The sequence below is a fragment of the Carex rostrata genome, chromosome 29 (genome assembly GCF_964058835.1).
Source record: "Carex rostrata chromosome 29, lpCarRost1.2, whole genome shotgun sequence".
NCBI classification, from domain to species: domain Eukaryota; kingdom Viridiplantae; phylum Streptophyta; class Magnoliopsida; order Poales; family Cyperaceae; genus Carex; species Carex rostrata.
The window spans coordinates 6,213,447-6,317,489 of NC_135946.1; the positions used below are offsets into that span (position 1 = coordinate 6,213,447).

The window sequence follows — 104,043 nt, forward strand, 5'->3', positions numbered from 1 at the left end:
GAGCCTGGACCGAGCGAGTTGGACCTAGGTCACCCGAGCCAAAATCCCTGGCTCAGCTTGTGACAAGCCAGCCCGAGCTAGCTCGCGAGCTGACGAGCTGGCTCGTTGGGCTTTATTTGGCTGTTATTATACAAATTCAAAAATAAAAAAATAAGAAATCCCATTCAAAAAATTTAAGAAATTGTCCAGCAGGCACATCTTCAAGCAACTAAAGCCATATCATTTCTTCCCAAACCGAAAATACATCAATTTTGCATAATTGCGCCTTTAAAAATGGGACTGGACTTAAAATTATACGGGACTAAACCCTAAATTCACTGTAACTTAACGAGCCGAGCTGGCCCGGTCCGAGCTGACCCCTGGCTCAGCTCGTTTATTTTGGCCCGAGCCTGAGCCGAGCTGGCTCGTTAACAGCTCGGTCCACTACCGAGCGAGCTGTTAGCGAGCGAGCTAGAGGCGAGCTACGAGCGAGCCACGAGCCGCGAGCTTTTTTGACAGCCCTAATTACTAGTATTTGATCCTCTCATGTTGAATCCGAACAGTCCGTTATAAATTGACACGATTTTTAAATCTGGCTATTCCTCTTTTAGATCTCATTCCTTCATATAATTAATTAACTTCTTATTTCATCACCGTCCTTTCAAAGGGAACTATCAAATTTATGTGCATGTTATCCACCGAAATTGTTTTATTTAACATCTCAAAAAAAATAAACCAATTAACACTATTTTCATCAAAATAATATTTTACCAAGGTTGCAATTTGAAAATACAGTACCAGTAAGGAGAGACTGCAGTTTCAAACAGCAATCTCAGAAGGATAAACTGCGGTACCAACGTTTTTTTTTTTTTTTTTGGTTCTGAAACTTACTGCTTGTCAATTTTAAACGCAAATTAAAAAGAATTTGAAGGAATTTTAGTAGCTTTTATCTAGAAACTGAATATTATAATATTCAAAAGGCTAAATGAGCGGTTTGTCGCTTTTGTCATTAAAAAAAAAATAAAATAATCTGTCAAATGAGCAGTTTGGTATCACAGTTTAAAACTGCGGATGCATGTTTGGTCCCGGTACCAGCTCAATGGGTCTGTATTTTAAAACTGTGATCCTCGTAAATATAACATTTAAAAAAAATAAAGTTAAATGATTTATTTTTTTTAGATGAGAAATAATAAAAATTCGGTGTTATCCAAAAACTATTATTTCTGTAAATTACGTCTGTCTCTCTCTTTTGTATGTGGAATGTTTCTAAAATAGTTATCATTAGACTGATCGAAGATTAATAATAGAAGAAATAGGAAATCTGTTGTTTGTTTTTTTTTTGTTTTTTGTTCAAAGATAACATCTTTTGTGCATTCAGATTTGAAATTTAGAAAGAATATTAATCTAGTTAGATGGTTTGACTTTCAATTTTACTAAAAAAAGTAATAACAGAGACAAATATAATAGGGTTATTAATGTGACTTATTTATTTCTGTAGGGTACATGTTATAAATTGAGGTTATGCAAGGCTAAATGAAATTGCATTCTACTATTCTAGTCCAAAAGCTCGCCTAAAAGAAGCAGAAAGGATCCATTTTCAACACACGAAATCCTAGTCTGTATCATAGTGATAAATGAATAGTTCGGATTTGGTTTGGTGGAGTAAAAAATTCGAGAATGATTCAGTACAACGTAACAAGAAATAAATAAAAAAATAAAAAAAGAAACCAACCCAATTTTCTAATTTTTTAAATAAAAATTTCGCGTTATTTTCGTGTTTTTATCACGAATAATTTGTGATTCGCGTTTTATTCACGAATAAAACGTATTATACGATTTTTGCGTTTTATTCGGAGTTCAGTTCAAAAACGTCAAAAAAAACCCGAATAAAACGCAAATTATTCGTGTATTAAATGCGTATATTGTCACTATGGTACTCCGTACTATTCTAATCCGGATAGTTAATTTTAACGAAAGGATGAGATTGATCCGATTTAAAATTTTGAGATTTTTGTATATATATTTGGTATGTACGTTTCAATCATACTGTCCGAATTGAAATAGTATGGATCCTAGTGTTTTGTTTGTGATACCAATCCAATAAATCTGAACCTGTTGATTAATCCTAGGGAAGTCAATATATAGGTTTACTGGCATGGGGTCTCCTGACATAAGAAACAATGATAAATTAGCTCTCAAAATATTTAGGACACTCGAGATTGTGATCGTGAATTCACAGCCTGTCAACCATCAAAGAAAGTGCCTAGTCTCTCTATTTATTCAGGCTATATATCCATGTTGAAAATTCTGCAGGGGTCCTTTCTTTGGCAATTGCATTTTAAATGGGACTCATTCACTGCTACAAAGACACTAATTATACACGGTACTAATAAATATTATGATTATTCATTACTACAAAAACACTAATCATACACGGTACATCATACACGTTTTCTCAACATTTCCATTAAATCTGTGTATAAAGCAAGAATGCATGCATCCTTCCATTAAATATTTTAAATTTCTTAACTTGTTTATATAAGAGATTAACTTGCCTAAAAAATAAATCAAGTTCAAGTTTTTCATTTATTAACGGTTTCATTCAATATATCAGTGAGAAATAAAAGCTGAATTGAGTAATCCTTAATTTTATTACAAAGAATAAACTCACAATTTATTTCAGATTCATTATGAACTCACTATTGGTTTCTTAATTGTCAATTTCGGTTGATTTCATATATAATCATTTTCCTTTGTTTTTACTTTAAATGTTGAAAGTCATTAGACTGTTTATTTTGATATTGAAAATAGCCAGCCGGTTACTGTTAAAGTTCATTTGTGGATAAAAAATTTGGACAGAGATATTATTCATTTTCATAAATGCATATTTAATGTAAATTCAAGTGATTTGGTGTGATTTTAGTTCAGGATCAGTTGAATTTTAATACCAACGTTGGTTGCATCCTTACACCAGTCCGTTCCGGTAACAATACGGTACCAATGTTACCAATATAAACTTTTAGGCACGTGGGTATATAAAACATTTCCTTGGTAAGTTACTGTAACATAAGACTTACCTAACAAAGTAATACCTAATAAGGCTAAGGCTTCCGTAATTTTAATATTTAAACATGGTAAATAAAAAAATAAAAAATGCTGAATTTGTTATTGATTTGAGGAGCCGTGACCAGTTGGGCTTAAACAGGCTGTAAGCTAGGTCCAAAATTTAAGGGAAATCTCCATCTTTTGAATTTGATTTTCTTGTACACCGTCGCCTAATAGTGCAATGTTTGATGAATTTGATCGGTTTGGCGTATACTAAATTTCTTTGGAAAGTCTCAATAAGAGCTGAAGCTTTTCTTTTGTGATGTTGTGAATTTACTAATTTAGGTCCATAAAATTCAAGTGATTTTGTCATGCAAGTGATAACGACAATGTAGACAGGATTCTGTACTCCCTCTTTGAATTTTCAAAAAGGGATGAAGACTTGGTCTAATTGGGAATCTCTCTGATGCTTTATCTGGTTTCTTCAATCAATTTCCGCAAATCCTCTTTTGAATTTTCTATTTGATCTTCCCATAGTTACAAATTAAGGGGGTTTTGTACCTCATAGTTACAGATTTGATATTTCACTGTAATATATTTCTAAGTTGAAAAGCAAGTAATAGTAAAATATAAGTTGAAAATATAAGAATTTTGTATGTAAATACATCATTAATAAAGTAAATCGGTAAGTAAATCGGTTTGAACGGTTCATATTAGTTGTTTAAAATTTATCCAATTAATTTTGAAGTTGATGTCATATGACACTGATGTTAGCTAGCCGAACTCGCTTTTATATTCTTTCATTTTAATAAAGGAATACTAAAAATACGACATAGTAAATATATATTTGTTGTGTTTCGCCATTAGTTACATAACAAGAGGTTCCAAAAAATTAGTACAAATACGTATTTTAGTTTTTTGGAAGATGTACATCATTTATTAGTTATTACGCAATTCAATTCATAATTATTTTTTGGGAAATTCTCGATTATTTTTCATTGTGAAAGGCCCGGGAATCAAAACCAGTGTTGTAAAAAACGTATGTTTAGGCCGATTAATCAACCGATTAGTCGTTGGTTATAATCAAACTGTTACATATTTTTTCAATTTATCGACCGATTATTTTCAATTATTCCTGATTACTCAGTTAACGGTACCCTGTCCGTCCAATAACCGCATACCGTTATTTACAACACTGGTCAAAACGTGGCATTCAAATGGGAATATTTGATGTGTACTTCTCAAAAATTTCAAAATTACGTATTTATCATTCTAAAATTCATAATATCATATTCATCTTCTAAATTTAAAAAACTCACAAATTTACCAACTTTATTAAATTTTCTATTAAAACTAATTTTAAATTTATAAACTATCCATTTTGCACTTTATTAAAAGGGGAGTGCTATACTAAGAGCAACGATTCTAATTTTGAGAGCTGAGAGAATTTTTTAATTCTAAATACCCAAATTACCCTTACTTATTTAATAAATTGATTGATTACCGGATCCACTTCCTCTCTCTCAATTAATAATATAACTAATTAAAGGAAAGTTTTGTCCTTGACAGCATGAGGATTTCCCAGGAATAGAAGGGCAAGGATATTTTGTCCTATAAGAAATTATTTAATATTGGAGACTCATATTAATAAAAGAGGAGAGTTCAAATGCCTTCATTTTTTGTACCTCCATCATGCCTCTATTTTTAAAAACTTTAATAACTCAAAATTTAAATCTTAAAATTCAAAATAAAACCGTTGGATATGAAATACATCATTTTATCTATGCACGTGTAAAAAATTATGACATTTCAACTTTGGTTTGGTTATCATCTTGAGCTTATAAAAATGTATACTAATGTGGATAATTTCTAGACGTTGATTTTTCAACTTATTGATTCATAATTTCATATAAAAGCAAAATCAAAATGTGATATTTTTTTTATGGACGCATAGAGAAAATAACATAGATCACATCTAACGGTTTTATTTTGACATTTAAGTTTTAAATTTTGAGTTATTAAAGTTTTTAAAAATGGAGGCATGATGGAGGCACAAAAAATGGAGGCATTTGAACCTTCCTCTTAATAAAAAGAGAAGTTTAAAGGACCTTTTTCACGTAGAGAAAAGTATTATTAGTCAACCAACTTAGTTGATATTTAGAGATAATTTATGTATATTGTACTCTACATTTTAATACTAAATGGTCAAGCTATTATTTTTTCTACTAATTTAGAAGTAGCTAAAATCATTAAAAAATTAGAAATATAACTATATATCTATGAGACACAATATTTTTGGAAATATAGAATTCACGGAAGAAGAAAGGATTTTTTTATTTTCTAATGAAAGGAACTTTCCTTAAATAAGTTCTATCATTGAGAGAGATGAAGTGGATCCTTTAATTAAGCAATTCATTTAAAGAGCAAGGGTAAATTGAGTATTTAGAAACAAAAAATTCTCTCAGCTCTCAAAATTAGAATTGTTGCTCTTAGTATAGCACTCCCCTTATTAAAAATATATCTCCATTCTTATATTATGCACGTAGTTGTCCTGATCCGCCAACGGCTGAGATTGAAAGATGAATTTTTGAATTGAATATCAACCCTTCAATCACATAATCTATCTTCTTTTGATTAAATATATCTATTTAATGTGTAGAAGTCTAAATTTAGTTAAAAATATACTCGCCACACAGACTGCTACATGATTTATCACATTAAAATTGAATAAATTCCTAACGATCTGTTTCATTATTTCTCTTTACAGTTATTTTCAATTCTTGCAATTAAATTATTTCCTTATTTCTCCATTTCCTCAATTTCATTTCTCATCTTCCTCTATAGTTTCGACAATGAAAATGGAAGCAATCATATCTTTTCGGATTTTTGTTTAGGGCTATTGTATCTTTGTGAATAGATTAATAGTAGATCTTATCATGATGAAAACAATCATATCTTTGCGATCTGAAGAGAAAATAAAGAATATCTAAAACTTTCGTGTAGAGAAATGATATGTAGAGAAATTTCTATTTTTAAAATAATTTTCATAAGAATATATATGTGGAGGCACAAAATTAGTCCAAATGGACCATAACTTGTCCAAATAGCTACTTCACTGTATGATACTATTTTCATTTCTGATCTCCTCAAATCGTATTAAAACTGTTCAAATTAAAAATGGAAGTACATTCAATCCATATGGCTACTGGATCCAGTACCTAATCAAACAGAGATCTGCATCCTATGAGGTAGCAGAATATTTGAGTTTAGATCCGGACTGTCCAATTAGAATCCGTACCAATCCGTTAATATTTGTGACAAAGCAGAGCAGACGGTTTGGATCTAAATTCAAAATTTCTTTTACATCAGGTGATATGAATTCGGATGAGTTGGGACATGTGAGAGCAGACGATTTCAAGAATAAGAAAGGGTCAAATTTACAAATTACCTTTTTTGGATATTTGTATCTTTATTTTTTTTTTCAGCCCTTTTCTATTTTTTGTCTTTTCCAACTTTCTTTTCTCATCTCGATGTAAAGGAAAGGCAAACAAAGTAAAGAAAGGGCTGATTTTTAGCAGTCCTTAATTATCACACTGCTTGGTGGGACCTCTTGTCAGACATTCTTTCCCTCATGAGATGATATCTTAGAAAAGTTTTAGACTTTCTGTCCATCCAGAAAATGTTTCCCCTCTTCTTGTTTTTCATTCCTCCGTTTTTTTCCTTACACTGTGTCATAATACAATACCCTCAACAGTAGCAGTAACAGTACTGGTATCTTTTGTTGACTGTCAACAGTAACAGTAATAGTACTGGTATCTGAATAAAATCCCATAGGTAGAAACAATTAATATCAATTTCCCAAATCAAGTGACAATTAATGGGTGAAGGTGAACTCAACAAGCTGTTGGGAGCATGGGCTAGCAAATTCACAATCAGGGTCAGAATGATTCTAGAACAAATAGTAAAAAAGGGCTGAATCTTTTCAACAAGACCGACCTTCTTCAAAGTCCAAACAAATAGTAAAAAATGTAAACAGTGAAGAACTTTTGGATCATTAAAAACAGCTATTTTAAAACTGATTTAATAAATAGTAAAAAAATTCAAAAATGTAAAATTTGGTCTTTAAGCATATTTCAATATAGATTGAATGTTGAACGGTTTGGATCAATTGTTTGGACTTTGAAAATGTAAAAATTGAAATGTTTGTTCTAAGATTCAGGAACAAACATTTAGATATTAGTCATTCTCTCTCTATCTATATATATATATCATAGCTTTCAAAAAGCAAGAATATATTATACTCACGCCGCATCGCTATAGTCAACTAATCAGAGAATTGATTGACATGTTCAGAAAAGATAAATTGGCACTACCACATGCATTAATGCATGCCTACTTTGAATTACAAAAAAGAATGAAGATGACTACTTCAGTGGGTCTACCGCAGAACAATATATAACATATAGAAGCACACATTCACCTAGCTAATACATACATATACGATCGAGGGGAATATGTTTGCTATGGATGATCTTTATTAATTTTGAAGTGTGCCGTGATTGCCATCTGTACGTGCTGATGAGTTTCCATCCCGCAGGAGGTTGTGGGTCATCATGCCCCTCCAGACAGTTAGGAGCACCGCTGGTGTCTACATTACATTCTAGAGGCGCTACTGTTGGCAGAGAGGCAATAAGAATGAGAACAGAAAGGAAAATAAACTTGACGAAGGTTGTCCTCATTTTATAGATAATAGAAGTATAAAACCAATAATGGCTTCTAGTTTTCCTTTACCAAGTGCTGTGAGGAGCAGCAAGAGAAAACCAGTTGTATTGTTGGTCTATTATGCATACTGATGAGATGAATATTTATATGGAGGAAAGTGATCACAAGTCGTTCTTGACTCAGAATAGGTACACATATATGGCAGTCGTTTTTGACTAAATTGTTTCATCAAGTTCAGATTATCGTAAGTGTCTCATCCTCTCATGTTTAATCCGAACCGTCCGTTATAAATTGACACGATTTTTAAATCTAGCTATATATTTCTCTTTTAGATCTCATTCCTTCATATAACTTCTTATTTCATCATGTACGTACCGTCCTTGCAAAGGGAACTATCATCAAATTTATGTGCATGTTATCCACCGAAATTGTTTTATTTAACATTTAAAAAAAAATAAACCAATTAACTCTATTTTCATCAAAATTATATTTCATCAGGGTTGCAATTTGAAAATACGGTACCAGTAGAGAGACTGCAGATTCAAACAACAATCTCAGAAAGATACTGCAGTACCAACTTTTTTTTTTGTTCTGAAACTTGAACTTACTGCTTGTCAATTTCAAACGCAAATTAAAGAGAATTTCAAGGAAATTTCGTAGATTTTGTCTCAAAACTCAATTTTATAATATCTAAAAGGCTAAATGAGCGGTTTCTCTCTCTTTTGTGGAATGTCTCTGAAATAGTTATCATTAAACTGATGGAAGACTAATAATAGAAGAGAGAGGAAATCTTCTGGCAAACTTTTCGACAAGTGGCCATTTAATTTGCTGAATCAACACTCGAGTGCCATTTTGTAGCCGTTTGAAGTTTTGTCGTTGTTTTTCGCCTTTCTCTGTAAAGATATCGTCCCTATTAGCGTAATTTAGCATATTTTAGTATAATTTTGCGAATTATACATCAAAAGAAGTAATCTAACCAATATTTAAAAAAAATTAATGGAGTAATCTTAGATTTCAGTATCTTGCTCTTCATAATGTCAAAAAAAAGAAAGATTGAGGACTGGTCATTTAATGGCCGATTGAGAAAAAAAGAGGACCGGCAATTAATTGGCTAGTTTGGACAGTTTTAAAAATATCCAGAAAAAGTGGGTATAATTATTAATAACTCGCATTTTTAAAAATACTCATAAAACCTGGGTATAATTATTAATTTCTATTTTCTGTTAGATATTAATAAAAATGAAGCATTCAATTCTGCACAATGTGTCCACAGTATTTCCACAAAAAAACTGTCATTTGACTTGTGCGAATATTGTAAAATTCCAATTCTATACTATAATCTCATATAACAAATCATATACAAAACACACTTTAAAATTTTAATATCCTGCGGGACCACTTTGAGTACTTGCAACTTGCACAACTTGCCAAACTAACTTTATCTGCTGCAGGACCACTTGGTGTATTTCTCTCACTTACAGTTAATAACAGTGTTAAAACCTTCTAGAACATTGTAACACTGGACCACTTCTCAAATTTGCAGTTTTTTCAAAATAACCCCAGAAATTATGCAAAATTAATTTTTTTGAATCAAAATTATTTTTCTTCAATCAAATTTATTTATTTTTCCCGAAATTAAAATTAATTAAAAAAATTTTGAAACAAAATTTCATATATTTTTTCCTTCAATTATTAATATTTATATCTGCATCTATATCTTCTAAATTAATACTACACATACTGTAAATCATATAGATGCAAACTATAGTTCTTCAACACTGTAAAATTCTCAAATATAAACTATAAAACTATAAATCAGAAACCTAAAACACTATAAAATTGAGATAAACACACTGCAAACTTCAATACTATAAATTTAACATATGTAAATAGTAAAACTAACAGATGCGAACTATAAAACATCAATATATCAATTATTCACAACCACATTGTTAAACATTAGTAACTATTCACAAGCATAAACTGTCACTATTGAAAACATCACTGTTCAACAGTAACAAAAACAAATAATAACATTCTAAACATAAATTCATACATTCCACATAATCATACTAATCAACATACAAAAACTTTTACTTCATAACTCTTTGTTTAGTATTGTTTGGATGAGTTAGAAGCCTCATCACTAGAAAAAATGTGTTCTTTAGAAATATCATCCTACAAAATAAATAAAACAAATAAGGTTATAAAACTGTGAACTATATCCCTTAAAACACTCTACATATCCTGTAAAACTGTAAACTATATCCTGTAAAATTGTGAACTATATACTATAAACCTTTAAACATCAATAATAATAGATACTATAAAATGATGCATATATCATGTAAAACTGTGAACTATATCCGGTAAAATATTCTACATGATCTTTAAACCTGATTCATATATCCTGTAATTCTATTAGAAAAATACTAGAAATTTAAATCAGTAAAACTGTTAACTAGATCCTATAAATATTGCATATATGTTGTAAACTATTGTATATATATCCTACGAAACTGTTAAACAGATCCAGTAAAATAAAGAAAAGCAATACAATGCATAGCTCATGTAAAATATATGACATATCCTGTAAAACTATGAAACATATCCTAAAAAATACTCTACAGAAATTTAAAACCTAATTGTCCTCGACACTCAATCGAGATCAAAGACTTTTTTTTTTTTTGAAGGTCAGAAAAGATCTGACATTTCGATTGATTATAAAAAGTTATTTACAAGAACACAGGTCCTACTATTTAAATTACAACATTATTTCGAAATTAATCACTCTAGCATGCTAATCCTAAGAGATCAAAGACTTGAACACTTCTTGAGCCCTTCTTAAACACTTGAACTTTGAACTTGAGGCCTCAGATCCAAAGCTTGCAGCAATGCCAGTCGAGATTCTTCTCCGAAGTTGCTTCAACAGAATCTCGTCTTTAGACTTAATGGAGCAATATAAAGAGGCTAACCCGAATTTCAGAATTGATCTGAGAGAATTGATTGCTGCTGCTTTGGAGACCCAGCCCTTAAATACTCGTGAAAATGGTATAATTAGCTAAATTGGTTCAGAATTACAATCGTAATTTTGGCTTAAGAAAACTATATGAAAATGACCATAAATATTTCTAGAATCATCTATAAATAAACCAAATATGACCATAATTTAATCTAATCAATTTTAATACGATCCAAATCTAGAAATAAACCAAATCTGGTTGTTTTCATGCCAATATTATTATTCTAATTTGCACGAGTTCAAATTGTAATATTTCTAATTGGTCCATGAACAATTAGAAATAATTACCTGAATATTCTATAGGTACTTTGGTCCATATCCTAATTAAAATACGTACAATGCCTAATTAGCATTACAACGTTATTATGAATTTGATCATTTGTTTAGGCATTTATTTATGATAGTATTAAACATATAATTATATAACACATAGTTCAAATTATAATTATAATTTGGACGTCACTAAATTTCAACAGTACATTCCAAATCTAACAATTGGTCTCTGTGAAAATAAATAATTTTGAACTCTCTTTTTGTTCTAAACAATTAATGGAATCTTTTTTTTATAAATAATTAATAGGAGGGTATATATGTTGTGGTTTAGTTGTATAATATGTTAACCAATAAACAGTTTCAATTATTAATTTCAAAAAGATAGTTTTGGCTCATATTAGCAATCAATTGATTTCACTTTGTGGTTTAGGAGATGTGTAATATTGTGTATGGAGCAGCCAGTTACTTGTGAATTATATCAAACAAATCAATTGCACAAGAATTTTTTTTAAATGTAAATTTAAATATATACTAAAATATTTGTAGGTATCGAGAAAATAAATTTTATCCATAAATCCACATATCTCTTTAATTAAAAAAGATCCATAAATTTCTTTTGGAGTACAATTTCTAATTCTTTTGGAGTAAAATTTTTGAGTTGTTATTGGCTTGTCCTCCATGTTGTTATGGAGAGATTGTTTTTTTTAATATTAAAATGCATGGAAGAGGTTTTCAAGGTTTTACATTGTCTTTCTTTTATTACTTCTTTTATTTTGTCATGACATTGAGTAGCTAAATTTCTCCTCTCTAGAGTTTGAATGTAATGAATTCTATATTATTTCTTTACTATTATATTTATTTTTCTTTTATGTTTATTTGAGATTTCGTTATTCTTTGAATGTTATTGAAATATGTCCTTACATACATAGTTCTGTCTACTATATTCCAATATCCTCCACATACCATACGTGTTAAGTCATTGTACCTTGGTGTGAGAGAGGATACAAGTAATAAGTACTATAAATAGTTCGGCTAACGAGGCTTAGCAGCGGTTCAAAGACTAGGGTTAGAACCCAGTGGGCTCCTTTGGCAGGATGTAGATTAGATATCATCTTGAATTATAATTAGGAATTTATTTATTACTTGTAATAAGTAGGGTTTAAGGTTATTACTTAGCAAGTAATAGAGGAATGTGATTAATTAGGTTAGCGTGAGTGATTTAATTATATTACATCCTGTGATAATCTGAATTGTCCCCCACAAGCCGACCTTAGAGTCGGAGAACCTTTCAAATATGCATAGAACCAAACCCTGGCATCCGTAAGGAATAATAGTACCGGTATGCGACTCTGTCTGTGGGGTGGTCTATACCATATGCGGTAGTGACAGTACTGTATACGGGTCCGTATGCGGCAGTGACAAAAGGCCATATGCGGGTAGACATTGTAAATGGGACTTATTCACTGCTACAAAAACAGTAAGCATACATGGTACTAATAAATATAACGATTATTCACTACTACAAAAACACTAATCATACATGGTACATCATACACATTTTCTCAAAATTTCCATTAAATTTGTGTACAAAGCAAGAATGCATGCATCCTTTCATGAAATATTTTAAATTTCTTAACTTATTTATATAAGAGATTAACTTGCCTAAAAAATAAATCAAGGTCCAGCTTTTCACTCATTAACGGTTTCATTCAATATGTCAGTGACAAATAAAAGCTGAATTGAGGATCAATTGACACTTGAGTAATCCTTAATTTAATTGCATGACCAATTTCGCTTAATTTCATTTATAATCATTTTCGTTTGTTTTACTTTAAATGTTGAAAGTCATTAGATTGTTTATTTTGATATTGAAATTAACCAGCCGGTTGCTGTTAAAGTTCATTTGTCGATAAATTGAGGATAAAATTTTGGACAGGATTGAGATATTATTCATTTTCATAAATGCAAATTTAATGTAAATTAAAGTGATTGGGTGTGATTTCAATGCAGGATCACTTGAATTTTAATACCAAGGTTGGTTCCACAATTGAGTGCCAACTGCAGTTAACTTTTTTACTTTGGAGAACTAGCTTTTAGTCTAGTGGCAAAGGTTATGCACTCTGTGTGTGAGGTCGCAGGTTCGAAATATAGTAGAAAGAATTCTTTGTAAATATTAAATAATTGAGTGATTTCACCTTTAATCTTTACTAAAAAAAAAAAAAAAAAATTTTTACTTTGGAGTTTGTTGCATAATTGTGGGGGTAAACTCTACAGTTAGGTTAAGAAAAGAAAATTGGTTGTATGAACGAGAGATTCGTAATGTTGGTGGTTTATTAGCAGATTAAATGGGGAAAATTTGGGACTAGCACAAATTAAAGTCTGGTACGTACATCCTTACACCAGTCCGTTCCGGTAACAATACGGTACCAATGTTACCAATATGAACTTTTAGGCGCGTGGGTATATAAAACATTTCCTTGGTAAGTTAATGTAACATAAGACTTACGTAATTTTAATATTTAAACATGGTAAATAAAATAAATAAGAAATGCTGCATTTCTTATTAATTTGATGGGCCGTGACCAGTTGGGCTTTAACAGGCCGTAAGGTCCAAAATTGATGACGAGAATGTAGACAGGGATTCAGCCGACATCTACTTATATATATATATATATAATATTATATAATTTGGGATGGGTTTTGCACTGTTCATTGCAGTGCTGGTTATTTCTGAACCATCCGATTTGGATCCGATGGTTCTAAGATGAAATACCGCCTGTGTTATAAGTGAATCTTGTCTATTGTTTTTCTATTTTAAAATGAACTGGAGATATTCATTAGTATTTATTTATATTGTGTTTGCTTACCAATATGAGAGTACAAGCAGCATCCAAGTAACCATTCCTTTGAAATTATTTTCTATTTTTTCTTAAAAGAGTATTCCTTTGAAGTTGAGTATGCATCCTATGAGATAACAGAATATTTGAGTTTAGATCCTGACTGTCCAATTAGAATCCGTACCAATCCAATTCAAGATGGAATGCATGGCTCCTTTAATATTTGGACCTACTCTTAGATCCAAAATTAATCAGTCCAAGCTAGCAAGTCAACCTCAATTAACTGTTTATGATGTGATTATCAGTAATTAATCAAACAAAAACATCACCTTGTCATCACTATATCAGTCCAGAATATGGCCATAAGAAGTAGGGTTTATTTGACTGAGAATAGTATTTTTTACTTTTAAATTAATGTGGAATTTTATTAAAAACTAATCTTAATTACTTTTGTTTGGACTTAGGTTATGTAAACAATTTGAGCTAGCAACATTATTAGCACTTCAAATTATTTCACTATTTAATGAAAACAAACAAGCTCATCTGAAGAACTTTTTAAATGATCAAGAAAATTAAGAAAATATTATACTGACGCTGCATCGCTATAGTCAACTATTTAGAACATTGACATCTTCACAAAAGATAATTCGGCACCACCTTATGCATAAGGCATGCCTACTTTGAATTACAAAAAAGAAAAAGAAAAAGAAAAAGAAAAAAACAGAGTATGACTACGTACTTCAGTATAACATATAGAGGCACACATTCACCTAATACATACGTATACAAGGAGAAATATATGTTTACTATGGATGATCTTTATCTTGACGTGTGGCGTGATCGCCATCTGTGCTGACAAGTTTTCCTCCTGGAAGAGTAGGTGGACAATTATGAGCACCATTGCCCGGGCCTACACTACATCCATTGGGACCACTGGAAGGAACATTACCTTTAGGCGCTACTGCTGGCAGAGAGGCCATAAGAATGAGAACAGAAAGGAAAATAATCTTGACGAAGGTGATCCTCATTTTATGGTTTTTGGTTTTCCTTTACTGGGTGCTGTGAGGGCAGCAAGAGAAAACCAGTTGTATTGTTGGTCTATTATGCATACTGATAAGATGAAAGTGATCATAAGTCGTTCTTGACTCAGAATAGGGACACATATATGGCAGTCGCTAATTTGTACATATGTATAGCACTGAGAACACTGTTCATGCATGAGACAAATTCAGGCATTTCCATCCCTTTATTCTATTCTTCACTTTTATCTTTCCCATCTTATAAATCACTTTTTTGGCAAAAAAAGAACCCCAACATGGAAAAAATATTGAGTGGCGGGCCCCACAGGTGGAAAATTATTGGAATATGAGTTGAAGATCTACTTGCTCTCCATGACAGTCAATTCCAAATTGGTTTACTATGGATACATTTTATTATTAGAAACATTTTGTACTCTAGCTACCTACTTACATGTTCATACATCCAATTGTCACTTATTTGCAAACCATCCAAAAATAAATAAAAATTATATCTATTTAAAATGATAGTAAAAAAAATTAAAAAAATATATCAAAATTTGTTTTCCAAGCACATTTTAATATGAATATCATATTGAATAATTTGAATTTACTATTTAAATTTTGAAAACAGAAATAAGATTGTAGAATATGATTAGGACATGAAAATAATAATGCATTTTAGTCCTCAATAAAAATTTAGTTGACTTTATTATCTTAAAAAAATTTGTTCAGTTTTTGTAAAATATTAAATGTATGCTTGTAGCAGCTAAAATTTTATTTTGATTAGTAATTTAGTTGATTGATTTATTCGCCAGATGTGGTTTATATTATGCAAACTGAAAGAAGATTTTTTGGTTTTGTACTAATTTGAGATTAATTTGATCTGAACCGATCGAACTCAAATTCTATCCAGACTGTTCCAACAAATGCTCTGGCAACAGATTTGACAAATTAAGCATATCAATATTCCATTGAGCTAAATGGCATGGCCACAGTAACAAATTATTTTTAATTTCTAAATGGCATTTCAAGTATAAAAAAGGGTAAAATTCACTAAAACTTTTTTTTTTTTTGGATATTTGTATGTTTATTTGTTTCTGTCTTTTTTCTATTATTTCTCTTTTCTAACTTCCTTTTCCCATCTCAATGGAGAAGAAAGACAAAGAAAAGAAGAACAGCATATTTAGCAGCCCTTCTTAATTATCTCACTACTTGGTAGGACCTCTTGTCAGACATTCTGCCCCTCATCCTTGGTTTCCTGTGCATCGAGGATCAGCTCCTCTGCCTGAATTAGATCCCGTAAAGTAACTCAATTTCTGAGTTTGGATTTGGACTGTTTCGATCTACACTATTACAAATATTAAAGTAGTTATGTACATTCCACTTCAAACTGAATTAGTCTGAATTTTGATAGAACAACCGGATTCAAACCCGAAATTTGAGTTACTTTAGGGAATCCGGAGACCAGACTATTAAATTGTAACTTTCTGCCTTTTTTTTGGATATTTGTATTTTTATTTTTTTTTCTGCCTTTTTTCTAACTTTCTTTTCCCATCTCAATGGAGAAGAAAGTCAAATTAAACAAAGAAAAGAAGAAGAGCCTATTTAACAGCCCTTCTTAATTATCTCACTACATGGTGGGACCTCTTGTCAGGCATTCGGCCCCTCATCAAGGACCAGCTCCTCTTGCCTGAATTCGGATCCCCTAAAGTAACTCAATTTCTGAGTTTGAGTTCAATCTACTATGGTACAAATATTGAAGGGGTTACGTGCATTTTAACTCGAGCTGAATATTAGTCTGAATTATAATTGAATAGCCGGATTCAAACCCAAAATTTGAGTTACTTTACGGCCCAGAGACCAAGATATTAAATTAATTTTTCTTTTCTTTTTTATAAATTGATACTTCTGATCTGTGGTTCAATGAAATTAATTTAAAAGTGTGACATTCATCTTTCTTTCAGACTAAAAGAATTATGTACACTATGAATAACTTTTAGATGTTTTTGGCGAGAATTGAACATGCGTCTCTATGTAGAGGGACGAAACTTGTGTCACTACGCAACAAACGCCAAGTCCATAGTTCTTATAACAAGATACGTAATTTAGTTTTATATCATAGCATTATTTGGTGATGGCTAGAGGTGTTATCTTTATCTGATTATTCAGTTCCAATTCGGATCTAACCAAATCCGATTAAATTGATGGAGTGTGATTTTAAAACTATACTCGATTATAGAAAGGATATAGTAATAATTTATTTCATGCTAATTTATTCATTTGTATAGATAAACTTAATATGTGATTTTTTTCTGCACATAATTATGATCATAATCACCAGATTTGCGAATTAAATCCGAATTCACGTAAAGAGTATATAGGTTGATGTATGAAATGCTTATTACAATAGTTTATAAATGAATCACATTAGTTGTAAATTTTGCGATTTGCATATATGATATATACCATCTAATTTTTTGAGCAAATACTACTTTCCTCAAGATCTTTATTATAATATCAAAGTTTTCACAATTAACATAAAATTTTGAAGGAAACCAAAAATAATTGATAGCTACAAAAATCATGATTAAATACAAATGAAAAATAAAGAAAAATAAAGAACTCATTCAAAACCTGTCACTCGAAATAAAATATATTCTCGTATCACGTAAAAAGTACCATTGGCTTATTTATAAATGCAAATTACTATAGTTTTCATCAACGGTTTCAAATACAAATATACACATTATATGTACTTAACAGCCAATTAATGTTAATAACAATACTAAAGATAAATTCCATAGCTCGTGAGTCATGACCTCATATTTTTCAGATTTTCAATCTGTCACTTTTTATCTCTCTCATCTCAGCAGCTTCATTCGAGCCGAATTCAACTCCTTCACTACTTCTTTGATCCCAATGCGCTCTTTTGGAGACAATTTGGAGCACAAGAGACCACATCGAATCACCGAAACCAAGCAATTGTGAATATTATCTGCATTTTCATTCTCTCCTCCATCATTGATTGGGAACAATTTATGATCGATAATCTCAGTAACATGATCTGATAAAGCCATCTCAACATGCATGTGGAGATTCAATCCATCTCTGAATCTTTCATCGGTGGGGCTTACACCAGTAAATATCTCAAGCAGAAGAATGCCATAGCTATATGCATCTCCTTCAACCGATGCTTGACCTCCCATGCCATATTCTAAAAAAAAAAAAAAGGAATTAAAAGAATATTGTGGGAAAAGGAATTGACCTCCCTTTTTTTCACTATGAATAATTTAATTTGGCGTTCTGAAAGCTTGTGGTCACTTACTATTCACATATCAATTTAACATGTAGGAGCTAACTATAGGTTTGGTACCATCTATTAAGATAATTAAAAGAAAGAACATATGAGACAAAGCAAACTTTGTTGAAACTATTAATAAAGTTAAAAATAAATAATAAACACACAAACACTTCTGTAAGTTGGTACGTAACTACTTAATTATATATCTACACACACACACACTAATACACAAAGTTAATTTCTCATAAGAACGTATAAGCTTGTACCTGGTGGAATATAACCGATGGAACCTCTAAGTCCAGTTGTACTTCCTGTCAACAGAGAAGACATAGAATCAGGCTGAACTAGAAATCTGGCAAGCCCAAAATCACCCACATGTGCAGTCATGTCTTCATTCAAAAGCACATTGCTAGGTTTAAGATCACAATGCACAATTGGAGCGGGACCGTGGTTATGAAGATAATCCAAAGCTGTGGCGACATCGATTGCTATATTCACCCTCTCAATAAGGCTGAGACTCCTAAATGGCCTATTTGTACACGTGTCCGGATGCAACCATGTTTCTAAGCTGCCATTAGGCATGAACTCAAAAATCAAAGCTTTAAAATCATTACCTTGGTGGTCTGTGCTAGAGCATGAACTTAAAACTTTGATAAGGTTTCTGTGTCTGACTTTTCTTAGTACCTCACATTCAGACAAGAAACTTCTAGAAGCACCACGCTGCTTGAGATTTAGTACCTTCACGGCAACAGTTGTCACATTCTCAAATTTCATAGGAGCTTTGTAAACAGCTCCAAAAGTACCTCTTCCAATTAGATTCTCTGACGAAAAATGATCCGTATCCCTGAGAATGTCATTGTATGACACTTTTTGGTACTCAGAATTTTTGGCCACAAATGGTAGGGGGTTATTCTGAGATCCCTTTTTCCAACAAAAAAGGGTTATCAAAAACATGGTTATACAAAGGCATATAATACCACCTATGCAACAAATTATTACAATGGTAATTTTGGAATAGTGCTTCTTCTTTTGGTTATCTAAAATGCATTTGGGTAGATGCATTTCAGGTACTCCGCCACAAAGTTTTGAATTTCCTCTTATGTCTACTGCACTAGTGTTCCTGAAAACCCCTTCTTTCGGCAATTCCCCCTCAAAATTATTGAAAGAAATATTCAAATACTGGAGTTTCATCTGACCAATAAAATCAGGTACTGGACCAGATAAAGCATTGTTTGAGATATCAAGATCTTGCAACCCTATCATGTTGCTCAAAGAGACGGGAATAGACCCATTCAACTGGTTTCCATCAAGATGAAGTATTTGAAGTAACTGGCACCCATCGATTGTGCTAGGAATTTGACCAGATAATTTGTTATTTGATAGGTAAACTTCTTCTACATTGTTTAATTGGCCAATTTCTGCTGGTAGTGATCCATTCAAATAGTTATTTGACAAGTCGAGGCTGATAGAAAGTGAATGAAGATTGAAGAGTTTCTTTGGGATTGAGCCTATAAATTTATTATTTGAAAGATTCAATTTAGCTAGTACTTGCATATTGCTTAATTCCTCTGGTATACTCCCAGTGAATGCATTATTCTCGAGATGAAGTGAATTCATCAGGGTGAGATTACCTAAGGTTGATGGGATTTCACCAGATAACATGGTTCCCTCTAGGCCTAACCGTCCCAAATTCCAAAGATCACCTATTTCTTTTGGGATAGTGCCTTCAATAAATGTTAGAGCTAGTTGTAAGTTAATAAGGTTGGTTAGTTTTCCTATCTCTGCGGGAATATTTCCTGAAATTGGATTCATGTAAAGTCCTAAATATGTAAGACTAGTAGATAGATTTGCTATAGAACCAGGTAGCATACCTTGGAGTTGGTTGTTTCCAAGTTCCAATATTTGTAGAAATGTACAGTTGATTAAAGAATCAAAGAATCTCCAATCGTCACTGGTGGCCTTAATTTGATTTGAATTCATGTTAAGATAAGAAAGGTTTTGTAAGGTTCCTATACTATCCGGTATTGTGTCTATGAAATTTTGACCTAAATCAATATTAATCATGGCTGAACAATTGGATATGGATTTTGGAATCTGTCCAGTTAGTTGATTTTGGTACAACGATATAGTGTGTAGGTTCTGAAATGCATCACAAAAGTCATAAGGAAGATTACCATCAAGTTGATTATCACTGAATCTCAAGTCAACCATGGCTGAGAGGTTGTAAATAGAATGTGGTATCTTGCCCGACAAATTGTTTTTACTGAGGGATAGGTACTCCAGAGCCTTTAGTTGGCCGAGTGAAGGAGGGATGAAACCATCTAAATTATTTCCATCAAGATAAAGAGTTGATAGATGTGTAAGGTTGCCTAAGGTGCTTGGGATAGATTCTGTAAAATTATTTCTACTTATATCCAATAACTCGAGTAACTCTAGGAAACCAAACTGCGGAGGTATGCCTCCTACAAGAAAGTTATATCTCAAATTGATAAATCTCAATTTTTTACATTGCATTAGATTGGAAGGGATGGTTCCTTGGAGATTATTGCGTCTCATATTAAGAAATTCTAAATTGGAACAATTACCAAGAGTTGATGGAATGTTTCCGGCAAGGTTATTAGCACTCAAATTGAGAAATTGCAATCTACTCAAATGACCAAACTCTGTTGGGATGTTACCAGTAAGCTGGTTATCTGAAAGATTCAAACTTTTGAGAAATGTCAGATTTGCCAAAGAGGGTGATATACGGCCTGACAAACTTAATGAACCCAGAGAGAGAGCGATTACTCTGTCAGGATGGCGGTTGCCACACCTTACGCCTTGCCATTGACAATAGTGGAGAGAATCATTCCATGATGATAATGCTCCGAACGGGCTATTGGATATGAGAGACTTGAAGGAGAGAAGTGCAAACTTATCAGTTTCATTTGTTGCAAAGCAGTTTGATGGAAGATGGAAGGAGAACAAGAATATGAAAAGTAAGAGATGTAAACCTCTCATTTTCTTTTTTTTTGGGTTATCAAGTGTTGTAAGAGGATATATCTGGTGGAAGAAGACTACAATCCTATTTATAATTCAAATAAGTTGGTGGAAGAAGACTACCAGAGTTGACCACAAGTCAAGATATGCGAGTCATTGCCCATATATTTTCCATTATATCATCCTCAAATTAAAAATTAAAAGTTAGAAACTAGAAACAAAACTTGAAGAGAAAATCTATTGCCCATATATTTTCCATAATTAAAAACTAGAAACAAGACTTGTCTGTTAACTTATATGTTAAATTTTAGCTAGTCTGCCTCTCCTTGCTTGTCTATACATCCAATTGTCCACTTGTCCACTTGCCATGGATACATTCTAAACCACTTGTCCACTTGCCATGGACACATTCTGAACCACTTGTCCACTTAGCCATGGACACATTCTGAACCATCTAAGAAAATAGTAATAAAACTATAAAAAATAAAAAATTTAATTTTTAAGTACATTTTTAATATGACGATCATATTGAGTAGTTCAGATTGACTATTTAGATTTTAAAATGAAAATAAAAATGCGAAATATAATTGAGACATAAAATTAAATAATGAAGCATTTGTGTCCTTCTAGATAAAAAATTAATTAAATTTTATTATCTTAAAAGTTTTTATATAGTTGAGTCTTTTCTCATAAAATATTAAATATGTACTTGTAATTTGGTAACTTATTTGTTAGCATTATTTTTTTAATTATGGAAATTTTGATTAAAATTAATTCTAGCCGTTAAATATTATACATTTACATTTTAGCCTTCTCAATCTAAATTTTATAATTTGGTATATTCTAGAAGACAAAAATGATACTGGTTTCTGCATGAAACAATTACCATGATTGAAACACATAAAAAATGTTAAAATACATTTTAGTCATGTGATAAATCAAGAATATATTGAAGAACTAAATACATTAATTCAACTTTTAAGATAATAAATTTTATTAATAGACTGAAAGATGGTATTATGTTTAGTAAATCTTGATTCTCATCAAATATTATAGTAGTTATATAATTACATTTATGTCCTTGTACGAAAATATTTTCATTCTATACATAAAAAGGATTACAAGGATGACTTGGTTTACACGCTAGCTAGCTGCAAGTAGCCAAGGGGAAGTATATATTTTATTTATAGAATAACTACGTAGTACAAAAAAAAATTGTTTTTTTTAGATGAATTATCAAACTTGTGACGATTCATATCAAAATTTTAGTATATTGAAATTTTTTATGAATAAAATAACATTGCGATAACCAGGGGCATAACTAGAAATTCATGATAGGGGTACTAACATTTAAAATGAATAATATGTTGTTCATGGAAAGTGAATCCAAACTCTCCACAATCATAGTTTTATGAAAGGAAGATGGACTATATAAAATTTTCTATAAAAATAAAATTCAATTAAATTTCAATATACAAAACTAAAGTTTTAAAATCACAGAGTGACTTAGCACTCATATAGATAAATGTAAATTTGCCCCTGATGATAACTATTTGATAATGCACAAAAGACAACACAATTTTACAGCCAGTTTTTTTTTTTTTTTTTTCGGGTTTACATGCTAATCTTTAATTTTATAATTAAAAATAATCCAATATAAATTCCTAAAAAAAATCAATATATATTTTTTTAAAATTTTACCTATCTCTTTAATTAAATATTTGAGAGCTTTATATATTGCTAATATGTACATATGTATAGCACTGAGAACACTGTTCATTATTAAAAAGAGACCCCCAGATATTGAGTTGGGTATTTACCTACTTGACAGCATAGAATGGATGCATAAAGCATAGTACTGAAATATTTCAGATTTATCAAAATTTATTTTCAAGCTTAAAAACCAGCTAAAGCTAATTTTGATTAGAATAGATATATACAAGAAGGCTAAATTTGATTGGAATATGTTTGAAAATTTGATAACTAATAATTTCGAGGAAAAATTATTGAGTGGGGGGCTCACATGTGGAAGATTGGGATATCACTTGGAAGAGTTGTTCTTCAAATAAGGGAGCCTCAGAGTTTCCTATTCAAATAAGCTGGTGGAAGAAGACTATCAGAGTTGACCACAAGTCAAGATTTTCCTATTTATCATTCAAATAAGTTTGATTAGAATAGATACGGAAGGCTAAATTTGATTGGAATATGCTTGAAATTTTGATAACTAATCATTTCGAGGAAAAATTATTGAATGGCGGGCCCCACTTGTGGAAAATTGGGATATGGCTTGAAGAGTTGCTCTCCAACAGTCAAGTTAAAATTGGTTTGTCATGGATACAACATTCCATGTCTATACATCCAATCCAATTGTTCACTTGTCTGTTAACTTATCTGTTAAATGAAGATTTTGAACCATCTAACTTTGTATCTATCTAAAACAATAGTGACGAAATTACAAAAAATATAAAATTTGATTTCCTAAGTACATTTTTAATATGGAGATCATGTTAAGTAGTTCGGATTGATTATTTATACTTAAAAAACGAAAATGAAAATACAGAATATGATTGAGACATAAAAATAATGAAGCATTTGAGTCATTCTCTATAAAAATGTAATAAAATTTCATTATCTTAAAATTTTTTATATAGTTTAGTCTTTTCTCATAAAATATTGAATATGTACTTGTAACTTTGGTAGCTTGGTTGTTATAATTATTTTTTTAATGGAAATTTTGATTAAAAATAATTCTAACCGTCAAATATTATATATTTTACATTTTAACTTTTTCAATCTAAATTTTATAATTTGGTCTATGCTAGATGACACAAAAATGATACTGGGTTTCTGCATGAAACAATTACCATGATTGAAATACGCAAAAAATGTTAACATATATTTTTAGTCATATGATAAATCAAGAATATATTGAAAAACTAAATACAATTCAACTTATAAGATAATAAATCTTATTAACAGACTCAAAGAGGGGATTATTTTATGTTTAGTAAATCTTGATTCTCATCAAATATTATTGTAGTTATATAATTACATTTATGTCCTTGTACGAAAAAATTTTCTTTCTCATAAAAAGAATAACAAGGATGGCTTGGTTTACACGCTAGCTGCAAGTAGCCAAAGGGAAGTATATATTTTATTTAGAAGTGAATAACTACGTACTTAAATTTTTTTTTTTTTTTTTTAGATGAATCGATCAAACTTGTGACGCTTCATATCAAAATTTTATTATTGATATTTTTATAAAAAAAAATAATGTTGTGATAATCAGGAGCGTAACTAGAAATTCATGATAGGAATACTAAAATTAAAAAAGAACAATATGTTGTTGGTGAAAATTGAATCCAAATTCTTCACAACCATAGTTCTAACAACTAGGTTACAAATAGACACATGATATTTTATGAAAGGGAGCTAAGCACCTGTACAGATAAAAAGTTCTAAAAAAAAAATTTCTAAAAAATGTAAAATTTGGTCTCCGAACACATATTAATATGGAGAACAAGATGAACGGTTCGGATCGACCGTTAGGATTTTGAAAACTTGAATATTGAACCGTAGCACCGTAGTCCTCTGTGCTATCCATAGCACCCCAGCCTTACTCTATATATATATATAGACAGAGAGAGAGAGAGTGTGACTAATATCAAAACGTTTGTTTTTAGATCTTAGAATAAACGTTTTGATTTTTACATTTTCAAAGTCCAAACAATTAATCCAAACCATTCAACATTCAATCTATATTAAAATGTGCTTGGAGACCAAATTTTTCATTTTTTGAATTTTTTTTACTATTTATTAAATTAGTTTTAAAATCACTGTTTTTAATGATCCAAAAGATTTTCACTGTTTACATTTTTTACTATTTGTTTGGACTTTGAAGAAGGTCGGTCTTGTTGAAAAGATTCTGCTCTCAAGGTACTTGTAATTCAGCTCTTTTTGTTCTAGAATCAATCTGATCCTGATTGTGAATTTGCTAGCCCATGCTCCCAACAGCCTGTTCATGAGTTCACCTTCACCGATTAATTGTCCCTTGATTTGGGAAATTGATATTAATTGTTTCTACCTATGGGGTTTTATTCAGATACCAGTACTGTTACTGTTGACGGTCAACAAAAGATAATCCAAGTGTTGTACTATCGTTGGAGGGTATTGTAAACACAAGAAGAGGCTAGGGGAAACCTTTTCTGGATGGTTATCCAAAATCTACTGATATTTTCATCCATCCATAAAAAAAAAAAATTGTGCATCAACATGACAACAACAAAATCATGTTAAAAAGTAGGGAAAAATTTCCTCCATGCCACCCCAAAACTTGGAAAATACCAAATTGCCACCCCAAAACTCAAAATTTCTTATTTGCCACCCTAAAATCATCAAATTTACCAATTTGCCACATTTATACATCTAATATACTTATTTGATTAAAATAATTCTGAAAAGTGTTATATAAAAAACGTATTTTCATATTTCCCATTTTACCCTTCAAGAACAACAGATAAAATTAGACTCCAGTAACATTTCGCCTTTTTCTCTCTTTCACCCTTCCTTCGCCTAACCCTTCCCTTCCCTTCCGTCGGAGGAGGCTGGAGGTCTGGCCGATCTATTGCTAATCCCTTCCAGCTGCTATCGCACATTCCACTTTCCTTCTCTTCGCCTAACCCCAAATTTCTCCTCTCTTCGCACATTCCACTTTCCAGCTGCTATCGCACATTCCAGCTTTTTTTTTTTTAGGTTTCTTTGTTGTTTTTGCTTTATCATTTATCTAAGGAAAACTTTCTGTCAAATTATTTCTGTCAAATGCTTTTAGTTTTTTTGTGCATATATGGCGCTAGATGCAGCTGGGACAGTGAGCTGGTTTTTTTGTGCATATATGGCGCTAGATGCAAGCAATATGTTTGAATTTCCAGTGCAGAGTTGCGTTTGCACTTAATTAGTTTGCGTTATTTGGTTTTCTTTGTTAGCTTCAGCAATTTTGGTTTCAAGTTCATTTCCAGTTCAGAGTTGGTTTGCGCTAATTTTCCCTTTTTTTTTTTACTACGGTTTTGATTGATGCATTTCTTTGATTATTATCGACATAGAGGAGAAGAAAGCATATTGTCTGAATGTCTCATTTTTTTAATAGAAAATCAAGTCTCTGTTTCATTGTTTATAAAGGGAGAAAATACATATCACAAAATAACTATGCTATGCAGAAATGCAGTTATTCTCTTGGAGGAATTATCATTTTAGAAATGCAGTGATTCCAAAGTATCTATTTTTATAGCAAAGTGTCTATATATAAATATGACATAAATATATAAATATGACATAAAGATCAAGTCCACTAATCATTTTAGATATCCAATCAATATATAAATATGACATAAAGATCTCTGAAAATTAAACATCCAAGGGTTTTCATAGATTTCTAAAGCTCCCCCAAGTTACCTAAAAGTCTAACATTCAAACATCAACGCTACTTGCATACCATTACAATTAAAATACCGATCATCACAAAGACAATGATAGCAACGAGAAATTTGATTTGCTCCACTAATTTAATAAGGCGAGAGTTGTGTTCCTTCCATTCTCCCATCTCAACATCATATCGAGCTTCAGTTCTGCGAACACGTCTGATAGCACATGCTCGATATCACTCTGTTGTTTCACAATTCCTAATTCGCGAAGAAATTCCTCATACTCCTTCCACATGAAGAAATTGCAACTATAAGACCACTGCAATTACACAAAAATAAAAAGTTCCATTGAGTAAATAACTAAGGAAATACATGAATTAATTAGAAATTGCTCTTTAGAAGAAATTGTGCTAGTAAATGCTTTCTCTATTATGCCAAGTTTCATGATTTTTGGTACCGGTAGAGGTTTACTACACCTCTCTCAAGCAATTGAATGAGAAAACAGAAATAATGTCGAGCAAGTCTCATGATTTTTGGTACCAGTAGAGGTTTACTACACCTCTCTCATAATACTTGGACTAGATTAAATTGACACAGTAAAAAATGACACAGTACCATAGCCCCAATATTGCACCTCTCTCATACTACACCAATAAAAAATGACACAGTACCATAGCCCCAATCCAAGAAAACATATGGAAAAGAAGATTAAATTGCTAACATTACATACCGTTGTGTTTTTTTGGCACTTCTAAAACACTTTGTTTCGATTCGCCGGAGTTGGGGCACGGCACCATCGGAGAGGAGTGGCTTGGCTGGGCCGAAGTTGTGGAGATCTCTGAGGACGTCGTGTGATTCTCCACCAGTGGCCGATGGCAATGCATGGTGGAAGGCTGGTTTGAAAAATAAACATTGAACTCAGGTCTAAGCTTATCAAACATTGAACTCAGAAATTAAATGGAAGTCAAATGGAAATCAAATGGAAGTTTAAATTATCTAATGCAAGAACTTGAAATTGTAAGGGTACCAGCCGAATGGTTACTGGTACAACGGCTGCTGCATATTAGAAGGGACCCGTTAAGCTTAATATATTCCTGACAGCCCCTGTCAGTTGAGTTTCAAAAAAACAAGAACTTGAAATTATAAATGAAAGTGTATGTGCCTTAACAAGCTGACTGAAACTCCGATTCTATGAATCCGGTACATGCACCAGTACCAAAACTGAAACCCGGTACATGCACCAGTACCAGTAAGTGGAAAGAAGAAAATAAAACCAGTACTAAAACTGAGACCCGGTACATGAACCGTTATCAGTAAAGTAACAGTATCCCGCTGAAGCCATCCTAGAAGGAGAAATTCAGGTTTGAATGTGTGCTTGATTGAAAGAGGTATTTACCTTAAGAGAGGAGACAGTGGAGAGCGACGGAGAGAAAGAGAGGCAGATCTGTGGTCTGGGTCCGGGGCGTGCGTCAGTGGAGAGCTAGCGACGGAGGTGGATCGGCGACGGAGATCGACGGAGGTGCGTCAGTGGAGTGCGTCAGTGGAGAGCAACAAGAGAAATTAAGAGGCGAAGGGATGAAGGGAAGGGGACTGTAGGCCTCCATTAGAAATTTTATCTGTTGTTCTTGAAGGGTAAAATAGGGAATATGAAAATACATTTTTTATACAACACTTTTCAGAATTATTTTAATCAAATAAGTATATTAGATGTATAAATGTGGCAAATTGGTAAATTTGATGATTTTAGAGTGGCAAATAAGAAATTTTGAGTTTTGGAGTGGCAATTTGATATTTTACAAGTTTTGGAGTGGCAAGGAAGAAATTTTCCCTAAAAAGTAAAGATACCAATACGGTTAAACAACCAAATAACTAGCAAATAATTATTCAAGTTTTCAGACATTCCGTCCCTTTAATTAAATTTTAATATATATATATAACTAAAGTTTTAAAATCATATGATCACTTAGCACCTGTACAAATAAATGTAGATCCACCTCTGATAATTATTTGATAATGCACATACACATAATTATTTAAAAAAACAAGTTGGACAACACAAAAGACAAGACATAATTTTCCGGCCAGTTTTTTTATTGTTTCCGGTTTACATGCTTATCTGGTCTTTCATCCGAACCAAACCTGCAGATATGAGCCTGTTTTGCTATTAGTTCGGTCCGATTTTATTTTTTAATAACAATGACAAGTAGTTAACTAGAGATCCCAAAAAGAAAAATAAAGAACTTATTCAAAACATGCACTCTAAATAAAAATATGTTCTTGTATCATGTAAAAAGAATAAACATGAACTGTTTCTTGTACTACTCTAAAAACATGCACTCTAAATAAGCATGCACCTTGTTTATTGTTTTCCTATTCTAAAATGAACTGAGGATATTCATTAGTATTTATTTATATTTTGTTTGTTTACCAATATGAGAGTACAAGCAGCATCCAAGAAACCATTCTTCTGAAATTATTTTCTATTTTTTCTTAAAAGAGTATTACCCAAAATCAAGTTTACCTTCTAAAGGCTGGATGAGTTGAGTCTGCATCCTATTGAGGTAACAAAATGTTTGTGTTTAGATCCGGATTTTCCAATTAGAATCCGTACCAATCTAGCCCGAGATGAAAAGCATGGTCCCTTTAATATTCATGACAAAGCAGATCAGACGGTTTGAATCTAAATTCAAAATTTCTGTTACCTCAGGTGATATGAATTCGGATGAGTTGGGACATGTGAGAGAAGACGATTTAAAAAATAAGAAAGGGTCAAATTTACAAATTATCTTTTTTTGGATATTTGTATCTTTATTATTTTTTCAATGCTTTCTATTATGTCTTTTCCAACTTTTTTTCTCATCTCGATATAAAGGAAATTAAGGCAAACAAAGGAAAGAAGAAGGGCCTATTTAGCAGCCCTTCTTAATTATCTCACTGCTTGGTGGGACCTCTTGTCAGACATTCCGTCCCTCAGGAAATTAATGCAGAAATTTTTAGATCAAGTGATTTTCTACCTATCTAAAAAAATAGTAAAAAATTTTCAAAAAATATAAAATTTGGTCTCCAAACACATATTAATATGGAGAACAAGATGAACGGTTCGGATCGACCGTTAAGATTTTGAAAACTTGAATATTGAACCGTAGCACCGTAGCCCTCTATGCTATCCATAGCACCCAAGCCTTGTTCTATATATATATCATAGCTTTCAAAAGCAAGAAAATATTATACTCACGCTGCATCGCCATAGTCAACTATTCAGAGCATTGACATGTTCAGAAAAGATAAATTGGCACTACCACATGCATTAATGCATGCCTACTTTGAATTACAAAAAAAAATGAGTATGACTATATACTTCAGTGGGTCTACCACAGAACAATATATAACATATAGAAGCACACATAATTCACCTAATACATACATATATAAGGAGAATATGTTTTCTATGGATGATTTTTATTTTGAAGTTTGTTGTGATCGCCATATGTGCTGACATGTTTTCTTCCCGGAGGAGGAAGTGGGTCGCGGTGCGCCGGGGGACATCTACGAACAGCACTAGGACTACCAGTACATCCACTGGAACCACTGGAAGGAACGGTACCTTTAGGCGCTACTGCTGGCAGAGAGGCCATAAGAATGAGAACAGAAAGGAAAATAAACTTGACCAAGGTTGTCCTCATTTTATGGATAATATAAGTATATAATTACCAATAATGGCTTTTAGTTTTCCTTTACTGGGTGCTGTGAGGAGCAGCAAGAGAAAACCAGTTGTATTGATTGGTTTATCATGCATACTGATGAGATGAATATTTGTATGGAGGAAAATGATCACAAGTCGTCCTTGACTTGAGAATAGGGACACACAGATGGCAGTCGTTTTTGATTGCTAATTTGTACATGCACAAATTCACTTTTATCTTTTCCATCTTGTAAATCACTTTTTCGGAAAAAAAGGAACCCCCAATACTGAATTGGATATTTACCTACTTGATAACTAATAATTTAGAGTAAAAATTATTGAGTGGCGGGCCCCACAGGTGGAAAATCATTGGAATATGAGTTGAAGAGTTGCTCTCCATGACAGTCAATTCCAAATTGGTGGAAATAAATCTGTTGCGATTCTTTGGAATCGCAAGACCTGCTTTTTAAAATTAAACCATCCATTTTTTAAATATACGGATCTCAAAATCAGTTGGTTTTTAAGCACGAATCTCAAAACAAATGGATGGTTTGATTTAGAAAAACAGGGTCCCTGCAATTCCAAAGAATCGCAGTTTTATTTTCCAAATTGGTTTACTATGGATGCACTTCTTTATTTTTTGAGAGCAGAATTACAAGTACCTTGAGAGCAGAATCTTGTCAACAAGATTTTAAAACTGATTTAATTAATAAATAGTAAAAAAAATTATTAAAAAAAATGTAAACAGTGAAAATCTTCTAGATCATTTAAAACAACGATTTTAAAACTGATCTAATAAATAGTAAAAAAATTCAAAAAATGTAAAATTTGGTCTTCAAGCACATTTTAATATATATTGAATGTTGAACTGTTTGGACTTTGAAAATGTAAAAATCGAAACGTTTGTTCTAAAATTCAGGAACAAATGTTTTGATATTAGTCTCTCTCTCTCTCTCTCTATATATATATATATATATATATATATGTATATCATAGCTTTAAAAATCAAGAAAATATTATACTCACGCTGCATCGCTATAGTCAACTATTCAGAGCATTGACATACATGTTCAGAAAAGATAAACTGGCACCACCTACTTTGAATTATAAAAAATAATGAGAATGACTCCTTCAGTGGGTCTACCGCAGAAAAATATATAACATATAGAAGCACACATAATTCACCTAATACATACATATATAAGGAGAATATGTTTTCTATGGATGATTTTTATTTTGAAGTTTGTTGTGATCGCCATATGTGCTGACGTGTTTTCTTCCTGGAGGAGGATGTGGGTCGGGGTGCCCCTCCGGACAGTGACGATTACCGCCGGGGATTTCAGGTTCAGTACATCCACTTGAACCATTGGGAGGAACGGCACCTTTAGGCGCTACTGCTGGCAGAGAGGCCACAAGAATGAGAACAAAAAGGAAAATAAACTTGACAAAGGTTGTGCTCATTTTATGGATAATATAAGTATATAATTACCAATAATTAATGGCTTTTACTTTTCCTTTACTGGGTGCTGTGAGGAGCAGCAAGAGAAAACCAGTTGTATTGTTGGTCTATTATGAATGCATACTGATGACATGAATATTTGTATGGAGGAAAATGATCATAAGTCGTCCTTGACTTGAGAATAGGGACACATGCATCGCAGTCGTTTTTTACTGGTCAAGTTCAGATTATTACTAGTAGGGCTGTAAACGAGCTGGCTCGGGCCGAGCTGGGCCTTAGCTCAGCTCGTTTATTTTGGCCCGAGCCTGGACCGAGCGAGCTGGACCTAGGTCACCCGAGCCAAAATCCCTGGCTCAGCTTGTGACAAGCCAGCCCGAGCTAGCTCGCGAGCTGACGAGCTGGCTCGTTGGGCTTTATTTGGCTGTTATTATACAAATTCAAAAATAAAAAAATAAGAAATCCCATTCAAAAAATTTAAGAAATTGTCCAGCAGGCACATCTTCAAGCAACTAAAGCCATATCATTTCTTCCCAAACTGAAAATACATCAATTTTGCATAATTGCGCCTTTAAAAATGGGACTGGACTTAAAATTATACGGGACTAAACCCTAAATTCACTGTAACTTAACGAGCCGAGCTGGCCCGGTCCAAGCTGACCCCTGGCTCAGCTCGTTTATTTTGGCCCGAGCCTGAGCCGAGCTGGCTCGTTAACAGCTCGGTCCACTACCGAGCGAGCTGTTAGCGAGCGAGCTAGAGGCGAGCTACGAGCGAGCCACGAGCCGCGAGCTTTTTTGACAGCCCTAATTACTAGTATTTGATCCTCTCATGTTGAATCCGAACAGTCCGTTATAAATTGACACGATTTTTAAATCTGGCTATTCCTCTTTTAGATCTCATTCCTTCATATAATTAATTAACTTCTTATTTCATCACCGTCCTTTCAAAGGGAACTATCAAATTTATGTGCATGTTATCCACCGAAATTGTTTTATTTAACATCTCAAAAAAAATAAACCAATTAACACTATTTTCATCAAAATAATATTTTACCAAGGTTGCAATTTGAAAATACAGTACCAGTAAGGAGAGACTGCAGTTTCAAACAGCAATCTCAGAAGGATAAACTGCGGTACCAACGTTTTTTTTTTTTTTTTTGGTTCTGAAACTTACTGCTTGTCAATTTTAAACGCAAATTAAAAAGAATTTGAAGGAATTTTAGTAGCTTTTATCTAGAAACTGAATATTATAATATTCAAAAGGCTAAATGAGCGGTTTGTCGCTTTTGTCATTAAAAAAAAAATAAAATAATCTGTCAAATGAGCAGTTTGGTATCACAGTTTAAAACTGCGGATGCATGTTTGGTCCCGGTACCAGCTCAATGGGTCTGTATTTTAAAACTGTGATCCTCGTAAATATAACATTTAAAAAAAATAAAGTTAAATGATTTATTTTTTTTAGATGAGAAATAATAAAAATTCGGTGTTATCCAAAAACTATTATTTCTGTAAATTACGTCTGTCTCTCTCTTTTGTATGTGGAATGTTTCTAAAATAGTTATCATTAGACTGATCGAAGATTAATAATAGAAGAAATAGGAAATCTGTTGTTTGTTTTTTTTTTGTTTTTTGTTCAAAGATAACATCTTTTGTGCATTCAGATTTGAAATTTAGAAAGAATATTAATCTAGTTAGATGGTTTGACTTTCAATTTTACTAAAAAAAGTAATAACAGAGACAAATATAATAGGGTTATTAATGTGACTTATTTATTTCTGTAGGGTACATGTTATAAATTGAGGTTATGCAAGGCTAAATGAAATTGCATTCTACTATTCTAGTCCAAAAGCTCGCCTAAAAGAAGCAGAAAGGATCCATTTTCAACACACGAAATCCTAGTCTGTATCATAGTGATAAATGAATAGTTCGGATTTGGTTTGGTGGAGTAAAAAATTCGAGAATGATTCAGTACAACGTAACAAGAAATAAATAAAAAAATAAAAAAAGAAACCAACCCAATTTTTTAATTTTTTAAATAAAAATTTCGCGTTATTTTCGTGTTTTTATCACGAATAATTTGTGATTCGCGTTTTATTCACGAATAAAACGTATTATACGATTTTTGCGTTTTATTCGGAGTTCAGTTCAAAAACGTCAAAAAAAACCCGAATAAAACGCAAATTATTCGTGTATTAAATGCGTATATTGTCACTATGGTACTCCGTACTATTCTAATCCGGATAGTTAATTTTAACGAAAGGATGAGATTGATCCGATTTAAAATTTTGAGATTTTTGTATATATATTTGGTATGTACGTTTCAATCATACTGTCCGAATTGAAATAGTATGGATCCTAGTGTTTTGTTTGTGATACCAATCCAATAAATCTGAACCTGTTGATTAATCCTAGGGAAGTCAATATATAGGTTTACTGGCATGGGGTCTCCTGACATAAGAAACAATGATAAATTAGCTCTCAAAATATTTAGGACACTCGAGATTGTGATCGTGAATTCACAGCCTGTCAACCATCAAAGAAAGTGCCTAGTCTCTCTATTTATTCAGGCTATATATCCATGTTGAAAATTCTGCAGGGGTCCTTTCTTTGGCAATTGCATTTTAAATGGGACTCATTCACTGCTACAAAGACACTAATTATACACGGTACTAATAAATATTATGATTATTCATTACTACAAAAACACTAATCATACACGGTACATCATACACGTTTTCTCAACATTTCCATTAAATCTGTGTATAAAGCAAGAATGCATGCATCCTTCCATTAAATATTTTAAATTTCTTAACTTGTTTATATAAGAGATTAACTTGCCTAAAAAATAAATCAAGTTCAAGTTTTTCATTTATTAACGGTTTCATTCAATATGTCAGTGAGAAATAAAAGCTGAATTGAGTAATCCTTAATTTTATTACAAAGAATAAACTCACAATTTATTTCAGATTCATTATGAACTCACTATTGGTTTCTTAATTGTCAATTTCGGTTGATTTCATATATAATCATTTTCCTTTGTTTTTACTTTAAATGTTGAAAGTCATTAGACTGTTTATTTTGATATTGAAAATAGCCAGCCGGTTACTGTTAAAGTTCATTTGTGGATAAAAAATTTGGACAGAGATATTATTCATTTTCATAAATGCATATTTAATGTAAATTCAAGTGATTTGGTGTGATTTTAGTTCAGGATCAGTTGAATTTTAATACCAACGTTGGTTGCATCCTTACACCAGTCCGTTCCGGTAACAATACGGTACCAATGTTACCAATATAAACTTTTAGGCACGTGGGTATATAAAACATTTCCTTGGTAAGTTACTGTAACATAAGACTTACCTAACAAAGTAATACCTAATAAGGCTAAGGCTTCCGTAATTTTAATATTTAAACATGGTAAATAAAAAAATAAAAAATGCTGAATTTGTTATTGATTTGAGGAGCCGTGACCAGTTGGGCTTAAACAGGCTGTAAGCTAGGTCCAAAATTTAAGGGAAATCTCCATCTTTTGAATTTGATTTTCTTGTACACCGTCGCCTAATAGTGCAATGTTTGATGAATTTGATCGGTTTGGCGTATACTAAATTTCTTTGGAAAGTCTCAATAAGAGCTGAAGCTTTTCTTTTGTGATGTTGTGAATTTACTAATTTAGGTCCATAAAATTCAAGTGATTTTGTCATGCAAGTGATAACGACAATGTAGACAGGATTCTGTACTCCCTCTTTGAATTTTCAAAAAGGGATGAAGACTTGGTCTAATTGGGAATCTCTCTGATGCTTTATCTGGTTTCTTCAATCAATTTCCGCAAATCCTCTTTTGAATTTTCTATTTGATCTTCCCATAGTTACAAATTAAGGGGGTTTTGTACCTCATAGTTACAGATTTGATATTTCACTGTAATATATTTCTAAGTTGAAAAGCAAGTAATAGTAAAATATAAGTTGAAAATATAAGAATTTTGTATGTAAATACATCATTAATAAAGTAAATCGGTAAGTAAATCGGTTTGAACGGTTCATATTAGTTGTTTAAAATTTATCCAATTAATTTTGAAGTTGATGTCATATGACACTGATGTTAGCTAGCCGAACTCGCTTTTATATTCTTTCATTTTAATAAAGGAATACTAAAAATACGACATAGTAAATATATATTTGTTGTGTTTCGCCATTAGTTACATAACAAGAGGTTCCAAAAAATTAGTACAAATACGTATTTTAGTTTTTTGGAAGATGTACATCATTTATTAGTTATTACGCAATTCAATTCATAATTATTTTTTGGGAAATTCTCGATTATTTTTCATTGTGAAAGGCCCGGGAATCAAAACCAGTGTTGTAAAAAACGTATGTTTAGGCCGATTAATCAACCGATTAGTCGTTGGTTATAATCAAACTGTTACATATTTTTTCAATTTATCGACCGATTATTTTCAATTATTCCTGATTACTCAGTTAACGGTACCCTGTCCGTCCAATAACCGCATACCGTTATTTACAACACTGGTCAAAACGTGGCATTCAAATGGGAATATTTGATGTGTACTTCTCAAAAATTTCAAAATTACGTATTTATCATTCTAAAATTCATAATATCATATTCATCTTCTAAATTTAAAAAACTCACAAATTTACCAACTTTATTAAATTTTCTATTAAAACTAATTTTAAATTTATAAACTATCCATTTTGCACTTTATTAAAAGGGGAGTGCTATACTAAGAGCAACGATTCTAATTTTGAGAGCTGAGAGAATTTTTTAATTCTAAATACCCAAATTACCCTTACTTATTTAATAAATTGATTGATTACCGGATCCACTTCCTCTCTCTCAATTAATAATATAACTAATTAAAGGAAAGTTTTGTCCTTGACAGCATGAGGATTTCCCAGGAATAGAAGGGCAAGGATATTTTGTCCTATAAGAAATTATTTAATATTGGAGACTCATATTAATAAAAGAGGAGAGTTCAAATGCCTTCATTTTTTGTACCTCCATCATGCCTCTATTTTTAAAAACTTTAATAACTCAAAATTTAAATCTTAAAATTCAAAATAAAACCGTTGGATATGAAATACATCATTTTATCTATGCACGTGTAAAAAATTATGACATTTCAACTTTGGTTTGGTTATCATCTTGAGCTTATAAAAATGTATACTAATGTGGATAATTTCTAGACGTTGATTTTTCAACTTATTGATTCATAATTTCATATAAAAGCAAAATCAAAATGTGATATTTTTTTTATGGACGCATAGAGAAAATAACATAGATCACATCTAACGGTTTTATTTTGACATTTAAGTTTTAAATTTTGAGTTATTAAAGTTTTTAAAAATGGAGGCATGATGGAGGCACAAAAAATGGAGGCATTTGAACCTTCCTCTTAATAAAAAGAGAAGTTTAAAGGACCTTTTTCACGTAGAGAAAAGTATTATTAGTCAACCAACTTAGTTGATATTTAGAGATAATTTATGTATATTGTACTCTACATTTTAATACTAAATGGTCAAGCTATTATTTTTTCTACTAATTTAGAAGTAGCTAAAATCATTAAAAAATTAGAAATATAACTATATATCTATGAGACACAATATTTTTGGAAATATAGAATTCACGGAAGAAGAAAGGATTTTTTTATTTTCTAATGAAAGGAACTTTCCTTAAATAAGTTCTATCATTGAGAGAGATGAAGTGGATCCTTTAATTAAGCAATTCATTTAAAGAGCAAGGGTAAATTGAGTATTTAGAAACAAAAAATTCTCTCAGCTCTCAAAATTAGAATTGTTGCTCTTAGTATAGCACTCCCCTTATTAAAAATATATCTCCATTCTTATATTATGCACGTAGTTGTCCTGATCCGCCAACGGCTGAGATTGAAAGATGAATTTTTGAATTGAATATCAACCCTTCAATCACATAATCTATCTTCTTTTGATTAAATATATCTATTTAATGTGTAGAAGTCTAAATTTAGTTAAAAATATACTCGCCACACAGACTGCTACATGATTTATCACATTAAAATTGAATAAATTCCTAACGATCTGTTTCATTATTTCTCTTTACAGTTATTTTCAATTCTTGCAATTAAATTATTTCCTTATTTCTCCATTTCCTCAATTTCATTTCTCATCTTCCTCTATAGTTTCGACAATGAAAATGGAAGCAATCATATCTTTTCGGATTTTTGTTTAGGGCTATTGTATCTTTGTGAATAGATTAATAGTAGATCTTATCATGATGAAAACAATCATATATTTGCGATCTGAAGAGAAAATAAAGAATATCTAAAACTTTCGTGTAGAGAAATGATATGTAGAGAAATTTCTATTTTTAAAATAATTTTCATAAGAATATATATGTGGAGGCACAAAATTAGTCCAAATGGATCATAACTTGTCCAAATAGCTACTTCACTGTATGATACTATTTTCATTTCTGATCTCCTCAAATCGTATTAAAACTGTTCAAATTAAAAATGGAAGTACATTCAATCCATATGGCTACTGGATCCAGTACCTAATCAAACAGAGATCTGCATCCTATGAGGTAGCAGAATATTTGAGTTTAGATCCGGACTGTCCAATTAGAATCCGTACCAATCCGTTAATATTTGTGACAAAGCAGAGCAGACGGTTTGGATCTAAATTCAAAATTTCTTTTACATCAGGTGATATGAATTCGGATGAGTTGGGACATGTGAGAGCAGACGATTTCAAGAATAAGAAAGGGTCAAATTTACAAATTACCTTTTTTGGATATTTGTATCTTTATTTTTTTTTTTCAGCCCTTTTCTATTTTTTGTCTTTTCCAACTTTCTTTTCTCATCTCGATGTAAAGGAAAGGCAAACAAAGTAAAGAAAGGGCTGATTTTTAGCAGTCCTTAATTATCACACTGCTTGGTGGGACCTCTTGTCAGACATTCTTTCCCTCATGAGATGATATCTTAGAAAAGTTTTAGACTTTCTGTCCATCCAGAAAATGTTTCCCCTCTTCTTGTTTTTCATTCCTCCGTTTTTTTCCTTACACTGTGTCATAATACAATACCCTCAACAGTAGCAGTAACAGTACTGGTATCTTTTGTTGACTGTCAACAGTAACAGTAATAGTACTGGTATCTGAATAAAATCCCATAGGTAGAAACAATTAATATCAATTTCCCAAATCAAGTGACAATTAATGGGTGAAGGTGAACTCAACAAGCTGTTGGGAGCATGGGCTAGCAAATTCACAATCAGGGTCAGAATGATTCTAGAACAAATAGTAAAAAAGGGCTGAATCTTTTCAACAAGACCGACCTTCTTCAAAGTCCAAACAAATAGTAAAAAATGTAAACAGTGAAGAACTTTTGGATCATTAAAAACAGCTATTTTAAAACTGATTTAATAAATAGTAAAAAAATTCAAAAATGTAAAATTTGGTCTTTAAGCATATTTCAATATAGATTGAATGTTGAACGGTTTGGATCAATTGTTTGGACTTTGAAAATGTAAAAATTGAAATGTTTGTTCTAAGATTCAGGAACAAACATTTAGATATTAGTCATTCTCTCTCTATCTATATATATATATCATAGCTTTCAAAAAGCAAGAATATATTATACTCACGCCGCATCGCTATAGTCAACTAATCAGAGAATTGATTGACATGTTCAGAAAAGATAAATTGGCACTACCACATGCATTAATGCATGCCTACTTTGAATTACAAAAAAGAATGAAGATGACTACTTCAGTGGGTCTACCGCAGAACAATATATAACATATAGAAGCACACATTCACCTAGCTAATACATACATATACGATCGAGGGGAATATGTTTGCTATGGATGATCTTTATTAATTTTGAAGTGTGCCGTGATTGCCATCTGTACGTGCTGATGAGTTTCCATCCCGCAGGAGGTTGTGGGTCATCATGCCCCTCCAGACAGTTAGGAGCACCGCTGGTGTCTACATTACATTCTAGAGGCGCTACTGTTGGCAGAGAGGCAATAAGAATGAGAACAGAAAGGAAAATAAACTTGACGAAGGTTGTCCTCATTTTATAGATAATAGAAGTATAAAACCAATAATGGCTTCTAGTTTTCCTTTACCAAGTGCTGTGAGGAGCAGCAAGAGAAAACCAGTTGTATTGTTGGTCTATTATGCATACTGATGAGATGAATATTTATATGGAGGAAAGTGATCACAAGTCGTTCTTGACTCAGAATAGGTACACATATATGGCAGTCGTTTTTGACTAAATTGTTTCATCAAGTTCAGATTATCGTAAGTGTCTCATCCTCTCATGTTTAATCCGAACCGTCCGTTATAAATTGACACGATTTTTAAATCTAGCTATATATTTCTCTTTTAGATCTCATTCCTTCATATAACTTCTTATTTCATCATGTACGTACCGTCCTTGCAAAGGGAACTATCATCAAATTTATGTGCATGTTATCCACCGAAATTGTTTTATTTAACATTTAAAAAAAAATAAACCAATTAACTCTATTTTCATCAAAATTATATTTCATCAGGGTTGCAATTTGAAAATACGGTACCAGTAGAGAGACTGCAGATTCAAACAACAATCTCAGAAAGATACTGCAGTTTAAAACTGCAGTACCAACTTTTTTTTTTGTTCTGAAACTTGAACTTACTGCTTGTCAATTTCAAACGCAAATTAAAGAGAATTTCAAGGAAATTTCGTAGATTTTGTCTCAAAACTCAATTTTATAATATCTAAAAGGCTAAATGAGCGGTTTCTCTCTCTTTTGTGGAATGTCTCTGAAATAGTTATCATTAAACTGATGGAAGACTAATAATAGAAGAGAGAGGAAATCTCTCTTTTTTTTTTTTTTTTCTGGTAACAAGGATAACATCTTGTGTGATGTAGATTTGAAATTTAGAGAGAATATTAATCAATTGATGAAGAAATAAATCGTGGTATTAAAAAATAAACCGGAATGGTCCGGACCAAATTCATAATATATAAAAGTTCGATCGGTTTGGTTATTTTGGTTTTAAAAAGCAAACTGAACTGGACAAATTAAATGTTTCTTTTTAACAAAAGCGACTAGTATTATTCTTGGGAATTAATATAGCAATAAGGAGCTTAATTTGAAACTTTATGAAAATTAATATTTTGGAAATTTTCTTACAGTACATACTAGGTAAACCCAGCAGCTATTTTAATTTCTTGGTAACTCCGACCAGCTAGCTGACCAGCCTGTAAACAAAATCAGTGGGACGAAAGAGCAATGAAAGAAAATAAGAAAAAAAAGGAAGAGAGAGAGACTAAGAGCATCTACATCCCTGAAACTCTTGAAGTTTCTAAATAACTGTTAACTAATTTTTAGAAATTTTATCTCTGAAAGTTTCTAAACCCTCACATTCTTGAAACTCAAAATTAGAGTTTCTTAATTGCCACATCAGCAAATAAATTACAAGAGAAAAAAATTTCAGCGAATTATTTGGCCACGTCAGAGTTTGTAAACAGTTTCTTATTAAGAAACTTTGGAGCAAAGTTAGTAAATAAGAAACCCATCTGCATCCCTGAAACTGGTTTAGAAACTGCCACATCAGATTAGAAACTCAAAGAGTTTCAGGAATGTAGATGCTCTAAGAGGGTACGTGTAATTATAATACCTTAATTTTCAATGAGTTGTGAGGTAAGCGATGAACAGTGACACTCTTTCATTCCGCCATCTGATCATTTAAGAGTGCTACAGATTAATTGAACCCTACCTCATCCAACGTCATCCATAATATACTGCATATTAGTCAAGTTCGCACGAAAAAAAAAAAACACCGAATGACTCTCTTCGCCCCTCCCTGTTTCGCATTCGAGCCCCATCTGTCCGCTCCTTCCTCTCTCGCGTGTGCCACGTTGCTAACTCCCCGCAACGTGTTGCTTCCCCGCTCTCACCGCCTTCTCCTCTTCTCTGTCTGTGGGTATTTCTCCTTTTCCGATTACCGACTTTACTTCCACCGTAGCGCCTTCTCAGCAACAAACGCAGGATTGGAGGACTGCCGCTCATCTTCTCCCGCGCTACTCTTCAAGGAGGCCAGGCTGTTGACTGCCATCGGTCTTTTCTCCCTCCTAATCAATTTCAGGACCATCGGTATTTTGTCCCACCTAATCAATTTCAGGTGCATTCATTCCGTTCTTTCAGCCAACGATGTATATTTCAATTTGCTGTATTGATGATTTAATTTAGAAGTAAACCTTGATAAAGGTTGTGGAGTAGGACTGACTGACTCTATTAAGTTGTACCCAATTTAGTAGGGTTAAGTTTTTTCAAAGAAAATAAGGCCCTGCACTTTTGAGAGTGCGAGGGGAACTCAGTCCGTATCTGTCAAAATATATTTGGGTAACAAACTACTCACATAGAACTTCTCTATTTGCTCAAGAAATAGTTGAGAAGACATGAATGACAATACTTTCTAAAGGAAAAACATTTAGGTTATTCCTTTATAGTATTGCATCTTTGTACCAATAATAGGTAGAGCTGAAATGACTTCAATTGCGGAGTTAAGTTATGGATATATCCAACAAAGCAATAATACTAATTTGAGTGGTCACTTTATCAGCTATCATACCGGTTTGTCATTGTACCAGAAAGCCTGACAAGGTAAGTTATTCCTTTTTTGATGTATGAATCACAAAAGATCATTCCAATCAGGACAAGATAAAAAAAGTATATTTTATGCTCTTTATTTAATTTTACTAAAGGCCTGCTATGTACATATGCTACATTAGCGAGCCTGCATACCAGGCACAAACTAATTGAATCAGGGAAAGAAAATATCCTTTTATTATTATTAAGCAAGGTCGGTACGCATCAACCAGTACTGTTTTGAATAAGGTAGTGAAAATTTGCTCGAACCAGAAATTGCATAAACCCCAACCATTACAAATTCAATTTTTTACCAGTTTTCTTCCAGCAATTTACACTACAATAGTAGTTGAATTAGGTACAAACTCCAGTTTTTACCAGCAATCTGTACAGATTCCAGTTTTTTTTCCAGCAATCTAAATTACAACAGTAGTTGAATTAGGTGGAAAAAAAAGAAAAAAAAAATTGGCTGCTACAGATACATTTCACAAAGTAGATTACCAGAAAAATACCTCGAAGGAGGTAACACAGCTTCCACATCTCAGATTTTCATAGAGTAAAAGAAAAAGGAATTAAATTCTGAAATTGTCCAGTCCCAGCAAAGCACCAGCAAAAGGGTACCAGCAGAAAGGTACCAAATCTTACCACCTAATTATGGAAGTGTTTGTCTATCCATTTATTCCGCTTAGGAAAAAAAAAACTACATAATGCATAGCCTTCGGGATAAATTGAGGTCGAATAGCATAATTTAGACAGAGGTAATTTTGAGATTATGAAAGTTCTTGCCTTTCCTTTTATTGAGCTTAGGAAAAAACTGAATGGTTGATAGTATAATATGAGCTTATTGAGTTGGAACCAAGTACAGCAGAAATTACTTCCTTGCAATTGATGGAAAAAATGAATAGAATGAATTAAAACTACATTCCAGTTTTTTTACTGCCAGTGTTTTCCTGACACTGCCGGACAACAATGAATAGGAACAATTGAATATGTGCACTTTTTTTAACAGCAAGTGCTATCAGGTACTTCTTTTCCTTTTTTTTTCAACATGATTAAAAATTATGCAAACCCTACGCAATTTTAGGTTAATCTTCTGTGTGGAGTTGGTTGAAAAAATTAGCATCTACAAACTATTTTTTTTTTTTTTTGTGTATTGTTTGTAAATCTTTTGTCCAAAGTTTCTAAATGAATTATTGCCTCTCTCATTCATTGGTTGGCTAAAGATAATATTTGAAATAAAAATTACTGCGTCTGATCTTCTATACACATTTTTTCCGATGAAATCTTGTCTTGCTTATCTATTAGTTAGCATGCAGAAGATATTATTTATGTTTTTCCTCAACATTCCTGCTTTTTTTCCTTTGTTCAGTGCAGTGTTGGTTGTCATCTGAACTTTCGTTGGCCTCTCTACCACTCCTTGCTCACACAGGTATTGTTCACATCAATTCCTCTCTTCCAAAATCTGAACTTGTCCAGTACCCGCAAAGCCCCAGCAAAAGCGTACCAGCATAAAAGTATCAAAACTTATCACTGAATTATGGGAGTTCTTGTCTTCCCCATTTATTGGGCTGAAGAAAAAGTAAATAATGGATAGCCTTCAGGATAAATTGAGGTGGAATAGAATAATTTAGATAGAGGGTTAATTTTGGGATTATGAAAGTTCTTGTCTTTCCTTTTATTGAGCTTAGGAAAAAACTGAATACTCGATATAATATGAGCTTATTGAGTTGAAACCAAGTACATCAAAAATTTCTTCCATGCTATTTATGGAAAAAAAAATTGAATGAATAAAATTTATACATTTCAGTATTTTTACCACCGGTGTTCTACTGACACAGCCGAAAAACATTGAATTGGTAAAATTGAATATGTGCACTTTTTTGAAGGTAAGTGGTATCAGGTACTCTTTTTTTATTTTACCTTGATGAAAAATTCTGAATACCCTACACAATTTTAGGTTAACATTCTGCGGAGTTGGTTCAAAAAACAAGCACCCACAAACTAGATTTTTTATATTGTTTGTAAACCTTTTTATACAATTTTTTTTAAAGAATTATTGCCTCTCATATATTGGTTGGCAAAAGATGATATTTGAATTAAAATTCACTGCGTTTGATCTTCTATACACATTTGCCCGATGAATTCTTGTCTCACTCATCTATTAATTAACAGAAGATAATATTTATGTTTTTGCTCGACATTTCTGTTTTTTTCCTTTGTTCAGTGCCGTGTTGATTGTCATCTGAACTTCTGTTGGCCTCTCTACCAGTCCTTGCTCGCACAGGTAAATTATTCACATTGATCCCTTCCTCTTTTCCTCTGTACTTTGGTTGATGAAATTAATGTGAATTATATTTTTCACTAACATTAAGTCAGGTATTTTCCCTATGTCACTTCGCATACCATTTTCAAATCCATCTCCGCTTTACACCCAAAGTACAAAAATTCCTATCTTCAACTTTACAAATGCAAGAAGTGCCAGTAGACTTTGGCACTTTCAAAACACGGTGAAATATATACTCCCCATATATGTAAGAAAACATTAAATTTAAGATTATGATTTTAAATTATTCATTTTCAAAATTTCTCTCATTTTAAAGATTTGTTTCATTTGTCTTACACTAATATTTTCTACTAGACTGTACTGTCCTTCTATTGCAGTAATAGCCAAAACTAAAAAAAACTCACTGTTGCTTGCAATTTGCTGAATTTGGGAAAACAAACATAGATAACAAGCATAAACACAGTCATTCAGAATGATGAAAATTGCACCAGTAAATGCCACTACCCTTCCTTTTTTTCAGAAATACATCAACATCTTGCCAGTAAATTCACCTAGATTTACCAGCTTCTATACAATTAAATAGCCAGAAAACCAGCAACCTAGATTTACCATCTATTGTACTGAAAGCCAGTATGTCAATTTACCCAAAAAAAAAAAAAAAAAATTAAACATTCTTACTTATTACAGCTTTCTAGCTACCGAGGGAAGCAGAGATGGAACGAGATATTGCAACAACACTTCAGCATGAGAAACGACGGTGATGGCTTTTCCATGGCTCTTCCATGCCACTTTATGCATCATTGATATAGTTCACTTAATGAATGAGAGAGAGAATTCAAAATGGTAAATAGAAATGAATTATATTTGTACTGTTCCCAACAAAATTTCTCACATTTTGGAATGTTCTCCGTTTTCTATTGTTGTACGAAATGGTTTTATGTTTTTCTGTTTGAGTAAATCAAAGGATACATGAAAAAAAAATTATGGTACACTATTTCCACAATAAATCAAGACTAATGACTCTCACAGAGATCAATCCTGAACTGCCCTTTTTTTCTTCCCGTTTGATAATTGCTTTCGTGATATTTTGTTCAATAATTGTTAGATGCAAATTCTGCTATTACTAATCTACATATCCATCCTCTTACATTAACAACAACAGCAGCAACATCAATCTATCATCAATGCAAAACAGCTCTCAAAACAGTTGCGGCGGAGCCGCAACATGAAGCACCTAGTTGTAATTGTAATTGTAATTGTGCCGTTAATTTGGATCAACATTTGTCCTTAATTTTATAGAATTCTTTTAGAATTTTTCAAAATCAGTGATTTTTAGAAAATTCTGGACCATCAAAAACAGTGATTTTCAAAAATTCTAAAAAAATAGTAAAAAATTTCAAAAAATATAAAATTTGATCTCCAAGCACAATTTAATATGAATATCAACTTGAATTTTGAAACTAGAAATATGAGTGCAAATTAAAACACTCACTTTAATTTGCAAAGCATGGTAGCCTAACTCTATATATAATAGCTTTCGAAAATCAAGAAAATAGTATACTCACGCTGCATTGCTATAGTCAACTATTCAGAGCATTGACATGTTCAGAAAAGATAAATTGGCACCACCTACGCTTTGAATTACAAAAAAGAATGAGGATATATGACTACTTCAGTGGGTCTACTGCAGAACAATATATAACATATGGAAGCACACATAATTCACCTAATACATACATATACAAGGAGAATATGTTTTCTATGGATGATCTTTATCTTGAAGTGTGGGGTGATCGCCATCTGTGCTGATGAGTTTTCTTCCTGGAGGAGGTTGTGGGTCCTGGTGCCCTTGGTTACACCTAGTATTGCTGGGGTTATTACTACATGTATTACTGCTGGGACCACCTTTAGGCGCTACTGCTGGCCGAGAGGCCATAAGAATGAGAACACAAAGCAAAATAAACTTGACGAAGCTAGTCCTCATTTTGTGGATAATAGAAGTATATAACCAATAATGGCTTTTACTTTTCCTTTACTAGCTTCTGTGAGGAGCAGCAAGAGATGAATATTTGTATTGATTGGTTTATCGATCATGCATATATACTGATGAGATGAATATTTGTAGGGAGGAAAGTGATAATAAGTCGTTCTTGACTCAGAATAGGGACACATATATGGCAGTCGTTTTTGACTGAATCTTGACTTAGAATAGGGACACATATATGCATGGCAGTCGTTTTTGACTGAATTGTTTCACATTTTATTCGCAAATAAAATGTGTTATATGTTTTTCTACATTTTATTCAGAGTTTGGTTTGAAAATATCAAAAACCAAATAAAATACGAATTATTCGCGTATTAAACACATATGTTGTCACTACGGTACTCCATACTATTCTAATCCGGATAGTTAATTTTAACGAATGGATGAGATTGATCCGATTTAAAATTTTGAGATTTTTGTATATAAATTTTGTATGTGTGTTTCAATCATACTGTCCGAATTGAAATAGTACACTAGTGGAAAAACTGAAATCAGGATCGGCCTATTTGGATCGGATGTATGAACTAACCGATACTAATACCTATCTGGATCGGTTTTATCAATAAAACCGATACTAAAAGCTAATGAAAACACAGCACATGAACTAATTGAATCGGTTCCTAGTTAAGAACCGATCCAGATAGTATCTGGATCGGTTCTAAGCTAAGAACCGATCTTAATACTTGATAATTAGGATCGGTTCTTAGCTTAGAACCGATCCAGATACTATCTGGATCGGTTCTTAACTAGGAACCGATCCTGATACTTTTTTTTTTCAAAGATGGTTCTGCAAAAAAAAAAAAAATAATAATAATAGTATCAGGATCGGTTGTTTATAAACAACCGTTCCTGATACTATTTTTTTTTTTTTTAAAAGTTGGTTCTGCAAAAAAAAAAAAAAAAAAAAAAAAAATAGTATCAGGATCGGTTGTTTATTAACAACCGATCCTGATACTTTTTTTTTTTTTTTTTTTTGCAGAACCAACTTTGAAAAAAAAAATAGTATCAGGATCGGTTGTTTATAAACAACCGTTCCAGATAGTCCATTTTAGGTTTTTATTTTTCCGCGCTCATCCCTTCTCTCCTTGCGTTTCTCCATTATTCAAAATTACAACTCTCTCAACTCCTTGTCTCCTCTAGCCGCCAGTCTCCTCCTCTCCCTCCATCTTGCCGTCTCCTCTCAGTCCGATCGGCTCAATAAAAAGAGTGCTCGGTGCTCAACGCAAGTGTGCTCGGCGCAATGAATCCACTCACTCGCTCGGTGCTCGGTGCTTGGTGCTCGGCCCTCTCCTCTCAGTCTGCTCGCCTCTCAGTTTAGGTAAATTTGCTAGATTAGTTTTGCTAGTTTAAGTAATTTCAAATTATCAAATCAATTCAATTCGGTTTCAAATCAATTCGGTTTCATTTAAATCAATTCGGCTAGTTTAGTTTTGGATTGAAATTACATGAGATGGTATTCTGTTTTATCAAATCAATCTGGTTTCAATTCTTTGGGTACCATAAATCCTAAAAGAATAATATTGCAATTTTGCAGAACCAACAAAAAAAAAATAAAAAAAATAGTATCAGGATCGGTTGTTTATTAACAACCGATCCTGATACTTTTTTTTTTTTTTTTTTTTTTTTTCAGAACCAACTTTGAAAAAAAAAAAAATAGTATCAGGATCGGTTGTTTAACCGATCCAGATTCTTGTAGTATCAGTGTCGCCTTCATCAGGATCGGTTGTATTCCGATACTAATATGCGTATATAACCGATCTTGATTCCATATTTTCCACCAGTGGTAGGATCATAGTGTTTTGTTTGTGATACCAATCCAATAAATTTGAACCTGTTGATTAATCCTAGGGGAGTCAACATAAGAAACAATGATAAATTAGCTCTCAAAATATTTAGGACACTCGAGATTGTGATCATGAATTCACAACCTGTCAACCATCAAAGGAAGTCACTAGTCTCTTTTTTTATTAAGGTCATATATCCATGTTGAAAATTCTGCAGGGGTCTTTTCTTGGCAATTGCATTTTAAATGGGACTTATTCACTGCTACAAAAACATTAATCATACACGATACTAATAAATATAACGATTATTCATTACAGAAAAACACTAATTATACATGATATATCATACACGTTTTCTCAAAATTTCTATTAAATCTATTAAATTTATGATTACTACGGTTTATGGGCCACAGGAGGATAGCAATAAACTACTATTCCTCGAAGAGCTATCTACAATAGCTAACAACAACATGTTGCCTTGGATTGTGTTAGGTGATTTTAATCTCTTCAGGACTTTGCGGGACACAACTGGAGGCAATCGAAATATTGGTACAATGTAAGCATTCAACAATTTCATTGATGAAGCGGGGCTAACGGAGGTGCCACTCCAAGGTAGATTTTTCACATGGACCAGCAAGCGGCCCATTCCTACCTTCTCTAAACTAGACAGAGTAATCACCTCGGGGTATTGGGAGACAATAGGATCATCGAGATCATTGGAGGACCTACCCGCTACAGCATCAGACCACGTACCATTGCTCCTCAAGATCAAGCCTCATAACAATTCAGCTAGGCGCCGCTTTAAATTTGAACTGTTCTGGCTCGGGTACAGAGAGGTAGAGCAAATAGTAACAGAGACATGGAGTGCAGTGCCATTCCAAAGAAATGCCATCCAAACCTTCAAACAAAAACTCATCCGAACACAGAAAGAGCTTCGAAAATGGGCATTGATCAGATTCAAATCAAGCGAAACTTTCCTAATAAGATCCAAATGGTTATTACAAAAGCTAGACAGAGTCGAAGAAATCAGAGCACTGAACGCTCTCGAATTCCAACTACGCATACGGCTCAGGGAGCACATATACCGTCTGGCGGGAGAAAAAGAAGCAAGGTGGAAACAGAGGTCAGGGTGCGCCTGGCTCAAACTAGGAGACAAGAACACGAAGTTTTTTCATGCTATAGCAAATAGTAGGAAGAATCTCAACTCTATCATTACACTGCAGGCGGAGGATGGGGCCAGTATACAACAAGATCAAATAGCCAGCTATCTACTACAATACTATAGTGGTCTGTTGGGAGTGAGACCACAGGGGCGTAGACCTTTTGACCTGACCGGGAGAGGTGGACCCGGATTTCACGAAGAGTTGAAACATCTGGATGATCAGATAACAAAATCAGAAATTAGAAATGCGCTCAATAATATGCCCAAGGACAAAGCAAGCGGCCCGGATGGATTCCCCACGGAGTTCTATCAGAGATACTGGGGAATAATTAAGAGCGACATTATAGCGGTAGTAACGGCTTTTCAGGAGCAAGGCACCAGTCTAGCCCCTCTCAACAAGGCCGCCATCACCCTAATCCCGAAGAAGCCAAACCCAACAAGCCCAAGTGACTACCGGCCAATCAGTGTAATCAATGCAATTGTTAAAATCATCACTAAAGTGCTTGCGAATAGGCTGGCGCCGATGCTAGATACTCTCATTGCACCCAACCAGACGGCATTCGTCAAAGGGAGGTCTATGACGGAATCATTTATAGGGGCAAGAGAATTTTTGAACTTCTACACCAGGGAGAAAGTGCCAGCCGTCTTGTATAAAGTCGATTTTGAAAAATCATTCGACACGGTGGATTGGTGTTTCGCAATAAACCTACTGATTGAAAGAGGCTTTCCCTCGAGATGGATAGCAGTCGTTCTACACATCTGGCAATCAGGATCGTCAGCAATAAAGGTAAATGGTACCTTAACATCTTACTTTAAACACTAAAGAGGAGTACCACAGGGGGATCCACTGTCTCCCATGATTTTCATCATTGTGGCTGACTCGCTGACCCGTTTTATCCAATCGGCTGCAGCCCTGGTGCCGAGCCCGGTCTTTATGAATCCGCAACCAATTCAATTTGCAGATGACACTGTCATTATCTGCGAAGCACATCCAACCACCCTTAAAATCATAGCCAGGATCTTATCAGTATATGAGGAGCTCTCGGGACTCAAAATAAACAAAACCAAAAGTAGCTTTGTGCCAATCGCGCTCCCCCAAAACAGAATACAGGTCATTCAGGATATCCTGGGTTGTCAATCATCCCAACTCCCAATGAAATACTTGGGCCTACCTCTTACAACCAAAAAGCCAAGGAAGATAGATCTACAACCTATGATCAACGCGGTACAAAACCGAATGGAGGGATGGAAGTCTAACATTCTCTCGTACGGAGGTAGAGTAACACTGGTTAAGTCAGTCCTGTCAGCTATGCCACTGCATTACATGCAAACACTCACCATCCCCAAAGGAGTGTTGAAGCATTTGGATAAAATGAGAAGGGATTTTCTATGGAAGGGAAATGAAACCTGTCGAGGCATAAATTGCCTAGTCAACTGGGAGACGGTATGTACACTAACACAAAATGGAGGAATGGGGATTATAGATCTAGCTATACAGAATGAAGCACTCCTCACAAAATGGCTTTGGAAACTCGATAGTAACCCGGCTAGCCAATGGTCGCACACCGTACGGCTGATCTATGGAACGGGAGACGAAATCTGGGAATCTACCAACAAATCTTTTTTCATAAAAGAGTTAGAAAGAAACCGGAATTTTTATCAGGTATCGACTGAACTAGAACCGTCAACTGGAGGGATAAGGTGGAGATAGACACAGGACGGCAAATACACCTGCGCCACGGCTTACAGAGTTAAGCACAACAGAGGAACCACATGCCCATACCACAAAGCTTTGTGGAAACTAAAAATACCAACTAAGGTAAGAATTTTCGTATGGCTGATAACACAGAACAGCCTGCTGACGCAATATGTGTTGATTACAAGGGGATACAACGTACCGCACGGGTGCGTGCTATGTAATTCAACCGGTGTTGAAACCATTGAACACATGCTCTGGGCATGTCCGTATGCAAGGACCTTTTGGAGAGGCCTCATGGCCGAATTTAATTTGGTATATAGAGCGTTTCAGGATGTTCAGGTGGGGCATATAAGAGCAACATGGGATACGGTATGGGCGGCAGGGGCATGGGGCCTTTGGAGAGAAAGAAACAAGAGATTGTTTACAAATAAACGCAGACCACCAAGGATGGTCATTGAGAATACAACATTAGAAATTAATGATTGGATAAACCACACGTGAACAGGATATAGACGAGGAGAAGAAAAGGGGAAGGGGAAGGGCTAGAGGCTATGCTAGTGCTTATAGCATTATGCTACAGGCAAATTTTAATAAATAGTTAGCAGGGACTAGAGTAGATGGCAGTGGGTCTAGAAGACCATGTACATTACGATGCTTGTAAAATACTTTTTCTTATAATATACTTGTTAACCTGGCACTTGCCAGTTAACCATCAAAAAAAAAAAAGAATGCATACATCCTTTCATTAAATATTTTAAATTTCTTAACTTGTTTATATAAGAGATTGACTTGCCTAAAAAATAAATCAAGGTCAAGCTTTTCATTTATTAACGGTTTCATTCAATATATATGTCAGTGAGAAATAAAAGCTGAATTGAGTAATCCTTAATTTTATTAGAAAGAATAAACTCACAATTGATTTCAGATTCATTATGAACTCACAATTGGTTTCCTAATTGTCAATTTCGATTGATTTCATTTATAATCATTTTCCTTTGTTTTACTTTAAATGTTGAAGTCATTAGACTGTTTATTTTTTATATTAAAAATAGCCAGCCGGTTGCTGTTAAAGTTCATTTTTTAGATAAAATTTTGGACAGGATTGAGATATTATTCATTTTCATAAATGCATATTTAATGTAAATTCAAGTGATTGGGTGTGATTTAAGTTCAGGATCAGTTGAATTTTAATACCAAGGTTAGTTACACAATTGAGCGTCAAATGCAGTTAACTTTTTTTACTTTGGAGAACCAGCTTTTAGTCTAATAACAAAGACAATGCTCTCCTTGTGGGAGGTTGCAGGTTTAAAATTGAGTGACTTGACCTCCAACTTTTATTCAGAGAGAAAAAAAAAATTACTTTGGGGTTTGTTGCATAATTGTGGAGGTAAAATCTAAAGTTAGGTTAAGAAAAGAAAATTGGTTGTATGAACGAGAGATTCGTTATGTGGGTGGTTTAATTGCACAGCTGAAGATTGTTTTGGTTTCGAATTGATTCTAATCTATTAGCAAATTAAATGGGGAAAATTGTGGACTAGCACAAAAATCTTGGTACATCCTTACACCAGTCCGTTCCAGTAACAAAACGGTACCAATATGAACTTTTAGGCACGTGGGTATAAAAAACATGGTATACATGGTAAATAAAATAAATAAGAAATGGTGCATTTCTTATTGATTTGATGGGCCGTGACCAGTTGGGCTTAAACAGGCCGTAAGGTCCAAAATTGATAACGATAATGTAGACAGGGATTCTGCCGACATCTATTTATATATATATATATATATATATATATAATTTGGGATGGGTTTTGCACTGTTCATTGCAGTGCTGGTTATTTCTGAACCATCCGATTTGGATCTCCGACGGTTCTCAAATGAAATACCGCTTGTGTTATAAGTGAATCTTGTCTATTGTTTTTCTATTTTAAAATGAACTGGGGATATTCATTAGTATTTATTTATATTGTGTTTGCTTACCAATATGAGAGTACAAGCAGCATCCAAGTAACCATCCCTTTGAAATTATTTTCTATTTTTTCTTAAAAGAGTATTTTTTTAAAATCAAGTTTACCGTCTAAAGGCCGGATGAGTTGAGTCTGCATCCTATGAGGTAACATAATATTTGAATTTAGATCCGGACCGTTCAATTAGAATATGTACCAATCCGGCTCAAGATGGAATATATGATGACCCCCTTTAATATCCGATGGGCTTTGGACCTACTCTTAGATCTGATGGGCACCAGAGCCGTTAGATGCACTTTAAAATCTATGCGCACAAAATACATCGGACGACTCAGTGCCCATTGGACCAAAGATATGTCCAAAGCCCATCGGACCTACATTTTCCTCAATTTTTATTGAGCAATTTAGAAAGGTAAAAATTTGGCGTATACTTTTATTAAGACCAAAATTAATCAGTCCAAGCTAGAGTTACCCTCAATTAACTGTTTATGATGTGATTATCAGTAATTAATCAAACAAAAACATCACCTTGTCATCACTATATCAGTCCAGAATATGGCCATAAGAAGTAGGGTTTATTTGACTGAGAATAGTATTTTTGACTTTTAAAGGTAGAATTTTATTAAAAACTAATCTTAATTACTTTTGTTTGGACTTAGGTTATGTAAACAATTTGAGCTAGCAACATTATTAGCACTTCAAATTATTTCACTATTTAATGAAAACAAACAAGCTCATCTGAAGAACTTTTTAAATGATCAAGAAAATTAAGAAAATATTATACTGACGCTGCATCGCTATAGTCAACTATTAAGAACATTGACATCTTCACAAAAGATAATTCGGCACCACCTTATGCATAAGGCATGCCTACTTTGAATTACAAAAAAGAAAAAGAAAAAGAAAAAGAAAAAAACAGAGTATGACTACGTACTTCAGTATAACATATAGAGGCACACATTCACCTAATACATACGTATACAAGGAGAAATATATGTTTACTATGGATGATCTTTATCTTGACGTGTGGCGTGATCGCCATCTGTGCTGACAAGTTTTCCTCCTGGAAGAGTAGGTGGACAATTATGAGCACCATTGCCCGGGCCTACACTACATCCATTGGGACCACTGGAAGGAACATTACCTTTAGGCGCTACTGCTGGCAGAGAGGCCATAAGAATGAGAACAGAAAGGAAAATAATCTTGACGAAGGTGATCCTCATTTTATGGTTTTTGGTTTTCCTTTACTGGGTGCTGTGAGGGCAGCAAGAGAAAACCAGTTGTATTGTTGGTCTATTATGCATACTGATAAGATCAATATTTATATGGATGAAAGTGATAATAAGTCGTTCTTGACTCAGAATAGGGACACATATATGGCAGTCGCTAATTTGTACATATGTATAGCACTGAGAACACTGTTCATGCATGAGACAAATTCAGGCATTTCCATCCCTTTATTCTATTCTTCACTTTTATCTTTCCCATCTTATAAATCACTTTTTTGGCAAAAAAAGAACCCCAACATGGAAAAAATATTGAGTGGCGGGCCCCACAGGTGGAAAATTATTGGAATATGAGTTGAAGATCTACTTGCTCTCCATGACAGTCAATTCCAAATTGGTTTACTATGGATACATTTTATTATTAGAAACATTTTGTACTCTAGCTACCTACTTACATGTTCATACATCCAATTGTCACTTATTTGCAAACCATCCAAAAATAAATAAAAATTATATCTATTTAAAATTATAGTAAAAAAAATTAAAAAAATATATCAAAATTTGTTTTCCAAGCACATTTTAATATGAATATCATATTGAATAATTTGAATTTACTATTTAAATTTTGAAAACAGAAATAAGATTGTAGAATATGATTAGGACATGAAAATAATAATGCATTTTAGTCCTCAATAAAAATTTAGTTGACTTTATTATCTTAAAAAAATTTGTTCAGTTTTTGTAAAATATTAAATGTATGCTTGTAGCAGCTAAAATTTTATTTTGATTAGTAATTTAGTTGATTGATTTATTCGCCAGATGTGGTTTATATTATGCAAACTGAAAGAAGATTTTTTGGTTTTGTACTAATTTGAGATTAATTTGATCTGAACCGATCGAACTCAAATTCTATCCAGACTGTTCCAACAAATGCTCTGGCAACAGATTTGACAAATTAAGCATATCAATATTCCATTGAGCTAAATGGCATGGCCACAGTAACAAATTATTTTTAATTTCTTTTCAATTTCTAAATGGCATTTCAAGAATAAAAAAGGGTCAAATTCACTAAATATATATATTTTTTGGATATTTGTATGTTTATTTTTTTCTGTCTTTTTTCTATTATTTCTCTTTTCTAACTTCCTTTTCCCATCTCAATGGAGAAGAAAGACAAAGAAAAGAAGAACAGCATATTTAGCAGCCCTTCTTAATTATCTCACTGCTTGGTAGGACCTCTTGTCAGACATTCTGCCCCTCATCCTTGGTTTCCTGTGCATCGAGGATCAGCTCCTCTGCCTGAATTAGATCCCGTAAAGTAACTCAATTTCTGAGTTTGGATTTGGACTGTTTCGATCTACACTATTACAAATATTAGAGTAGTTATGTACATTGCACTTCGAACTGAATTAGTCTGAATTTTGATTGAACAACCGGATTCAAACCCGAAATTTGAGTTACTTTAGGGAATCCGGAGACCAGACTATTAAATTGCAACTTTCTGCCTTTTTTTTGGATATTTGTATTTTTATTTTTTTTTCTGCCTTTTTTCTAACTTTCTTTTCCCATCTCAATGGAGAAGAAAGTCAAATTAAACAAAGAAAAGAAGAAGAGCCTATTTAACAGCCCTTCTTAATTATCTCACTACATGGTGGGACCTCTTGTCAGGCATTCGGCCCCTCATCAAGGCCAGCTCCTCTTGCCTGAATTCGGATCCCCTAAAGTAACTCAATTTCTGAGTTTGAGTTCAATCTACTCTGGTACAAATATTGAAGGGGTTACATGCATTTTAACTCGAGCTGAATATTAGTCTGAATTATAATTGAATAGCCGGATTCAAACCCAAAATTTGAGTTACTTTACGGAACCAGAGACCAAGATATTAAATTATTTTTTCTTTTTTTTCATGTTTTAATTTTCTTTCTTTTTTGATAAACTGATACTTCTGATGTGTGGTTCAATGAAATTAATTTAAAAGTGTGACATTCATCTTTCTTTCATACTAAAAGAATTATGTACACTATGAATAATTTTTAGATGTTTTTGGCGAGAATTGAACATGCGTCTCTGTGTAGAGGGACGAAACTTGTGTCACTACGCAGCAAACGCCAAGTCCATAGTTCTTATAACAAGATACGTAATTTAGTTTTATATCATAGCATTATTTGGTGATGGCTAGAGGTGTTATCTTTATCTGATTATTCAGTTCCAATTCGGATCTGACCAGATCCAATTAAAACATGGAGTGTGATTTTAAAACTATACTCGATTATAGAAAGGATATAGTAATAATTTATTTCATGCTAATTTATTCATTTATATAGATAAACTTAATATGTGATTTTTTTCTGCACATAATTATGATCATAGTCACCAGATTCGCGAATTAAATCCGAATTCACGTAAAGAGTATATAGGTTGATGTATGAAATGCTTATTACAATAAATTATAAATGAATCACATCAGTTGTAAATTTTGCGATTTTCATATATGATATATACCATCTAATTTTTTGAGCAAATACTACTTTCCTCAAGATCTTTATTATAATATCAAAGTTTTCACAATTAACATAAAATTTTGAAGGAAACCAAAAAATAATTGATAGCTACAAAAATCATGATTAAATACAAATGAAAAATAAAGAACTCATTCAAAACCTGTCACTCGAAATAAAATATATTCTCGTATCACGTAAAAAGTACCATAGGCTCATTTATAAATGCAAATTACTATAGTTTTCATCAACGGTTTCAAATACAAATATACACATTATATGTACTTAACAGCCAATTCATGTTAATAACAATACTAAAGATAAATTCCATAGCTCGTGAGTCATGACCTCATATTTTTCAGATTTTCAATCTGTCACTTTTTATCTCTCTCATCTCAGCAACTTCATTCGAGCCGAATTCAACTCCTCCACTACTTCTTTGATCCCAATGCGCTCTTTTGGAGACAACTTGGAGCACAAGAGACCACATCGAATCACCGAAACCAAGCAATTGTGAATATTATCTGCATTTTCATTCTCTTCTCCGTCATTGATTGGGAACAATTTGTGATCGATAATCTCAGTAACATGATCTGAGAAAGCCATCTCAACATGCATGTGGAGGTTCAATCCATCTCTGAATCTTTCGTCGGTGGGGCTTACGCCAGTAAACATCTCAAGCAGAAGAATGCCATAGCTATATGCATCTCCTTCAACCGATGCTTGACCTCCCATGCCATATTCTAAAAAAAAAAAAAAAAAAGACAAATTACAATCATACCCTTTTACAAATTATGCAGCAAGATCAGTAACATATATAGTGTTGTTTTTCCTTTTCAATTCAAGCATACGAGCCATGCCAAATATTGTGGGAAAAGGAATTGACCTCCCTTTTTTACACTATGTATAATTTAATTTGGCGTTCTGAAAGCTTGTGGTCACTTACTATTCACATATCAATTTAACATGTAGGAGCTAACTATAGGTTTGGTACCATCTATTAAGATAATTAAAAGAAAGAACATATGAGACAAAGCAAACTTTGTTGAAACTATTAAAAAAGTTAAAAATAAATAATAAACACACAAACACTTATGTAAGTTGGTACGTAACTACTTAATTATATATATATATATATATATATATAGAGAGAGAGAGAGAGAGTAAGGCTTGGGTGCTATGGATAGCATAGAGGCCTACGGTGCTACGGCTTAATATTCGATTTTTTAAAATTCTAACGGTCGATCCGAACCGTTCATCTTGTTCTCCATATTAATAAGTGTTTGGAGACCAAATTTTACATTTTTTGGAAATTTTTTACTATTTTTTTAGATAGATAGAAAATCAAATATCTGAATGGTGCAGAATTTTTTAGATCAAGTGATTTTCTACCTAGCTAAAAAAATAGTAAAAATTTTTCAAAAAATGTAAAATTTGGTCTCCAAACACATATTAATATGGAGAACATGATGAACGGTTCGGATTGACTGTTATGATTTTAAAAACTTGAATATTGAGCCGTAGCACCGTAGGCCTCTATGCTATCCATAGCAGCCAAGCCTTACTCTATATATATATATATATATATATATATAGACACACACACAGACACACACACTAATACACAAAATTAATTTCTCATAAGAATATATAAGCTTGTACCTGGGGGAATGTAACCGATGGAACCTCTAAGTCCAGTTGTACTTCCTGTCAACAGAGAAGACATAGAATCAGGTTGAACCAGAAATCTGGCAAGCCCGAAATCACCCACATGTGCAGTCATGTCTTCATTCAAAAGCACATTGCTAGGTTTAAGATCACAATGCACAATTGGAGCGGGACCGTGGTTATGAAGATAATCCAAAGCTGTGGCGACATCGATTGCTATATTCAGCCTCTCGATAAGGCTGAGACTCCTAAATGGCCTATTTGTACACGTGTTGGGATGCAACCATGTTTCTAAACTGCCATTAGGCATGAACTCAAAAATCAAAGCTTTAAAATCATTACCTTGGTGGTCTATGCTAGAGCATGAACTTAAAACTTTGATAAGGTTTCTGTGTCTGACTTTTCTTAGTACCTCACATTCAGAGAAGAAACTTTTAGAAGCACCATGCTGCTTGAGATTTAGTACCTTCACGGCAACAGTTGTCACATTCTCAAATTTCATAGGAGCTTTGTAAACAGCTCCGAAACTACCTTTTCCAATTAGATTCTCTGGCGAAAAATGATCCGTATCCCTGAGAATGTCATTGTATGACACTTTTTGGTACTCAAAATTTTTGGCCACAAATGGTAGGGGGTTATTATAAGAACCTTTTTTCCAACAAAAATGGGCTATCAAAAACAAGGTTATACAAAGGCATATAATACCACCTATGCAACAAATTATTACAATGATACTTTTGGAGTAGTGCTTCTTCTTTTGGTTATCTAAAACGCATTTGGGTAGATGCATTTCAGGTACTCCACCACAAAGTTCTGAATTTCCTCTTATGTCTACTGCACTAGCGTTCCTGAAAACCCCATCTTTCGGCAATTCCCCCTCAAAATTATTGAAAGAAATATTCAAATACTGGAGTTTCATCTGACCATTAAAATCGGGTACTGGACCAGATAAAGCATTGTTTGAGATATCAAGATCTTGCAACCCTACCATGTTGCTCAAAGAGAGGGGAATAGACCCATTCAATTGGTTTCCATCAAGATGAAGTATTTGAAGTAGCTGGCACCCATCGATTGTGCTAGGAATTTGACCAGATAATTTGTTATTTGATAGGTAAACTTCTGCTAGATTGTTTAATTGGCCAATTTCTGGTGGTAGTGATCCATTCAAATAGTTATTTGACAAGTCGAGGCTGACAGAAAGTGAATGAAGATTGAAGAGTTTCTTTGGGATTGAGCCCATAAATTTATTATTTGAAAGATTCAAGGTATTTAGTAGTTGCATATTGCTTAATTCCTCTGGTATACTCCCAGTGAATGCATTATTCTGGAGACGAAGCGCATTCATCAGGGTTAGATTACCTAAGGTTGATGGGATTTCACCAGATAACATGTTTCTGTTTAGGCCTAACCGTCCCAACTTCCAAAGATCACCTATTTCTTTTGGGATAGTGCCTTCAATAGATGTTAGACCTAGTTCTAAGGTAATAAGGTTGGTTAATTTTCCTATCTCTGCAGGAATATTTCCTGAAATTGGATTAAAGCCAAGCCCTAAAATTTTAAGACTAGTAGAGAGATTTCCTATAGAACCAGGTAGCATGCCTTGGAGTTGGTTGCTTCCAAGATCCAATACTTGTAGAAATGTGCAGTTGGTTAAAGAAACAAAGAATCTCCAATCATCACCGGTGGCCTTAATTTGATTGTTTTCAATGCTAAACCAAGAAAGTTTTTGCAAAGTTCCTATACTATATGGTATTGTGCCTATGAAATTGTTGTAGCTTAAATCAATCATAATCATGGCTGAACAATTGGATATGGATATTGGAATCTGCCCACTAAATTGATTTGCGTATGTGTACATATATTGTAGATTATGTAATGCATCACACAAGTTAGAAGGAAGATTTCCATCAAGCTGATTTAAACCGAAACCCAAGGTAACAATGTTCGAGAGGTTGTAAATGGAATGTGGTATCTTGCCTGACAAATTGTTTTGACCGAGGGAAAGGTACTCGAGAGCCTTTAGTTGGCCAAGTGAAGATGGGATGAAACCATCTAAATTATTTTCATAAAGATAAAGACCAGATAGATGTGTAAGATTGCCTAAGGTGCTTGGGATAGATTTTGTAAGATTATTTGTACTCAAATGCAATACATTGAGTAGCTCTAGGAAACCAAATTGTGGAGGTATACTTCCCACAAGAAAGTTATTTCCCAAACTCAAAACTCTCAATTTTTTACATTGCATTAGATTGGAAGGGATGATTCCTTGGAGATTATTGGTTCTCAGAGAAAGAAATTCTAAATTGGAACAATTACCAAGAGTTGATGGAATGTTTCCGGCAAGGTTATTCACACTCAAACTGAGAACTTGCAATCTACTCAAATGACCAAGTTCTATTGGGATGTTACCAGTAAGCTGGTTATTTGAAAGATTCAAACTTTTGAGAAATGTCAGATTTGCCAAAGAGGGTGATATACGGCCTGACAAACTTAATGAACCCAGAGAGAGAACAGTTACTCTGTCAGGATGGCGGTTGCCGCACCTCACGCCTTGCCATTGGCAATAGTGGAGAGAATCATTCCATGATGATAATGCTCCGAACGGGCTATTGGATATGAGAGACTTCAAGGAGAGAAGTGCAAACTTATCAGTTTCATTTGTTGCAAAGCAGTTGGATGGAAGATGGAAGAAGAACAAGCATATGAAAAGTAAGAGATGTAAACCTCTCATTTTTTTTGGGGGGGTTATCAAGTGTTGTAAGAGGATATATCTGGTGGAAGAAGACTACAATCCTATTTATAATTCAAATAAGTTGGTGGAAGAAGACTACCAGTCTACCAGATTTGACCACAAGTCAAGATATGCGAGCCTATTGCCCATAATTTTCCATTATATCATTCTCAAATTAAAAAATAAAAGTTAAAAAGTAGAAACAAGACTTGAAGAGAAAATCTATTGCCCATAGTTTTCCATAATTATTATGTGTAGCACTGAAAACACTGTTCATTATTAAAAAGGAACCCCCAGATATTGAATTGGATATTTACCTACTTGCACAGCCTAGAATGGAAGCCTAAAGCATAGTACTGAGTTTCCATATAATTTAAATTCAGACCTAGCATTTCAGATTTATCAAAAATTATTCTCAAGCTTCAAAACCAGCTAGCTAAAGCTAATTTTGATTGGAATAGATGCAAGAAGGCTAAATTTGAGTGGAATATGTTTGAAAATTTGATAACTAATAATTTCGAGGAAAAATTATTGAGTGGGGGCCTCACACGTGGAATATTGGGATATCACTTGGAAGAGTTGCTCTCCATCTGTCAAGTCAAAATTGGTTTGCCATGGATATACATTTTGTATCTAGTCTACGTACCTCTCCTTGCTTGTCTATACATCCAATTATTGTTCACTTGTCCACTCGCCATGGATCGATACACTCTGAACCATCAAATTGTCCACTTGTCCACTTACCATGGATACATTCTGAACCATCCATTCTAAACCACTTGTCCACTTGTTCACTTGCCAATGTATACATTCCGAACCATCTAAGAAAATAGTAACATGACAATCATATTGAGTAATTCGGATTGACTATTTAGATTTTGAAAACAAAAATAAAAATGCGGAATATAATTCAGACATAAAATTAAATAATCAAGCATTTGTGTCCTTCTTGATAAAAAATTCATTAAATTTTATTATCTTATAAGTTTTTATATAGTTGAGTCTTTTCTCATAAAATATTAAATATGTACTTGTAATTTGATAACTTAGTTGTTAGCATTATATTTTTCAGTTATTGAAATTTTGATTAAAATTAATTCTAACCATTAAATATTATACATTTTACATTTTAGCCTTCTCAATCTACATTTTATAATTTGGTCTATGCTAGAAGACACAAAAATGATACTGGGTTTCTGCATGAAATAATTATCATGATTGAAATACGCAAAAAATGTTAAAATATATTTTAGTCATGTGATAAATCAAGAATATATTGAAGAGAACTAAATACATTAATTCAACTTTTAAGATAATAAATCTTATTAATAGACTGAAAGATCGTATTAGGTTTAGTAAATCTTGATTTACATCAAATATTATAGTAGTTATATAATTACATTTATATCCTTGTACGAAAATATTTTCATTCTATACATAAAAAGGATTACAAGGATGACTTGGTTTACACGCTAGCAGCAAGTAGCCAAGGGAATTAGTATATATTTTATTTATGGAATAACTACGTACAAAAAAAATTCTTTAATTTTTTTAGATGAATTATCAAACTTGTGACGATTCATATTAAAATTTTATTATATTGAAATTTTTTATGAATAAAATAACTTTGCGATAATCAGGTGCAGAACTAGAAATTCATAATAGGAGTACTGACATTTAAAATGAACAATATGTTGAGCGCAAATTAAAACACTCACTTTAATTTGCAAAGCATCGTAGCCTATCTCTCTATATAGAGAGAGAGAGAGTGAGAGAGAGTGTGAGAGAGAGTGAGAGAGAGAGAATACGCCTAACCAGCTAGCTAAAGCTAATTTTGATTGGAATAGATGCAAGAAGGCTAAATTTGAGTGGAATATGTTTGAAAATTTGATAACTAATAATTTCGAGGAAAAATTATTGAGTGGGGGCCTCACACGTGGAATATTGGGATGTCACTTGGAAGAGTTGCTCTCCATCTGTCAAGTCAAAATTGGTTTGCCATGGATATACATTTTGTATCTAGTCTACGTACCTCTCCTTGCTTGTCTATACATCCAATTATTGTTCACTTGTCCACTTGCCATGGATCGATATACACTCTGAACCATCAAATTGTCCACTTGTCCACTTGCCATGGATACATTCTAAACCACTTGTCCACTTGTTCACTTGCCAATGTATACATTCCGAACCATCTAAGAAAATAGTAACATGACAATCATATTGAGTAATTCGGATTGACTATTTAGATTTTGAAAACAAAAATAAAAATGCGGAATATAATTGAGACATAAAATTAAATAATCAAGCATTTGTGTCCTTCTTGATAAAAAATTAATTAAATTTTATTATCTTAAAAGTTTTTATATAGTTGAGTCTTTTCTCATAAAATATTTAATATGTACTTGTAATTTGATAACTTAGTTGTTAGCATTATATTTTTCAGTTATTGAAATTTTGATTAAAATTAATTCTAACCATTAAATATTATACATTTTACATTTATATCCTTGTACGAAAATATTTTCATTCTATACATAAAAAGGATTACAAGGATGACTTGGTTTACACGCTAGCAGCAAGTAGCCAAGGGAAGTATATATTTTATTTATGGAATAACTACGTACAAAAAAAATTCTTTAATTTTTTTAGATGAATTATCAAACTTGTGACGATTCATATTAAAATTTTATTATATTGAAATTTTTTATGAATAAAATAACTTTGCGATAATCAGGTGCAGATCTAGAAATTCATAATAGGAGTACTGACATTTAAAATGAACAATATGTTGAGCGCAAATTAAAACACCCACTTTAATTTGCAAAGCATGGTAGCCTATCTCTCTATATATATATATAGAGAGAGAGAGAGTGAGAGAGAGAGAATACGCCTAACACGCTTCCACTAGTATATCAACAATATACTTCTGGTCTCTAAAATCTATCAAATTTGTTTCAAATAAAAAATTCTAACCGTTCAAACCAATCTCCTAAACGAGAGCTTTGTTTCCACATAAAATAATTTAAGTTTCGAATTTATTTACTATCAAGTCAAGTGGTCAAAAAAATGAACAAAATATTGCATTAAAATGCTTACAAAATCCTTTATATTTTGACCGCTTGACTTTATAGTTGTAGGGCGCTGAGAGTTGCACTAAAGGGGAGAATCAGGTTCATTGTTCTAATCCCTAGTGCGAGGGAACATTTGTTTTGCAATTTCTCTCGAAATTCGTTTGGGTTCACCCTTTTGATAGACCTACAGTTCATGATCAGCCTATCGGGGTTTTATTGTTTGATTGTGGGGACGTTTAACTCTCGACGGGCGCAAGCCCCCGCCGTTAATTACATCAGTAGACCTTTCGAGTCAAACTGAATACCTCGTTCATTACAGGATTTATGCCTATTTTGGGTGTGAACTGAGGATTCATGTAAGGTTCTTTTAGTCATTTGGTTGGTTCTCGTTTGTTTGGACATTTGTATTGGCATGTGTGTGTGTGTGTATGCTTGTCATGACAAATATTTATATTTTTTAAACATTTAAATATACATCAAACATGTCAATTATATGGTTTATATTTAAGAAATATGTTTTAAAATGATTTTTATATTTTATTTATAAAAATAATTGAAGGAGAGGGGTATTTTAGCCATTTCATAGTTTGACTGAAGCTTGAACATGTTTGATTTTGGTTTAGAAATCTAGATAATTTAATTTGGGTTCATTTGAAACTGGTCTGAGTCGATTTGGACTTGAAACGAAGAAATTATGACTAAAAAGGACTTGAAAGGCCTTTTCTGTAAAAATTTTATACTTCCAGGGGCCTATTTCTAATTTTGGAGGGGCCTGGGAATATAATTAGGGCTCTTAACAGGGTCTGGAGTGCAATTTGGGCTTCCAAGGGCCTGTTTGAAAATGTTTTATGATACCAGGGGCTTATTTGTAAAGTTCTAGGGACTTAGCTTATGATTTCTTACAGTCAGAGGGTTTAAATTATAAAAGGGTTTCATATAATTATTTCTGGGCTTTGAGATTAGTGCTAAGCCTTCAAGATTTGGATATTGGACTTTGAGATGTGCACTGGCCTTTGGATTTAATCACCGGGCCTTAGGATTTGGATATTGGCCTTTGATCCGATTTAAAATTTTGAGATTTTTTTTATAAATTTGGTATGTACGTTTCAATCATACTGTAGGGGAGTCAGTAGGTTTACTGGCATGGGGTCTCCTGACATAAGAAACAATGATAAATTAGCTCTTCAAATATTTAGAACACACTCGAGAAAGTGAGCATGAATTCACAGCCTGTCAACCATCAAAGAAATTAAGTCACTAGTTTCTCTATTTATTCAGGCCATATACCATGTTGAAAATTCTGCAGGGATCTATCTATTAATTGGATTGAATCAGGTAATTTATTCTCAAGGATCTATCTAATGGATTGAAAATACTGCAGGGATCTATCTATTAATTGGATTGAATCAGGTAATTTATTCTCAGGGATCTATCTAATGGATTGAAATTTTTGTCATTTCTTGTTATACAAAACAGGGGTTATTTTCTTGGCAATTGCATTTTAAATGAGACTTATTCGCAGCTACAAAAACACTAATCATTTCAGTTCAGGATCAGTTGAATTTTAATACAAACGTTGGTTGAACTAATGAGCGCCAACTGCAGTTAACTTTTTTTACTTTCGAAGACCAGTCTTTGATCTAGTGACAAAGGAAATGCTAAGAGGTCACAGGTTCGAAACCCGATAAAGACAATTCTTTGTGGATATTAAATTAGTTGAGTGACTTTACCTCTAACCTTTACTTAAAATAAATAAATTACTTTGGGGTTTGTTGCATAATTGTGGGGGTAAACTCTAAAGTTAGGTTAAGAAAAGAAAATTGGTTGTATGAACGTGAGATTCGTGATGTTGGTGGTTTAATTGCACAGCTGAAGATTGTTTTGGTTTCAAATTGATTCTAATCTATTAGCAGATTAAATGGGGAAAATTTGGGGACTAGCACAAAAGTCTGGTACATCCTTACACCAGTCCGTTCCGGTAACAAAACGGTACCAATATGAACTTTTACGCACGTGGGTATATAAAACCTTTCATTGGTAAGTTACTGTAACATAAGACGGACCTAACACGTAATTTTAATATTTAAACATGGTAAATAAAATAAATAAGAAATGCTGCATTTCTAATTGATTTGATGGGCCGTGACCAGTTGGGCTTAAACAGGCCGTAAGGTCCAAAATTTAAGCGAAATCTTCATCTTTTGAGTTTGATTTTGTTGTACACCGTGGCCTAATAGTGCAATGCTTGATGACTTTGATGGCTTTGGCGTATACTAAGTTCTTTGGAAAGTCTCAATAAAAGCTGAAGCTTTTCTTCTGTGACGTTGTGAATTTGCTAATTTACGTCCATAAAAAAGGGATTTTGACATTTTGTCATGCAAGTGATGACGAGAATGTAGATTTGGCTGTTTGTGAACCATCCGATTTGGATCCGACGGTTCTCAGATGAAATACCGCCTGTGTTATAAGTGAATCTTGTCTATTGTTTTTCTATTTTAAAATGAACTGGAGATATTCATTAGTATTTATTTATATTGTGTTTGCTTACCAATATGAGAGTACAAGCAGCATCCAAGTAACCATTCCTTTCAAATTATTTTCTATTTTATCTGAAAAGAGTATTCCTTTGAAGTTGAGTCTGCATCCTATGAGGTAACTGAATATTTGAGTTTAGATCCTGACTGTCCAATTAGAATCCGTACCAATCCAGTTCAAGATGGAATGCATGGCTCCTTTAATATCATATGGGCTTTGGACCTACTCTTAGACCCGATGGGCACCAGAGCCGTTAGATGCACTTTAAAATTCGTGCGCACAAATCTGAGAGTGGAGCCGCATGAATATTAAAGTACATCGGACAGCTCAGGTGTCCATTGGATCAAAGATATGTCCAAAGCCCATCGGACCTACATTTTTTTCAATTTTTATTGAGCAATTATTTAGAAAGGTAAAAAATTGGCGTATACTTTTATCAAGACAAAAATTAATCAGTCCAAGCTAGAGTCACCCTCAATTAACTGTTTATGATGTGATTATCAGTAATTAATCAAACAAAAACATCACCTTGTCACTCATCACTATATCAGGCCAGAATCTGGCCATAACACTAGTGGAAAAACAGGAATCAGGATCGGCCTATCTGGATCGGTTATATGGACACCCGATCCTAATAAGTATCTGGATCGGTTTATTTAAAAAAACCGATCCTAAAAAATATTCAGATCGGTTTTTAGTAACAACTGATCCTAGTTTATTACTATTAAGATCGGTTTTCTATGGAAACGGATCCTGATACTATCAGGATCGATTTTATTTTAGAACCGATCCTAATAGTTCAATCATTTGGATCGGTTTTTACTAAAAACCGATCCTGATAGTATCAAGATCGGTTCTAACCAATAACTGATCCTAATAGTTCAAACTATTAGGATCGGTTTTTGTTGGAAACTGATCCTGATACTATCAGGATCGGTTTACTAAAAACCGATCCTGATAGTATCAGGATCAGTTTCCAACAAAAACCGATCTTGATACTATCAGGATCTGTTTTAAATAAAACTGATCCTGATAGTAATACATATTTTTTAAGAAACTAGAAAGATAATTTTTTTTTTTATTCCATGAATATACATATTAGTTATAAATGATTTCGATGTAAGATTTGGCAAATTGGAACAAGAAAGAGATACATTATTTCCAGAGAATAGAGAACTAAATTGCAAGCAGCATATCACAGCACCTGTCCCCTCATTAAGTGCATTGCTGATGACAAACCTCCAAAAGAAACAAAACACACACCAAGACCACCATAAATCTAGAATTCCAAAACATATAAGATTACACTTCTTTTTTTTGGTAAAAAGCCTAGGTCCAGTTTCATTAAGAAACAGTGTTAAATTACAAAACAGAGTAAAAATCTTCAGAGCTACAGTCATCTAAAATTCAAAGAACCAATTTTTTTCAGTCTGACTCTTCATTTGGTTCTTCATCTGACTCCGAAGATCCTTCATCCATCTCTTCCCCTTTCTTTGATGATCCTTCAACTAACTTTTTACTCAACTCTTTTTTTTATTAAAGTATGTATCTTCATATTTCTCTCGGTAAATCCTACTGGCACCAAAAGAGAAGAACCACCCACTTGTCCCCTCTTCCAGCCCTTAATGGAAATAACTGGAGAATTCATTTACATATCATGATTATATTATCACGACCGTACACATTGGTTCATATGTTTATTCTATGGAATTAAAAAAAATTATATCTTTCTAGTTTGTTAAAAAAATATCTATTATTTTTTTTCATAAAGAACAATAGCTGAATTCATTAAACCGATCCAAATGTTAAAAATAAATTACTTTTCTACAGATATTTCTTAAGATTCCACATTTTTTTTGTAAAGTTATTTATTTAATTATTTTTGTATCTTTGATTTATCTCAACCACATATAATAAATCAATTTAAATCAGAAAAAAGCATCTGGATCGGTTCTGAACATAATAACCAATCCAGAAAATATTTATTATTTTTGAATTGCTGAATTTTTATTAGGATCGGTTTTATTGTTTATAACCGATCCAGATAGTATCTGGATAGGTTATTATAAACAAAACCGATCCAGAAGGTATCTGGATCGGTTATAATGTATAAAACCGATCCAGATGTTTATGTTATAAATTTTTTAAATTATTCAGAGCCTATCAGGATCAGTTCTTGGAAAAAACTGATCTTAATAGTTGAGTATTAGGATCAGTTGTTTATAAGAACTGATCCTGATAGTATCAGGATCGGTTTTGTTTCTAACAACCGATCCTAATAGTGCATATAAGGCTGAAATCAGTCCGATTTTTGTCAGAATCTCGTCTCTCTTCCTAGGTCTCGCCTCTCTTAATTAGCGCAATAACTATTTCGCCCTCCATTAATTCAGCTATCTCAGCTCTCTTATCTCAGGTACTTTTGATCATCTCTTTTCTCAAATTTGATATTAATGAAGCATGCTCCATTTATTAGCTAGCTATGATTTGATTCAAACCCTAAACCCTAAATTCGGCCTATACAAGTGGGTTACTAGCTATGATCCGGCCCCGCTCAAAATCTAAACCTTATAAGTTTTCATTTGGCTTTTTTATTGGTTCCACAAGCTTTTAAGTTTGAATATACCTCTTCTCATTTCAAGGTTTCTTTTAAATAGGGATATTTTGATGCACAAGCTATATGTGTAATTTATGAGCAAATATATTAGCTATATATGACCTATATATTATTTATATGTTGAGATTTTCTTTACAAGTTTGAATACCTCGATCTTCTTATTTCAAAAGTTGCATGCACATGCTTTTGAGTTTGCTATATATATGCTATATGAGCATTTTTTTTTTATTTCAACTTGTAGGATATATGCTATATGTACATCTATTAATTAGGTTCCGATTTTCCGGTTTAATTTTGTAGATTGGCTATTATCGAGAGATTTGGTGCAGCGATCTTCATCTCACTCGGTACGGCATCTAAGAAAGTTGTAAGTACAACATGCATAAAACTCATGTTTAATTAATTAGTTTTGTGTATGAATGTGTATTTTGATAACTAGAGTACGTAGATGTATATACTTTGTGTAGATATTTAGCTTGAGTATTGTTTTATGAGCCACAACCGCATGATTAATGCCTTTAGGTCATGATACCCGTTCAAAATTAATCCATTAGGGATTAATTTTGAATAGTCCCCATTTTGGGACTGCTCTCTGAATACTTTGTCTCATTTAGGATGTGGCCACATGTTAGTCGTGTTTTAGCATTTAAGAAAATTTCGGCAGCATTTCCCCTTAGTTCCCCGAGTATTCGGGGAACTAAGGGGAAATGCTGCCGAAATTTTCTTAAATGCTAAAACACGACTAACATGTGGTCACTACTGAGACAAAGTATTCAGAGAGTGGGATAGGATGGTAACCCGGCCCCATGTAAGCCCTATTGTGAACAGAATTGAGTACCCCAAACCTTATTCTTAATTAATTGTGTTTATTATAATTGCAGATGGACCGCAGTTGGATGTACGAAGCATCACGTCTATCTGATGAATATATGACAGGTGTCGAGGAATTTATCCGAGTTGCTATGGAAGATATGGCGAGCAAGGGGAGTGCACTGATGTCTTGTCCTTGTCGTGATTGTAACAATAGTCAAAAATTTTCCAACCCGAACCAAGTGAGGAACCATTTATTCCGTCGTGGATTCAAGCAAGGATATAAGTGTTGGTTATGGCACGGTGAGAGTTTGCCAACCGACATAGGTACTGAGCATCAGGAATACTATACCGATGGAAATGACGGGAACGATCTACGGGGATTGGAAACCGACATAGACACTCGTACCGAGCACCAGGAATATCATACCGAAGAAAATGATGATATGGTGGTAGATAGATGTGATAATTTTGATCAAATGTTACATGATTTAGAAGAGGATTTTGATAATGATAAGCAGTATTGTTTATTTGAGAATTTGTACGAATATTCTAATAAGGAATTGTATCCTGGTTGTTCGAAATTTTCAAAATTGAAAGGTGTATTAAAATTGTATAACCTTAAAGCATCTAACGGTTGGAGTGACAGAAGTTTTACTGAGCTATTACAAACTTTGAAAGAAATGCTACCGGATGGAAACGAGATACCACCTAATGTTTACGAAGCGAAGAAAATATTGTGCCCAGTTGATTTGGGAGTTCAAAGAATACACGCGTGCCCAAATGATTGTATATTATATCGAAATGAGTATAAAGATCTTCACGAGTGTCCCAAATGTGGTGTATCACGTTACAAACCAAAGCAGATAACCAACGGTAAAAGTGATGATTGTAAACTGAATAAAGGACCTCCGGCAAAAGCATTGTGGTACCTCCCCGTGAAACCGAGATTCAAACGTTTGTTCTCAAATGCTAAAGATGCAAAATTAGTGCGTTGGCATGCCGATAACCGAAAAAAAGACGGAAAATTACGGCACCCCGCTGATTCTCCTCAGTGGAGAAATATTGACAGAGAGTTTCCCGAATTCGGACGTGACCCTAGAAATCTAAAGCTTGGGCTGAGTGCAGATGGAATAAATCCGCACAGTAGCATGAGCAGCAAGCATAGCAGTTGGCCGGTTCTATTGTGCATTTATAATCTTCCGCCTTGGTTATGTATGAAGCGCAAATACGTCATGTTGACCTTGCTCATATCAGGACCCAAACAGCCCGGGAACGACATAGATGTGTATCTAGCACCATTAATTGAGGATTTAAAAGAATTATGGCAACCCGGAGTGCAGATATTTGATGCATACAGTAAGGAAAAATTCACTTTACGGGCCATGCTTTTCTGCACCATTAATGATTTTCTGGCTTATGGAAATTTATCGGGTTACAGTGTCAAAGGAGAGAAAGCGTGCCCTGTTTGCCTGGACGATACAGTCGATGTATGGCTACCTAACTCCTCTAAAAACGTGTACATGGGTCATCGTAGATTTCTTCCTGCCAACCACGTACACCGAAAAAGAAAGAAAGAATTCAATGGAAATACCGAGAATACCAGAGCAAATTATCCGTTGACCGGTAAAGCTGTTTACTCGCGAGTAAAGGATATCAAAGTTCAATTTGGGAAATTTAAAAAAAAGGCGGTGAGAAAGAAAGGGGCACCGAAAATTAGTTGGAAGAAGAGGTCAATATTCTGGGATTTACCATATTGGCAGCACTTAGATGTCCGACACTGTCTCGATGTGATGCATGTGGTTAAAAATGTGTGTGATAGCCTGGTTGGAACATTATTGAATATTCCGGGTAAGACTAAGGACGGTATCAATGCTCGGAAAGACATGCAATTCTTGAACATACGGTCGGATCTACAACCAACACAGAAAGAAAGAGAAAATGGGAAAACTTGTACATATCTAAAACCGGCAATGCATACGCTGTCAAAAGCAGAGAAGAAAAGCTTATTGGAATGCCTTCATGGTGTGAAAGTTCCATCTGGATATTCTTCGAATTTTAAAAACCTAGTTTCACTGGAAGATTTAAAATTGACAGGAATGAAGTCTCACGACTGTCATGTTTTAATGACACAGCTTCTTCCTGTTGCAATTCGGGGCATATTGCCAAAGTGTGTTAGGCAGACTATCACGAAGCTTTGCTTTTTCTTTAACGCCATATGTTGCAAAGTAAATGATCCTGATACGCTGGATGCTCTGCAGAATGAGGTTGTTGTCACTCTTTGTCATCTTGAAATGTATTTTCCGCCGTCCTTTTTTGATATAATGGTTCATTTAACCGTTCACCTAATTAGAGAAATTAAGATGTGTGGACCTGTCTTCTTGCGGTACATGTATCCGTTCGAGAGATACATGGGCTTGTTAAAGGCATATGTGAGGAATCGATATCGTCCTGAGGGCAGCATTGTAAGAGCTTATGCTGCCGAAGAGGTTATTGAGTTTTGTACCAATTACATGGACGATGTGAAAGCTATTGGCATCCCTAAATCTCGGTACGAGGGTAGACTTCACGGGGTAGGCACGATCGGTGCAAAATTATTTGAGCCCGATAGAACAACGATGTCACTAGCACATTTCCATGTTTTGCAACACCTCACTGACGTTCATCCATTTTGGGACGAGCATATGACTCTCTTGCGGCAACAGAATCCCAAGAAATCTGACAAGTGGTTAATCAGCGAACACAATAAAAAGTTTGAAAGATGGTTTACACGTAGAGTCATGCAAGCTTCGGAGGGAGAAAACATTAAAGAAACTGTCAGATTGTTGGCTCTTGGTCCAGTACATGTCATTAGGACCTTCCAAGGATATGACATCAACGGTTACACATTTTACACAAGAAAGCAAGATGCAAAGAGTACCGTGCAAAACAGTGGAGTGACATTAGTAGCAATTTCGAGTGATTTGTCAGATCCCAAAGGTGCCGGACCATCGCATGCATCGATGTCATATTACGGATTTGTTGAAGAAATTTGGGAGCTAGATTATAGAAAATTTAACATCCCGTTATTTATGTGTAAATGGGTCGATAACCGTAGGGGAGTTAAAGTCGACGAAGATGGTTTTATTTTGGTGGATTTCAGTAAGGCCGGATACAAGGATGATCCATTTATACTTGCAAGACAAGCCACACAAGTGTTCTACGTAACTGATCCCGCCGATCGTTCAAGACATGTTGTCCTCCCTGGTAAAAGACGTATAATCGGGATTGATAATGTGGAAGACGAAGAAGCGTACGATCATTTTGATGAGATACCACCGTTTTCCACTGGCATGGTATTTTTATCAAGCGGTGATGGAAATGAAACAAGTCACACGCGCAATGATCATAATGAAGGAGAATGGATTGAAGGAGTTCCCACTAGCAACAATCCCTAAAAGCTCTTATTGGTATGTCAAAATATTAAAAAATAAAAATGTGAGTTAATATTTGTTAATATTGCTGACTTGATAAAATTTTTTTTTTCAGGATGCATTGAACCACTAGATAGTGAGAAGCATGCAAGTTATTATTCGAATTTTGTTGTAGCTTATTTATATTCATGTTGAATGTAAATTTTTAAGCTTATCTTTAACACATGTATATACACATACACATGCACATTTTTATAAAAAAAATTTTGTACAGTTATGTATTTAAATTTTTTTTAACTTTCTAATATCTCAGATATATCTATTAGTTAAAAATAAATCAGAAAAAGTAATCTGGATTTATGAAGATACAAAAAAATTCTGTACAGTTATTTATTTAATTTTTTTTTTAACTTTCTAATATCTCAGATATATCTATTTGTTGAAAATAAATCAGAAAAAGTAATCTGGATCGGTTCTACAGGTACAAACCGATCCAGATAACTATCTGGATCGGTTTTTACCTGTAGAACCGATCCAGATTAGAAAAATGACAAAGATTAACAATTTTTTTTATATACACTTGCACATACATACACTTACACATACTCATACACATTTCTATACAATTCTTTTTGTACAGTTATTTATGAAGATACAAAAAAATTCTGTACAGTTATTTATTTAATTTTTTTTTAACTTTCTAATATCTCAGATATATCTATTTGTTGAAAATAAATCAGAAAAAGTAATCTGGATCGGTTCTACAGGTAAAAACCGATCCAGATAACTATCTGGAACGGTTTTGACCTGTAGAACCGATCCAGATTAGAAAAATGACAAAGATTAACAATTTTTTTTATATACACTTGCACATACATACACTTACACATACTCATACACATTTCTATACAATTCTTTTTGTACAGTTATTTATGAAGATACAAAAAAATTCTGTACAGTTATTTATTTAATTTTTTTTTAACTTTCTAATATCTCAGATATATCTATTTGTTGAAAATAAATCAGAAAAAGTAATCTGGATCGGTTCTACAGGTAAAAACCGATCCAGATAACTATCTGGAACGGTTTTGACCTGTAGAACCGATCCAGATTAGAAAAATGACAAAGATTAACAATTTTTTTTATATACACTTGCACATACATACACTTACACATACTCATACACATTTCTATACAATTCTTTTTGTACAGTTATTTATGAAGATACAAAAAAATTCTGTACAGTTATTTATTTAATTTTTTTTTAACTTTCTAATATCTCAGATATATCTATTTGTTGAAAATAAATCAGAAAAAGTAATCTGGATCGGTTCTACAGGTAAAAACCGATCCAGATAACTATCTGGAATGGTTTTTACCTGTAGAACCGATCCAGATTAGAAAAATGACAAAGATTAACAATTTTTTTTATATACACTTGCACATACATACACTTACACATACTCATACACATTTCTATACAATTCTTTTTGTACAGTTATTTATGAAGATACAAAAAAATTCTGTACAGTTATTTATTTAATTTTTTTTTAACTTTCTAATATCTCAGATATATCTATTTGTTGAAAATAAATCAGAAAAAGTAATCTGGATCGGTTCTACAGGTAAAAACCGATCCAGATAACTATCTGGAACGGTTTTGACCTGTAGAACCGATCCAGATTACTATCTGGAACGGTTTTTATATACATAACCGATCCAGATTAGAAAAAAGTAATTGGAGTAATTTTTGAATTTGTTTTTTTTAAATAATCTGGATCGGTTCTCTGTTAAAAACGGATCCAGATAATATCTGGATCGGTTTTTAACAGAGAACCGATCCAGATTGTATAATGCACGGTTTTAAGAACTTAGGCAAATATTTTGAAATGTATCTCATCTCCTCCAAAACTAAACCGTGACCTCTACCACTCTCTCCCCTTCTCCTTCTCCAAAACCCAAACCGACGGCGGCTCCACCTCCCATCAAGCGGCGGCTCCAACTCTCACCAACGGAACCCTAGCGGCGCCGTGGCTCCCTCTCCACCGTGGCCGGCGTCTCTCTCCCACGAAAACCCTAGCATCAACTCTCTCTCCCAATAGGTTTGTTTTCTAATTTTTTATAGCAAATTATGGATTCGGATTTAGGGTTATGCAAATGTGAATTCGGATTTAGGGATTGTCAAATTGAAATGCAAATGTGAATTCGGATTTAGGGTTTGTCAAATTTAAATGCAAATGTGAATTCCGAATTGAAATGTTAATTTGAAATTAAAATGTGAATTCGGAATGAAAATGTTAACTTCAAATGCAAATGTGAATTTGTATGATGTGGGTCAATTTGAATTTTATATGATGTTATTTAATTTCGGAATTCACATTTGTATTTTTGGCAATATGTGTATAATTACAAGGGTATTGTGGAATATGTGTAATTACAAGGGTATATACTTTGCAAAATTAAGCATGGATTATTCATGGATTAGATTATGCGTAGACTAGTTCAATTTTGGATTAGATTATGCATGGTATATACTTTGTGAGAATTGTTGTTAGCATTGTTGCTAATTAATTCGGGTAATTAATTTGGTTTATTTAATTATTTTTGTTAATTCGGGTAATTTTTAAGATCAATTTTGTGGTCTCATTTTAATTTTATGCATGGATTGGATTATCTCCTCTTTATTGCATTGTATAATCGGGTAATTGCATTGCTATTAATTGTTGTATGGTATAACTTTGTTGTACTAATTATAGTTCTCTAGAGATAATGTAGCATTGAGTTCAATTATTTGTTTTAAAAAAAAAACAGAAATGGAAAGTGGCAGTGATCATGATGGTATTGTGTTGGCATCGATTAAGAAACGAGGAAGAGGGCCTAACAGAATTAAGGAGAAATTTAACGAGAAAGACAAAACGCTGGAACTTGACAAATTTTTCAGGCCGGTTGTTACTCGAGAGACAACGAGTTTTTCAACAGATTTTGGGATATTGGTAAGAAGGGAAATTCCTATAAGGTTCCAACTATGGAAAGATGTTCCAGATGAGTACAAGCAAAAAATTTGGGAAATACTTAAGGTAAGTAACATGGTACTAATTTCATTAAAAACCATTTGATTAGTTTAACTATAAACCCTAATTTCTATTTGTTTGGTAGGTGAGCTGGAAATTACCCGAAAAAGTAGAAGTGAAGAAATATTATTATCAGAAAATGGCTGCTTGTCACCGGAAGTTCAGAAGCGAGTTGACAAAATTGTTTCGCGAGGGTGAGACGCCCGATTTTGATAGGCTACAGATTGAAGAAAAAGACTGGAAAGAATTTGTCGAGTACCGAATGACAGCGGAATTTGATGTATGTTTATTTCTAGGAACCACCTATCTTATCTCTAATCTAGAATTCAATTTTTTTAATAATTAAGGCCAATTATTTATTTGTTGAAATTGAAGGCTGCCAGCCAGATTGGGACGGAGAACCAGACCCACAATAAGTATCCGCATTTCTTGGGATCCAGAGGTTACAATGGTGAAGGTTTCCAGAACAGACTTAAAGATGCTATGCAGGCGATTGCAGACGAGAAAGCATCTAGTGATCCGTCTTCCCAAGGGTCAACTACTACTGCATTGACACCAGATGAGCTTGTTGATTTGTCGGTTGAGCATAGGCACGTCACATGGAAACTAGCCAGACAGAAGCTCTCAGATGAGACCAAAGAACGCTTTTATCCAGAAACATACATACCGGTCATCAACAGAATTGTGAGGATTTAGATATTGTTATTCATTGAAATTCAACTTTAAATTATTATGTTGTAACATGCATGTTATCATTTCAGGAAGAACAAGAAGCGGCTTTCAAACAAGGGCAGTTGGCGGTCGTACGATACGAGGATGTTCTAGGAAAATCTCTGCCAAATCCGGAACATCCTGGGAGGGTGAGAGGAGTGGGAGGCCTGATTCCACAGTCACAAACATTCGGGAAGGGCCGGATAAGGAGGCCACGTACCTTGAAGACATCAGAAGAAGAAATTAACACGAGAGTGGATCAAAGAGTGGAGGAGAGAGTAAGAGGAATAGAGGAGAGATTACGGCTAGAAATAAAGCAGCAAATGAAATCTGAACTTGCAATTTTAGTTCGGGAGACGATGGGCCGACAAGAAAAGACGTTTACCCCAACGGTCCTTCAAAGCAGTTGCCAGTCAGTCAAACCATATGTCGGTCTTTCCGGGTTTACTGAGGTAATGCAAATTTATATTTAAATCAGTTGGCCTATGCCTTAGTTTCATATATATTCGGATTTTATTCGAGTAAATACATATACTTGTACAGGAGGCAGAACTCAGCTGCAAACTCCTGGCGAAAGTAGGTGAGAATACTATTGTGGTGGCCATGGGGACAATTCATGTTCCAGTTGTACCCGGTGGAACAATTCACAACAGGCCGATGCCGCCCGACCATGCAAGAGTAACGGTGGATGGTGTTAAAGATGCGGACTACCTAGAGCTCCCCTTACCTGTACCAAATGGTGAGCAGTTAACCCTTGGATCGGTCCTCGGCAGTTTCACTGCATGGCCGATGCACATGATATTGACAGGTTCAGACGAGGTATATTATTGCTAAGTTCTTATACTTCTTAATTTGTATCTATATGACAGAGTCATGGTTCATTATGGATTTTATTTCAATTTATTACGAAATTTTGCAGGTACCACGCGAAGAGGTACATCTTCCTGTAGGTGGGAAAGCAACGAGTCACTGCAAGGCGCTCGATGGTATCAACTTTGACAAGCTGGGACAAACATTCAAGAATCTGCGTGATCGATTTGCGGAGCTAGATGGCAGTCCATTCAAAATCGATCCGCCACTTGATCTTTTCTGTTCAGCAGACTCCATATACGTTCATGCAGATGATTATGCGGCCTTGCTTGCACCACGGGAGTGGCTCACTGGACCAATCATTCAGATGTGGATGCTGTGAGTTAATATTCGTAATAATTATAGAATTTAGTACATTCAATTCAAATAAAACAAATTTGAGAACACCTGTATGCCTTCTTTTTTTTAGGTATTGGCACAAATACATCAAGGAGGAATTTTCCGATGTGCAGGTTGGTTTCATGGACCCCCAGCGGACGAATGCCACCATGCTGAGTGATGATCGAGGAGGTGTACTTCAATACATAGGGCAAGCACTCAACGAAAATCGGGACAAGAGATTGATATTTATACCTTATCACCACATGTTAGTGTTATATATATATTTTAATTTTATTATATTTATGTCAAAATATAAAAATTATATAATATGACATGCTACAAACCTAACATGCAGCAATCATTGGGTATTGACTGTGCTTATCCCAAGAGAGAGTGCATTGTACGTGTACGATTCTAATAAGAAAAGTAAACAAATGCTAATGATCACTGCTGCGGTCGAGGAGTAAGTGTCATCCTAAATTTTATGTTTGTTTAGAATGCATTAGATTTTTTTATTATTTTATCATTTATTATTTTAAATATCTCTCGTAAGTACTGATTGTTCAATGTGTTCATATTTCAACAGTGTTTTCGTCAGGGTAATGAAGACTTCTTTGACGATTCATAACGAATGCAAGGTACTAGTTTCTATTGAGTTATAATTGTAAGGACCTAGATGCAAAAAATTTTGAATATCTAGACATATAAGCCATTTGTATGCTCATTGACATACAATTCAATTTTTTCAAACTTATTATGTAGTGCCCACAACAACCAGCCGGCTGGGAATGTGCATATTATGTCATGTTGCTCATGCAAGACATAATAAACGAACACATATATACTTTTCCAAACTTAAAGGTATGCATTTATATATTTTCAAACAGTAATTAACCATTGTTGCTTGAAATATAATAAAATACACAATTAATTGTGCATGCTCTTCTATCTTTTAAAAAATGCAGGACATTCCCGCTAAACATACTGTACAACGCTTGACCGACTTACGAAAAATGTGGGTTCAAATTTTCTTGAAAGAGGTACGGTAGACATGAAGTACAACAATTTAGGATGTGTAAACTTAATCTGTAGGATGTGTATGTTTATGATTTTTAATTTCGGATTTGTACGTGATTTGTATGTGTAAACATAATTTAGGATATGTAAACTTAATTTGTAGGATGTGTTTGATATCTATTTGTGATTTGTATGCATATATATTTATCAATCTGTGATTTGTATCGGTAGCATATTAATTGGGCCAGCATATATATATAAATGGGAGCTGGCCAAATAATTAAAATTTCAATTTTTACATTCAACAGACCATCTGGATCGGTTTTTATTCAAAAACTGATCTAGATATGTAATTTTTAATAAAAAAAAATTCGAAAAAATTATCAAGATCGGTTTTTATATAAAAACTGATCTTGATAATTCTTATCTGGATCGGTTTTTATTATAAAACCGATCTAGATAGGTAATTTTTAATAAAAAAAAATTCGAAAAAATTATCAAGATCGGTTTTTATATAAAAACTGATCTTGATAGCTCGTATCTGGATCGGTTTTTATTCAAAAACTGATCTAGATATGAAATTTTTAATAAAAAAAAATATTCGAAAAAATTATCAAGATCGGTTTTTATATAAAAACTGATCTTGATAGTTCCTATCTGGATCGGTTTTTATTCAAAAACTGATCCAGATATGAAATTTTTAAAAAAAAAAAATATTCGAAAATATTATCAAGATCGGTTTTTATATAAAAACTGATCTTGATAGTTCCTATCTGGATCGGTTTTTAGTCTAAAACCGATCTAGATAACTACTATTAAGATCGGTTTTATTAAAAAACCGATCCTATTAGTTTCTATTTGGAACGGTTTTTTAAAAAATATAAAACCGATCCTGATAGTATCAGTATCGCCTTCATCAGTATCGGTTGGATTCCGATACTGATATGTGTATATAACCGTTCCTGATTCCATATTTTCCACTAGTGAGAAGTATGGTTTATTTGACTGAGAATAGTATTTTTGTCTTTTAAGGGTGGAATTTTATTAAAAACTAATCCTACTTTTGTTTGGACTTAGGATAGGTAAACAATTTGAGCTAGCAACATTATTATATAGCGCTTCAAATTAGAAACGTACAGACCATGATTATTTCATTATTTAATGAAAACAAACAAGCCCATCTGAAAAACTTTTTAAATGATCAAGAAAATCAAGAAAACATTATACTCACGTTGCATCGCTATAATCAACTATTTAGAACATTGACATCTTCAGAAAAGATAATTCGATCGGCACCACCTTATGCATTATTAATGCATGCCTACTTTCAATTACAAAAGAAAAAATAAAAAGGAAAAAAAGAGTATGACTACGTACTTCAGTAGATCTACCGCACAACAATATATAACATATATATAGACGCACCCATTCACCTAATACATACATATACAAGAGGAGAAATATATGTTTACTATGGATGATCTTTATCTTGACGTGTGGCGTGATCGCCATCTGTGCTGACGAGTTTTCCTCCCGGAAGAGTAGGTGGACACTTATGAGCAATATTGCCGGGGTCTACAGTACATCCACTGGGACCATTGGAAGGAACGTTACCTTTAGGCGTTACTGCTGGCAGAGAAACCATAAGAATGAGAACAGAAAGGAAAATAATCTTGACGAAGGTGATCCTCATTTTATGGTTTTTGGTTTTCCTTTACTGGGTGCTGTGAGGGCAGCAAGAGAAAACCAGTTGTATTGTTGGTCTATTATGCATACTGATAAGATCAATATTTATATGGATGAAAGTGATAATAAGTCGTTCTTGACTCAGAATAGGGACACATATATGGCAGTCGCTAATTTGTACATATGTATAGCACTGAGAACACTGTTCATGCATGAGACAAATTCAGGCATTTCCATCCCTTTATTCCATTCTTCACTTTTATCTTTCCCATCTTATAAATCACTTTTTTGGCAAAAAAAGAACCCCAACATGGAAAAAATATTGAGTGGCGGGCCCCACAGGTGGAAAATTATTGGAATATGAGTTGAAGATCTAGTTGCACTCCATGACAGTCAATTCCAAATTGGTTTCCGATGGATAAATGAATATTTTTTATATTAAGTGATTTTAATGAGTCCAGCTAGTACGATATCAGTGTCATTTCAGTCTATATAACATTAACTTTAAAGTCTATTGAATCAACTCCGAACAAAAAATCTAAACCGTTCAAGCCGATCTACTTAATTCATTAGCTGTGCATTTACATTCAAAATTTAGAATGTTTGGAGTTTATTTAGTATCAAGTCAAGTGGTCAAATGTAAGAGTTTTTAAGTTAATTTTAATGCATTAATTTTTCAACATTTTTAACCGCTTGATTTGATACTAAAATAACTCGAAATTATATAAAATTGGCATGTAATTAAACACATCACTCATATAGTAAATTGGTTTGAACGGTTTGGATTTATCGTTTGAAATCTATCCAATAAATTTTGGAATTGGTGTCATGTGACATTAATGTTATACTAGACGGACTCGATTTTAATGTTGAGATTTATAAAAAAATTATTTATAACATGATTCTAATTTCTAAATTTGCTTCTTTATTCTTTAAATTACTCAATATTACTCTACTATTTTACTAGATGTACTCTTTTAATTCTACTTATATATTATCATAATTACCCTAATATCTTAATCCCCATCTCGCTCCATAGCCAGATTTCTTTCTTCGACCACTGCACTCTGACAACGATCAGATCTACTCACCATTCCGCTCCGATTGAGATAGAAACTCTAACCTCCAAACTCTAACGATACTGCACTCTCAATTTCAATCGGCTTTACTCGGCTCTGTTCCTTCCCCTCTCCTTCATTCTTCTCTCCAGTCGAAGAGGTAGAGCTGAGAGAAAAATATATATGATGGCTGCTCTAAAGTTTGCTTCTGTCTCCTTAAGAATCACTTTTTCAAAAGAGCGAAAGTTGGCTCTAAGATCGCGATGGATACATTTTATTATTAGAAACATTTCGTACTCCAGCTACCTAGTTACATGTTCATACATCCAATTGTCACTTCTTTGCAAACCATCCAAAAATAAATAAAAAATATATCTATTTAAAATGATAATAAAAAAATTATCAAAATTTGTCTTTCAAGCACATTTTAATATGGATATCATATTGAATAATTTGAATCGACTATTTAAATTTTGAAAACAGTAATAAGAATGTGGAATATTACTTGGACAGAAAATAATAATGCATTTTAGTCCTCAATAAAAATTTAGTTGATTTTATTATCTTAAAAAAATTAGTTCAATTTTTGTAAAATATTAAATGTGTGCTTGAAGCAGCTAAATGGCATGGCCACTGTAACAAATTATTTTGTTTTTTTTTTATTTCTAAATGGCATTTCAAGAATAAAAAAGGGTCAAATTCACTAAAAAAAAAAAAAAATTTTTTGGATATTTGTATGTTTATTTTTTTCTGCCTTTTTTTTCTATTATTTCTCATTTCTAACTTTCTTTTCCCATCTCAATGGAGAAGAAAGTCAAACAAAGGAAAGAAGAAGAGCCTATTTAGCAGCCCTTCTTAATTATCCCTCTCAAAATTATTGAAAGAATTAAATATTCAAATACTGGAGTTTCATCTTACCCATAAAATCAGGTACTGGATCAGATAAAACATTGTTTGAGATATCAAGATCTTGCAACCCTATCATGTTGCTCAAGGAGAAGGGAATAGACCCATTCAACTGGTTTCCATCAAGATGAAGTATTTGAAGTAGCTGGCACCCATCAATTGTGCTAGGAATTTGACCAGATAATTTGTTATTTGATAGGTAAACTTTTGCTACATTGTTTAATTGACCAATTTTTGGTGGTAGTGATCCATTCAAATAGTTATTTAACAAGTCAAGGCTGATAGAAAGTGAATGAAGATTGAAGAGTTTCTTTGGAATTGAGCCTATAAATTTGTTATTTGAAAGATTCAAGGTATTTAGTAGTTGCATATTGCCTAATTCCTCTGGTATACTCCCAGTAAATGCATTTTTCTGGAGATGGAGCGTATTCATCATGGTGAGATTACCCAAAGTTGATGGGATATCACCTGATAACATGTTTCCCCATAGGCCTAACCCTCCCAATTTCCAAAGATGGCCTATTTCTTTTGGGATAGTGCCTTCAATAAAAGTTAGACTTAGTTCTAAGGTAGTAAGGTTGGTTAATTAGTTTTTTGGATTCATGTATAGTCCTAAATAGTAAAGACTAGTTGAGAGATTTGCTATAGAATTAGGAAGCATGCCTTGGAGTTGGTTGTCTCCAAGATTCAATGCTTGTAGAATTGTACAGTTGATTAAAGAATCAAAGAATCTCCAATCATCATGGGTGGCCTTAATTTGATTGCTAGCGATGCTAAGCCGATAAAGGTTTTGTAAGGTTCCTATACTATCTGGTACTATGCCTATGAAATTGTTGTAGCTTAAATCAATATCAATCATAGTTCGAAAAATCGGCCGATTCAACTCAGAATCGGACAGGACCGGGCCGATTTTTGCCCGATTCTCAAGTTTGTGCGATTTCTTCCAGAAAAATCAGATGAACAGTGACGGAATCGGCCGATTTTCCGATTTTTTGTCCGATTTACACCGATTTACACCGATTCAAGACGATTTAAAGCAAAAATATTCAATTTGACTAACCTCTGTGCCGATTCAGAGAAAATCGCGCCATTTGAGCTTGATTCAAGGCGGAGGAGAAGGCAGGTCGAAGGCGCGCAGGAGGAGAAGGCAGCCCTTCGGGGCGAAGGGTCTGATTTTTCGAACTATGGTGAGAAGGGGGAGAAGGCACCGAAGACGCGCAGGAGGACAAGGCACTGTCTGATTTGTGGCATTTTTTAAATCCGGCCCTTCATGTTTTTATTATTTAGAACTTAATATGTATATATATTTTTTTTTAGTGAAAGGCTCTCATTCTTTTTTTTTTTAGTGAAAGGCCCTCAGCAGCAGCATGACTAGTGTTTATTTTGTTTTTTCTTGCATGTGAAGCTCGTTATATTATACATGTGACTAGTAACAGTTCTTCTGATGAAAATTTAGTGAAGATGATCTGCTTCAAACTTGGATCAGGTAAAGGAATTTTTTTTATACATTAAAACTGGTGAAACAAATAGTTAATTAATTTTAATCATTATTTTAATATCAGGGAAGAAGAAGAAGACGCTGTTCTTGATGATAGAGACAACGAGTGGCTAGATGATGTCTCTAGTGATGAGGGCAATAATAACAATTCAAAGAGTGACAGTGGTGGTAGTGATGGTGTCCCTATTACAAACCTGGAAACTCAAAATCCAGATTCTGAACCAATCCACCAGCAAAGGGAACAACCATAGGGCCCAACCTCAGAGAGTGAACATACAGGAAGACGATATAGAGATGTCAATGAACTATCAGCAAGGCATCGAAATATTAATTCTTATGATGGCATGTATGGGACCTCAGAGTTTAGTAGGGGATATCATTCAAGCTCATCTACGTATGGAGTACAACCAGACTACAATTCAAGTAGTAATCCAGAATTTTCTAGCACATACAATCCATATGTTGAATATGAGGATGCTAATAATTCTTCATTTGACACTAGATTAATGTCTTCATTTTTTGGCTCTGTACAACAATATCCCTATTCGTTTTTTAATACAGAGGACGATGAGATGATCCAGCCAGCTCGGCATAGCTTCTGGCAATAAAAGTGTGTTATATTTGTAATGTTTGTAATACATTAAATAATTATTGGATTATATGAGTGTAATATTATCTTAATTAACATAATTTTTTTATAAATTATTTTTATTAATTTTTTCCTACTTTTTGGCTACAAAACAAGGCTTCTGCCAAAAAAACCCGAGTTACCGATCCGATTCTTCCGATTCCGGCTGATTCATCCGATTCTAACTCGACGGTCAAAAATCCGATTCCGATTCCGATTTTTTGAACTATGATATCAATCATGTCTAAATAATTGGATATGGATATTGGAATCTGCCCATTAAAGTGATTTTTAGGCAAAATTAGAGTCTGTAGATTCTGAAATGCATCACAAAAGTTAGATAGAAGATTTCCATCAAGCTGATTTAAACCGAAAGACATGGCAACGATGGTTGAGAGATTGTAAATGGAATGTGGTATCTTGCCTGACAAATTATTTTGACCAAGGGAAAGGTACTCTGAGAGCCTTTAGTTGGCCGAGTGAAAACGGGATGAAACCATCTAAATTATTTTGAGAAAGATAAAGAGCAGATAGATGTGTAAGGTTGCCTAAGGTGCTTGGGATAGATTTTGTAAGATTATTTGTACTTAGATTCAATACATTGAGTAGTTCTAGGAAACCAAATTGCGGAGGTATACTTCCCACAAGAAAGTTATTTCTCAAACTCATAACTCTCAAGTTTTAACATTGTATTAGATTTGAAGGGATGGTTCCTTGGAGATTATTCTAAATTGGAACAATTACCAAGAGTTGATGGAATGTTTCCGGCAAAGTTATTTACACTCAAATTGAGAAATTGCAATCTACTCAAATGACCAAGCTCTGCTGGGATGTTACCAGTAAGCTGGTTATTTGAAAGATTCAAACTTTTGAGAAATGTTAGATTTGCCAAAGAGGGTGATATACGGCCTGACAAACTTAATGAACCCAGAGAGAGAGCGATTACTCTGTCAGGATAGCGGTTGCCACACCTTATGCCTTGCCATTGACAATAGTGGAGAGAATCATTCCATGATGATAATGCTTCGAATGGGCTATTGGATATGAGAGACTTGAAGGAGAGAAGTACAAACTTATCAGTTTCATTTGTTGCAAAGCAGTTTGATGGAAGATGGAAGGAGAGCAAGCATATGAAAAGTAAGAGATGTAAACCTCTCATTTTTTTTTTTTTGGGTTATCAAGTGTTGTAAGAGGATGTATCTAATTATATAGGCTTGTGGAAGAAGACTACAATCAACCCTATTTATAATTCAAATAAGTTGGTGGAAGAAGACTACCAGAATTGACGGCCCACTGGTTTCTGGAAAGCTGGCCCTGAATGTTTTAAACCAGCATCACGGCCCACTGGTTTCTGGAAAGCTGTCCTTTCTTTCGATCCAATATCAAAATACGAATTGTTTGTTTTCATCTTCAAAGGCAACAGATTCCAAGAATTCTTTATTCTAGGGAGGCCCCATATTGATTCTTTATTTATTAAATATAAATGCTATCACTTAGCTAATTTCTTTTTTACATTATAAAAAAAATATGTTTTGATTATAATATGATTATTAAAAATTAATTATGTTGTACTTTTATTATCATTTTATGCCTACTCCTGACTGAAATTCTAGATTCGCCCCTGACCGCAAGTCAAGATATTGCGATTCATTGGCCATATATTTTCCATTATATCATTCTCAAATTAAAAAATAAATTTTAAAAACTAGAAACAAGACTTGAAGAGAAAATCTATTGCCCATATATTTTCCATAATTATTTCAAATCAAATGATATTTGAAAATTATGATATTCCTGCAATATTTACAAATAGTGTTTTTTTTTTTTTTAAATGCTTCATGGAGACTATTTTCATTTTCACTACACTTATAATTTTCATTTGCACTACATTTTTACTACACGTATAATTTTCATTTTCATTTTCACTACATAATGGTCAGTCTGACTTTAATCATTGAGCGGACCAAATTAAAAAGAATCCATTATAATTTCCACCAAAAAAATTTAATATTTTTTTTAAAATTTTACCTATCTCTTTAATTAAATATTTTAGAGCTTTATACATTGCAAATATGTACATATATATGTATAGCACTGAGAACACTGTTCATTATTAAAAAGGGACCCCCAGATATTGAATTGGATATTTACCACTTGACAGCCTACAATGGAAGCCTAAAGCATAGTACTGAGTTTCCATATTATTTAAATTCAGACCTAGCATTTCAGATTTATCAAAATTTATTCTCAAGCTTCAAAACCAGCTAAAGCTAATTTTGATTGGAATAGATATAAGAAGGCTAAATTTGATTGGAATATGCTTGAAATTTTGATAACTAATCATTTCGAGGAAAAATTATTGAGTGGGGGGCTCACACGTGGAAGATTAATTGGGATATCACTCGGAAGAGTTGCTCTCCAACAGTCAAAGTCAAAATTGGTTTGCTATGGTTTCACTTTATTATTAGAAACATTTTGTAGTCTAGCTACCTGTTTGCATGCCCATACATCCAATTGTTCACCAATCTCTTTAATTTAATATTTGAGGGCTTTATACATTGCTAATACGTACATATATATGTGTAGCACTGAGAACACTGTTCATTATTAAAAGGAGACCCCCAGATATTTAGTTAGATACTAGCATCATGCTCGTGCGTTGCAACGGGATATATTATAAGAGGAAAAAAATATTATACAAAATGACATATTTTTATAAATAAATAAAAAAAAATAAGCATTCAACACTAAAAGAATAGATCAACGTATTCTCATACAAATTAAAGATGCAAGAGATGCATGTAGATATCTGAAGAGAAGAAACCGAAATAAAAAAAAAATCACGAAAAGCCAGATAACTTGTTATCGAATATCCTAATTTGTATAGAAACGAAAATGATAATATTTCTAGATTTTTCATGACAATAGCTATAGAAACATAAAAGAGAAATAAGGAATGAAAGAAATAAGAAAACATAATTATATCGCTAATTGGAGAGGAAGAAATAAGGAAACATATTATATTGCTAAATTTCTTAGTTTATTTAATTTTAATTGTAATACATCGTGTGGCGGTATGTGTGACAAGTAAGTTTTTAGTTAAATTTAGACTTCTACACATTATTCAGATGCATTTAATCGAAAAAATAGATTATGTAATTGGAGGGTTGATATTAAATCCGAAATTTTAACTTTCAATCGTAGCTGTTGGCGGACCAGACATCCAACGTACTTAATAATGGAATGGAGATTTACCTAATTAGACAGCCTAGAATGGATGCATAAAGCATAGTACTGAGTTTCCATATTATCTAAATTCGGACCTAGCATTTCAGATTTATCAAAATTTATTTTCAAGCTTCAAAAACCAGCAGCTAAAGCTAATTTTGATTGGAATAGATACAAGAAGGCTAAATTTGATTGGAATATGTTTGAAAATTTGAAAACTAATAATTTCGAGGAAAAATTATTGAGTGGGGTGGGGCTCAGACGTGGAAGATATATTGGGATATGACTCGGAAGAATTGCTCTCCAACAGTCAAAGTCAAAATTGGTTTGCGATGGATTCACTTAATTATTAGAAACATTGTGTAGTCTAGCTACCTGTTTGCATGCCCATACATCCAATTGCTGACTTATGCTAATTTTCATAATATTCTGAACCATCCAAAAATAATAATTTTGTATCTATATATAAATTTTATATATAGATACAAAATTACGGATCTATCTCATTCTCTCATGTTTAATCCGAACCATCCGTTATAAATTGACACGATTTTTAAATCTAGCTATTTCTCTTTTAGATCTCATTCCTTCATATAACTTCTTATTTCATCATGTACCGTCCTTGCGAAGGGAACTATCATCAAATTTATGTGCATGTTATCCACCGAAATTGTTTTATTTAACATTTAAAAAAAAATAAACCAATTAACTATATTTTCATCAAAAGTATATTTCATCAGGGTTGCAATTTGAAAATACGGTACCAGTAGAGAGACTGTAGATTCAAACAACAATCTCAGAAAGATACTGCAGTTTAAAACTATGGTATCAACTCTTTTTTTTTTGTTCTGAAACTTGAACTTACTGCTTGTCAATTTCAAACGCAGATTAAAAAGAATTTCAAGAAAATTTCGTAGCTTTTGTAAAAGGCTAAATGAGCGGTTTCTCTCTCTTTTGTGGAATGTCTCTGAAATAGTTATCATTGGACTGATGGAAGACTAATAATAGAAGAGAGGATTTTTTTTCTGGTAACAAGAATAACATCTTGTGTAATGCAGATTTGAAATTTAGAGAGAATATTAATGTGATTTGACTTCTAACTTTACTAGCTAAAAACAAAAAAATACAGAGACATATAATAGGGCTATTAATGTGACTTATTTATTTCTGTAGGGCACATGTTATAAATTGAGGAATTAATGTCTCTGAAATAGTTATCATTAGACTGATTGATGGAAGACTAATAATAGAAGAGAGAGGAAATCTCTCTTTTTTTTTGGTAACAAGGATAACATCTTGTATGATGTAGATTTAAAATTAGAGAATATTAATCAATTGAGGAAGAAATAAATCGTGGTATTAAGAAATAAACCGGAATGGTCCGGATCAAATTTATAATATATAAAAGTTCAATTGGTTTGGTTATTTTGGTTTTAAAAAGCAAACTGAACTGGAGAAATGTTTCTTTTTAACAAAAGCGACTAGTATTATTCTTGGGAATTAATATAGCAATAAGGGGCTTAATTTGAAACTTTATGAAAATTAATATATTTGAAATTTTCTTACAGTACATACTAGCTAGGTAAACCCAGCAGCTATTTTAATTTCTTGGTAACTCCGACCAGCTAGCTGACCAGCCTGTAAACAAAATCAGTGGGACGAAAGAGCAATGAAAGAAAATAAGAAAAAAGGAAGAGAGGGAGAGACTGAGAGGGTACGTGTAATTGTAATTGTAATTGTGCCATTAATATAATTTGGATCAACATTTGTCCTTGTTTACATTTATAGTTACTAGATCTATGTCCTAGTAACTACTACACCATATATATCCTAGCTGTACATGGACTGAAACTGCATTTGATATATATATATATATATATATATATATATATATATAGAGTAGAACTAGGGTGCTCTTAAGCTCACCAAAGTGTTTGGTGAGCTTGATTCTAAAACCCATCAAATCAATTTCAAATGACGAATCCGAACCGTTGAAACCCGCCTACCTTACGTGTGATGCATCTACATGTGAAATTTTTAAACATTCGAATTAATTTAGTATAAAGTCAAGCGGTCAAAAAACGTTCAGAAAATGAATGCACTAAAATTAATTTATTAACCTTCTAATTTTGACCGATTGACTTTATACTAAACTAATTCAAATGTTTAAAAATTTCACATGTAGACGCATCACACGTAAGGTAGGCTGGTTCTAACGGTTCGGATTCGTCATTTGAAATCGATTTGATGGGTTTTAGAGTCAAGCTCACCAAACACTTTGGTGAGCTTAAGAACACCCTAGTTCTACTCATATATATAGAGAGAGAGAGAGAGATGGGCTACAGTAAGTTGCGAAGTAAAGCAACTATTTTATTTCACGCTCATATTTTGTGATTTTAAAGTTCAAAACGTCGATCCGAACCACTCAACATGATCTCCAAATTGAAATGTGCTTGGAGATCAAATTTTACATTTTTTGAAATTTTTTTACTATTTATTAAGCCACTTTGAAAATTGCCGATCCGGTGGTCCAGAAATTTTTACTGTTCACTCGGATATTCAGATTTTCAAAGTGGCTTAATAAATAGTAAAAAAAAAATTCAAAAAATATAAAATTTAGTTTCCAAGCACATTTCAATATATATATGGAGATCATGTTGAGCAGTTCGGATCGACGTTTTGAACTTTAAAAATTAAGATATTGCGTGAAGTATAAATGTGTTTTACTTCACAACTCAGCGTAGCCCATCTCTTTCTCTATATATATAGTCGTTATAAGAATTTTCGAGTATTTATGAAGAATATTTTATTTGATGGAATGCATTTACAAATTTTCGAGTATACATGCAGCTAGTGCTATATAAAATTATTTTTCTTTATTATATATTATTATAATACATAAATTCAAAAAAATATCTCACCGCATTTACATTTATTATTAAACTTCTACATGTTTTACTTTGCAGCAAATAAAGACGGTCAAAAGAGGACGATTTTTATAGGCAACCTTTTGCAAAAATCTCTCCAGGTCAGTATACCATTAAAAATATCTCTCCAGGACAGTACCATTAAAGATATATATGTACTGATCTGGAGAGAGATATATACATATTATATATATAAATAGAATGAATAACACTGAGAAATATTTACATATATATATTGAGTGGTAAGCACATATCAAGTAGTGCTAGGTCGGTAAGTTGTTTTTAGGACAAACAAATCATAGCATATCCAGTTAAATTGGAACTGTAATTACTAATTCGAGAATGGTGCGAGCATATAATATGCAAAGAAGTATGGGATGTTTCGATTGGGTCGTACAATGTGTTAGTCAGATAGCCAATTTTTATCGAGTAAGTAGTACAAGAACAATTCCACCTGGAAACTAAAAAATATCTCAATTTTACACAAGAGGGTGAGGCAGGCTTTGGTAATACCTTGACGGGAAGAGGCGGAGAGCAGTGCTGGTGGAGCAGAGACGGCGGAGGAAGAGAGGTGAAGGGGTTGATTTTGGAGCAAAAGAGGCTGATTTCGGGTTTAGGGTGAAAGAGAGGCGGAGGCAGGGTGAAAGACAGAAAGAGAGACGGAGGAAGAGTGAAAGGAAGGTACTGGAGATATCAAGTTTAGAAGTTTATTAGTTGAATTGAAGGGTAAAATTGAAAATATCAAAATACGTTTTTAATACAATACTTTTCAGAATAAACTTAATCAATTATGTATATTAGATGTATAAATGGGGCAATTTCATAATTTGAATGATTTTGGAGTGGCAATTTGATAATTTTAAGTTTTAGGGTGGCAATTTGGTAATTTCTAAGTTTTGGGGTGGCATAAAAAAAAATTTCCCAAAATTATATATTTTTATGCAATTGGTCATAAGCTGCAAAGGCTTAAATTCATCAAAGATATTTATGTACTTGGGCAGCCTATACTTGCACCTCCTCATTAATCCTTCAATGCATTAGTTTATATGTGAAATACCTCAAAATGAGAAAAAGAGAAAATTTAATACTGGAGTTGTGTAGGTAGTCTTGTATGGTACTATAGGAGTTACAATACTGTGATTCATTTGTAGTTTTTGTTAGTGATATTGTTAGGGATATTCATTTATAGCTGTTGGTTATTGATATTTTTAGTTAATGTTCAATGAATTTTAGTTTTTTTTACTTTTGAATAGCTTCTATATATTGGCTTCTTTTTACTTCTTAATAGGTTCACTGTTGAAGGATTCCACAGGTTTTCATTTGTTTCTTTGGTCCTATTAGTTGATGTTAATTATATATTTCAAATAAATTAAGTTAAACTTAAGTAGAGCCATTTTGTTTACAATCTTATTTTGTATGCTCAAAAGTAAATATAGTGTACTTGGATGTTTATTTGGTGTTTTAGAAAGTGAAAAGTGAATTTTATACTTTAATTAGCTTCTAATCGCGAAAGAAAATATACATTCCTTTCTCTGACTTGCTTATTTCTTTTTATTTTAGTTGTTTCTGTGAGGTATGAACTCTCTCATTCGCTATGCCCATTATTTTATGTAATTCTTCTTATCATTTAACTAATATTTTCTTTTCTTGTAGAATTTGATTGATTTGGCGAGATCAGTGCGGGTGGCAAAAACAGGTGCAGAAGGAAAGAGGCTCAAAGAGTGGGATTAAAGAAGTAGAAGAATTGCTTATAATTAGGCAAGTTTTATCTCTCTTAATGAAATGCTAGTTAATTATATTATTAATTGTGCAAAACAATTCGTTAGTTATTAATATAGTATTGTTTTATGATCCAATTAAACCAGAACATTTAGTATGCCTTTTAGGTTTATACCCGTTCAAAATTAATCCAATAGAGATTAATTTTGAATAGTCATCATTTTGGGACTGCTCTTTAAATGTTGTCTCATTTAGAATGTGAAGAAATGTTTATGGATCTAGTATTTAAGAAAATTTTGGTATCATTTTCCCTTGTTGTTCCTACGAGTACGTATTGAATTACATGTCCAAAAGGATGTGTTTCTAACGCATACTTGGGGAATTAAGGGGAAGTGCTGCCGAATTTTTCTTAAATACTAAATCTACAAATATTTCTAAAGAGATTGGTGAAAGGCTTGGGATTAAGTTATGTGAAGATCCATGCTTGCCCGAATGATTGCATATTGTACTACGGTGATAATAATATTTCTAAAGAGAAGTGTAATGTCTGTGGACATGATCGTTTCAAACAAGGCAACCATTTAAAAAGCACGAAACATGTATCGCATAAAGTTTTGCGGTATCTTCCAATCACTCCGATGTTGCAAAGACTTTTTTTTTACTTCGATGACCGCAAAAACAAATGCGTTGGCATAAAGAAGGAAAGTGGAAAAAGGAAGGGGTGATGGTTCATCCTGCCAATGGTGAAACCTGAAAAGAATTTAATTGTCTGCACAAAGATTTTGCAACTGACCCTAGAAATATTAGTCTTGGGTTTTGTTAAGATGGTTTCTCTCCTTTCAATATAGGGGGTCGATCTTACACCAATTGGCCGGTATTTCTAGTTGTTTATAGCCTGCCTCCAGCTCTAATGATGCGCGACAACAACATATTCCTATCCTTATTGATACCAAGGCCCAATAGTCTCACTAGAAGTAGAGACATGTCACACCCCGCGGCCACGGGTCGTAACAGTCCCCCGCCGTAAGCATACAACGCAGTGTATGCTTACAAGGCAATTAACAATTCAAACCAAACAACACGCAATTCAAAACAAGTTTCTAATATAAAATCAGAGTACACAGTCTGGACAGTAAATAATACAACATAAGTATCTCATCCGGATACCAACCATGAGGCCTACCCTAAAACTATACACCAAAATATCTAGGGTCCTGAGATGGTAAGCTACTATGGCCTACTACTCGCATGCCTCTCCGGAATCAGTCGCACCAGTACCTGTAAAATAACCGGGAGGGTGGGGGTGAGAATAAATTCTCAGTGCGAATTTGCCACAGTTACACTATTGGACTTGCAATCAAACTCTATATTCAACAATGAAACCCAAACAATAACAATGCAAACAGATATACATAATCATAAATAACAGAATACCAATACTCGACAACAGTTTATCAGATGAATCACAGTTAACGGAATTTCCAAGATGAATTTCAAACACAACATATATTTTGGCTTAACTCGACTCATTAGGGCTTGTAGCAACTGCAGATGTTCTTTCGAGCTGCACCCTTTATCAAACCCACATCTGTAGGGTTACTGACACCTACAGATGGCCAACCGCTGGACCCTTTATCTGACACCCATCTGCAATCGCTTGGCTTAACAGTTTATTAAGATATGGTTTGAATCATATAAAGAAAATCCTCTCTGGAATCATTCAAATAGTCGTAATATCCAATTGACCTTCCAAATGCATTAACACGTAGGAGAATGCCACCGAGCCACAGACGTTGCACATGTCACCCACGATTTCCAATCACATCTCATAACATAATCACCCTCCCTCGTCCCAACCGGTACTGGGAACATCGAGGGTCGTTCACCTAAGGCCATTTAGGATCCTGGGAATCCAACTCAGCATACAGCCCGACTTGGCAAATTCATTGGATCCAAGTGCTTAACATCGTAAATCCATTCACATACATATCAAATCAAATCGTGGTGACTTTCAATCAAATCAGATCATAATCGATCGACACAACCTACAACCATACCAGCATGCAAATCACTCAAGTCACATCAATTCGAGTTTAATTTGATTGGGCTATGCAAATGCTTTACACAATTCAATGATGCAATCAATAATATTCAACATGACAAACGAATACACAGTTTAATTCCTGAAAATAAAGTATCAAACAAGTCCAAGAATCCCGCACCTTATTACGACGAGCGTACCGCTTAGTTACGGATCGGGCGTCTCGAATTGCCTCGCGATATCTTGCTCGACCGAGCCTACACCTATATTATACGTTTACTTGGTTTAATTCGGGTTCAGTGGTCTATACGTTTACTTAGGGTTTGGTACAGTCCTAAATCAATTCTTGTCGGTTCCTTCTTTCTTATTAAAAATCTCATATAACGGTGCACAATTGCATCTAGACCCTCTAGCCATATACCATTTCACTTTGGTAACAATCAATCACCGTTTCACTACTTTGGTTCTCGGATCAATTCAATTTACCGATTGGTTAAACCCTAATTTGGTCAAAACCTCAAATTAACCGTTAAACGTTCTAAAAATTCAAGATCAGGAAGCAACCCTACCGATTACAAGTCTAATTGGTTGGGTTAAACAAATCAAATCACGATTATGCCAACTTTCAGTTTTGGCACGAAACCCTAGAAATCAGAATTCACAAATCGGAGGGAAATCGGGAAAAAGATTGACAAATAAACGAGCAAGGAGTGTAGAGGAACTAATCCTCGAGCAATTCGAACACAAATCTCGAGTTTAAAACGAAAATCTGAGAAATCGAGAAAATTCGAGGTTTAGAAAGAGAAAAGGAAAGAAAAGAATACCGAATCGGAGAGTTGGGAGAGATTCACGGGCGCTTACTCGGTTCCAGTTTTAATTTCTCGCAACAATCGAGGGTTTGAGAGGAACGGGAAACTCTCTCGCTCTTTTTCTCTCTCTCGGGTGAAAATCACTTGAAAATGGGGAAATGAATGAAGTGGGAGAGAGAGAGCAAAGGAATTTTGCAAATAACCCCTCAGAATCATCCAGTGCGGCTGGTTTCATCCGCAGTGCGGGTCAACCCATCCGCACTCGGAACTTAGTCGGTTTTCAGAACATGAAATTTAACACAGTGCGGACGTACTCATCCGCAGTGCGGGTCACTCACCCGCACTCGGGACTTAGGCAAGAGTTCAGGAAAAGTCCGAGCGTAGTGTGGATGAATTCCACCCGCAGTGCGGGTCAACCTCATCCGCACTCAGTACTTAGCCGATTTCAGGAAATTCAGTTCAATACAGGAATTCATGAGTGCGGCTGAACCCATCCGCAGTGCGGGTCACTCACCCGCACTCAGCACTTAGCCAATTTTTCAGAATTTCAATCAACACATGTTTGCATGAGTGCGGACGCACCCATCCGCACTCAGCCTATAAAATCTCAAAATCTCAAAATTTCAACGCGGTTTTGATTCATACTTAATTTACTTATTTAGAGGAACCTTAATTAAGGTTTAAACTTCCATTTTATTAGCACAATTTTCGATTCTTGCTTTTAAATCCTTTGACTTTAGTTATTAAAATTTCGTAACGTAACAAGACATCTACCTACAGCTTCTCTTGGATGAGCTAAATAAATTATGGAAGGATGGAGTGCTAACTTATGAGCTAAATAAATTATGAAGGATGGAGAACAAGATGAACAGTTCGGATCGACCGTTTAAATTTTAAAAACTCAAATATTGAGCCGTAGTACCATAGGTCGCTATGCAACCCATAGCACCTTAGCCTTACCCTATATATATATATATATATATCTATATATATATATATAACTTTTATGAAAAGAGATTCAAAAAATCCTTATGATCCGAATCCAATCATTTCAAATAAACTATGTTGCATGGATATTGGTACGGGTACCGTATCGGATACAATATGAGATACGACGATAATGCAATTTTCAATATCAATACGGAAATACAATACGTATCGAATATGGGTACCAGATCATATATGAAGTATTTGGGTAACATAGCAAATTAATTAATAAGTTCATATCTATTTATTCAGATTCAAATTATTAGATACAAATCGTCTTCTATTGAACATTATGAATTGTTAACAACAAAAGCGCATCTGGTGTAGTGGTTAAAATAATTTGGCACCACCATATGCATGCATTAAATGCATGCCTACTTTCAAGTATAACATATAGAAGCACACATAATGCACCTACTAAATACATATATAAGGAGAATATGTTTTCTATGGATGATCTTCATTTTGAAGTACGTGTGGCGTGATCGCCATCTGTGCTGACGAGTTTTCCTCCCGGAGGATGTTGGTGGTGGTGCTCCGAGGGACAGTTAATAGCAACGTTGGGACCTACAGTAGATCCACTGGAACTACTGGCTTTAGGCGCATGCTGGCAGAGAGGCCATGAGAATGAGAACTGAAAGGAAAATGAACAATTGGCAAAGGTTATTTTCATTTTATGGATAATAGAAGTATATAACCAATAATAGCTTTTAGTTTTCCTTTAATGGGTGCTGTGAGAAGCAGCAAGAGAAAACTAGTTGTATTGATTTTGGTCTATGATGCATACTGATGAGATGAATATTTGTATGGAGGAAAATGATCATAAGTCGTCCTTGAATCTTGACTTAATTTTTTGCATGAATCGTTTCATCAAGATTTCCACCCTAAACCCTAAACCCCATATATTTTCCATTATGTCATTCTCAAATTAAAAATTAAAACTGGAAATGGTGTCGCCTTATTTTATATGAGCTAGAGTTTGTCCTCACCATATATAATTATTTCAAATCAAAATGTTATTTGAAAATTATGATATTCCTGCAATATTTACAAATGATTAAAGAGAACAATTTTTATTTTCACTACACTTAAATTTTTAATGAAATAATTTGAATCGATGTTATTTTAAGCTTTCGTGATTTTCCTTTAATTTTTCCATTTTTCTTGTCTTAGAGCAGAGTTTAATTACTCCTAATCTAGTGATTCAAATCTCAAACTTTTTTCCAGAATATAAAATGGGATCAATCAGACTTAAATCAATAGAACGGACAAAACTAAAATGAATCCAATATAATTTCCACCTAAAAGAATTCAATATAATTTTCTCCATCTCTTTAATTAAATATTTGAGAGACTTGTACATTTATAATATGAGCATATGAAGAGTAGGAAAAATGACATAGTAGAGCCGGTTTCGTCACAAACCAGCATAGTTACAGTACATACAACACGTGTGTCAATTACATACTGTGATTCGCGTGTCCCATGCTATGACTATTTTTTGAAACTTTGGTACAGTACGGCACGTGAAAGTTCTAGTCATAACACGTGGTTACATGAGTCACGTGTAATTAGAACCATTAAATATTAATCAAATAGTGAATCTTGAATAAACTAACTTAAATTATGATTAAATTGTCACACAAGACACGTTTGAGCACGGCTTAACTCAAGTGGCATAACCACCCCTTGACATTGTAGTCACAGCACAGCACGACACATGAAAAATTAACTTGATTACAACACAGCACGAGACCAAAATCACGACGTGTTAATCACAGCATGACACATTTTTTCCACTCTATACATATGTATAGCACTGAGAACACTTTTCATCAAATTGAATAGGGATTGGTGAATAAGATCAACAGGAAAGACAATGGATAGGGCGTCTCAAACAGAATAAGATCAGCATGGCATGTGTGTCAATTACATGCTGTGATTCGCGTGTCCCGTGCCGTGATTATTTTTTGAAACTTTGGCACAATATGGTACGTGAAATATCTAGTTATAACACGTGGTTACGCGAGTCACGAATAATTAGAATCATTAAATATTGATTAAATAGTGAATCTTGAATAAATTAACTTAAATTATGATCAAATTGTCACACAAGGCACGTTTAGGCATAGCGTGACTTAGTGGCGTGATCATTCGCGTGCCATGATCACCCCTTGACATTGTAGTCACAGTATAGCACAACACATGAAAAATTAACTTAATCACAACACGGCACGAGACCAAAATCACAGCGTGTTAATATGACACGTTTTTTCCACACTATAAATATGTATAGCACTGAGAATCTTTTCAAACATGAGATAAATTCATGCATTTCCATCCCTTCAATCTATTCTCCACTTTCATTTTTTCAAACTTGCAAATCACTTTTTCGAAAAAAAGGAACCCGAATCCCGAATTGGATTGGATATTTACCTACTTTATAACTAATAATTTCGAGGAAAAATTATTCACTGGCCGCCCCCACAGGTGGAAAATTGGAATATGATTTGAAGAGTTGCTCTCCCGAAATTTTTATTAATATTCAAAAAATAAATAAATTTCAAATGCTAACACTTTTACGCAGGATTTCAAAAATTACCAAACCGGCCGGTTAAAATTAATCTCACCAGTTTGAGATCTCCTTTCCGGTTATTTTCTAACGTACCGGTTCCAAGCCATAAGACTGGTTAAAACCTCATCGGTTTTGTGTCTTTTTTTTTTACAAAACAGAAAATTTTATAATTTATTTTTTTATTGAAATATTATAACCGTTTAATATATTTCTTTGAAAATAGATGGAATACAATATAATTTGATTTATTAGAAAGACTGTGACAAATAATCCGGATTAATATTTTTCGAGCTGGATTTTTCGCGGTTGTAAGAAAAATTAATATATTTTTTTATGTGTTATTGAAAAAAAAAAGTCTTGGATTCTGAGTTATTGATCCCAGTTTAAAAGTCACTTCTAAGTAAATACAGAAAATATTGTTATCCTTCGTACATTTAATTTCTAAAAAGTTGTATCTAGTTTTAAAAAAAACAAAAACTTTAAGTTATTTAATGATTTTTATTCAAAATGAATTCTCAAAATAGATACAACCTTTTAGAAATTAATTAAATGTACTAGAAAGATCACAATATTTTATGTATTACCTTGAAGTAACTTTTAAACCGCGATCAATAATTCAAATTCAAAGCATATTTATTTTTTCCAATAACACATAAATAAATATATTAATTTTGCTTACAGCCGCAAAAAATATGGCCTGAAAAATGTTGATCTGGGTTATTTATCACAATATTTCTAATAAATCAAATTATATTGTATTCTATCTATTTTCATAGAAATATATTAAATATTTGTAATATTTCAATACAATAAATAAATAAATTATAAAATTTTATGTTTTGTAAAAAAAACACACAAAAGCCGGTGAGGTTTTAACCGGTTAGAAAATAACCGGAAGGGAGATCTCAAACCAGTGAGATTTTGACCGGTTTAGGTAATTTTCGAAATCATGTGCAAAAGTGGTAGAATTCTTTTTTTTGGATATTAATAAAAATTTCGGGTTGCTCTCTGATAATGCTAATTTATATAGTGAAAATCACTACTTTTTAAATGTTTAATCTATATTAAAATGTGTTTGGAGACCAAATTTTATATTTTTTTGGAATTTTTTTACTATTTATTAAGATGGTTTGAAAATCGCTATTTTTATTAAAATTCTGCACCATTAAAAAACAGCAATTTTCAAACCATCTTAATAAATAGTAAAAAAATTCTAAAAAATGTAAAATTTGGTCTCCAAGCACATTTTAATATAGATTAAACATCTAACGGTCTGAATCGACTATTTAGACTTCGAAACTAGAGATATGAGCACGAATTAAAATAGCCCGTTTAATTCACGAAGTAGCGTAGCCTTACTATATATATATATAGAGAGAGAGAGAGAGAGAGAAAGAGATGGGCTACGGTGAGTTGCGAAGTAAAACGTGTTTTTACTTCACGCCGTATTTTTATTTTGAAAGTCCAAATGACCGATCCGAACCGTTAGATATTTAATCCATATTGAAATGTGCTTGGAGACCAAATTTTACATTTTTTGGAATTTTTTTGCTATTTATTAAGCATTTTTGAAAATTGCTGTTTTTCTGTGAACAGTAAAAAACAGTAAAATTTTCTGGACCATCAGATCAGCGACATTCAAAATTGCTTAATAAATAGTAAAAAAATTCCAAAAAATGTAAAATTTGGTCTCCAAGCAAATTTCAATATGGAGAACAAGATGAACGGTTCAGATCGACATTTTGAACTTGAAAATCGCAAAATATGAGCGTAAAGTAAAATAGTCGCTTTACTTCGCAACTCACCGTAGCCTAGCTCTATATATATATATATATATATATATATATATATATATTAAATAAAGATAAACAAAAGTAATATGAAGTGTAACAGCACATTATTATTTAATTTTCTTTTGTCTCGTGTCCTATTTAGTTCTGCAAATTAACATAAACAATGTTATTGAAAGGGCAAAAATTATGAGATATATACTCAAACCAGTATAAAAAATCTGTGTATTAATTATTTGATTTAGAATAATGTTTCAAAACTTATAATAAGATATTTTTTTCTCAAAAATATGAGTTATCAATTAATTAGGTAAATATCCGATGCAGTAATTATTATTTTCAATAACAATTATTATAAGTAGTTAACTAGATCTCCGTGAAGAAAAATAAAGAACTCATTCAAAACATGTCACTCTAAATAAAATATCTTCCCGTATCGCGTAAAAACATAGGTTCATGTATAAATTGCTTATTACAATAGTTTATAAGTGAATCACATCATCAGCTGTAAATTTTGCGATTTGCATATATATATGCCGTTTAATTTTTTGAGCAAATAGTAATTTGCTTAAGATCTTTATTATGATATCAAAGTTTTCACAATTAACATAAAAATTTGAAGGAAACCAAAAATAATTAAAAGCTACATAAATCATGATTAAATATTAAATACGTAGTTAAATGTCATATTCTAATTCAAAAATGAAGGCTGTGGAAAAGGTGTGGAAAAGTTGTGGAAAAGTTGGAGTATAAAAGAGCTAATCTCAATTATTTTCAATGCATGCGTATGAAGGTACAAATATTTGAGTTGTATGATTATCTATTTAAATTTCAACATATATTAAACAAAGATAAACAGAAATAATATAAAGTGTAACAAGACATGTTATTTAATCTTCTTTTGTCTCACGGCTTTTTTAATTCTGCAAATTAACATAGACAATTAATGTCATTGAAAAAAAAATTATGAGATATATACTTAAATCAGTATGAAAAATAGATATATTATTTGATTTATAATAATGTTCAAAACTTATAATATTATAATAAAATATTTGATTTAGAATGTTTAAGATGAAAGAAGAATATAAACTATATATATAACTTTTATGAAAAGAGATTAATACTTATGATCCGAATCCAATTATTTACAAATAAACTATGTTGCATGGATATGGGTGCATGCGGGTATCGTATCGGATACAATACAGGATACGACAATAAAGAAATTTTCAACACCATATGAATATCAATAAGGAAATACAATACGTATTGAATATAGGTACGAGACCATAAATGAATTATTGGGGTAACATACCAAATAAGTTGTTATCTATTTATTCAGATTCAAATTATTGGATACAAATCGTCTTCTATTAAACATTCTGAATCGTTAACAACAAAAGCGCATCTGGTGTAGTATGGTTAAAATAATTTGGCACCACCATAACATATAGAAGCATGCCTACTTTCAATTACAAAAAAAAAAAAAAAATGAGTATGACTATATAACATATATAGAAGCACACATAATTCACCTAATTAACACATACATATATAAGGAGAATATGTTTTCTATGGATGATCTTTATTTTGAAGTGTGGCGTGATCGGCATCTGTGCTGACGAGTTTTCTTCCCGGAGGAGGTTGTGGGTCTTTGTGCTCTGCGGGACAGTTCTTATTACCGTCGGGGTCTACAATACATCCACTGGGACCACTGCCACCACTGCCACCACCACCTTTAGGCGCTACTGCTGGCCGAGAGGCCATAACAATGAGAACACAAAGCAAAATAAACTTGACGAAGGTGGTCCTCATTTTATGGATAATATAAGTATATAATTACCAATAATGGCTTTTAGTTTTCCTTAATTTACTGGGTGATGTGAGAAGCAGCTAGCAAGAGAAAACCAGCTGTATTGATTTTGGTCTATTATGCATACTGATCGATGAGATGAATATTTATTTGTATGGAGGAAAGTGATCATAAGTCAACTTTTGAATCTTAATATATGGCAGTCGTTTTTGACTGAATCGTTAATTTCATCGAGATTTAATTTCCTATTGCTGAGTCATTGCCTTTATATTTAATTTCCATTATGTCATTCTCAAATTAATAATTAAAATTGGAAAACAAGATTTGAATAGAAAATCCATTAGCATGGTGGAGCCTTATTTTATATGAGCTAGAGGGTGTCCTCTTCAGAAATAAAATATATACATTCAGGAAATATATATTACAATATATAATTATTTCAAATCAAAATGTTATTTGAAAATTATGATATTCCTGCAATATTTACAAATTATTACAGAATATAATATAATT

The 104,043-nt window shown here is 33.2% G+C and overlaps 3 protein-coding genes, 2 long non-coding RNA genes and 2 pseudogenes across 7 annotated transcripts; 4 read left to right on the plus strand and 3 right to left on the minus strand.

Annotated features, from left to right (window-relative positions):
• The first annotated feature begins 3,394 nt into the window (after positions 1-3,394).
• LOC144546551 (small nucleolar RNA R44/J54/Z268 family) lies at positions 3,395-3,497 on the plus strand (annotated as a pseudogene).
• Positions 3,498-17,646: 14,149 nt separating this feature from the next.
• On the minus strand, positions 17,647-21,231 carry LOC144546340 (receptor kinase-like protein Xa21). Its single transcript, XM_078294889.1, has 2 exons — positions 18,465-21,231; positions 17,647-18,111 (listed from the first exon to the last, which is right to left on the minus strand). The coding sequence occupies exons 1-2, from the start codon at positions 21,196-21,198 to the stop codon at positions 17,759-17,761; spliced, it is 3,087 nt and encodes a 1,028-aa protein (XP_078151015.1). The 5' UTR covers positions 21,199-21,231; the 3' UTR covers positions 17,647-17,758.
• Positions 18,199-61,427, minus strand: LOC144546339 (uncharacterized). 3 transcript variants are annotated; one of them, XM_078294888.1, is made up of 2 exons: positions 58,638-61,427; positions 18,199-18,404 (listed from the first exon to the last, which is right to left on the minus strand). In XM_078294888.1, exon 1 carries the CDS (start codon positions 61,424-61,426, stop codon positions 58,658-58,660), a length of 2,769 nt encoding a protein of 922 aa, XP_078151014.1. In that variant the 5' UTR covers position 61,427; the 3' UTR covers positions 18,199-18,404; positions 58,638-58,657. The 3 variants fall into 3 exon arrangements, with proteins under 3 accessions (XP_078151014.1, XP_078151013.1, XP_078151012.1); XM_078294887.1 differs by having other exon boundaries at positions 58,634-61,427; XM_078294886.1 differs by lacking the exon at positions 18,199-18,404 and adding an exon at positions 57,251-57,770 and having other exon boundaries at positions 58,690-61,427.
• Positions 35,431-35,533, plus strand: LOC144546546 (small nucleolar RNA R44/J54/Z268 family; annotated as a pseudogene).
• On the plus strand, positions 43,562-45,553 carry LOC144546057 (uncharacterized). Its single transcript, XR_013508685.1, has 3 exons — positions 43,562-43,792; positions 44,588-44,647; positions 45,335-45,553. It is a non-coding gene; the product is annotated as an uncharacterized LOC144546057 (long non-coding RNA).
• On the minus strand, positions 46,316-103,416 carry LOC144546342 (uncharacterized). Its single transcript, XR_013508744.1, has 2 exons — positions 103,253-103,416; positions 46,316-46,373 (listed from the first exon to the last, which is right to left on the minus strand). It is a non-coding gene; the product is annotated as an uncharacterized LOC144546342 (long non-coding RNA).
• LOC144546092 (uncharacterized) lies at positions 71,845-77,639 on the plus strand. Its single transcript, XM_078294624.1, has 5 exons — positions 71,845-73,098; positions 73,570-73,705; positions 76,684-76,949; positions 77,029-77,223; positions 77,319-77,639. Exons 1-5 carry the CDS (start codon positions 71,845-71,847, stop codon positions 77,637-77,639), a joined length of 2,172 nt encoding a protein of 723 aa, XP_078150750.1.
• Positions 103,417-104,043: the final 627 nt, after the last annotated feature.

Bases quoted from the DNA above. Each gene is read 5' to 3' on its own strand.
- LOC144546340 (XM_078294889.1), bottom strand. From the start codon at position 21,198: ATGAGAGGTTTACATCTCTTACTTTTCATATTCTTGTTCTCCTTCCAT. The intron at 18,112-18,464 runs GTACAAGCTTAT...TTTTTTTTTTAG, and splicing joins CATCGGTTATATTCCACCAG to AATATGGCATGGGAGGTCAA.
- LOC144546339 (XM_078294886.1), bottom strand. From the start codon at position 61,426: ATGAGAGGTTTACATCTCTTACTTTTCATATGCTTGTTCTTCTTCCAT. The intron at 57,771-58,689 runs GTACAAGCTTAT...TTTTTTTTTTAG, and splicing joins CATCGGTTACATTCCCCCAG to AATATGGCATGGGAGGTCAA.
- LOC144546092 (XM_078294624.1), top strand. From the start codon at position 71,845: ATGCTTTTCTGCACCATTAATGATTTTCTGGCTTATGGAAATTTATCG. The intron at 73,099-73,569 runs GTTTTGCAACAC...GGAGTTAAAGTC, and splicing joins TGTCACTAGCACATTTCCAT to GACGAAGATGGTTTTATTTT. The intron at 73,706-76,683 runs GTAAAAGACGTA...AAAAAAAAACAG, and splicing joins AAGACATGTTGTCCTCCCTG to AAATGGAAAGTGGCAGTGAT.